Here is a 142,704-nt window from a genome sequence, read left to right as displayed (position 1 = left end):
TTTATAATTAATGGCCAATCAAAATGGAGCTGTCTCGGACAGGGTCTGAGAGAGCTGCCTGTGTTATCATTCTTTTCTATTCTATTCTTAGCAGAGCTAGCTTCTGAGGAAACCTTTTCCTTTCTTTTCTTTTAGTATAGGTTTAATGTAAAATATATATATAAAATAAAATAATAAATCAAGCCTTCTGAACATGAAGTCAATATTCTCGTCTCTCCTTTCACCTGAAAACCCCTGTGACCACAGTCACACACATCCCCAGAAGCAGACAAAGAACTTCATGTTAGAATTTACTTTAAAAGTTTTTGACCAATCACACAAAGCAGAAGCATATTGACAAGAGTTCTATCCAAGCACTGTAAGCACATGTACCTTCAGTCAAACAATGCTCGCTTATTTTGAATATAATACCTGCTTGTAAGCATTAACATACAATCCACAGGGCTCCATTATTAAGCTTAAAACTTCCTAATATCTTGGTAGATAAACTTTTCTGTAGCTTAGGGAGGTATTCTAGCCAAGCATTAATACTCAGACCATTGTCCTATTTGTCCGTAGTTTTCTACTTCTTATAAAAACTTTCTGCTGACAAATCTTATGGCTACTGCCTAACTCTAATCGCACTTCTGCTGTCTCTGAGGCCTGCCTTTTGTAGCATTCCTAAAACGCTCTGATTTTCAGGATTCCCACAGGCCCCAGCCCCGCCTGCTGTCCCCGCAGCGCCAGCCGGGCCCGGCGCCGTGAAGCCCCGCCTGGCCCGGGCATTGCTGCTGCCGCCCTCTGGCAGCCGTGCCCTGGGGCGGCAGCGTGCGGCAAGGGCCGGGCTGAGCCCTGCCGGGCCAGCAGCCCATGTGGCCACAGCGCCGGCTGCGCCGCTGGCAGGGAGCTGTGCCGCTGGGGCCAAGATGAACTCTTTTTTCTCAGAGATGGCCGGGTTTCCCATGATGAATGAGCAGCAGGAAGAGTTCCAGGATCTCAGTCAGGGTGAGTGAGGGCAGCGGCCTGGCCAGGCGAGCTGCAATGCCTGAGCAGGGAGCTTCAATCCTTGTCCCACGTGCAGAGGGCAAAACTCCACTGCAGAGGAGGATGTGTCAGGCCTGATTCCGGGCTGGAGGGATGAAAAGGACAAAATGCCCATCCTTTTAATGCACGGGATGCCCTGAATGTGGGAGGCCTGCCTGCCCTTCCCACTGGAGCACCATGCTGAGATACCCTGAGAGCAGCCCAGTGCTCCTCGCTCCTCTCTGCTGGCACGTGAGCGTTTCTCTGCTTTCAGGATGGCCCTGGCTCTGTCAGGGCTGCTATGTGGACACGAGACAGCCGGTCCTGTCCTGCTGGGCCGCAGCAGTGCCTTGCAGCAGCCCTGCCCCCACGCCAGGATGCTGGCCAAGAGAGGCCCTGGAAGCTGAGGTAGCTGATTTGAAGCTTTTGCAGATCCACACAGGGGATGGCTGCACACAGGGGATGGCCAACAGCTGTCCTGAGGGGTCTCCCTAATTCAAAGAAATCGGCAGACAAATGCATTGTCCGCCAAAAGCCCTTTTATTGAGCTGGCAGGAGGGCAGGGTCTGCACCCCACTAAAATGCTTCTCTGCCACATGTACATTTCAGTGGGATGATGTCAGAAATTGATCTCCAAAATCCCATCCATCTTGACTCTGCTGAGGTGATTCGATAGGCAGGGCGTTAGAAATACATTCTGTCAGGTTCCTGTACTTGAAGCTGATGTCCAGGCGCTGGCCAGGAGCGGCCTCCATGCCCTAAAGCAGCACTTCTTCCTCATGGCTTCCCTGCACAGGGCTCATTTACACTTGCCCTTAGTTCTTCTGGTGGAATGTGTCTAAAGCTTTTTGTCAAGTCCCTCTCCTGTCAAGTTAGGCCAGCCAGGTTTTTCTTATGCTAACTGGTGCTAAGTGCTTGTGTAGGTCTGTGCCAAGTACTTGTTTACTTATGTGAATTGCTTGTGCTTATGTCAAACAAAGGCCTTGTTTCATTCAGCTCTTCTCTTTATCCTGATGCAAATTCTTTTGCAAGATCCTCTGGACAGTTCACAGTACATGTGTACTGTTCTGCTGCTGTTTTAATTTTCTACGAAATCCATAGGTTTATGATGCTTCAGAGGAGGGTTAAATTTTTAAAATTAGAACTGGTTTGCTGAGGAAGCTAAAAATCTGAGGAGCTGTTGGTGGTTCCAGATTTGTCCATATCACAAGAAGATATCTGACTCATGATGTTCTCTTTCTTTCTCTCTTTTGGTGATGATTTCGATAACAACTTTGATACCAGATTTGAGTGTCCATCAGGCTCTGTGAGATGCATATTTGACTTCTGCCACTAGCCATTCTATATTAGGCTGGTAGGGCATTTGCTTTAGAATGTGAGCGTCCCGTGCAGTTTGGAATTTGGGCACTTGGTGATACCCATCGTGTGCATTCTGCAGAATCTCAAGAGAAGTTCTTGTGTGGTGCAGCTGAAGTCGCATCCACTTTTGGTTGTTGTGAAATTACAAATAGAGAAGTTAGTACCATTAGGAGTTTCCTTAAAAGACTCTATTGTAATAGTTGTGCAAGCAGATCTCACACAGGCACAGCCCCTTCCCACATAACACACCTGTGATTGTGCACGGGGAACTGGGCTCATTTCAAAAATACAACTGCTGCCCTCAGCATGCAGACACCGATCCTCTCTTTCAAGCACTGCATTTTTGCACACAAAATTCAGTGCGTCCCTTGGCACACATGCTTTGATACTAAGAGTTTGTCAGCTTCTAGTTTTCTTGTTGAAAATGGCCCAGACATTATGCTGAATGTATCTCACAGTTATGTGAGTTCTTATAACTCCAAGGGCCAAAATTGGAATGACACTGTATTTTGTTGCATTCTCAATGGGTTATACAAAAGACTGCAGGGTTTTGTTCATTCTATGTGAAATGGACCAATTGCAACCAAGTGTGGAAGTCTTTTTCAAATTGCTTTGTGGTTTCATTTTTAGCCATGATTTAGTTAATTCTTGTGGCAATTTCCCCAGCTGTCCTTTTTTGAAGTTTTCCTGAGATTACAGACCATAGCCACACACAGTTGAGCTTGTAAACATTGAAATACTTAAGAAATGTTACTCTGTAGTTTTCCCATAAAGCCAACAACTGCTTGAAAATCCTGCAGTGTATTGTTGGCCGGGGGGGTTAATAAGTTAGCTGCCAGGCTTTGGTTTTTGGGCAAGTGACAGCAGGGTTGATCTGAGAGGAGTTTGTATCTGTCCAATATAAGAACTCACAGAGTTTACTTTCTTGAATAAGACTTCTTAATCAATAGAATTTAATACTCCCAGTTCAGACCCAAACCATCCCCTTAAGTCTTTTTCATACCTATGATTTGGTGTCTGGGAATGTATCCACAGCTCCCATTCTTTTAGGCTTGCTGTATGAGTGGGCAGAATTGCTGTTTAATTATGGAAATATTAGCTTGTACTCTTCACCTCCAGCTTTTTCAGAGAGTATTGTGGATTTAGAGGCTACAATTCTTCATTTGTTTGTCTTACCCCAGAGTGAAAGACTCTATTATTTCACATATGGGTCCCATTCTACGGAGTTGTTTCTGATGTAAAGTTGTTTGTTTTGGTTTTAATTTTAAATGTCTGTGGTGTGACCCATTCCGTTTCGCTCCTTGTTGCGTACCCAAGGCATGGTAAGTGGTTTCTTCAGATACATTGCCTGCCTTTAGGGAGGCATTTCGGAAACCTCCAGAAACCTTACACTGGCCCCTGGTAGTATTACAAAGGATACTTTACCAAGTTCCCAGTGCAAATAGTTGAGTATCCTGAGTACCTCAGCCCATTAGAGGATGCAGTTGAGCTATTGGATTCAATGCATACTTGGGTTGCCATCACATGGTCATGGAATTAGGCATGATATACCCGAACAGGCTGATTGTGCTCCTGGCTACCCCTCCAACTTGACACGGTACTACTTCTGATGGCCTGAAATATCCCAAGAATGAAATTCAATTCTCAAAAGCAGATCCTGTATGAGACCTGTTCCATGTTGTAAGGGTACAAGCAGGACAATTTATAACTCTAGTCCCACAATAGCTGCCGGTTGGAAACAATATTTGTTGGGTCAGATTGCTGGCGGGCTCCATTCCTGTATCTCTGTGTGATGATGGTCCTCCCACCCCACCTGTGCGCCACAGAAGAAGGGAACTATCTTGGCTAGGTTATAGTCTCCCATTTTAATTTGCATAGAGCAAAAATCCTGATAGGATTCACATGAAAATGAATCCACACACTACTTGTTAGAAAGGTCGCAGATGCGCATGATCACTCGGGCAATCTTCTCTGAAAGAGGTTTGTCAGTTTCCAATTTACAAGCCATAGAGATCTTGCTTTCATGTGGGACAAGAAAGGCAAGCATGGAGTCAGGGTTTCCTCAATCTTTAACTGCTCAGTCATTAATCCTTAAAATGGCATAAAGTATTTTTACCTTTTTAATCCCTTTTAGCCAGTTAGGTCCTGAATATTTTTGAGTGTTCCAGCTACCAGGATCTTGCAGGCCAAGGAGATCATTATGGTAGTGACAGTCATCTGCTGTGGCTTGGATTCTGATTAGAAGTATCGGGAAGACAATGATCATGTGAAATGTATCTTGGTTTCTCCTGTTCTTTCTGAGGTCCACTTTTGGACTCCACTTGCCTTTTGCAGAAGTATTTTATTTCTGGAATAATGTATCCAAGAGATTAATGCTTTAAGCTTTAAAGGCTGTGTAAGTGATTAAAAGTACTAAATAGACTCCTTTCCATTTTGGGATAAGAGGCTTTCTACCTGGTCTACCTGGTCCCCAGGCTGGATTGTGGAGAGGAGCATCCTCTTGCTCAAAATGTGTTGGTTTATTTTCTGCAGCTGTAGTGTTAGTTGGACAACATGGTTCTGGAGATACCCCTCTCCACCTTGTACAGTATCCTCCCCTTGCTAGTTTTGCTTCCATGGTCTTCTGTACAGTATTTCAAAGGGATTCAGATTTTCTTTTGCTCTTGGTCTTATCAAATCCATTATAAAGCCAAAGGCTGGGCCTGGGGCCAAGGTATGTTGGCCTCTGGTACAGTTTTGACTATCTGTTGTTTGACTGGATAATTCATCTTTTCCACCTGGCTACTGGCCTGGGGCCAATACAGTGTGTGTAGGTGCCAGTTGATTTGGAGATTATTGCAAAGTTGCTGTGCAATATTTGCTAGGAAACATGGTCCTCAGTCAGAGGAGATGTCTAAAGGCACTCTGAACCAGGGCATGATATTGTTTAACAAAATGTTGAAAACTTTGGCTTTTTTTGTTTGGGTTGGGAATGCCTCAGGTCATGCTGAGAAGGTATCAGTTAAAGGCAGAAGGTATTTATACCCCCCTTTTCTTGGCAATTCAGAAAAGTCAGCTTGCCAGTGCTGTCCAGGATATTGTCCCTTGTCTACTGGGCCAAGCTCAAGTCTAGTCCTGGTTTGTGGATTGGCTCTAAGACGTTATTTCACACCCTTGGGTTACCTGCTTTACACTAAAGTACGGGTTGCATCTTACTGTTGTCCTTATCCAATAATTATGTAAGACATCTCCTTCCTAGTGTATACAATTATGTTCATCTTTAATTAGTTTTCATGATGTTCTTTCTGGCATAACTCTCTCTCCCTGAGGAGTTGAAAAAAACACAGTGTTTTCATTCTGCTTGCAAATTCTTTGTTAATTCTAGATCTTTCTGATTATACAGCATACATCATTGTCATATTGTTCCTTACCTTTGGGAATTAGTGCCTGAATCTCAGCATGGCTTTGTTCTGCTACTCTTTTTGCAACCTGTTCCCTCTTTTGGGGTCGGTTTCTCCTTTCTGTTGTCCCTTTCGGTGCAGAATTGCAACCTCTTGAGGTAGTAGTACTGCCTGCAGCAATTTTAAGATTTCTTCTGAATGCTTCAACTGCTTTCCTTGAGCTGCCAATAGTCCTTTACCTTTCTAAACTGCTTCATGGGCATCTATTACGCTGAAGGTATTCTTGGAATCTGTTCATGTATTAATCCTTTTTCCTCAGGCTGGTCAGAGGGTACGGGTTAAAGTGATTATCTCTGTCTTCTGAGCTGACTTGTGTAGGGCTTCTATCCCCTATTGCTCCGTGCTAATTGTATATCCTGATTTTCACTGATCTGCTCTTACAAAGCCACTCCCATCTGTGTACTGAGATTCTACTCTTGGAATTGGGGTTTCTTTAAGATCTGGGCAGCTGGAATAAAGTGGGCTGAATGGTTTTGATCCAGTCATGCTACAAAGGCTCCTTGTCTGTCTAGTGAGTAGCTGGGAATGGTGCTGGGTTAACTAGAGAAGAGATTTGTTTTGTAACGCTGCATTGTTCCACCAAAATTGCCTGATATTTAAGGAATCTGGAGAGGGAAAGCCAATGCCCATCCTGTTGGTCAAGAATTGCTGCTACTGGATGTGAGATAAACACAATTATTTGTTGACCTAGAGTGAATTTCCAGGCTCCTTGGATGTCTGAAATAAGAGCAGCAACTGCTTACAGTCAGGCTGTCCCCTACTTACTTCATCCAGTTGTTTTGAAAATGATGCTATTGCTCTCTTCTATGGTCCAGCTGTTTGAGCTAGTGCACCTAATGCCATCCCTTGCCTCTCATAAGAGAAAAGCTGAAAGGGTTCCAAGACATCTGGCAAGCCCAGAGCAGGTGCTCTTCTCAAGTCCTCCTTTAGCTTTTGAAGGCTTTCTTACTTTTGGGTGTCCATTTCAGGTCTCTGGGATTGTCTTCTAACAGCTGCTACAGTGGCTTAACCAGCAGCCCAAAGTCACTACCATGGTTAATACAGCATCCAGTCATTCCCAGAAAGGTTCTCAGTTCTTTGGCATTAGTAGGGAGTGGGGTTCGGTTATGGTCCCTTTGCCATCCTGTCTTAGTCCCTGCTGCGCTTGGGATATTTTGTATCCTTGGTAAATGACTTCCTGTTTGATTATTTGAGCTTGATTTCTGGATACCTTGTATCCACTTAATCCCAGGTCATTTCAGAGGCTTACTGTCCATTCCAGTCTTTTTAAGTTTCAGTGGCTAAAAGTAGATCATCTACCTATTATAACACAATTCCATTTGTGGACGGGCTTACCCAACTTTCAAGGTCCTCAGTAAACTGTTTTCCAAATGTGGTTGGACTATTATTGAATCCTTGTGGTCCTCCAGTCCAGGTAATTTGACTTGTCCTTCCAGTCTCTGCGTTTCCCCATTCAAAGGCAAAGTGGTTTTGGCTGCCAGGGTCCAAGGGTATACAGAAGAAAGCATCCTTGAGATCTGAAATGGTAAACCATCCATATTCACCTTTTAGTTTGATTAGCAAAGCATAGGGATTTGCAACCACTGGGTGGAGATCTCCAGCTATTTTGTTAATATAGCCTGTAGGTATTGAACCAGACTGTAGTTCAAACCATCAGGCTTTTGTATGGGTAAAATGGGTGTATTCTATTCAGATTCACATTCCAGTAACAACCCAAATTTTAGAAAATTTTCTATGATAGGCTTAACACTTTTTATTTTTTCCACCTTAAGTGGATATTGTTTAATTCTTATTGGTCATGTTCCAGGTTTAAGTTTAATGATTACAGGTTGTGCTGCTTTGGCCTTACCAGGGGTCCCATCCACCCAGACTTTAAGACAAACCTGACTAAGAACTTCTTCTATGTCTCTTCTGATTCGGAAAGTCTGTAAGGAGAGCTAGACTTAGAACATGATATTTGTTTGTCATTGACTTTGATCTGTACTCCTCCAGGGGTAAACTACATTTCAGCCTGTTGGAACATGTTACAACATTCTCATGTCTCCAACAAATCCTTCCAATGAGGCATTTTGGGAGGCGTAGGCTTATCTAGGATCTGATGTATTCCTACTATGTTTCCCAGTTCATAAGATCGTGGTTTTAAAAAGGATACCTTCTGCTGTTGACTTGTGGTTCCAATAACATTCACAACTTTACCAGGATCAATTTCCTCCAATTTTATATCTAACACAGAATGTGTTGCACCTGCATTAACCAGACATTTCATTTTCCTCATCTTTTCCCCCAGTTCTCTTTGGACCAGAGTGTTTTCTGGGGGGATGCCCTCCAGCCAACCCTTGCATTGATTCAGTTCTTCAACCACCTTGGCTTTGAGTTGCAGGCAGTCTCTCTTCCAATGCCTTTCTTTCTTACAATAGGCACATGGAGTGGTCCAGAGTTTAGGGATAGGTTTCTGCCCACCCCAGCCATTTCTTTGTCCTGAGTGTAAGGAGTAAAAAGTCGTCCATTTTTAAAAGTTAGAGAGTCAACAAGTTAAACCAATTGCTACTAAGTTAGATCTTTAATTACTTATCGTTAATAGTTTCATGTTGTAATTACCTGTTGTTAATAGTTTTATTCTTTAATTACCTGTTGTTAATAGTTTAATTGTTAGAAACCCCTCTCGGGTACCACCCCTGCTGCTTCCTGGAAAATGGCACCCGGGACTGTGAGGAGGGAGTAACGTCAGAGCTTGGATGCGAATGTAGAAACACTTGGCCAAGTCCAGCAAAGAAAACCCCTAAAACAACGAGCCACCACAGAATTAAACAATCTAAGTGACGTCTAAGGGTAAGCAACTGAATCCAGGGTCTGCTAAGACCTTTGAACCTCTCACCCTAACCCGGAGATGTCAGCTAGAAAGTAGACCTTAAATGTTAAATCTAAAATGGGAATCTCCTGGTGCTCTGGCGAGGACGGAAGCTCCGGCTCTGCCTGCGCACCAGCGGACAGAGCTGCACACCTCCTCCTCCCTGCCACTCCTGGCAGCAGTGGCGGTGGCGTGCGCACGACCCGTCGAGCCCCCACCCAAGCTGACCTTCATAAAGGCATTAAAAGGAGAGAAATCTCCTGCCCTTTTCATTTATTTCAGCAAGACCTCCCAGCTGATTCCAATGTCTCCTACTTGCTTCTGGCTTGGATGGCCCTGTTCAGAAGGTCTTGTAGGATTCCCACAGATCTGGGCTGTTGCCATGGCTCGGTTCTTCTCTCTTTCAGTCCTTCAAGCCCGGAGGCAATGTGCCAGCCCATCCTGCTCTGACCTGGAAAATTAAGCCGAGTTTCCCCAAAGAGCTCAAGAATTAGGGACATCTTCTGGATCCAGTGAACCAGTATCCCAAGAACAGCACATGGAGACACTAAAGATGACATCACTGCTCAGCGCTGCTGGAAGTCCTGGCACAGCTGATGCTGGGCACAGTTCTTGTGGCTTCAGCCCTCTCCCTGCCTGTCCTGTAGACAACTCCCTCCCTCCAGCCGTCATACACTGCCCATCACCTTTATTTCTCTCCACTCTCCCTCCCTTTTGATAGCTCTGCCCTCAGCCTGTCCATCACCATTTTCTCCCTCCACTCTCCCTCCCTGTTGACAGCTCCCTCCCTCCAGCCCTCAGACACTGCCCATCCCCTTTTTTCCCTTCCAGCTCATCCCTTTGCTTTGCCTTTCATTAATAAACAGTTTGGCTTCTTCACTTTGCCTGCATCCCTGTGGAGCTGAAGCAAACCCGGGGCCCTGGGACACATAGACCCCTGCTGCCGTTCTCTTCCAGGCCCTGTTTTGTGCCCAAACCCCAAGGAACAAGGGCAGGTCAGGCTGGAAAGGTGCCTGTGCTGAAGGTGCAGTTCCACAGCACCGTGCAGTTCCAGATCTTGCTGAGCACCTCAGAGTTCCTGGATTTTGGAAGAGACAACCTGAATATGCTGTGAACCCAGCTGTGAGGGATTCCATGGCAAGCATCTATGGAGGGTCACTGAGCTTGGAATGCTGGAAGTTTTCAAGAATATCTTCCTGAAAGCACAGCAGTGCTCCTTCCCTGCACAGGATGAGGAAGGGGGCAGAACCAGAGACCATCCAGGCTTAGCAGGGAGCTCTGGGTGTGCCTAGGGGCAAATGAAGCAGCAGCACAGTGCCCGAGACTCGGATGTGTGACCGTGCCGGTGCCCGGAGTGCTGTCAGGCAGTGCCGGGATCCTGGCTGTGCTTCTGGTCCCCACAAGTGAGGAATGGCAGCCCTAGGCTCAGACCCAGTCAGAAAGGCAAGCAAGGGAGACCAGAGGGAGGGCACCCTTCCAGTTTCTCTTGGGCATGGCCGCAAAACAACCCCTGCTGCTTCTTCCTCTGCCTGTGTTTGGGCTGTGCTGGTGGCAGAGCCAGCCAGGTTGGGCTCTGCATTCCAAAGCCTGTTGGGAGCGGGCATGAAAAGCGCTGTGTGCACAGCAGAGAGTCCTGGAAGGTGCTGGCAAGAGTGTCCTGCAGGAACAGGGCTCTGGTCCCTGGCTGGGAACAGCCTGGTTTTGGTGCTGTGAGCACAGACAGGAGTTAAGGCAGGTGAAGAGGCAGTGGGCAGCTTGTGTTTGTGGAGGGCCTGGGGCTGCACATCTGAACCTGCACCTGGAAACTCACTTGGGGGAATAGGAGCTAGAGCTGGAGTGCCTGTCCTGAAAGGACCTGAAGTCATTCAGCCTTAACACCAAAGGCCAAGGGCTGTTTGGCCACTTTCCCTTCCACACCGCACGCTTGAGCAACTGGCTCAGAGCAAGCAGCCTTTTTCCCCTCTTCCCCATTGGCCTGAAGACATTCTGCACCAAGAGAAAGCTCCTGGACACCCGACTATGCAACAACAGCAATTTAATGTTCCTCTAGTGGGTGAAGGGAAAGGAAGTGCTGGCAGAGGAGAGCTGTTCCCCGCAGGCTCAGGTGGCCCCAGCAGACGCAGCCTCCCGGATCCGTTCTCCACAGCGCCGCGGCAGGACACTCAGCCACGGCCACACAGGAAAGGCCGTGACTTCCAGAGGCGGCGCAGTTGGTCTCGCATCCTCTGCACTCAGGAGGAGGGAACGCTCCGTACAGCTAAAAGGATGTACAGAGCTTGAAGCACCAGGCATGAGATGGCAGGGCTGCTGTCATCCGTCATGACCTGAAGGGCTGCAGAGAGAGAAACAGAGGCACAGTCAAAGGCTGGATCTGCGGGGAGCTGGGCAGAGCCTCCAGCCTCGTCCATGGCACGCAGCTCCTGGCACAGCCTGGAGGAGGCAGGAGCCAAGAAGGATGAGCTGGCAGCTGCTGGCCAGGAATGTGCCGCAGGCCCCTGCAAAGTGTCTGTGCTGTGGCCACGCTGCCCTTGGGGCACGCAGGGAGCGGAGCCATCGGCAGGCATGCCAGGGAGGGCAGCTGTGAGCGGCAGACCCCGCCGAGAGCCCGCGGGCCTCACTCACCGCTGCAGATGATGCGGAACTCCGGCTGCTGCCCTGTCAGGTAGCGCCCGGCCATCCCTGGAGAACACAGAGCGTGTCCTGCCTTCAGAGCCACAGCTGCCGCACACGGCCGCTGCCAGCCCTGAGGCCACACGCCCTGTTGGCCCGGCAAGGCTCAGCCCAGGCCCCTGGTGCACGCTGGTGCCCCAGGGCATGGCTGCCAGAGGGCGGCAGCAGCAATGCCCAGGCCAGCGGGGGCTGCCCATGCCCACGCCCGGATCCTGCTGCCGGCACAGCAGGTGGGGCTGAGGCCCAGCTGCGGCAATGGGGCGGGGAGGGGAGGGAGCCAGGCTTGGGACTCACCCATGAACCTGACGGCCGCCTCTCGCAGGGGCTCCTGTGCGCTCCGCAGGTACGGAAGGGCCAGGCGCAGGTGCTCGGATGCTCGGCTCTTGTCCTCTGCCAGCTGCAGAGAGTGGCAGGGCACGGAGGGAAAGGGTTGATGGGGGCCCTGCCCCTGGGCCGGGCGCTCTCTAGGGCCAGCGCCACTGGCCCTGCCCAGAGAGCCCTGAGGCGTGACCAGTAGACGAAGGCGCCGGGCTCGGGACGGGGCGGAGGGCCCGCCGAGCCGCGGTGCCACCCCGCAGAAGAGCCCAGCTGGCTCGGGGCTCCGTCGGCACCGCGCTTGGGGCCGGAGGAGCCTGGAGAAGGGCCCGCACGGCCCAGGGAAGGGAGCGGCGTGTGGGGCGCAGGCTGGTGCCCCTGCCTGCGGCACTGGGCAGGAGCCACAGCCGCCAGCCCCACAGACTGGGCGCCGTGGGCAGGCGGCTTCTGCAGCCATCGGGTTGGGGATTACAGCCTGTCCTTACCAAGCGCTCGGCAAATCTCCACATCTGATCGGTCTTCAGCAGCTACTTGAGATCCTTCCTCTTCAGGACCCTTAGTGGAGAAAGCAGCGTTTCCCGAGAGGCCTGCAGAACAGCAGAGAGCCAGAGATGGCAGCGCAGCCCAGGGCACAGGAGCCACATCTCTGTGCCCAGGCCAGGAGGAGGCTGGAGCCCGTCAGGTGCCAGGGCGTGGGGAGACAGCTGAGCCCCGTGCCATGGGGACGCCCAGGAGGCCTCACCTGTGCCACAGGCCGGTCCTCATGGTGGCAGTGGAAGAAGAGTGGGAGCAGGCTCTGGCTCACATGCTTCTTCAGGGCCTTTTCTCCCTTTGCCACGACCCGCGTGATCACCTCTTGGAAGAGGCAAATGGAGAGCAGCTGCACAAGGCTGTTGTCCTGTTGGAAAGGAAGCAAAAGGTCTCCACATCAGCTGCTGCAGGCCCCCCTGTGGCCAGGCCCAAGGCACCACCCAAGTGCCCGTGGCTGGGGGCACAGAGCCTCACATTGTCAAAGTGGTGCCAGAGCGCCTCAGTCAGCTGCAGGGCGATGGGGCTGGCTATTGACAGGTCTTTCTGCAGCAGCAGGAGGCGTAGCACAACGAGGGTCATCTCAACGATGTCTCCATCCCTATCCCACAGTAGCTTCCCAAGGCTTTCAGTCAGGCTGTACATGCTTGGATTCTGTATGCAAAACAAGGCTGGGCAACCCCACACTGCTGCTGCTGCTGCTGCAGGGCTCAGAGGCCAAAGGCCTGTCCCGAAGCACTCAGGCAGCTGAAGAGTGACCCTGGAGAGCTGGGAGCAGCTGCCACAGCTGCCAAAGCCCAGCTAAGCCCAAGGGGCTGCTTGCCCCAGCCCCACGCTGCCAGCACAGCTTCAGCTGCTGCTTCCTTCTCACCATGGAAGTGAGCACCACGAGGCCTCGGAGCGCGACGCAACGCATCTGCCTGGACTGGCTCTGCAGGTGCCTCGTCAAGATCTCCAGGACTTTTTCACCGCATTCGCTCAAGTCCAGGCAATCCAGGACCTGAAAGGCACACAGCAGGCACAGAGGTGCCCAGCTGGCAGGAGCTCAGAAGTGCACAGGGCCGAGCCAAGGCAGCAGCACAGGGCACAGGCAGCGTCCCAGGCAGCTGCGGCTACGAGAGGGCAGAGGGCTGGGAGGCAGCTCAGCCAGGCAGCGCTGGCCATGGGGCTCACCTCCACCAGGAAGGCCAGGGCGGGCAGTTCCCAGTCTGAAATGCCTTGGCTGAGCAGGTCCAAGAGGCAGGATGCCATGTCGCAACACCAGCCGATGGAGACATGGTGCATCTCCCTGGCAGGGAGGAAAAGGCACCATTGCTCCTGGGCTGGGCAGGCAAACCTCTCTCAGGGCTGACTGGCAGAGCTCTGGTCTGCTCCCGAGCAGCCCGGGGGCACTTTGGGAGGTGGCTGTTCCCGGGCACCCTCCTCTGCCGGCCTTTTCCAGTCTGCTCATCCCTCCCTTGGTGACAAGGCCCTGCTGCCCATGACCACAGGAACTGTGTGGGGCATTGCGGGCACGAAGGAGAGGGGCGGTGGGGAGAACGAGGTCTCACCTGGCCAGCAGACCCACGGCGCAGTGGTGGGTGTCGGCACAGAGCAGCGTGTCCCAGGCACGCTTGCGTTCCATGGACAGCACCACGTGCTCATAGCGCATTTGGCAGAGCAGGGCCTTCAGGGTCTGCAGCGCAAAGCTGTGGGCAGAGCAAAGGCCAGGTCAAGCTGGGAGCCCTGGCTCCTGCCCTGGGGGCATGGGAGGGATGGGGAGACTGGGAGGACTGGCATGGAGCACCTGTTGGGGTTGGTGGAGAGGCCGTGTTGCTCCTGGCATCCCTTCCAGAAGGTCTCAACCTCTTCTGGCATCTCCTGCATGCTGATGTAAGTTTGGTAGAGCAGACGCAGAAAGAGATTAGGGAAATACTCCAGGACGACACGTGAGCGCCAGGCCAGATTGAAGACTCTCCACAGCGCCACGATGGCCTGCAAGAAATAAAACAGCCAGAGACAAGGCTCAGTGGCCAAGACATGCACGTGGCAGGGCCCGAGCGTGCGAGAGAGAGGCCGGGGGAGACATGGGTGGAGCAGCTGGCCTTGGTCCCCTGAAACCTGCCCCTAAGGCGGGATTCAGCGCAGTGTCTGAGGCAGAAGGATGCGGCTGGGGGGAGCACAGAGAGCTGGCTGCTGGAGAGGCAGCCTAGGGGCTGGCAAAGGCCAGCTCCAGAAACTCACAGCCAGGGCAAAGACCCCTGCGTCGTCCCCATCGGAGGTGTACACGCTGTGCACTGGCCAGGCGCTCAGCACATCGAGGAGCAGCTGCAGCGCAGGCTCCGCAGTCCTGCTCGAGGACATGATGGATGCCCACATGGTGGCGGCAGCTCTGTGGGGTCAGAGCTCTGTGTCAGGGCTGTCTCGGCCACAGCGCCGTGGCCTGGGCAGCTGCAGGGGCCCGCACTGGCCCTCAGCCCTGCCCCTGCCCACTGCCCCTGGCCGGCAGCAGCCAGCCAGCCCATGTGGGTACAGGGGCCGCGAGGGGCAGGGAGGGAGCATGGCACCAGGCTCAGGAGCTAACATGGCAGCACTGGAAAACAGAGGAGCCAGAGGATCCTGGAACTCCCTGCCTGTCTGGCACTCAGCAGGGACAGGCTCTACAGGGTGCCGGGCCGCTGAACTCCAAGCCCTCCAGGCAGGTGGGGCTGCCCTACCTGTCACACGATGGGGCCCAGCGCAAGAGGGTGATCAGCACGTCACAGGGGTATTCCTGGGTCAGCTCCAGAAGGGCCTTGTCCAGCCTGTGCCCAGCAGACTCATTGGCCGTGAGCCGCTGGTGGATGTACATCACCATGGCGGGCACCTGCAGAAGGCACGGGCAGACTCACAGAGCTGCCAGAGCAGCACCTTCCCCTGAGAAGTGCTTCCCTTCCAAGCGCAGCATTGGGTCGGGCCTCAAAGGCCGAGGGAGCCCGGCAGAGCCGGCTCGAGTTGCCACACCACTGCTGGGGCCATCGAGCCCTTGCCCCAGGCTGCTTACTTGCGTTGCATTGGAGACACCCTTCTCCACAAGCAAATCCAGCATGGCAGCACCGGTCTCGGCATCGAGGAACGGAAGGTTCTCCAAGATGCCCGTGCCGGCACCGGCGGTCACTTCCTGCAAAAGACACATGATGAATTCACAGAGGGTGTTCCGGAGAAGGGCAGCAAGGGAGGGAGAATCCATGGGGCGCTCCAAGCCTGGTGCTTGGCTGAGCAGTGCCCGCAGGCCCAGCCCAGGTGGGGATGGCTGCAGGTACCTGCGCCGTTCTGCCAAAGCGGCCATGGGCGGCCTCTTCTTCCTCTGTCCGGTCCTTGGCTGCATCTGGCAAAGAGCGAGCGCAGCCAGAGCTGAGGGGCTGCAGGTGAGGCCGGAGAACACAGCCCAGCCCTGCGCTGCCCAGGCAGGGAGAGCCTCAGGATGCCCCAGGGGATGGAGTGCAGCTGCCAGGTGCTCCAGCCCAGCTTCTGTCCTATCCATGGATGTCCACAGGGATGGAATGGGATGGGATGGGATGGGATGGGGCCAAACTGGCTACAGGCACCAGCCCTGCAGCCCATCTCAGACACTCACGCTCCTGCAGCAGCTGGAACTGCTCCAGTTCTTCCGGCTGCTGTGCTGAGGTAGCTCCAGCCTCTTCCTCCTCCAGCCAGGCCAACTTGGGCACGCTGGGGGCTCTCTGCTCCATGTCACTCCTTGCAGTTAGGAGCGCTTGCTGAAGCAGAGAGGCCTCGGAAGGGCTGAAGATGAGCAAATGCTGCAGTTGTGCCTTGAAGGCACCTGCAACAGAGGAGCCTCGGGAAGGCTACAGGATAGGAAGTCCTGCAGTACGTCCTCAAAGGCACCAGCAACAGAGAAGTTTCAAGAAGGAAAAAGGACTGCAAGTCCCGCAGTCTGTCCTCAAGGGCACCGGCTGCAGGGATGGCAGACGCTTAGGAAATGCTCCACGTCACCGAGTCCTGCAGCCTGGCCTCGAGGTCACCTGCACAGGGAACGCCTGGGAAAAGCTCCGGGTCAGCAAGGAACAAGCTGGCTGTGGGGGGGCTCCTCACAGCACTGCTCTGTCCCGTCCTGTCCCGTCGCGTGCCCCGAGCACTGTGGCGTGGCCGTGGCGCCGCCAGCACCTATGTCACGGCGTGTCACAAAGGTTCACCCTTGCACACTCTGTCCCTTTCCATCCCACAGTGACCACGGTGCACTGTGTCACAGAGAGCCCCAGGACACATCTCCACGTGCCCTGGGGACACCCCCACCCCACCCAAACTGCACCAGCTTGCAGGCAAGACCTTGCCCCAAGTGTTGAAGCCCAGCATGAACTTTAGCAAGGGCCCAAACAAGAAGCAGCTGCTCCTCTGCTCTGCCTGCTCAAGGCAGCAGAATGAGCCCCCACGGCTGCACACACAGCAGAGCAGGAAGGGCACCGGGGCCTTCCACAGGCCCTGCCACGGCCTCTTTGGGACCAGTCCCGGTGCTGGGTGGCCGGCACACTCGCAGGGGCGTGTCACAGGCACCGGACCTGTGGCCCAGAGCACCAATGCTGCTCTGTCCTCTGGGCAGCGCTTACAGCAGCAGCTGTGGAAGAGTCCCTGCCAAAGGAGATTTGCCATCCCCAAGGCCTGCCAATGCTGGTGCCTGTCTCCTGCCACAGAGGCCTGTGGCCCCGGGGGACATCTCTGCCAGAGGACAGCCAAAGCCAACGTGCCTTGGTGTCTGTGCAATCTTTCCTGCCAACAGGTGGCTGTTGGCAGGAGCACCTGGAGCAATTGGTGGCCACACTGGGTATCCGTCAGAAGGCAGAAGCTGTCCCTTCTTGGAATGATGTTTGCTCGGAAGTCATTATCTGCAGCACAAAACCACCATCCACTATTGAGTTTCACAGGACAATGACATTCTTACAGAGATACTGTCAAGGTGCCTTCTGGCTATTTTTTTTTGCTCTCTGGATAAAATCATCAGCCTAGCCTCTGATGGCCAATGCTGCGGGCGCTGCCTTTCTGGCTGTGGCCAGCAGGTGGTGTCCAAACACAAGTGGGTGCCTTCTGGGCAAGGGAATGGACTGGCACGAGCAGCCATTTTCCCTGGTGAAGCTGGCAGGAACCTGGGCAAGGGCAGAAGGTTTTCCTGCTTGTGCGCTTAGTACATGGAACGGGTCTCATACAGTATCTGCTTTTGAGAATTGAGTTTCATTCTTGGGATATTCCAGGCCATCATAAATAGTAAGCAATCAAGCTGGAGGGGTAGGCAGGAGCACAATCAGCCTATTAGGGTATATCATGTCCGATTTCATGGCCACATGATTGCAACCCAGATATGCATGGAATCCAATAGCACAACTTCATCCTCTAATGGGCTGAGGTACTCAGGATACTCAACTATTTGCACTGGGAACTTGGTAAAGTATCCTTTGTAATACTACCAGGGGCCAGTGTAAGGTTTCTGGAGGTTTCCGAAATGCCTCCCTAAAGGCAGGCAATGTATCTGAAGAAACCACTTACCATGCCTTGGGTACGCAACAAGGAGCGAAACGGAATGGGTCACACCACAGACATTTAAAATTAAAACCAAAACAAACAACTTTACATCAGAAACAACTCCGTAGAATGGGACCCATATGTGAAATAATAGAGTCTTTCACTCTGGGGTAAGACAAACAAATGAAGAATTGTTGCCTCTAAATCCACAGTACTCTCTGAAAAAGCTGGAGGTGAAGAGTACAAGCTAATATTTCCATAATTAAACAGCAATTCTGCCCACTCATACAGCAAAGCCTAAAAGAATGGGAGCTGTGGATACATTCCCAGACACCAAATCATAGGTATAAGAAATACTTAAGGGGATGGTTTGGGTCTGAACTGGGAGTATTAAATTCTATTGATCAGGAAGTCTTACTCAAGAAAGTAAACTCTGTGAGTTCTTATATTGGGCAGATACAAACTCCTCTCAGATCAACCCTGCTGTCACTTGCCCATACCCAAAGCCTGGCAGCTAACCTATTAACCACCCCGGCCAACAATACACTGCAGGATTTTCAAGCAGTTGTTGGCTTTATGGGAAAACTACAGAGTAACATTTCTTAAGCATTTCAATGTTTACAAGCTCAACTGTGTGTGGCTATGGTCTGCAATCTCAGGAAAACTTCAAAAAAGGACAGCTGGGGAAATTGCCACAAGAATTAACTAAATCATGGCTAAAAATGAAACCACAAAGCAATTTGAAAAAGACTTCCACACTTGGTTGCAATTGGTCCATTTCACATAGAATGAACAAAACCCTGCAGTCTTTTGTATTAACCATTAAGAATGCAAAAAAATACCGTGTCATTCCAATTTTGGCCCTTGGAGTTATAAGAACTCACATAACTGTCAGACCCATTCAGCATAATGTCTGGGCCATTTTCAACAAGAAAACTAGAAGCTGACAAACTCTTAGTATCAAAGCATGTGTGCCAAGGGACGCACTGAATTTTGTGTGCAAAAATGCGGTGCTCGAAAGAGAGGATCGGTGTCTGCATGCTGAGGGCAGCAGTTGTATTTTTGAAATGAGCCCAGTTCCCCGTGCACAATCACAGGTGTGTTATGTGGGAAGGGGCTGTGCCTGTGTGAGATCTGCTTGCACAACTATTACAATAGAGTCTTTTAAGGAAACTCCTAATGGTACTAACTTCTCTATTTGTAATTTCACAACAACCAAAAGTGGATGCGACTTCAGCTGCACCACACAAGAACTTCTCTTGAGATTCTGCAGAATGCACACGATGGGTATCACCAAGTGCCCAAATTCCAAACTGCACGGGACGCTCACATTCTAAAGCAAATGCCCTACCAGCCTAATATAGAATGGCTAGTGGCAGAAGTCAAAAATGCTTCTCACAGAGCCTGATGGACACTCAAATCTGGTATCAAAGTTGTTATCGAAATCATCACCAAAAGAGAGAAAGAAAGAGAACATCATGAGTCAGATGTTGTCTTGTGATGGACAAATCTGGAACCACCAACAGCTCCTCAGATTTTTAGCTTCCTCAGCAAACCAGGTCTAATTTTAAAAAAATTAACCCTCCTCTGAAGCATCATAAATCTATGAATTTGGTAGAAAAGTAAAACAGCAGCAGAACAGTGCATATGTACTGTGAACTGTCCAGAGGATCTTGCAAAAGAATTTGCATCAGGATAAAGAGAAGAGCTGAATGAAACAAGGCCTTTGTTTGACATAAGCACAAGCAATTCACATAAGTAAACAAGTACTTGGCACAGACCTACACAAGCACTTAGCACCAGTTAGCATAAGAAAAACCTGGCTGGCCTAACTTGACAGGAGAGGGACTTGACAAAAAGCTTTAGACACATTCCACCAGAAGAACTAAGGGCAAGTGTAAAATGAGCCCTGTGCAGGGAAGCCATGAGGAAGAAGTGCTGCTTTAGGGCATGGAGGCCGCTCCTGGCCAGCGCCTGGACATCAGCTGCAAGTACAGGAACCTGACAGAATGTATTTCTAACGCCCTGCCTATCGAATCACCTCAGCAGAGTCAAGATGGGTGGTAATTTTGAGATCAATTTCTGACATCATCCCACTGAAATGTACATGTGGCAGAGAAGCATTTTAGTGGGGTGCAGACCCTGCCCTCCTGCCAGCTCAATAAAAGGGCTTTTGGCGGACAATGCATTTGTCTGCCGATTTCTTTGAATTAGGGAGACCCCTCAGGACAGCTGTTGGCCATCCCCTGTGTGCGGCCATCCCCTGTGTGGATCTGCAAAAGCTTCAAATCAGCTACCTCAGCTTCCAGGGCCTCTCTTGGCCAGCATCCTGGCGTGGGTGCAGGGCCGCTGCAAGGAACTGCTGGGACCCAGCGGGACAGGACCGGCTGTCTCATGTCCACATAGCAGCCCTGACAGAGCCAGGGCCATCCTGAAAACAGAGAAACACTCGCAGGCCAGCAGAGAGGAGCGAGGAGCACTGGGCTGCTCTCAGGGTATCTCAGCATGGTGCTCCAGTGGGAAGGGCAGGCAGGCCTCCCACATTCAGGGCATCCCGTGCATTAAAAGGATGGGCATTTTGTCCTTTTCATCCCTCCAGCCCGGAATCAGGCCTGACACATCCTCCTCTGCAGTGGAGTTTTTCCCACTGCACGTGGGACAGGGATTGAAGCTCCCTGCTCAGGCTTTGCAGCTCGCCTGGCCAGGCCGCTGCCCTCACTCACCCTGACTGAGATCCTGGAACTCTTCCTGCTGCTCACTCATCATGGGTAACCCGGCCATCTCTGAGAACAAAGAGTTCATCTTGGCCCCAGCGGCACAGCTCCCTGCCAGCGGCGCTGCCGGCGCTGTGGCCACACGGGCTGCTGGCCCGGCAGGGCTCAGCCCGGCCCTTGCCGTACGCTGCCGCCCCAGGGCACGGCTGCCAGAGGGCGGCAGCAGCAATGCCCGGGCCAGGCGGGGCTCAACGGCGCCGGGCCCGGCTGGCGCTGCGGGGACAGCAGGCAGGGCTGGGGCCTGTGGGAATCCTGAAAATCAGAGCGTTTTAGGAATGCTACAAAAGGCAGGCCTCAGAGACAGCAGAAGTGCGATTAGAGTTAGGCAGTAGCCATAAGATTTGTCAGCAGAAAGTTTTTATAAGAAGTAGAAAACTACGGACAAATAGGACAATGGTCTGAGTATTAATGCTTGGCTAGAATACCTCCCTAAGCTACAGAAAAGTTTATCTACCAAGATATTAGGAAGTTTTAAGCTTAATAATGGAGCCTTGTGGATTGTATGTTAATGCTTACAAGCAGGTATTATATTCAAAATAAGCGAGCATTGTTTGACTGAAGGTACATGTGCTTACAGTGCTTGGATAGAACTCTTGTCAATATGCTTCTGCTTTGTGTGATTAGTCAAAAACTTTTAAAGTAAATTCTAACATGAAGTTCTTTTCTTCTGGGGATGTGTGTGACTGTGGTCACAGGGGTTTTCAGGTGAAAGGAGAGACGAGAATATTGACTTCATGTTCAGAAGGCTTGATTTATTATTTTATTTTATATATATATTTTACATTAAACCTATACTAAAAGAAAAGAAAGGAAAAGGTTTCCTCAGAAGCTAGCTCTGCTAAGAATAGAACAGAAAAGAATGATAACACAAGCAGCTCTCTCAGACCCTGTCCGAGACAGCTCCATTTTGATTGGCCATTAATTATAAACATCTAAGAGGGGCTAATCACAGGTGGACCTGTTGCATTCTACATCAGCAGATAATCATTGTTTACATCTTGTTGCTGAAACTGCAGCTTCTCAGAAAGGAGAAAAATCCTAAGAAAGGATTTTTCACAAAAGATGTCTGCAACAGATGTGAGCTGCTGGCATTTTCCCATTGTCATAACCATGTAATGAGACTGATGCTGGAAAATGAACAGCTCAAGACGCGTTCCCCAGCAGTCCCATCCCGTTGGTGATTTGTGCAAAGACCCCCAGGCAATGATAGGGCCGAGCTGTGGCAGGGTGGGGCAGGGTGGGGCAGGGCAGGGCCGGGTTGGATGGCGCAGTATAGGGTGGAGCATGGTGAGGTACGGCCGGGCTGCAGCAGGGTGGGGAGGGGAGGGGCACGGTGTGGCAGGCTGGTGCAAGGTGTGGTAGGGTGGGGCAGAGTAGGGTGGGGCAGGATGGCGCAGGGGTGAGCAGGGTGGGGTAGGGAGGGGCTGGATTGTGTGGAGCAGTGCGGGGCAGAGCACTGTGGGGTTGGGCAGGGCTGGGCAGACCGAGGTTGGGCAAGGTGGGGAAGGGTGGGGCTGGGTGGTGCTAAGGAGGGTGGGGCAGGCAGAGAGCCCGGGCTCCTGGCGCACCCATGAACCTGATGGCCGCCTCTTGCAGGGCCTCCTGTGGGCTGTCCTGGCACTGAAGGGCCCGGCGCAGGTGCTCGACTGCTTTGCTCCTGTCCTCTGCCAGCTGGAGAGTGCCAGGAGGGTGCAGCTGGTGCAGACTCAGCCCCTTGACCGGGCTGTCCCTGTGGCCAGCACTGGCCTCCCCTGCCCACAGAGCCCTGTGAGGCAGCCAGCAGCCACTGGGGCCGGGGCTGGAGGGGGCAGAGGGGTGGGTGCTGCCCAAGAAAAATAAAGGAAAAATTCTGACCTCCAACACTAAAACAAATGGCCGTATTGGAGATAACGTTTTGCAGGGAATGGACAACACATTGAGCCTGACAAGGTCAGGTGCACAGTGCAAATGTGGTGGAGCCGTTCACAACAGGGGCCATCTGAATACTCCAGCTTCATGGGAACAAAGCATTTCGTGGATGACCAAGAGACAGTGAGTTCTGTAGCAAGCAAACTCAGGAATGATGAGACCATCGTCCATGGCCTGATGCACACTCATGTCTCTGCTGTGGTTGTCTCAAGGATGAACAGGAAAAATTCTGAGAAAAGATGAGGAAGGAGATGAGCAAGGACAGTTCCCATGTGGCACCAGTGCAAACCAGAGGCCCCAGTGTCAGAGCTCAACACCCCCCAGCTAGGGAGAGGGAGTACACCCCACGAGTGGACCTGTGGTTCTTCCTGTATGAACATGGGCAAGACATGAGAGGGTGGAATGGAAAACTCATCTCTGTCCTAGCAGCATGGGTATGAGAGCTAAAAGAGGAACCTACTAGAAGAGAGATTTCCACCCAAATGAATGAAACCCCAGCTCCCTGTGACCGAGCTGCCAGGTATAGCAGAAGGGAGGATGATATGTCAGATCTCCTTGAAGGAACATCCAGAACATACACCCAGGGAGGGAACGGTAGCCAGGACTAGAGAGGCCCTGCCTCTAGACAGGTGGAGGCCAGGGAAAATTGTGTCTCTTGGGCTGTGTGGATCCCTGACACACCAGAGCCATAGATATACAAGGCTTTTGTCAACACTGGTGCACAGTGTACTCTAATGCCATCAGGACGCTGAGGCAAAGCGAAAATTTTCCAGGACAGAAATCCATTTTAATTTAGGTGAAATGTACATTTTTGAGTTGAGTCTGTGGTTAGAAACCATAGTTATTCAGCCAGATTGCAAGGCCTAAGCTCAGTGAAGTTACTTCAGTGAAGGACAGAGATAAAGGGGGGTGACAGAAGATGATAGAGAGAGACAGGAACTGCTGTAAGGGCAAGTCAACCTGACCTCGGATATTTTTCTGATAAAAAGGAACTAGCAGTAAATGTCACGTGAAACCCATAAAAATGATCATGTATGACCCTATTGTGAAACTGTATGCGTATGTATTTGAGAGAGAGATAAAAAGAGACCTGAAGTTCTCAGAGGTACGCATGCCTTTTCTTAGGAGAACAATCTCCACATGCGTCCAGCGCTGTAATAACAATACCAGCTTTACAACTTCTACAAAAATGTGGGGTTCTCTTCTTTTCTCCGCAAAACAGCCATCAGGCTCATGGGTGAGCCATGAGCCCAGGCTGCCCTTTCCCTTCGCGGTCCGCCGCAGCTGGGCCCCAGCCCCGTCTGCTGCCCCGGCAGCGCCAGCGGGGCCCGGCGCCGTGAAGCCCCGCCTGGCCCAGGCATTGCTGCTGCCGCCCTCTGGCAGCCGTGCCCTGGGGCGGCAGCGTGCGGCAAGGGCCGGGCTGAGCCCTGCCCGGCCAGCAGCCCGTGTGGCCACAGCGCCGGCAGCGCCGCTGGCAGGGAGCTGTGCCGCTGGGGCCGTGACAGGCTCTGTGTTCACAGGCATGGCCGGGCGGCGCCTGAGGGGGCAGCAGCAAGAGCTGCAGCTGATCTGCAGTGGTGAGTGAGTGAGGGCAGCGGGCTGAAAGTGGGGGCTGCCAGGGGGAGAGCTGCAAGCCCTGCCCCGGCTGCGGAGGGCTCTGCTCCCGTGGGGAGAGCACACGGAGCTTTCAGGGCTACTTGGGCCATTGGTGGCCAGCAGCTTCGGGCTGATCCCCTTGCTCCCTGTTCCCTCCCTGCCATGGCAGGAGCCGGCTGCGATGGCCATTGCAGGGGGCTCTCCTCGGCTCCCCGCAGCTCCAGCTTCTGATCGTGACTCTGTTCCTCTCTCTCGCAGCCCCTGAAGACAAAACAGAAGACATCAGCCTCGCCGTCGGAAGCCTAGCAATTCAAACACTGTGCATCTTCAAGTCAGGAGAGCGGGCTGCCATCTCGAGGTTCCAGTGGCTCCGAAATCATCTGCGCAGAGCATGGAAGACAAGGACTCGTCTGTCATGGCTCAGCTGCCTGCCTGCCAGGCCAGAGCTCTGTGGAGAGCTGATCCCAGAAGCTCTATTTGCTGGGGCCTCCTGAGTCAGGCGGAATTTTCTTTTTCTTCAAGATTGCTCTTTTCATTTTTTCTTTTCCTTTACAATGTAAATAGAGATTATGTTATAATACACAGACTGCAAGGATCTTTCTTTTGCTGCCCATGGTCCGCAGGGCATAGGGGAGGAGAGGGAAAAGGATGATTGCGCTCAGCCAGATGCCCAGGCGTGCAGTGTTGTAGGGAAAATGGCCAGAAGCCCCTTGGCCTGTGGTGGTTCTGCTGAAGCCTTTGTGCTGGTGACAGAGCGGGTGGGCAGGGGCCGGGGCTGCGGGGATCCCTGTGAGAGCAGTGCCTGGAGATGGCCTCAAGCCCTGTGCCGGGCAGAAAGCGCATCCGTGTCCTCCTGCCCGTGTGCTGCTGGCTGCCTTGCTGAGGGCTCCCAGGCGCCTCTGGATAGGGCTGCTCTGGAGCTGCTGTGGGGCTGCGGCGCTGCTGCCGGGCAGCTTGGCGGGGCTGGGGCAGCCCCTGAGGGGCTGGGGCGCTGGCAAGCCCTAAGCAATGGGCTGTCAGAGGCCACAAGCAGCCCCCTGCCAGCCGTCTTGTTCCTACCAGAGTTGACTTGCAAGAGGGATCCCGGGCACTCTGGAATTAACAGCATCAGTGTTGTTGGAAATCCAAATGCAGGGAAATCTCAGACCTTTGGTCTTGTCAGCAAAGCTTACAATTAAACACAGGATTTGATCGGAGACCTTGGAAAGGGCTCCCAAACTTAGGTGCTAGAAGCGAGAATGCGGATTTCTTGTTTAGAGCAGAGACATGGGGAGGAAAGTTGAAGTGGAGGAAAGTTTAGAGTTTTAGAGTTCAAGATCTAGAAAAAATTAAATCAGTTATAGTGGTAAACAAGAAGTTTAGGATGCAGTGCTGTAGGTTTGTGTGTCATAGCATGATTGGCTAAGGAGGCTTACACTGTAGCAGGATATGGGAACGCAGGAAATTCCTCTGGCTGCCCTGCAGGACTCGAGACCCTGTCAGAGGGCTCAGAGGCCTTGGCACAGAGCCCAAGACCCGTGTGCCTTTGATTTAGCCCTTGGAAAAAACAATTACCAACCTTGTAGGAAGAATGACAAGCCACAAAGGTTTAAGCAGAATGACAGTGAATTTATCACCGAGTGGAAAAATAGATTTTGGGGCATTTTAGAATGGGGCTTCAGGGGGGAAGATGAGGAATCTGGGCATGTGCAGCCTTTCTCCTTCCTCTTCTTGGCCTCCATCTGCTGCTGTGATGTTGGCACTTTTAGATTGGTTTAGAGTAGAAGCTCACTGTCTAACGTAGATGATATGTATGGGAAAGTAATGGCAAATATTGTACACGTAGTTGTTTTTAGTATAAAAAGATAACACCGCCCCACGGGAGGCAGAGTGCCTTAGACTGTCTGGCTGTGCGGACCTTGAAAGACAGGAGAAAGAATTTTATAGATAAGATACAATAAACAACCTGGAGACCGAGAAATGAAGAGCTCTGACTCCTTCTTCAAACGCCGGACTGGGAAAAGAGACTTTCTAACATATCTCGGGGTCACTCTGACCAGCTAGAGACCCCGAGAGCACGACTCCATAAGACAAGATATTGGAGATTGGGTCCAAAACACAAATATCCTTGTTGGCTGTGTCTTCTTGGCCAAGAAATCCTTCAAAGCTCTTGTAACTACAAGTCTTGCGGGCCTTGTGAGCCATGCAGTGCAGATGTGAGCCAAACTCACCTTTCCTGTCTATGTAGAAGAGAAGAAAAAGCAATGGCATCATCTAAAAAACTCGGAGGTCTGCTCTCTAGCTCGTTCCAAACTCCCTCAAATCCCCCAAAGTGGCATTTAGCTACAAAGAGATGACAAGGACCCTTAGTGCTGGCTCTTTGACTCCACAGCAGCTGCTTTAGAATCTTTCACTTAACCCTGTGTAGTCATGTGCCAGAAATGGATCATTTGAAGAAACTTTCCAAGTGACTTGCATGGAGGTTTGTTTGAAGGGTATTTGAGGAGAAAGGCTCCCAGCAGAGGCCTGGGCTTTGGCCGAGCTGTGTCCCCTGCTGATTGTGAAGTGTGCCATCAGCTGAAGGGCTTTCTGGGCTAAAAATATCATCAAGTCACTTGGACTTGCTCTTTTAGGCCTCTAAGAGCTGGACCCAATTTCGGGCACATTTGGAGACCTCATCTGTGGGTGGATGGACCACCTAGGATTTTCCCAATTGCTGGGAATGGTTCTCCGGGTCCCTGGTGTAAAACGGGGCTCCCCAGCAACTGCGCATCTGCAAGATGATAAACAATTGTCTTGGTTTGAAGAGAGAGGTGCCTGCTAAGGAAGGCAGAAGCCTTCTCTGAAATGGAAAATGTAAATGTCCTCCCTTCAAATGATTCTCATTTAGTAATTCAAATGCTCTCAGGGAAAGATATGGGGATAGGACTGTGCCCGCAGAGCCGGGCAGCGTTTGCTGGTGGTCTGAGCCCTTCCCAAAGATCCTGTGCGGGCTGTCTTAGACACCTGGGGGGGCCAGGCATTCCTTCCAGCCTGGGCCACTTTGGCTGGGCTGGGGGCGGGCCCAGGGCAGAAGGCAGTGTGTGCAAGGGCCCTGGGTGGCACGCTGCAGCACAGTCTCGGTGCCATGGAACGGAACCCGGTGACCAAGGGCCCTTTGTGACACGTGGGAAATAGAAGCTTGCCCAGCTGCTGGGAACGCACAACGGGGCAGAACGGGACAGAGCGGTGCCGTGAGGAGCCCCCGCACAGCACACTCGGTCCTGTCTGACCCGGAGCCTTTCCAAGGCGTTATTCCTGCAGCTGAGCTCGAGGCCAGACCACAGGACTTGGTGACCTGTGGCCTTCCCAAGGCTTCTCTTCTGCAGGTGCCCTCACAAATCCAGTCATTTTCATGGAGCAGAGACCCCTGAAAGCGCCCAAGGTGGCCTGGGGGGAAGAGGAGGAAGAAAGCCCTGGAGCTGCCCGTGCACATGAAACCAAAGCGGTGGTGCCGTCTGAGCTGCCGCAGGAGGGTGAGTGGCAGAGCTGGGCCACAGGGTTGGTGCCTGCAGCCAACTTGGCACCATTCCATCTGATCCCATTTTATCCCATCCCAGTTTCTCCCATCCCATACCCACGGACAGGACGGAAGAGGGGCCGGGCAGACACCCCGCAGGGGCCATGCTCCATCCCCTGGGGCGTCCCAGGGCTGTCCCTGCCTGGGGAGCGCAGGGCTGGGCCGTGTTCTCCGGCCTCTCCCGCAGCCCCTCAGCTCTGGCTGCGCTCGCTCTTTTCCAGGTGCAGCCCTGCAGCGCACACAGGAGCAGGACCCCGCCCGTGGCCTCTTCCGCAGCACAGCCCAGGTACCTGCAGCCATCCCCACCTGGGCTGGGCCTGCTGGCACCGCGCTTGGAGCATTCCCTGCAACATCCCTGGCTTCTTGCCCTTCTCCTACAGCTGGTTTGCAAATTCATCAAGAAAATTCGGGCGGAAGAGACCAGCACCATGGGTACTGGGCTCAGAGCATATTCGCACATCTTCAAAACCAAGACCAGTGCTGCCCTGCTGGATATGCTCGTAGAGGAGGGCTTCTCCAGTCCAAAGCAAGTAAGCAGCCTGTGGCCAGGGTTTCATGCTCCCAGGAAATTGCTTGGTCTCCCAAGCCACGCCTGCTGGTCACTGGAACTCTTTGAGGCCATGGCAGTGTGGTGGGAAGGGAGGCGCTTCTGTGGGGAAGCTGGTGACATTGCTCCCTCTGGCAGCTTTCCAAGTCTCCCCGTGCCTTCTCCAGGTTCCTGCCCTGGTCAGGTACATCCACCAGTGGCTCCTGGCCAATCAGTTTGCTGAGCACAGGCTGAACAGGACCCTGCTGGATCTCACCGAAGCACAGCCTGCTGACGTAGTCATGACGCTCCTGCGTGCGGCCCCGTCCTGTGACAGGTATGGGGCCAAAATGCCCAGAGGGCTCAGGGCTCGCCAGCCCATCAGCCTGTAAAGCCTGGCCCAGGTGTGTGACCAACAGAGAGTTCCAGGGCCTTCTGGCTGCTCCCTTGGCCAGCCCCGGCACGTCAGCCCCCGAGCCTGCTGCCGTGCTCCCTCGCTGCCCCTCAGGGGCCTGTCCCCAGTGGCCTGGGCTGCCTGGGTGCTGCTGGCGAGTGGCAATGGGCACAGGCAGAGCTGGCAGCCAGCTCAGGTCCCCACTGCTGCCCAGGCCACGGTGCTGTGTATGAGACAGAGCTCTAACCCCACAGAGCTGCTTTGACCATGTGGAAGAGCATCATGTGCTCGCCCAGGACTGCAGAGCCAGCGCTGCTGATACTCCTGGATGTGCTGGGCAGCTGGCCAGAGCACAGCATGTGCACCTCGGATGGGGACAAAACGGGTGTCTTTGTCCTGGCTGTGAGTTTCTGTAACTGGCCTTTGCTGGCCCCAAGGCTGCCTCTCCAGCAGCTCTCCGTCCTCCTTCCCCCACTGCATCTCCCTGCCTTAGGCACCGGGTGGAAACCTGGCCCAGGGGCAGCTTCAGGCCCACCAGGCCCCGTGCTCCCCCTGCGTCTGTCTGAGCCTCTCCCTGCCCTGCTCGGGCCCTGCCACACGGACACCTCGGCACTGAGCCCTGTCTCGGGGGGCTTTGTCTTTTGCAGGCAACCGTGGTTATGTGGAAGATCCTCCAGATGCCCTGCGTCCCACATATGGTGACGGTGTATTTGCCCCGCCTCTTTCTACATCTGCTCTCCCAAGTGTTTTCCAGCACTCTGGATACGCCAGAGGAGGTCGATGCATTCTGGAAGGGATGCCAGGAGGAATACGGCCTTGCCACCAGCCCCAACAGGTGCTCCATCCCAATCCTCCTTTCCCTGCTACGTCCCTGGGCAGGAGCCAGTGTTCCCAGCGTGACCTGGGCTTTGCTGTGCACGCAGGTTTGCAGTGCGCACCCTGAAGTCCCTGCTCTGCCGAATGCAGCATGAGGATGTGGTGGTGGCAATGGAACGCAATTGTGGCTGGGACACGCTGCTGTACGCTGACACCCACCACTATGCCGTGGCTCTGCTGGCCAGGTGAGACCCCCTTCTCCCCACTGCTGCCTCTGACATTTGTGCTCTGTGTCCAGGGAGCTCCACACAGTCCCCGAGGTCGTGGCCCAGAAGGCCTTGTCACCGAGGGATGGCCAAGCAGACTGGGAAAGGCTGGGAGAGGAGGAGGGCGCCCACCAGGAGCTGCCTCCCAAATAGCCCAGGGCCCCTTGCAGGATGCTGGGGAAAGACCAGACCTCTGTGTGTCAGTCCTGGCAAAGGTTTGTCCCCCTGGCCCACAGTCTTGGTTCCTTTTCCTCCTGCCAGGGAGATGTGCTGTGTCTCCATCCCCTTGTGTTCCCGGATCGCTCGCTACCTGCTCCGGCTGCTCAGCACACAGGAGCCACGCTGGGAGCTGCCCGCCATGGCGTTCCTTGCAGAGGTGAGCCTGACAGCCAGCGCTGCCTGGCTGAGCTGCCTCCCAGCTCTCTGCCCTCTCGGAGCCGCAGCTGCCTGGCACGGTGCCCGTGCCCTGTGCTGCTGCCTGGGCCCGGCCCCGTGCGTCTCCGGGCTCCTGCCGGCCGGGTCCCTGTCACTGCCCTGTACCTTTCAGGTCCTCGAGTTCCTGGACTTGAGTGAACGTGGTGCTAACAGAGTCCTGCAAATTTTGTCAAGGCAGCTGCAGAGCGAGTGCAGGGAGAGGCGTCGCCTGGCGCTCAGGGCCCTTCTTGAGCTCATTGAGGAGCCCTCAATGGTGAGAAGGGGGCAGTGGCTGAGGCTGAGCTGGGGAATGTGGTCGCTTGGGTTTGGCTGGGCTTTGGGTGCTGGGGCAGCTGCTCCCACCCCTCCTGCCTCCCAGTTCAGCTGCCCCAGTGCTCCAGGACAGGCCTTTGGCCTCTGGGCCCTGCGGCAGCAGGATGGCGTTTCTCAAACTTGTGTTCCGCACAGACCAAAAAAATGTGGCGCCTGACTGAAAGTCTTGTGGACTTCCTGTGGGATGCAGATGGAGAGATAGTTTTCATGACAGTCATGCTACTCAGCTTTATCATCTTGGACAAAGACATGCTGATGCCCGGCCCCATCACACTGCAGCTGCTTGAGGCGCTCCTGCCACTCTTTGACCACGTAAGGCTCACTGCTCCCAGCCACGGCCACTGGGTGCCGCCCGGACACTTTGTGCCCTGTGGATTTGCAGGCCTGCGCCAAGCTGAGCCCCATGCAGCCGCAATGCTGAGGTCTTTTTTTCTTCCTTCCATACAGAACAATTGGCAGGTGCAGCTGCTCTCCATACTGCTCTTCCGAACACTGGTGACTCTTCCAGAAGGGGAAAAGGAAAAAAAGGCCCTGAAGACACCCCTGCACCAGAGCCTGCTGCCCCTCTTCTTTCACTGCCACGATGAGAAGCGGCTTGTGGCACAGGTGAGGGCTCGTGGGCTGCTGCTGTCCCCCTGGCAGGGGGCTCGTCTGCCTCCTGCCCTGGTACCTGCCGGGCTGCAGCCTCCTCCAGGCCTTGGCACAGGGGACGCGGGCCTTGCACCCTGGGCTGTGGGGCCATCTCTCCATCTCTGCGTTTCTGCTCTTCTCCAGGCTTCTCAGGAAACTCTGCTTTGTGTGGCCGAGTTCCTGAAGAGGAGGAATCTTGAGAGACTGGTGAAGAGGCAGAATCTGTGGAAGTTCAGCGAGTGCCTGGTAAGGAGGGCCTGCAAGCTCCAGCCTCAGCCCGGAGAAGCCCCCTGAGCGCGGTGCTCAGTGTGTGGGGCTGGCAGCTGTGCCCCTGCCCGGTGCTGCACCCAGAAGCCGTGAAGGCTCTGCTCCAGGCTCCCTTGGGCCCGAACCGGGGGCCGATGGAGCCCCGGCCCGGCGGGGCTGCGGGGCTGCGGGCCGGCACCGCGGCTCCCCGGCAGCAGCCGGCCCTCTGCCTCTCCCCTCGGGAGCCCGGCGCCAGCGGCTGCTGGCCGCGCCTCAGGGCTGTGCGGGCAGGGGAGGCCAGGGCGGGGCGCAGGCAGCGCCTGGCCCAGGGGCTGAGCCCGCGCCAACCCTTCCCTCCTGCCGCTCTCTGCAGCTGGCAGAGGACAGGAGCCGAGCGGCCGAGCACCTGCGCCGGGTCCTGCCCTACCTGCAGAGCCCACAGGAGCCCCTGCGAGCGGCGGCCGTCAGGTTCGCGGGTGAGTCCCGAGCCCAGGCTCCCTCCCCGGCCCGGCCGGCGCAGCTCGGCCCCGGCCCCGTCTGCTGCCCCGGCAGTGCCAGCGGGGCCTGGCGCCGTGAAGCCCCGCCTGGCCCGGGCATTGCTGCTGCCGCCCTCTGGCAGCCGTGCCCTGGGGCGGCAGCGTGCGGCAAGGGCCCGGGCTGAGCCCTGCCGGGCCAGCAGCCCGTGTGGCCACAGTGCCGGCAGCGCCGCTGGCAGGGAGCTGTGCCGCTGGGGCCGTGACAGGCTCTGTGTTCACAGGCATGGCCGCGCGGCACCTGAGGGGGAAGAAGGAAGAGCTCTGGCTCATCTGCCACGGTGAGGGCAGCGGGCTGGCAGCGGGGGCTGCCGGGGGAGCTGCAAGCCCTGGCCCGGCTGCAGAGGGCTCTGCTCCCTGTGCGGACGAGGGGCGGCGTGGGGAGAGCACACAGAGATTTCAGGGCCACCTGGGCGATTCCTGGCCAGCAGCTTTGGGCTGGTCCCGTTGGTCCCTGCTCCCTCCTGGCCATGGCTAGAGCCGGCTGCGATGGACCTGGCAGGGGGCTCTCCTCGGCTCCCCGCAGATCCGCGATCTGACCATGGCTCTGTTCCCTTCTCTTTCAGCCCTGGAACACCTGACAGAGGACATCAGCAGTGCCGTGTCAGATCTGGCACTTGAAACATTGTATGTCCTCCAGGCACTGCAGAGTGAGCGATATTCCGTCTTCCAGAGGCTGCAAGATCAGCTCCGCAGGGCATGGAGGACACGGCCTCGTCTGTCGGGGCTCGGCTGGCTGCGCTGCTGGAGCTCTGCAGAGAGCTGATCCCAGAGGCTCTGTCTGCTGAGGCCACCTGAGCCAGCGGGAATTTTCCATTTCTGAAAGATTGTTCTGTTTCTTTTCTTCTATTTGTTTTTTCTTTAGTGTATAAATATAGAGTATGTTATAATACACAGACTCCCAGGGGCTTTCTTTTGCTGCCCAGGGTCTGCAGGGCATTGGGGAAGAGGGGGAGAAGGGTGCCATGGCTCAGCAAGCTGCCCAGGCGTGCAGTGTTGCAGGGAAAATGGCCAGAAGCCCCTTGGCCTGTGGTGGTTCTGCTGAAGCCTTTGTGCTGGTGACAGAGCGGGTGGGCAGGGGCCGGGGCTGCGGGGATCCCTGTGAGAGCAGTGCCTGGAGATGGCCACAAGCCCTGTGCCGGGCAGAAAGCGCATCCGTGTCCTCCTGCCCGTGTGCTGCTGGCTGCCTTGCTGAGGGCTCCCAGGCGCCTCTGGATAGGGCTGCTCTGGAGCTGCTGTGGGGCTGCGGCGCTGCTGCCGGGCAGCTTGGCGGGGCTGGGGCAGCCCCTGAGGGGCTGGGGCGCTGGCAAGCCCTAAGCGATGGGCTGTCAGAGGCCACAAGCAGCCCCCTGCCAGCCGTCTTGTTCCTACCAGAGTTGACTTGCAAGAGGGATCCCGGGCACTCTGGAACTAACAGCATCAGTGTTGTTGGAAATCCAAACGCAGGGAAATCTCAGACCTTTGGTCTTGTCAGCAAAGCTTTGAATTAAACACAGGATTTGAAGGGAGACCTTGGAAAGGGCTTCCAAAGCTAGGTGCTAGAAGCGAGAATGTGGATTTCTAGTTTATTATAGCAGAGACACGGGGAGGAACGTTGAAGTGGAGGAAAGTTTAGAGTTTTAGTGCTGAAGATCTAGAAAAAAATCAAAGTAGTTACAATGGTAAACAAGAAGCTTAGGATGCAGTGCTTTGAGTTTGTGTGTCATAATTGGCTAAGGAAGCTTACACTGTAGCATCAGTCCCTAAGACGAAATATTGAAGGATTGGTGGCAAAACATAAAGATTATTGTTGGCAGTGTCTTCTTGGCCAAGAAATCCTTCAAAGCTCTTGTAACTACAAGTCTTGCGGGCCTTGTGAGCCATGCAGTGCAGATGTGAGCCAAACTCACCTTTCCTGTCTATGTAGAAGAGAAGAAAAAGCAATGGCATCATCTAAAAAACTCGGAGGTCTGCTCTCTAGCTCGTTCCAAACTCCCTCAAATCCCCCAAAGTGGCATTTAGCTACAAAGAGATGACAAGGACCCTTAGTGCTGGCTCTTTGACTCCACAGCAGCTGCTTTAGAATCTTTCACTTAACCCTGTGTAGTCATGTGCCAGAAATGGATCATTTGAAGAAACTTTCCAAGTGACTTGCATGGAGGTTTGTTTGAAGGGTATTTGAGGAGAAAGGCTCCCAGCAGAGGCCTGGGCTTTGGCCGAGCTGTGTCCCCTGCTGATTGTGAAGTGTGCCATCAGCTGAAGGGCTTTCTGGGCTAAAAATATCATCAAGTCACTTGGACTTGCTCTTTTAGGCCTCTAAGAGCTGGACCCAATTTCGGGCACATTTGGAGACCTCATCTGTGGGTGGATGGACCACCTAGGATTTTCCCAATTGCTGGGAATGGTTCTCCGGGTCCCTGGTGTAAAACGGGGCTCCCCAGCAACTGCGCATCTGCAAGATGATAAACAATTGTCTTGGTTTGAAGAGAGAGGTGCCTGCTAAGGAAGGCAGAAGCCTTCTCTGAAATGGAAAATGTAAATGTCCTCCCTTCAAATGATTCTCATTTAGTAATTCAAATGCTCTCAGGGAAAGATATGGGGATAGGACTGTGCCCGCAGAGCCGGGCAGCGTTTGCTGGTGGTCTGAGCCCTTCCCAAAGATCCTGTGCGGGCTGTCTTAGACACCTGGGGGGGCCAGGCATTCCTTCCAGCCTGGGCCACTTTGGCTGGGCTGGGGGCGGCCCCAGGGCAGAAGGCAGTGTGTGCAAGGGCCCTGGGTGGCATGCTGCAGCACGGTCAGGCACTGGGACGGGTTCCCCATTGATGTAGCACAGCGGAGCCCGGGCTGGCTCTTGGGAAAACTGCGGCACTGCGCCAGGAGTGGGGAACGGCCAAGGCGTGGGTCCTTGGTGTCACAGGACCCTACAGTGTCACAATGGTCCCTTGGTTCCATGGGCCCTGTGCTGCTGCATTCCCCCCTCCCCTTCTCAGGCCGCCCTGCCAGCTGAGAAATGCTCCTTGGGCCTGGGTCTTGGCCAACAGCCCCTGGGCTCAGCTCCTCTGCAGCTCATCACAAACCTGTCTGGTCCAGGCACTGCTGCTGCCCAGCCAGCTCCTGGCTTCTGTAGGAGCAGCCCTGGGAACTGTTTTTGTTCCCTCAGTGGCACAACATCCCTGTTCTCACACTGCCAAGGAAAGCTGTTGATGCCAAGTGCGGCCAGGATGAACCATTGCTGGGACTGAAGCCCCTCTCTTGGGCCCGGGCCCTGCAAACAGCGCTCCAAAAGGAGCCCTTGGAGCTCTCCTGGGCCAGCGACTCCCTCTGAGTGGGGCCTCTCCCAGCCGGGAACTCTCCCGTTTGCTGCACTCGGGGATCCTGAACAACGATGGAGCCTGGGCTGATCCCCCCACTCCTCCAGGCTCAATCCTTTTCCCTTTGCTGGGGAGATGCCAAAGGATCCAGAGGGAGCATTCCCTGCCCTCAGGGGAATTGCTTATGGGTGCCTTGCACTGAGTCTTTGTGTCTGTGTGCACACAGGAGTGCCTGTGCTGGAGAAATGTTGCAGAAATGCTGCTCTCTGAGGGGCTTGAGTGCCTTGGACAGCTGAGTCAGTCAGGTCTGTAAGTAAGGTTACATCATGACAAATAAGTTAAGTTAAAGGGTATTAAGAATTTCTTTTTTTGCAAAGTTTACTATGTTATAAGCTAAGTTTAATATTGTTTAATGTTATTCCACTATTAAATCCTTAAGTCATTGGTTGTAAGTGAGGTTAAATACTGTTAAGCTCTGTTCTTTTCCTAAATTGTGAAGTTGAAGGTATCAGTTAAGGTTAAGGTATCAGTGAAGTCCTGTTAAGTTTGACCTCTGTCAAGCTTTTATTTCTTTATTCATTTTATCCTTGCCCTCACTGTCCTTGTGTCTCACACACACTGGGACAGTTCTCTGCTCATTTCTGTTTGATTGCCTTGATTCTGTTTGGTTTTGTTGCTGCTTTGTTTCTTTGGTGTGCCTGAAGTGTCCAGTCAGGAGCAGAGTGACTCTTGCCAAGGAACTTTGTGCTGCTGCACCTTAATATTAAATCTGGTTTTTGCTGCTCCCTTGCCAGGGATTTTTCAGCACTCTCAAGCCCTCGTTGGTAACAGGGTGAAGGAGCCCTGGCCCAGGCTCTGGCCCTGGGGGACACGGGAACGCTGCCGGGGGGTCCCTGTCCCCCTGTGCCACCCCCAGGGCCCCGGCCCCCATCCCCGTGTCAGGTTCTGGGGTCGATCTCGTGGAACATCCTCTGGGGGAGGACGCAGGGCCGGGGGCAGGGGGACCCGGGGGGACAGGGGACCCCACTGTGCACGAGCAGGGTTGGACTGCTCTGGGGGGAGCTGTGAGGGGGGCCGGGGTAGAGTGACCTTCCCAGTGACCTCACACAGCCCCTGTGATGTCACACAGCCCCTGTGATGTCACAGCCCCTATGATGCCACACAGCTCTTTTGCAATGTCACACAGCCACCAGTGATGTCACAGGCCACTCTGGGTTGTCACACAGCCCCTGTGATCTCACACAGCTAACTATGAGATGTCACCCTATGATGTGCTACATCTGCTCTGTGATGTCACAAAAGTCTCTGTGATGTCACAACCAGCTCTATGATGTTACACAGTCACCCAGTGATGTCACAACCCACTCTCTGATGTCACAGAGTCACCCTCGATGATGGCAGAGTCTGCTCTATTGCCTCACACTATGATGTCACAGACAGCTTTGTGAAGTCACAAACCCCTCAGTGATGCCACGAGACCTTTTCTGTGATGTCATACTGGCACTCTTTAATGTCACAGCATATACTTTGAACCTCACAGCCAGCTCTATGATGTCATCCAGCCATGCCATGGTGCCACAGCCTGATCTGTGATGTCACAGAATCCCCTCTATGATGCTGTAGCTGCTCAGTGACTTCCACAACAAACTCTCTGATGTCATAGACCAATCTGTTGACCTCAAAATTCCTTCCTAGAGCACTATATTCTAGTAATTGATAAAGCTCCTGAACTGTTGAGTAAATAACTTGAGTTAAAATCTTTCTGTCCGGTCATGATCAGAATCAATCGGAGCTGTATTTATATAAATATATCTGGTATTCCATCATTAATCCTGTGGGACAAATTGGGTTAAAGTTCAATTCCACCTGTCCAATCTTTTACACATAAACCTTTGACAAATTCTTGGGCTGGGATTGGATCCAGCTGTTCCCAGTCTCCTCTCTTAGAAGAAATTTTAGCAGTCTAGGAGCCCTGCAAGGGTTTGAGGATCCATGGTGGCTGTTGGGTGTACTTTCTGCACCACAGGTCTCAGCAGAAGTTTCTCCAATAAAGAAATAAAGCTTTTGCCTGATGCTCCCACTGTGTCCATGACAGGAACCCCTGTGAGTGTCTGGGACATTCCGGCTCTTTGGCAGCCTGGGGACGCCTGGGATGTCACCGTGGAGCCTCCGTGAGTGCCTGTGACAGATCGGTGCCTTTGCAGCCCAAGGTCCCCTGGGATGTCACCATGGAATGGCTGTGACTGCCTCTGACCACACGGCTCTTTACCATCCCAGAAAGCCGTGGGAGGTCTCCATGGAGCCCCTGTCTGTGCCTGTGACATTCCAGCTCTGAAACAGCCTGGAGACTCTTGGAAAGTCCCCATGAAACCCCTCTGAGGGCCTGTGACAAATCTGATTCTAGGCAGGCAACCATCGCCAGGACCCTGTTGCTATGGTCAGTTTCCATAGCAACCACCACAAACCCCCTGTTGCTATGGTCAGTTTCCATGGCAACCATCACCATCCCCCTATTGCTATGGTCAGTTTCTATGGCAGCTCCATAGAGACCCCATGCCAGGGGTGGTTGCCATGGACACCAGCTCAGGCCTGCAGCCAGAGCCTGTTGCCATGGCAACCATTGGAAGCCCCATCCCCAGGCTCATGGGATCCCAGAACCACAGAATTGGCTGAGCTGGGAAGGACCCATCAGGATCCTCCGGTCCAACTGCTGGCCCTGCACAGGACACCCCAACAATGCCAGCCTGGGCCTGGCAGGGCTGTCCAAACGCTGCTGCAGCTCAGAGAGCCCTGGAGCTGGGACCCTTCCCTGGGGAGCCTGGGCAGGGCCCCAGCAGCCTCTGGGCAAAAACCTTTTCCTGACATCCAACCGGAGCCTGCCCCGACTCAGCTGCAGCCGTTCCCTCCACTCCTGTCCCTGGGCACCAGAGGGAAGAGGTTCCCACAGCCCCAGGCAGGGACCCGCTTCCAAGGCTGTTGCCATGGCCACCAGGGCTGGGACCAGCTGGGATGCTCGGTTTCCAGGGGCCGGGGTTCAGGAACGGGATCCCTGAATTTCCTGCTCCCACTAAAACCGCGCTGCCCTCGCTGCCCTCCCGCCTCCCATGGAAAGAACAGAAGGCAAAGATCCTGGGCTGGGATAAGAACAATTTATTGAGAACAGCAACGAGATAAGAAACAACCAAAAACAGAAACAATATTGATAGAAGAAGGGACTGTTTACAGGGAAAACTCAATAAAACTCACTGGGTCTTCCTGGCCACAATTTCCCCTTCCTGGAAATTTTACCCTTCTCCTCAGGGAGAGAGAGAGTCCATTTCCTGCCCCTGACAATGACCTGAGGGGGGAGTGAATGTAATGACAGGGCCATGGCCAGACCTTCATGTTTTTCCATCCCACATCATGTCATTGGCAGGGACAGGAAAAGGTACGAGTGTCTTTCCAGCATGGATCATGGGGAACATGGATCATCAGGGCTCTTCCCAACATGGATACTCCAATGATTGGAGCTGGGGCAGTGCACAAAATCCTCCTGCACTTGGGGCATTGGAGGCCTTCCCTTACCAGTGCCTCCATTGGTGACTGGTCAAGTGAGAGCTCTGGGTGAAGCTCTTCCCACACTGGGGACACCTGTAGGACCTCTCCTCAGTGTGGATGCGCCGGTGCCTGATGAGGGTGGAGTTGTGCTTGAAGCCCTTCCCACAGTCGGGGCAGCAGAAGGGCCTCTGCTCTGTGTGAATCTGCTGGTGCAGGAGGAGACTGGAGCTGGTCCGAAACCTCTTCTGACACTGGGGACGCTCGTAGGGCCTCTCCCCAGTGTGGATGCGTTGGTGCCTGATGAGTTCTGACCTGTAGCTGAAGCCCTTCCCACATTCCCCACACTCATAGGCCCATTCCCTGGTGTGGATCATCTGGTGGCTGATCAGGGTGCTGCTCTGCCTGAAGCTCTTCCCACACTCCAAGTACTTGTAGTGCTTCTCCCCATCATTAAGCTGCTCATGGACCACCAGCTCTGAGCTCTGGCTGAAGCTCTGTCCACCTTCCTGGCTAAGGGAGGATCTTTCCTACTCAGAGCACCCTGGGCTGGGTTTGCGGTCCCTCCTCCTGTGGGATCTCTGAGGATTTTCCTCCCCGTTGAATTCCTGTGCCCTGGAGTCACTCATAACAGCCTCTTCCTCCAGGTTATTCCGCAGGGATTTTTTCTCCCTGGTCTCCATCCTCAGCTTCTTGTCTGGGGGAGGAAGGACAAGGAGAGGATGGGATTTGCCTCTGTGCCAGAGGGAAGGGGAAGGAGATCCCCCCAGTGCATCCCCGGTAGGATGGTGTTGGCAGCAGGTTTGTCCTGCAGCTGGGGGCCATGCTGGGCTGGGAGATGGAGCAGGATAGAGGGGGAAAGGGGCACTGACTTCCTCCTCACTCCTGGGTGTCCTGGGGCATCCTCATCTTCCTCACAGCCTCCTCTTCCATCTGGCAAATGTTTGGGAATGGGAAATCCTGTTTTTGGCAGAAAACAACAGATGAGCACATTGGTTTTTTTACTGGTTTGAAGGGAAACCTGGGAAAGGGTCTAAGCCAGAATCACAATTTAAGAGGAAAATGAAGATCAAGGCAATGATACAGAAAAACTGCCTTAAACTGACAGAGTCAGGATATAACCTGACACCCTGTTGGGCAGGGTGGTGGCTTCAGTCCTATTAAATGGTGGCTGTAGTCCTGTGGGAGTGGTGAACGTGTTTCTGTCAGAGCAGTGATCCTGTAGAAGTGTCTGGCCTTTCTCTGAAGGTCCACTGGTGGTTATGGAGCTCTTGTCCTCTGAGAATCCAGTAGGCAAGGTGCTCCTGGTGTGGAGTCTCAACTTATATCCAGGTAGGAATGATTGGATCCGCCCCCTGGGCGGAGCATCCCACAAAGGGATAATGGAATTTTATCAGTCCTGCAGTGACACTCAATGGCCCATTAGCCCAAGATATCTCCCCTGGAGGGCATTATCAGGGCTGAGTCATGGAAGAGATAAAGAACACTGCCCCAGCTGTTTATAGCAGTTTATGGAGATGGTGATTGAAAACATGCATTTGGTTACATCTTACATTGCAACCTGAAACAGTGGGGTAATCCCTGCTCGAGGGGTGAACACCACCTCCCTTACCCAAACTGTCTCAGGTGTAAAACCCCCACCCCGGGAAGGGCACACACACAGGGGACAATGTCACACTTGGTCCGCTCCAGAGGAGGTGTCTGTCCCTGTCACTCCCTTGCCATGCCCCGCTTTCCTCTTTCTTTTAACTCTCTCTACCTCACATTTACTGTTCAATAAAATCCACCTTGGATTTGGTCTCATTAGCGCCTTAATTGGGGCAGAGGCATCTCTCTAGTAATTTTCTTAACCAGATTGAGACATTATTTTGGCGCAGTGAGTTCAGGGCACTGTTGTCTGACCCCAAGTGCCTTTGACAACAGCATGGTTCCCTCCACTGAGGAGGTTGTGGCTCTTTCTGGCGGAACTCTTGGAAACTTGGATGCAGCCTCCTCTGAGCAACTTATGGGAAAACTGATAAGGAAAATGGCTGTGGCAGGTGGCCAGTGTAAAGAAAATATTCTGTTGCCCTTCCTTGAAAAGTTTGTTAAAATCACTGGAGGAAAGGGAGCAAATGATACCAGGAAGACTGAGAAGGTTCATTCACTCCAAGGTGAGAAACACAAGGCTGCTGAAAGTCCCAGAAGAAGCTCAGCTCAAGTAGCTGAATTCCCAAACAACTCCAGCCAGGGGTCTCCAGGAGGATTTTTTGGAGAGTGTTCGGAGCCGGCAGATCCCAGACTCGAGCCCCGGGTATCTCCGGGCTCCCTAAGAGGAGCTTTTTCGGGGAGAGAGGAGCCGCGATCGCCCCTCGGGAGGGTCCCGGGGGGTCCACGTGGGGATGGCCCGGTACCGACGGGGTGGGACATTGGTTTTGGGGATCCCCGTGAGAGCCGGGGCTGTGGAACGGGGGACCCCTGGGGCGGGGAGAGGGGAAGGGGCGATACCGGAGCTGGGGCACCCCCGGCAGCCCGGAGATGAGGCGGGGACGGGACCCCCTGACCCTGACAGGGGTGTCCTGGGGTGACTTCATGATGCTCGTACCCCATCGGTCTGTTTAGCCCAGAAATGAGTTCTGTGCCTTTAAAGCTGGGTCTGAGAGCGAAGGGGAGGAGGAAGAAGCAGCAGTTTGTTTTCAGAAACTGCACTCACTCCTCCACATTCCGGCTCCTGGACTGTTGTGATGCCTTAAGGAGCTGGAACAGAGACCAGATGGAGTTAAGAGGAATAAAGTGGATTTTTACTGAAATGCCTTTAAAGGTCACACCCTGGCAGTACCGCAGCCAAAGCTGTGACTCTGCCTGGATGAGCAAAAGAGGGCTTGATCACAAGATCTCACATTTTTATAAGTTTTAGTCCATTTGCACATAACTGCCCAATTAATAACTTCAAATTATTAAGTTTCATCCTCCTTGCTTGCCCACCCTCCTCTTTTCACATTGTTTATGCTTTGGGCCTGAAGTTTGAAGAGATTGTTCTTGAGTCTCCAGCTAGAACAGGATTGTTTTGTCTTCACCACCCTGTGAAAAGATCCCAGTAACAGTTAATGTAAAGCTAAAAGCTGCACATCGAAACAGAACAGAAAAACTTAAAACCTAAGGTATCAGTTGTCTCTGGACAGACAGACAGCAGGACAGAGCTCTCCTTTGCTTTTAGTTAGTTTTTAGCTCGCTGAGGCAGAGAAGTTCCCTGGACTGTGGTTTTTCTTTTTCTTTGGAGCTGTTTAAACCTGCTCTGGACTGAACACCCTGACTCGCACCTGTGGCCCATCTGGCCAAGCCTGGGCTGTGGCATTTCCAGTGCTGGAGGGAGGGATAAGAGACTGAGTGAGCTGACCTACAGCCCACAGAGGGACTTTCTGAGTTTGTCATCTCTTTTGGAGCAGCACAAGGTTTTATTTTCTAATATTGTTCATTTTTTTGTGCTGGTGAACACTTTGCCTGGTAAATAAACAGGTTTTTTTCCCCTTTTCTCCATGGAAATCTTTTCTTGATCTGGTTGGAGAGGGGCCACTTGAATCTGCTTTCTAGAGGAAAATCTTTTGGAGATTTTCTCCCAAATTTGTCCTAAACCAGGACGGGGCAGTGGGGAGAGGGGGGAGCCCCAAGTGGCTGGAGTGGGGGGAGGCTGGACAGGGGGACCCCAAATCCCCCTGGAATCCCTAAGCAGGACCCTGGAGAGGGGGGATCCCCAGGACCCATGGGACCCCTACCAGCCCTGAGATGGGGGTCCACCAGAACCCGAGAGGGATGAGACTGGAAATGGGAAACTCCTGGTGGCTTTTTTTATTCACTCTTGATTTTTGAAGGTTTTTATGGACACCAGATGACTTCTAGTGATGGACTTGGGTGGGAGGAATCCCCAACCCAAGGCATTCACACCTTTTTTTTCCCCAAACCGGGATTTCCCATTCCCAAACCTTGGCAAGAGGGAGGAGGAGAAGACTTTGAGGAAGAGGAAGATGTCCCAGGATACCCAGGCAGGTGAGGAGGAAGTCAGTGCCCCTTTCCCCCTCTCTCCTGCTCCATCTCCCAGCCCAGCATGGCCCCCAGTTGCAGGACAACCCCGCTGCCAACCCCGTCCTGCTGGGGATGCACTGGGGGTATCTCCTTCCCCTTCCCTCTGGCAAGGGGGCGAATCCCATCCTCTCCTTGTCCTTCCTCCCCCAGACAAGGAGCTGAGCATGGAGACCAGTGAGGACAAATCCCTGCAGCAGAACCTCGGGGAAGAGGCTGTTTTGAGTGGCTCCATGGTGCAGGAACCCAATAGGGAGGAAAAGCCCCAGCAATCCCACACAAGGATGGGCTGCAAACCCAGCCCAGGGTGCTCTGAGGAGGAAAAAAACATGGGTTTATACCTGTTTGTTCTAAAGAAATGAATTGGTGAATCATCAGTTCCCCTTTGAAAAAAGAACACGAAGAAAAGTGGAAAATAGGCAGCTAATGCCTCTAATGTAGAGCCTTGCAAGTGGCTGCTCTGCAGAAGCTCTGATGGGTCACTGTCCCTTCATGCTGAGACGGAGTGGGGATCCATTCTGAATTAGGTGAAGTGTCTGGAAGAGGTGAGGGGTCTGTGGGGCCAAAGATGAAGGAAAAGCCGCATTCCAGAGACAACAAGGAGACAGAGAAAGAAAAACAGAAATGACCACAAGGTCAATTTGCCCCAGATATAGAAATTCCTTTGATAAAGAAGAACTGGTGCTAAATGTCACGCGGAATGAATATGTATGAACTTATTGTGAAACTGTATACATATGCATTTGGAGGGGGGATAAAAGAAGACCCGAGGTCTTCAGAGGTACGCATGCCTTTTTGGGCGCTTGCGTCCGGCGCGCGTCGTAATAAAAGCATACCGAGCTTTACAACTTTTACAAAGTTGTGAGGTTTCTTCTTTTCTCCGCAAAACATTCTTGGTGAGCCAGCCAGGAGAAAGAGATACTTTCCGTCTCCATCTCTGTCCCCGCAGGGGCAGGGGGGGGACCGAGGGACTCCTAGGCGCGCCCCAGGATTTTCCTGGAGGAGGCTCCGCTCGTCTCGACTTGCCTCCTGCTGGGACAGACAAGGACCTGCTGGCCTGCGGGGGAAGATACGGTATGTACTGAGGGGCCCCCGGGGGGGAGGAAGGAGAGCAAGGGAGTAAACCACCCAGAGACGTCTGGGTTCAGCTGATAGAGCAGCTGTATTAGAGACAGAGTTCATCGTTCTGATAGAGCAGAACTGCCAGCAGCTCTGGGGGTGAGCTGGGTGAATCTGTGTATGTGTGTATTGGGGTTCATTGTTCTGATAGGACAGAGCTGAACCCGCGTATGTTTTCTTTGTTTGTGTGTGTGTGAGTGGTGTCCGGACACTGTTGCTGTATGTTGCATTGAGGGATCAGCGCGCTGTATTTGTAATTGTGCAAGTGTATAAAGTGTATGGTGTATAAAAGAGAGTAGATCCATAGTGCTCTACTGCGCGGGGGGTGGGAGAAGTCCTACCTGCCACTGGGGAGACTGAGTAAACACCGACCGAGGCAGGCTGTGGGGGCGGGGAGCGCCCGACAGAGAAAACAGAGTAAACTGTGAAAAAGCGTGGGTGAGGACGTTTATTGAGTAAAGGTGGTAAATTGTGGTGTAGGTTGTGCATGCTTTCACCGTGGCTAGACGAACCCGAGGGGTTCCTCTGCCTCAGTGGTTTGGACTCGACCCCTGGGAGTTTGTGAATCCGGTGGATTATTGGATAGATAGGGGAGACGAACAAGTTCATTTAGAGGGGCTCTACCGGACTTCAGCTGGCACTATTGTAAGTCTGGACTGGGAACAGCTTGCCGTAGAGGATTAAGAGCTCCCTGTAATAAATGGAATAGCTTGCCTTTGTGGGAAATTTCGAGTAACCTTTGGTGCATCAAAAGGCTGGCACGCTGCGTGGGTATTATTACAGTGCACAGTTTGTGGGAAACGCTGGTATTGCTGTTCTAACAAGCGACGGGGCACGTGCCCCAAGTGTAGATTAGAAGTTTCTGATCAAGCTGATTCAGAGTCTAAGATCTTAAAACTTGTGTGTGGGAAATCGCATCTGATACCTGCCACTTGGAGTGTGTGGGAGGAGGACTGGGAAGCTACTGTGAAGTCCTGTGAAAAGAGGTTTGGGTGGAAGCGAGATAGGGCAAGAAGGAAATAATGGGAACTAACCAGAGCAAGGAAGTTCCACGGGCCAGCCCCTTAGGGTGCATCTTGGCCCACTGGAAGGAAGTCACTAGCCGGGGGGGCTCTGAGAATAAAAAGGATCTAATCCAGTATTGCACACGCTGGTGGCCCTTATACAGGTTAGAGGATGGAGCAAGGTGGCCACCCACTGGAACCCTAGACTATAATACTTTACTGCAGTTAATGTTGTTTTGAAGATGGGAAGGTAAATGGGATGAGGTCTCGTATGCTGATATGTTTTTTGTTTTAAGAAATCACCAAGAGTGGCAAAAGGACTGTGGGATAAAATCACCCTCAGACCCACTGGTCTTGGCCCTTGAAAAAGGTAACAAGGCAAAGAGAGGGCAAATCAAACGCTGTTGTTCAGCATGCAGTATAGGACAACGGTGTATGAGATCAGATAAGGTCTATCGTTCTGAGGAGCAAGAACGGGACACATTTGAGTGGGTGAAAGCTCCTCCAGCTCCTCCCCAAGGGGGGAGGGTTAGGGAGGTTGAGGCTGAAACTGAGGATGAGGAGGAAGGGAACTTCCCCAAAAAGGAGGAGGACTCAGGTGGGGAAGGCACATCTACTAGAACCCACCCTACCCGTGGGAGTCCAGTTGCATCTAGAACCAGGAGGCAAGTAGTGCTACAGGCCCCTCTGCGACAGGCAGTGGGACCAGAAGGGGCCAAATTAATGATTAAAGTGCCATTTACCACACTTGATTTAGAAGCATGGAAAAGGATTGCAAGGAATTATCGTGTTGACCCGATACTCACTGCCAAACGCCTACGATATGTTATCAAAAAAGACAATCCAGACTGGGCTGACATCCAGCTACTACTAGATGCTTTCACTGAAACAGAGAAACAGCTGATCTTAAAGACAGCAGGGAATTTGGCAGAGGATTATTGTAAGGCCACACAGCTGGATATAAAAGAACATTTCCCCCTCCAAGACCCAGAATGGGATCCTAATGTGTCAGCAGAGGTAAAGAAATTAGCAGAGTATCAAGAGTGGATAGCAACAGGGGTAGAAAGAGCTATTCCAAAAACCATAAACTGGTCTGCCTTATATACCCTTAAGCAGGGGCCTTCTGAGACTCCATCTGAATTTCTAGAGCGTTTAAGGGATACTATGCGTCATCATACATCATTAGATCCGGAGTCTGAGATAGGGACAAATCAACTAGTTAATTCATTTTTGGGGCAGTCTGCTGGAGATATCAGGCGTAAACTTCAGAAAATTCGGGGACCAGATGGGAGGAATCTTGAAGCCTTGTTAGAGGAAGCCTGGAGAGTATTTAGTAACCGGGAGGAAGGATATAAACAAGGAATGAAAAGGTTGGTGGCAGTGGTACAGGAGGAAAGGCAGAGGAAATACAACCAGGGACCGCCGAGACAAGGACCACCTCGGCTGGGCAGGAACCAGTGTGCAATCTGCAAAAGAATTGGTCACTGGAAAGGCCAATGCCCAGAACGAAGAAGGAGTGACCAACAGATGGCTGCACATGTACAAAACAACTGAGGAGGACCGGGGGATTCTGCCCCAGCGGATCCACGGGTTATAACAATGAGGCTGGGGGAAGAAGGGAAAAGGGTGGAATTTTTGGTTGACACAGGAGCTACATATTCAGTCTTAAATAAAGCTTTAGTACCTGTGGAAAATGATTATGTTGTAGTGCAGGGGGCAACTGGCCAGTCTGAAAGGGCATATTTTTGTAAACCTTTGAGGTATAAATTGGGAAAACAATGGGGTATTCATAAATTCTTGTACATGCCTAATTCACCAAGGGCACTTTTAGGGAGAGATTTATTGGAACAATTACAAGCAACCATTACATTCAAAAATGGGGAAATTACTCTGGAGGTGAATGATCAAAAGTACATAGAGGTATTAAGTTTAACTCTGACAGCTATTGGCATTAAGGAAGAAATTGATGAAGAAATACTAGGTCAGGTATTTCCTGGGGTGTGGGCCTCTGATGTGCCAGGGAGAGCGAAAAATGCCTCCCCCATAGTAATCAAACTCAAGGAGGGAGCGCAACCAGTGAGAATCAAGCAGTACCCCCTAAAAAAAGAGGATAGGGAAGGAATCAGCCCAATAATCGAAAATTTTCTGCGATTAGGATTACTGAAAGAATGCCAATCTGATTTCAATACTCCCATTTTACCTGTTCGGAAATCTGATGGGTCATACTGGATAGTACAGGATTTGAGGGCTGTCAATAAAATAACAGAAGATCTGTATCCGGTGGTAGCCAATCCATACACTTTATTAACTTGCCTAACACCTGAGCTAACCTGGTTTACTGTTTTAGATTTAAAGGATGCCTTCTTTTGCCTCCCCATCCATGAAGCCAGCCAAAAAATTTTTGCATTCAAATGGGAAATCCCTAAAAGTGGGCGCAAAACCCAGCTCACATGGATCAGACTACCCCAAGGCTGGAAAAATTCCCCTACGTTGTTCAGGGAGCAACTTGCAAAGGATCTGGAGTCCTGGGAAGCTCCACAGGAAGGAGGGAGGCTTTTGCAGTATGTGGATGACCTTCTAGTGGCCACTCGGACGAGGGAAGCATGTGTGGCCTGGACGGTAAGCCTTTTGAATTTCCTAGGACTCCAAGGATACAAAGTATCAAAGAAAAAGGCACAGGTAGTGAAACAGAAAGTTATCTACCTGGGGTACGAGGTGAGTGCTGGGCAACGGATGTTAGGGCAGGCTCGCAAGGAAACCATATGCCAAACCCCAAAACCCCAGACAATAAAAGAGCTCCGAACCTTCTTAGGCATGGCAGGATGGTGCCGGCTGTGGGTTTATAATTATGGACTGCTCGTCAGACCCCTCTATGCTCTGATTGCCGATGGAAGCAGAGATCTCCAGTGGACAAAAGAAGCAACACAGGCCTTTCACCAGCTAAAGGATGCTCTCATGTCAGCTCCAGCTTTGGGACTTCCAGATGTGAGAAAACCATTATTCCTATTTTCCCATGAGAAACAGGGAATTGCCCTGGGAATACTGGCTCAGGACTTGGGTCCATATCGGAGGGCAGTTGCTTACCTCTCTAAGCAGCTAGATGCAACAGCCAAAGGATGGCCAGGTTGCCTCAGAGCTGTAGCAGCAGTTGTGCTGAATATTCAAGAGGCACGCAAGTTTACCCTGGGACAAAAATTGACTGTGCTAGTGTCCCACACAGTATCTGCAGTACTGGAAGTACAGGGTGGCCACTGGCTTTCACCACAGAGGTTTCTGAAATACCAGGCCATCATGGTAGAGCAAGATGATGTAGAGATCGTGGTGACTAATATTGTCAACCCAGCTTCCTTTCTCAGTGGAAATCAAGGAGAAGCAGTACACCATGATTGCCTGGAGACCATTGAAGCTACCTACTCCAGCCGCCCAGACTTATAGGATACCCCTCTGGATGATGCAGAGACCTGGTTCACTGACGGGAGCAGCTACGTTGCCAATGGGAAGTGACATGCTGGGTATGCAGTGACCACCTACAGAGAGGTAATCGAGTCTGGACCCTTACCAACAGGTACCTCTGCGCAGAAGGCTGAGATAATTGCCCTGACCCGTGCCTTGGAAAGGGCAAAAGGGAGGAGAATAACCATCTACACAGACTCAAGGTATGCATTTGGAGTCATACATGCACATGGAGCCATCTGGAAGGAGAGGGAACTGCTGACCTCACAGGGAAAGAACATCAAACATGCACAAGAGATAATCCAGCTGCTGGAAGCAGTTCAGCTGCCTGAAAAGGTAGCAATTATGCACATTAAGGCACACCAAAAAGTGAGCTCAGAACTGGAAGAAGGAAATGAGCTGGCAGATAGAGAGGCAAAAGAAGCAGCAAAAGGTGAGGTAGCCACTGAAGGAGTCCTTATTCCAGATGGAAAAATCTCCCTTGAAGGTAAGCCAGAATACAACAAGCGAGATAAGAAATTAATTGAAGATCAAAAAGGGACGTATAACCAAGAAGGGTGGGCTACCATTGAAAAGAAACTGGTAATCCCTTCCCATCTATTGTGGTCACTAGTAAGGGAAGAACACCAGAAAGCGCACTGGGGAATAAATGCCCTATACACATACCTGATTGAAAGAATTGTTGCTAGGAATTTATATGCCACTATTACTCAGGTGACCCAACAGTGTGATCTTTGCCTCCAGACTAACCCCAAAAATACCCCCAGACTGAAACTCGGTCAGACTGGGAGAGGCCATGGGCCTGGACAACAGTGGCAAATTGACTTTTCAGAACTCCCAAGGAAAGGGGGGTATCGATATTTGCTGGTATTGACAGATGCATTTTCAGGGTGGCCAGAAGCGTTCCCCACCAGAACTGTCAAAGCTAGAGAAGTGACCAGAGTATTATTACAAGAAATAATACCACGCTTTGGAGTTCCAGCCACAATATCCTCAGATAGAGGATCACATTTCATTTCCAAAATAGTGCAACAGATTAGTAGCCACCTGGGCATAGACTGGGAACTTCACACCCCATACTGCCCCCAATCAAGCGGCCAAGTGGAGAAAATGAATCATTTGATTAAACAGCAAATCATAAGACTGGGGCAGGAAGCTAATCTACCCTGGCCCCAAGCTCTTCCACTAGCTATTGCGAATTCGAACGAAACCTCGAGCTAAAGAAAAGTTGAGCCCTTTTGAAATACTCTATGGAAGACCATATGGAATACAAAAGGGAGTGTCCACCCATATTGGAGAGGTAACACTAGCCACCTACATGGTGGCCTTAAACAAACAGCTCAAGGAAATTGAGAAACATGTGGTTGGAACTCGGAGCTGGGAGTTAGATGGGCCAGTACATAACATACAACCTGGAGATTATGTATATGTTAAGTCTCTTACAGAAAAGACCTTGGAACCACAGTGGGAGGGACCATTCCAAGTGCTTCTCACCACCTTCACTGCAATTAGAATCAAGGAGCAGAATGCCTGGATTCATCACTCTCGGGTGAAGAAGGCCCAGAAACCCCTTGAGGAGTGACGCCAGGAGACAATGAACTGAGACTAAAACTTACTCGGGCAAAATGAGTATATTGCGGTCGGGAGTAGCTGATATTTTAGTTTGTAGAATTGTTTTGTGTGTAATCATAACTGAAGTTTTAGAACTTGAGAGTACCTTTATTCAGAGCAATGCTGAATGGCCTTGGTCCCAGGCGTTTAATCAGTATACTGGATCCATGGGAAAACCTTCTGAGATAAAGCATTTAAACCTATCCACTGTGGTAATTCATGGAGATCAGGTATATGAGGAGCAGGAATGGCAGGAACAGAAACTGTGGACGCTTCAAGGGATTAGAGGAGAAGAAATCAAGGTAGGGTGCCGGATGATAAATGGGACGGCTAATGAGAGACCAAATGAAATTAGTGTCTCAACCTCTCCTGGTGTATATGAACACCAGGAAATCTGTGATAGCCTAAATGAATCAGACTGCTGGTGTAATTTCACCTTAATACAGCCTGTAGAAATAACTTGCCTTTGGGCACAGGAAGATATCGGGCTTTCATTTAAATTCAAAATAGACACTACACCTTTTACCACAGCAGGACCCTATACAGCCCACACCAAGACTCAAATAGTTCAGACTCAACCCAGACTTGAACCTGAGGTGTATGGAATAGGCCCCTATGTAGTAAGAAATGTGGGTGAGCAACAACTATTACTCAATCCAGAATGGTCTCTCAAATGTGTGGAGTTGATAATGCAAATTAACATCTCAAAAATCCAACCAGCCTGCTCCTCCTTCCTAAAAACTTCCTTTGAGGGCTGGACAACATGGTTACAAAAACAGGCATACCTCAGGAGCAGAACAAGAAAGGATCAAACTGGCATATTAGGGACAGGATTAGGAGTTTTAAATGGAATTGATTCAGAAATACTGATGAATAAACTGGCCACTGCAGCATGTAGCCTAACAAAATTGAAGCAACCCTTACAGTCATCTCTATTGGCATTAGGAACTAGCCAGTGGCAGATTTCAAAAGTACTGTCAAAGTGGGAAATGGCCGGGGACCAAGACCACAAGTTAATAGTAGAAGCACTTAGTACAGTTGAAGATAATGTGTCTTTAGCTTTCAGTTGTATACAAGCACAGTTATGGGTGCAGGCAACAGCAGCTCTGATCATACGGGAAGGGAGTGAAGGTAATTTTCCAGCTGAAATTCGGAAGATTGTGTGGGATAATGCAATTGATTTTGAAAGGAAGTTTCAATCTTGGTGGACTATGGTGAATTTCACCTATGATCCTGTTTCTAATGTAGCAACTGCCTTTGTGCTTACCATACCTTATGCCACTGTTTATGTTATCCATCCCATCATTGCCCTAGGATTAAACCATGAAAAAACAATATCCTTCAGAACATAGACTGTGGGCGCGAAAGATGAATGGAAAGTGGCAGACAGTAAACTTAGAATCCTGCATTACTAGAGAACAGATGGGATTCATTTGTGAAAGCAATACTATTAATGCTCAGGATGTGTGTTTGGACACTGAACAGAGTATTTGTCACTTTGAAATTCATCCAGTCACTGACCAGAAAACTGTGCTCGTATATACTGGAAAGGGGTGTGTGTGTCTGAGGACTGCCTGTGCTGCAGTAAAAATTGATAGCAATGATGTTATTCTGTCTAGTAAAAATCATTCTAACTTCTGTATTTGTAATTTTGTTAAGATTATCGGGTGTGATTTTTCGTACTTGGCCCCAGTGACATCCCACCAGCTGATTAAAGCTAATTACACAATGTGTCACAGACTACCACCTACCCCTATTGGGATGAACATTACATTAGTGAAACAATTAATTAAGCACCAAGACTTATTGGAAATCCTGAAGGAAATCCAAGAAAGTGGAAAGAAAAACCTTAATTACTGTCCAACATGATACAAAGGAGATAACCAGGGTTCTACAAAGAAAAAAACAAAATATGGATCATCACTGGTGGGATGTGATCTTTGGGTGGTCACCAAGTGCGAATGGAATTTTTAATAAGTTGTGCCACCCCATTGTAGTTTTACCAATATTAGTTGGGATAAGTTTAGGATTATCTATTACATTGTTAATTTGGAACTGTAGAATGCTACAACGAATAGCTGTACTGACTTCTTTGTCAAACGTACATGGTGAAGCGTTAAAAGACACTTATTGTCGTGGAGGTTTTCCTTAAGTAAAAGAATTTACTTATTTCCTAGGAAAGGGGGGAATGAGACGGAGTGGGGATCCATTCTGAATTAGGTGAAGTGTCTGGAAGAGGTGAGGGGTCTGTGGGGCCAAAGATGAAGGAAAAGCCGCATTCCAGAGACAACAAGGAGACAGAGAAAGAAAAACAGAAATGACCACAAGGTCAATTTGCCCCAGACATAGAAATTCCTTTGATAAAGAAGAACTGGTGCTAAATGTCATGCGGAATGAATATGTATGAACTTATTGTGAAACTGTATGCATATGCATTTGGAGGGGGGATAAAAGAAGACCCGAGGTCTTAAGAGGTACGCTTGCCTTTTTGGGGAGGCTTGCGTCCGGCGCGCGTCGTAATAAAAGCATACCGAGCTTTACAACTTTTACAAAGTTGTGAGGTTTCTTCTTTTCTCTGCAAAACAATGCCAATAGCAAAGCTGTTCATTTGGGAAGTCAGATGGGGCCCAAGCAAACTCCAAACCCCCTTTGCCTGTGAACTGTAGCAGAGCTGCAGTCCATGACTTGCCCTTCAGACAAGCAGCACAGAGCCAAGGGCTCCTGGGACTGTTGGGAAATGCTGATCCCATTCCAGCCTGTTGGGGATGGTGCATAAGGACTGCACCTGCACAGCCTCTGGTGGGTGTCAGCTGCAGTGTTCCACAGACAAGAGCAGCTGTCAAGGCACTCAGCGCTCTCTTGTGCAGGAGAGACAGAGACGAAGCTGAGGAGAGTCCCTGCCAGGGCTCAGCCTTACCCAAATGAGCAATGGATTCTTCCAGTGCTTTCACAGCTGCCCCATGAACCCTGGGATCCTTTGAGTTCAGGTTCTTTGTTATTCCTTCCACCAAACCAACGATCACCGGGTTCAGGGCATCTTTCAGGGCTCCTGTGATTTCAGCCAGCACGTCCAGCGCCCTCTGCTTCACTTTCCGGTGGCTGTCAGATATTCTCAGGACAAAATAATCAAAAATCTGTGAAGAGAACAAGCAACGTGAAAGCTGCATTCAAATGTCCTTGTTTGAAGAGTGGCTGTAGCAGTCAGCAACGTCAAAGATACAAGTGATTCTTTCTATCAGGTCAGCACTCGCTTGCACAATTTCACTGTTTTCATGTGGGCCACTCACTGGAGTGGTGGTGCAACCTCATGCTGGTCTGCAGACTGCTGTCTGCTCTTCCCAAAAATCTCTCATGGAGAACAAGGTCAAGCTTCTGTCACAAGATTTGCCACCAGGAAATTATGCTACTGGTGAAGTTTTCATGATGACTGTTAGTGCTGGCTTAGGGCAAATTTGGGGAGGAAACCTCCAAAATTGGTCCATCTACAAAGCAAGTTCAAGCAGCCCCTACCCCTACTAGTTCAGGAAAAGACTTCCCTGGAGAAAAGTGAAAAAACCCCAGTTTATTTAACAAGTAAAGTATTCACAAGCATGAAAAATGAATAATATTAAATAAAACCTTGGACAGTGCTGAAGAGATGGCAAATTCAGAAAGTCCTTTTTGTGGGTTGTAGTTGGCTCACTCGGTCTCTCCTGAGTCCCTCTGGTGCTGGAATGCAGCGTCCCAGAGCTCGGTGGGCCACAGGTGTGAGCTGCAGGTGTTTTCCTGGGTTTTCAGTCCAGAGCAGGTTTAAACAGTTCCAAGAAAAAGGAAAGTCACAGTCCAAGGAACTTCTCTGCCCCAGCTAGCTAAAAATAATTGTTAGACCTGGGCTGTGAAGGCACTGGGAAATTTCCAAATCTGGGCACTGGCATTGCCAGCAAACACCAGATCTGGATAATGCTGGAGCCAGAACCTGGAAATTTCCAAATTTTGGGTTTCTGTGCCAGGAAATCATTGGACTTGGGCTGTGCCAGCACCAGGAATTTTCAGATTTCGGCGCTGGCGCTGCCAGCAAACATCAGATCTGGGTGGTGTCATTGCCAGTGACAGAAATCTGCCAGATTTGGGCTCTGCTGGCACTGAGAAATTTCCAAATCTGGGTTCTGGTTACATGAAACGCAAGATGTGGGGGCGGTGCCAGACCCAGTAGCAGGAAGCTGCCACGGGTTTTGGATTTCTGTGCCAGCAAATTGCTGCCCTTGGGCTGTGCCAGAAAAGGGAAATGTCCAGATCTGGGCACTGGCAGTGCCAGCAAACAGCCCATTTCAGGCTCCAGGCTCCAGGAAGGATTGGATCTGGATGCCTTCCTCTTTTCTTTCCTTCTATCCTTCCTTCTTTCCTGGGATCCTGCTGTCAGCAAACTCCAGATTGGGCGGTGCTGGCAAGGGGAAATTGCCAGGTTTTAGCTTTCTTTGCCAGCAAATTGCTGGACATGGGTGGTGCCGAAAGAGGGAAATTGCCAGATGTGGGCATCGGCAGTGCCAGCGCACACCAGATCTGGGTGGGGGATGTGCCAGCACCAGGAAATTGCCAGATGTTAACTTTCAGTGCCAGCATATTGCTGGAATTATGCTGTGCAGGAACCTGAAAAATTCTGGATCTGGGCACTTGTGGTGTCAGCAAACACAAGATTGGGTTGCTGTAAGTACCAGGTATTTGCAAGATTTTGGCTTTCCTTGCCAGAAAATTACTAGACTTGGGCTGTGCTGGCACTGGGAAATTCCCGCATCTGGGCACTGGTGGTGCCAGCAAACACCGGATCTTGGCATTGCCAATGACAGTAGCAGGGAATTGCCAGATTGTGGCTTTCTTTACCAGAAAATTGCTGGACTTGGCTCTGCCAGAATAGGGAAATATCCAGATCTGAGCACTGGCAGTGGCAGCAAACATCAGGTCTGGGCACCTGTACTGGCATCAGGAAATTGCCGGATTTTGGCTTTCTGTGCCAGCAAATTGCTGGACTTGGGCTGTGCCAGCACTGGGAAATTTCCGGATCTGGGCACTTGCGCAGCAAACACCAGATCTGGGTGGTGCTGGTGGCAGCACTGGGAAGCTGCTGGGTTCTGGCTTTCTTTGCCAGAAAATTGCTGCATTTAGGTTTTGCTGGCAGTGAGAAATTTCCAGATGCTAATTTTGCAGTGCCAGCAAACTGCAGGAATTAGGCTGTGCAGGCATTTGAAACATTCCCAATCTGGGTACTGGCGGTGTCAGCAAACCCGAGATCGGGTTGCTCTAGGTACCAGGTCTTTGCTTGGTTTTGGCTTTCTTTGCCAGCAAATTGCTGCACTTGGGCTGTGCCAGAATAGGGAAATATCAAGATCTGGGAACTGGCAGTGCCAGCAAACACCACATTTCAGGAAGGACTGGATCTGGACCCGTTCCCTCCCTGCCTCCCTCCCTCAGCAAGGTGCCAGAGGGGCTGGACAGCAGCCAGGCACAAAGGGACCTGCAGGGACTGATGGACAGCAGGTTGGACATGAGGCAGCAGTGTGCCCAGCTGGCCAAGAAGGCCAATGGCTCCTGGCCTGGATCAGGAATGGTGTGGCCAGCAGGAGCAGGGCAGGGATTCTTCCCCTGTGCTCAGCACTGCTTGGGCAGCACCTTGAGTGCTGTGTTCAGTTCTGGAGCCCCCAATTTAGGAAGGACATGGAGGGGCTGGAGCGTTTCCAGAGAAGGACAAGGCTGGTGATGGATCTAGAACACAAGTGCTGTGATAAGTTCCTGAGGAAGCTGAGGTTGTGTATCCTGGAGAAGAGGAGGCTCAGGGGAGAAAAGGCAGTGTAAGGGCACAGGTTGGACTTGATGATCTCCATGGCCTGTTCCACCCTTGCTGATTCTGGGATTCTCTGAAAGCACCCTTGGAGCAGTTGCAGGAGGAGCCCTGGGCCTCCTCTTCAGCAGCTCCAGCAGCCCAGGTCCCTCAGCTTCTCCTGCCAGCCCCAAAGCCCATCCTGTCAGTCCTGCAGAGCCTCTGCAGCTCCTCCTCGCTGCCCAGAACAGGGAGCCCCAGAGGCAGACACAGCAGCCCAGATGTGCCCCCCTGGCCTGGGGTGCCTCTGGCAAGGGAGCAGCACCAGGCACTGCAGGAGCCTGCAGACAATTGATCTGAAGGCCAAAGCTCCTTAGCTCCTTCTGGAAGAGCAGGAACAGTTCCTCATTCCAATGTGGTGGAATGCTGGGCACCACAGCTCCAGGTGAGGACTGGACACAAGTTTGCTCCCACTGAGTGCTGTGATGGGTTCTGCAGGAGCTCTGGCCTCCTGTGCTTGCCAGGCACAATGAGGAGAGAAGGAGTCAAGTGCAATGATGTGGGAAATGGATTTGTAGAAAGCTTTTAGGGCCTAATAGAAGGCCCACAAAGTAGGAATCTGTATATAAATCTTGAGACAAGAAATGCTAACTTAAAAATGCCATGGAATAGGACAGATATTGTTGAGAGAAAAATGGAGCTGGAAAAAAGTTTCAAAAGATGGCCTTGCAAATAAGATTTTGGAAAAGCAGAGCTATGAAAGATGCATTGTAGTGGGACCCATGAGGGGCAGTTTTAAATAAATGGCTTTAAGGCATCTACGACGTGGCATGGCAAAAGGCTGATAGACCAAGAAACGCTTATAATGTGTTATAATTAGGAAATAGTTGGCTTCTTAATTGTGATGGCGTGAATTATAACTTCTGTATTGTCTCACCCTTCTCATGAGACTGAAAATGGAATAAAAGTTTTTAAAACACCTCTCAGTGTCCCCGTCTCTAGGTCAAGAAAAGAGTATTATCCAACACACTGACACACCTTTGGCCTGAGCATAACCCAGCCTGGACCAAACACACTGAAAGGTTTCCCCTGTGGCCCATGTCTCAAAACATCAGGTCTGCTGTTTGACAACTCAGGTTGGGTTGGTGTCAAGGAGTTCCCTCAGAAATACTGGGTTTGTCTTCCTCTGTGCCTTCCCCTCAGCAGCCTTGGGGATGCTCCTGTGTGAAGCCATCTGTCTCTCACAGTTTGAGACAACTTCAAACAGGATATTGTGCAATAAATTGTTTCCTCTAAAGTGTTCCAACAATCCCTTTCCAGCAATAGGAAATTATTACTAATAGATGAAAGTGGAAAACCCCCAACAGTTTATTAACAAACAGAATCCCCCCATGACACGCGTTCCAAGAAGGCGCCGGGGTCTCTCTCGGAAGAACAGGAGCCGTCACGGAGCAGCTCCAGCAGCTGATGGAAGCTCGGGGGCTCGTCCGGCGTTGGCTTTCTCCCATGGCAGAGCTCCATGGAGCGGGCAGGGCAGTGAAGCAGCTGGGCTGGAGCCCCTCGCTGCCTTTTCTCCCCGGCGTGGCTCAGCTCACAGACTCTCGGGCTGGGAGCGGGGCCGCTCCGCTCCTGCCGGCACCGTGTCCCTGGGCTTGGACAAACAGTTTCCTGCCTGGAGAGCCCTGCACACTGCTCCACAGATCTTTCATAGAGGCCCAAACCAACTCCAAACACTCTGTCTGCAGCAGCTTTTCACAAAGGGCTGCAGAAATCCAGGACAGCTGCACGTGAGTGTCGGAAGGCTCATGTCTTGTTCCTGACAGCAAAATTCTTGATGATTTGATGCAGTTTTATTCAGGTGTAACATGAGAGCTGAGGTTTTTTGTTAAAATATTTCATGATGAATAACAAGCCTTGGGAGCATGAGGTACAGGACTGACATGCAAAAGCATGAGCATATCCTCCAATATGGCCAGTTTAATTGTCCATTTTATTACTCTTGTATTTACTCCACACCTATAAGGAAAACTCAGCTTTGCTTGGAGGCAAAACAGGCATGGGATACACTACAGTCCCTCACAGGCTCAGCAGGGCTGGCAGTGACACAGCAGGCAGTCTGCTTCATTGTGAACCACTACAGAGATACATCCCAATCTGGTTTAAGTAGCATGGGATTATTAAGAGCTCCTTTTCTGCATGAGACACAAAAAGGAGATCCCAAATGATCTTCATGCAAGCATGCAGTAAAGAACTGGTCCTGCTGTCCTAACGAAGCGTTTGTTTTGGCAATTACACTCTTCCCATTCATCTCTTGATGCAGACACCTCAGGTTTTCCCCCATACCCCTGCAAGGTTGGCAGTCGCTTTTTCCCATTTCCTGTTCTTCCCTAGAGATGGTGCAGTGGCTGCTTTGAAACAAAAAGCCCTGGGATCTGGACAGCTTGAAGGAGCATGAAATGCTAATTAAGTGCTCATATTGGTAACACCCAGGTCTGCACTGCCCAGTGCTCTGCAGCAGCAGCAGCAGCAGCAGGACCATGCATCATTCCTGTTGGTGGATGTTCATGCTTCTGGTGTGCAAGAGCAATGACTTTGAGGAGGGACAAAAATGCCCCTCTTCAAACAGTGGCTGTGCAAGGAGATGTGATGTTTCACAGCCTTTTCTAGAATATTGCAGAAAGATCTAAGGTAATATTGTGGCATGCAGTAGGTCACTAAATTTGTCTCCAGAGGAATCCCCAAAGAACACATTCACTCTGCTGCTGATGGCAACCCCATAAGCTCACGGACCAGTTTTCCCTGCAACGTGCCACCCTGCCTGGGCTTTACTAGGCTGGGACTAGACCCAGAGCTAAGCAAGCACATGCAGCCAGGTGACATTGTGTAACATCAGAAGCTGGCAACTATGAGGACTTTGTGTCAAAAGGTTACAGTTGCACTAGGCCCAGAAGTGTTTTTCCCTAAGGCAAAGCAAATTGAAATGTGAAGTTTAAAAGCTTCAAATGACTATGAAAGGAAACTGCAGAATAATTTCTGGAAGTGCATCATTGTCAATGATCATGCGGCCCACCAAGAGCTGGAGCTGAATCCAGAATTGCTTCTTCCAGCTGTGCAGGAATTCATTCCACTGGCAAGCACTGGTCCATGGGAACAAATGATCCCCTAGCTCTGGGCTGAATGGCAGCCAGGTTGCAGTGCAGATTGGAGGAACCCTTGTCACTTGTTATTGGCCTCCCAGTGCACTCATCCTTCTGCAAACAAGGGGCAAACAACACAGCTGGAGTGCTGTCCCTGGTAAATATATACACAGGTGACTTTGCCAAAGCAGTGCATCATTTCCCAGTGAAATACATGACCTCTTCTTACCTGTGGAATTGTGATTGAAGACACCTGTGAGCCAGATCTGTGGGAGATTGCAAAGGAGCAAAGCTTTGGGGTTTGGGCACACTTCTCTTGGTTTCTTTGCTCAGGCCTTTGGTGAGCACAGAACACACCTAGGTAGAAAACCTTTGACTAGACAGGATCTTTTGGATCCATTGTCCCCCAAACCTGTCAATGTGTGGCCCTGTTACAATGACAAGTTGAAAACAGCAGCACAAATGACACAAAGAAAACATGGCTAAAGAGGAAGAGGAGAGGTCAATGAGGAAAGGATGTGATGAGACACTGGCACATTGACTGAGCTGCGTCCCATAATCTCTAGGCTAGCAGGTCCTGGTCTCACATTCTCCTCTTGGTTTATTTATTTATTTATTGACCATTTTTTTTTTCATCATCAAAATAAAATATATACAATTGAAAATATGTCATAAAATTTTAAAGACAGAATCAAAACACATTAATTCAAAACTACATCTAAAGATCAGAACATATGTACAGCTGTAACTATGAAGCCTAACACATCAATCCTATTCTTCAAGCACTCTCCATACTGGTGGCAGCTTCTTCCTGAGCTTGGAGGACAGAGAGCTCTTCTGGATGGGAGGTGAGGACTTTGTGGGTGAGGCAACATTGGAAGTGTCCCGAGAAAACTTCTCAGTAAGACTGTAACCACTCAGATCTGCAAAATGGAGACACAAAGTTTAACAGAGGCCACCATGCAAACCTAAAGCAGCTGAAGCTCCATATTTCCTGGGACACATTTCCTGGAAATGTCTATACAGCTGCACAGGGAAACATGCTCCTGCTGGCAGACACTGATGCAGGCCAGGGCAAACTCTGAACCACTTGCCCAGAGCTGGCACAGGCACAGCCTGGCCTCTGGGCTGCCCTGGGACAGCAGGGAGCCCAGAGCCCTGTGCTCCCCAGGAATGGCTCAGCTGCACATGCACCCTCCTGCTCCTCTGCCTGCCCCACAGCTCAGCAGCCCTACAGCTCCACGGGCACTGGCAGCAGCACAGCTCATTGCAGGGGCACGTGCAGGCACAGCTGTTCCCTGGCAATGTGCACAGCCTCTCTGGGCTGCCACAAGACCCTTCCTGCCAGCAGAGATTGGCCCAGCTCCCCCCTCACCTCTGTGTGAGGCTGAGCCATGATTGCCTTCACCTTGTCCTCCATCTGGAGCTGCTTCAGGCCCCCCATGCCATGACTAGGAAGGGCAATGGAGAGAGCAGGGGCAGATGCACACCCTTCCTTAGGATTTCATCATTTTTGGCACAGCTAAAAAGGCAAATCCAGAGGTGTCCAACTCAGCGCTTCCTCAGCTCTCTGGAGAACATCTTGCCTTCACCAGCCCAGCATTCTGGAGAGGTTTTCCCGCACATGTGGAGGCTTGCTGGCAACACATTTCTTCAGCTGGGTGCCCATCACCTTGCAGAGGGCAGAGGCGAGCTTGGTGGCCACGGTGCGGACATTGGCGCTCTGCACAGGCAGCGCCTTGTTCCCCAGGCAGGACCAGAGCACGGGCAGGGCGTCGCGCTGGGCGACTTCAGGGCTCCTGGCATGAACCCCCTGCACAAGCACTGCCGGGACAGAGACACAGCTCCTTACCCACCAGCCTCACTGCAAACAAGGATCTGCCTCTGCTTCTGCTTCTTGCCAGCCTCTCTGGCCAAGAGCAGCAAAATAGCACCCAGAGCCCCTTGATCCAGAAACGGGCAAAGCAGCTGAGCATCCTGGAAAGAGAACCACCAACCCCTCAGCACTAATTGCTCCAACCAGAGCCTTGGCCCTGTGGAAGACTTCCTACCTTTACTAAATTATTTCACAATCTCTGCATGAACAATGCATGAAATGTCCAATTGCCTTTGATTTCCATTAAGAAATTGTCTAAACCCACACTGAAGATATGGAAATGTACCATAGAGAGGAAATGGAGAGATTTCTAATAAAAGGATGATTCCATTTTTGTAACTGATGTCAAGTGCCAAATGTCTAATCTGGCTCTGCCCTTTGCTCAGTGGCACACAGCAAAGGGCAGGATTAGAACACACCTCAAAACTCCAGCCCACCAGAGATGGCTGCTGCCTGACAGCTGGATGAGAAACATCAGTGACCAGCTGGTGTCTTTGGCAGAATGCTTTTGGGGCTTCCAACAAAGAGCTGTTTCAAACCTCAGGGCGTCTTAGAGAATTACCCAGACCCCACTGCCCTGGCATTTGAGCAGCTCCACGTTTTAATGCCATTTCCCCTCCCAATCCTAATGGCATTTTTTCTTATAATGTCCACTCAAATAGGGGCATAGAGAAAGAAAAATGCTACACAGGGGACTGAAATGTAATCAAAACACGAGTGTTTTCTCATATTGTCTCTGAAATCTCTCTGCCCATTTTCTGAACTGAACTATATCAAACACAGACAAATATTTACTACCAACAGGCTCCTTGCACAGCAGATTTGGCTGAGAGATCAAAACCTGAAATGCTCTGGAGACCATTCTTATTTTCTGATCAGACAAAATGTTATCTAGCAGCCATTTAATATTCTGTGGTGGAAGAGACTTCATTTTCTCTATTCTGTTAATCCATCAGCAGTCATCAACATTGAAAGAGCTCCTGCAAGTACCCAAAACCAATTCTGCTAAGCAGGAAAGGGTTATGGTACCCATTTTAAAATGGGAATTCATTAGAGTTTATATGAGCCAGCTCGCTCTCAGACCAAGGCCGCGGGACAGCCCTAGCAAGCAGGGAATATTCAGCTCTTAGTGATTAGGCAGCTCTTATGGTTTCAAGCTCTTTGCTTGCTAGGTGGCTTTTCCCTTGGCCTAAGACTCCAGCAGACGGTAGAGAGAGGAGAAGCAGAAGACGCTGGCTGTTCCACGAGTATGGCTTTATTGGAGGGTCCATGAAGGGTCTCAGCTCTTCTTCTTCTGAGTTAGGAGGGGTACAGTATGCTACTTTTATACCCTTGGCCCGAATCCAATCCTGACCAATGGCAAAGGTGTTAGAGTGACCATAAGTGACCAATAGTAGGGTTAACAACATATTGCCTTACATGGCTATAGGCATAAGGTACAAGGCGGATGTCCCTGGAGACAGGAAACTTCTTTGCCGCTGTGTCAGCATTCTATTCTCCAAGGGGCCCTGGCTAAACCTGAGGAGTTTACTACAACCATCATAGAGGGGATTCTCTGACATGTCAGTGCAGGCTGTGACATCATGGCATGGCTGTGTGACATCATAGAGCTGGCTGTGAGGTCAAAGTGTGTGCTGTGGCATTACAGAGTGGCAGTATGACATCACAGAGAGGATTTGGTGACATCACTGAGGGCATTGTGACATCACAGAGCTGGCTGTGCGTAGTGGTTTGAGAGGAAGAAGGCTTTCAGGGATATGCTGTGGTCACCAATAGGTGTTCAGATTTTAATACTGGCACCTGGTGTGGCCACTGGGGACAATGCATACACCTCTGCGAACACAGGGGTTAAAAAACAGAGCACTCCCATGGGAAGTTCTCTTGGTTTTCATCGGGGAAAGAGTTCGGATTTCTCCTCTGTCCAGCGGCTGCTGCTGGGCGGGAGAGGGGCAGCCATATGGCCGGGTGAGGTAGGCTGGGCTTTGGACAGAGATGGGAGGTGAAGAGGCCCCGGCATGGAAGGATGGGAGAAGCACCAGGAAGCATCGGGCAGGCCGCCCCCCCCAACAGAAAGAGAGAGTGCGAGCTTGTGCCACCTTGAAATTTGATATCATGTGCTGGCAGCATAGCCCGGCCCGCAGAGAAGAAGGCGTGCAGCAAGAAGGTGTCCGGCCGTGTTGTGAGAATCTCCGGGTGGTGGGAGCCCGAGTTTTTAACCCTTTTTTGGACAATGAAAACGTTGCAGAACATTAACTTTTCCTAAAAGAGAGATAGAGATGAAATGGAAGAAGGAAATGTGCAAGTGTGAAGGTCTGGGCAAGTGAAAGATGCAGAAGAGAGAGAGAAAAATCTTAAGTGGGAAGAGATGATGGAGTGGCTTAGCTGAACTCTTCTTGTTATAGTCATAGACAGAACCAAGTTGCTTGTGACACAGAGACTGCATCCAGGGGGAGGCAATGGCTCAGAGCCAAGAGGGTTCAGTTTGGTACCCCTCGGCCCCAGGGGGTGAAATCTGGGGAGGACAGGTGTCCCAAAGGTGAGACTGTGCTCTTTTTGGAGCGAGACAAAGCATCCTTGAAAAGACAACCCTAGATGCAGTTCTAGTCCATGTGCAGTGGTGGGAGCGCTAAGCATAGAAAGAGGAGGTCACGACAGCAGATGTACTCCAAGCGGTGCCACGAGTGACATGGGAACACACGAAGTTTCAACAGTGTTTCCAAAAGAAACCTATAGCACAAGAAAGACTCCTCTCCTCTTGATGAATTGAGAATTCATTATCTAAAAAGTGGTGATAGACTAAGAGTTGCTGATCTGGGGGATAGATGTATTGGAATTTAGCGGGGGGAGGAGGAAATGTTTTTAGAAAGTTTTCATTTTTCCTGTGTGTTTCTTGGTTTTTAGAGTTGTAGTTTAGTTAATAAAATTTTCTTTATTTCTAAGTGAGAGCCTGCTTTGCTTATTCCTAGTCACATCTCACAGCAGAAAGGTATTTTCATGACGGCACTGGCATTGCGCCAGTGTCAAACCATGACACTGTGGCATTGATAAGTGCTCTACAAACATCTACAAAACTTCAGCCAAGCCAGCATTCATCCTGGCACCACTCATCAGCTCAGTGAAGAAGAACCCTAACCCTAAACCCTAACCTTAAATACTAACCCAAACCCAAAGCCTAACCCTAACCCTAGGAGACGAGAACATAACAATCATGTCAAGATGTTATCTCTGTTACCAATTTAGAGTAGGATTGTAGAGTAGGGTTGCTGGAAGAGTTTTGTACCATAAGATTATAGATTAGGGTTGTAATTAAATGAAGTTTCTGAAACATCAACTCATTTGGAAGAGTTCTCCTCCTTCTGACCCCTTCAGAAAATTCAACATTTCCTTCTGAATTACCAGTTGTTTTTTATTGATGCTAAGTCCCACCTATGGCTTCTTTTGTATGGTTTCACAAGTGAGGAAGGCTCTTTTTCATTCATCCTTTCCAGACCACACTGCCTTTGGAATACCACCCACTGGCTGGTTTTGGCACAGCTGTGGTATTTCTAGTTGAGGCAGAAAGGACAATGGCATTGCGGGAAAAACCAAAGGAGGAGTGGGGCAGCCAAGACATCCTGTGCAGGTTCAGGCCTTCAGCTGTGACTGGAGAGCATTGGGGTTCCTGCCACTTGGATTTGGATCCCTAAATGCAATAATCTCTTTGGCTGGAGGAGAGCCTTGCTCAAGTGAGAAAGCAGAAAGAGCAGAGAGGGTGCTCGGGAAGGTCTCCTGTGGTGCAGAGCTGTCAGCGCCTGTGAGGTGAGAGCGGGCCCGGCCTTGCCCGGGCTGGAGCCCCAGCAGAGCCCTGGCAGAGGCCGGAGCAGCCTGAGCTGCTGGGAGAGAGGGAGTCGGGGATATGTCTGAGGGTTTTGCTTGAGGAGTGAGCTGATTTGGAAGAGAGCAGCATAATCTCAGTAGGCAATCTGTGTTTTCTTCATTAATTTCTGAAAGAAAATCACAATGTGTTGCACACAGGTAGGGAGACTAGGAAAGAAAGGTCTTTTAAAATCAGGCCTTGCTCTGCGCTAAATTCCCAGCTGGCATGTTACGTCTTCTACGTGCAGCCAGCTAACTTCCTATGGGAAAAGTCATAAGAATAAGTGCAGTTAGCACAACAAGCTATTGTGCTAAGAAAACTGTTTGCATCTGTAATAAACAAGAAATCTCTCCCATGAGTGTCCATAAAGGAAAAATGTAATCACCTGAGTAAGAGTGAGTCTTAGCATGTACACACCAAAACACCTTCTAAGCAATGAATTGTTTGGAAAGAAAACTACCAGCCAGTTGAACAGGAGGTCTGTGAAAACAGTATAAAAATGAGTTATGTGAATAAAGAATTGGCTTTCCCTGCATGAAGAAACTGAGTCCCGGCTGCTTTATTGACACAGCAATGTGGCTTCACTCAGCAAGAGCACTTGCAGGGTGTATTGATCAAACGCTTGTGTTTGATTCCCAGAATAGGAAGGAGAGGCGTGTAACAAATAGGGCTTAGTCTTGTGAATTCCTTTAGCTTTAACAGGAGTGCTGAACCATGTATTCCCCCTCTGCAGTGCTTACTGTGTGCAAGTGGCTATCTTAGCCTTGAGAATAAGGAGAGTGCTCCTGCTAAGAAAGTAGCTGGAATGCATTCAAAGGGAAGAAAGTGTTTTTAGGAGGCTCTTGACCGCCAAAGGAGAATTTGATCATTGGGAATATTTCCCAAACAACTGTGTCAGGAACCAGAGTCGCGTCCCAGGCCCAGCTGTATTTGATCCATGTTTGAGCAGGTTGACAAGACAGTGAAGGAAAGTGTCTTGTTTAACAAGTGGGACCTTGACCTTTCAAAGAGAAACAATGTATAGGTCAATCGGTGGGCAGTCAAGCTTTGAAAAGGGAGCTGTGCATAATGGAGCCCTTGGTGGCAGGGAGTCATGGAGTCATCCTGAGCCATCATCTCACATGCCAGCCATGTGTGAGCTGGTGCTGTAACTGGGAAAATTCCACATGCTTAGCAGGAGATACAAGGCCTGGTTCTGAGCTGGAAGGGTGAGAAGGATATGATGCACAGCGTTTTGATCCAGGGGATGTCCTGAAAGTGCACTACCTACCTGCCCCAGCTGCCGAGCACCACGCTCCACCTCCTTCTCCTGCTCAGCACATTTTTAGGAATCCAGGGCTTGGTATGTATGATTTGCTACTGCAACAAATAGAATGAATTTGCTTTGCAATCCCAGTTTTGTCCTGGGTTATTTTTTGCATGGGTCTCCTCCCGAACCTGTGTCAAAGACTGGCAGGGACTAAAGGACACTACTATTCTCATGTCAGTAAATTCGGAGAAGTGATTTAAGTATCAATAAGTCAATAAGTATCAATCAGTAAATCAAATAATTTGGGGGAATATTTAGCCTGTGAGTTTCAGCTAAGTATTGAATATGTCTTAGATCCATGGATACAAACTAGTAACTGAGATTCCTGGGTGTGCACATGTTGGGGAAGTGACTCCCCACACACCCAGTGCTGAGATCAAGGATTGCCTCTTTTCTAACCCTGACCTGGCAGCAGGGATTGGGCCCTGCTTGGTAACATTCATTTTGAAGACTTCTGTTGAGCAGGTTAGAATGGTTGAAAGGAAATCTTTTCCAGCTGTTTCCCTTTGGTTTACCTGTTTGAGGGTTAAAATTCTGTGCTGCAGGTGTGCTGGGTGTGTGCAGAGCAGTGCAGCCCCAGAAACCCCTTGGCTTGCCCACAAGTTGTCATGCCTTGTTGCCAGGTGTGCCCAGCTGTGGCAGGAGAAGGAGCCCGCAGCGCAGTGGGCACCGTGCCCTGCCCAGCCGGGGCTTTCTGGCACAGAGCAGCAGCAGCGCCAGCGCCGTTCAACCCGCTCCTGCCTTGGCTTCCCCTGGCACACAGAACCCTCTGGAAATCAGCACCCCCAGTGGCGTTCCCAGCTTGGAGCAGCTGCTGCTGGCGGGCAGATGCTGCCAGTTAGACTGCTGCCAAAGGGGAAGAAAGGCAGAACAGAGGAAGAGATGTACATACACAGCAGCCCTGGGAACATCCTATAAACATGCAGATATATGGGGTGATTTGTTAGGAATTACTTCAACTTCTATGCCAATAGTGCTTTCTCTCCTGGTTCTGTACAATGATTTGGGCTATTTTCTTGGTCTGGTTTCCTTTGCTTGGGTCCCACCTGAGGGCTCAGCTGGGGTACAGGCTGTAGGTGCTTGGGGCACTCTTGGAGTTCCTCTTGGATCCCTTGAACAACAAGGTTTGGCCCGTGGGGGTAGTTTGTTCTGCTTTGTGTCAGAGGAGAACTTCCGAGGCCATTTTGTGTTTGCTGTAGGAAAGGCTGGTTATTGCTGTGCAAAAATTCACAGACTAACATGCTTTGTCATGTTTGCTTTGTCATACTTTGCTTTGTGATATCAGGGCATGGTTGCCACATCGTCGTGGTGACATCAGAAGGTTGCCTTGGTGCACGGAAGGCTTCAATGCCAGAGCAGTCCTAGGGGTTGCTCAGATCAGGAGCGTCCTACTGATTGTGGCCTTTGTCAGCGTGTAGCTGCACACTGACAGGAGTCTTGGTTGGAGTAAACTTCAACAACAGTGCTACAATGATTGAGCAACTCGCTGCTGCAGTTTGCACCGTGTATGGCACTGTTTATTCCGCCTATTTCATTACCAGCCTGGCAAGTAAGTAGAGGTTTCAACTCTATTTAGGTTAGGGTGTAACCTAACTTGGCTTTTCCATGTCTTCTTGCTCTTTCTTAGTGACTGAGTTGATTTTGAAAGAGCATTAGGATGCCTCTGGTTTGGTAAAGCTCCTGTCAAGAGGTTCAGCTAAAAAGAGGGTGTCTGTAGCCACAGGGGCAGCATTTGCAGGGGAACCTGCAGGGGTTCCGTTCCCTCCACAGGAGAGTCTGTGGCAGCAGAGTCTGTCATTTCCTCAGTTTGCTGGGACAGGCAGGACAACTTCCAAAATGCAGCCTGGGACGCCTTCTCAGAAGGCCTTCTAAGGACTTTGTAGTTCTCCCCAGAACTCAGGGAAAGCTTCTTTTATTCTAAATTTTGTAATGAAAGGATTTGACTGTCTGTTTTGACCCTTGACTGAGTGCTAAAAGAGTGATTCCCTTTGCAGTGAAGTGCAACCGCCAAAGCAGTGAGTGTCTGCTCCTGAGCCTGGAGCTGTTGCTGTGCTGTCTCACAATAGAACTGCCACAGCTCAGGGGGATTTGGGGCAAGCTTTTCTGGGTGACTGTTTTCAGCAACTTAATGGGAATTAGTGCATGCAACTTCTTTTTTGAAAAAAATACCTGAAAGACAAGAGAACAAAAGCTGCTTTATCTGTTGGACAGAACAGAAGCATTGAGTGTTGAAGAACAATTTGCATTCCCTTGATCATGTTTGTATTCATTTACTGACTAGACAGGCCAAAGTGTAGGCACAACCAAGATTATTGTCCTGATCTCTTGCTGGCTGTGTGAAAGAACTATGTCATGTGGAGGGATGTTGATAAAGAAAAATACTCTCTGTTTGAGTTGACTTCTACTTTTCTGTGGGATTCAGCAGCCCAGGCAGTTTTCTCACAGCACTTGTTAATTTTCCCTTGCCCACTCCAGATCACATGATCCGTGTATTCAGAGGTGCTGATCCTGAGGTGAGTGAGAAAGGAACATTTCATGTTCCTGGTGTTTAAGAATTGTAGAGGAAGATGTGAGCTTGGCCAGTTGCAATAGACTGTACAGGGCCAGCTAGGAAGGCTGAAAGAAAATCCATATTCCTGCCTGTAACAAAAAAAATAATGGCAGAGATAGATATTTTTAAATTTCCTTCTCAGAGTTTAAAGAATTAAAAACCTAGTTTTGAAAAGAGAACGATGCTTGCAGACAGCAGATAGGGAAAATTTAATTAGGAGCCATTTCCTGTACAGTTGAATTAGATCATTTCAATTTAAACAGAGTGACTTAGAATCCTATTCCTATCAAATTTTATGATATCTACTTGGAACATGAGGTGGTAGAACAGGAAGGCCATCTTGCAATGGTGCCTGCAGTATCTGAAGTGCAATGGGCACCTTTGTGGCTGGGGAGCTGCGTGGGCCCAAAGGACGCAGGGCTGGCGGCCGTGAGCAGCTGAAGATGAGGCAGCGTGGGGCCAGGGGGCCAAGAAGGCCAAGGGCACGGTGGCTGTGCCAGCAGCAGTGGGGCAGCAGGAGCAGGGCAGTGAGCGTGGCCTGTGCTGGGCAGCGCTGCGGCCACAGCTGGAGTGCTGTGTGCAGCTGTGGGCCCTGGGAAGCAGAAAGTCATGGAGGGACTGCAGCGAGTGCACAGAAGGACAGGGGAGCTGGGCAAGGGGGGGCAGCACAAGGCCAGGGAGGAGATGCTGAGGGAGCTTTAGCCTGGACATTGGGGGCTCCTGAGGGACCTTCAGGCAGACTTCCATAGATCCCTGCCTTAGATCCAATGCTCAGCACAAGGGCTGCTTCCCTGCCAAACATCCCTTCACTGCATCCAAGTGCTTTAGACACTGGAATAGGTAACACTTTCACATTTTGTTTATTTGTTTGTTTGATAGGAGAACCCTTGTTCAATTTCTCCTTCTCCAGGGAGCAAGGGAGCTTTTTCTCAATCTTTCCTGCCCTTTTACAGCACCGGCAGAAATTCTGCCAGAATTTTAGTTTTCAAGGAGGCAGTTCTGGATAATGCAGTATTTTTGCACAAGAACACATAGTTTGGGGCAGGGATGTTGGTGCAGAACGAGCTGTTCTGGTGCCAGACCAGCCAGTAGGGCTTGCCCATCATTTTCAAGTTAACGGCTCCTGTGTCTTTTGGCAGCCCAGGGAATCAGTGTGTGTTGTGTTTGGGAATTGAGCAGGAAATCAATGCCCTTGCATTCCAGATGGCCCTCGGAGTTTAGAGGAGCTGGGAGGGGCTGAGCTGCATTTCTGATTCCAGCCACTTCAGCACTATCAGTGTGGTCGAGTCCAAGAGAAGAACTTGCCCGAGCACAGATGCACAAAGAGTGCAGTTCCCAGTGCAATGCTCTGGGTCTGGTTGCATTCCATAAGGACCCACACACTCCAGATTACCCAGGAGTGTGGGTTACTGAAGCAACAGGAGAGCAAGTTCAGGATGGCTGCTGATCAGGGCACTGCTACCGAGTGTTGATGTGTGTAGCGACAGAATGGACAGTATTGATTCAGGGTGTCCCCCACGTGGCGAAAAATGTGCTTTCACTCTATGATTTAGAAGGTTAAACAAATGCTTTCTTAAGCTATGTTATATTACACTAGCACTATATTAAAACTATACTAAAGAGATACTTTACTAAAAAGCTGCTAAAGAAACACTCGTGACTGTCTCCAGACAGTCACGACACAGTTTTTATCTAATTAGCTAATCAAGCTAAACAACTATCACTAAAATCCAATTAACAAATCACTTTCAGTAAACAATCACTATAACACATTCTTCATGTACTAAAAGACAAGAACAGCAAGTAGAGATAATAATTGTTTTCTCTCCTTCTATGATTTTCTCACTACCTTCCCTTAAAAAAAACCTAGGAGAGAGAACTATATCTCTCTCCATTCAAAGAATATAAATACCACAGTACAGTAAAGAGAGATTATAAAAGTGAGATCTGTCTATCTGTCTATTTGAATCTTCCTGGCTCTGCTCCAAAGCAGTGGAAGATGGAAAACTCACCTAAAGGCATCCCTTCAGGAGAGGCGTAGAGACAAGTTCCATTGACTGATCCTGAGCAGGCAGAGATGTTTCCCCCTCCAGAGATGGTTGTTTTTTCCCCTCAGTGCTGTTTTCCTCCTCCAGCTTCTTGTGCCCTGAAGCCTTCTTTTTATCCTTTAAATTTTTGCATGTCCTAAGGGAGTGGAACTATCCCATGCTGTAGCTGGGGTCTGGTGACTTTGCTCATACATGCCATACATGACACATGGTTTCCTTCACTGGCATCCCCAGGGCTGTGTAAGTGCATTCGTTAATGGGGCCTTATGAGAAACTCTGTTACTGCTGGTCAGAATTCTCAGTTGACAAAAAAGGGAGAAGAAACACCTTGGTCCTCCTCCATATACTGAGGTGGCCATAGAGGTTCTCTGACTTCCATCAGAGATCTTTGCACGCATCCTCATCTCCTGAATGACCCAGTTTTCTAACAAGAATGTGGATGTCAGGCAGTCACAAAGCTGGTGCAGGCCTGAAGAGAAGGTGAACTCCAGAAGTGTCTCTCACAAGGAGTGAGCTCACCCAGGAAGCCCCTGCAGAGCCAGGATGGAGCTGTGGGACAGGGCGGGGTGTCAGTCACTACTGAAAGACAAACAGGACATGGCAGAAGCAGAGGGAGGCTCTCACCAGACCCTTGAGAAATGCCACCCCTTCCCTGTCAGCTGCCTGAGAGGCTGTTGGAGCTTCAGTCCCAGATGGCCCCTGACTGTAGGGCCAGGGTCACTTTGGAATCTGTGCCTCCCCACCCAGCAGAGCAGCAGCACAGTGCTTTGGGAAGGTGTGAGCCCAGCAGCCTTTGAGTCTTGGCCCACAAAGGGCGTATGGGAAGTTGAAACCCATCTTGTCTTGCTTTCTGTGCAGGTGCTTCTAGAGAAAGAGCAGGAGCACACTGCCTTATCTGAGATGCCATGCCAGACTCAGGGAGAGCTGTTCCCTGCCCGAGAGCAGGAAGAGCAGCTCAGGCAGCAGGTGGAAGAGCCACAGGAGAATGGCCAGGTGAGCCTGACTGGCCAGGGCACAGAGGGAAGGGCAGGAAGAGGGGCATAAACCAGAGCTCCTGGGACTGAGGAGGCCAGGAGTCCCACAGGCACTGGAAGCACAGAGCCTTGCAATCTGCAGAGATCAGCACCAGGACAGGATGGTTACAGTGGAAGCAGTGCTGGGTAGGGAAGCAGAAAGAAGGGGCTGAATAAATGTGATTTTGAGGCTAAAAGAGGGAAAAGCTGAGCTTGATGGCAGCTCTCAGTCACTTGCTCTGCTTTTGTGTGTACAGAACAAGGCAGAGCCACAAGCAGAGCTGCCTGAAGCTCAGAGTGCCATCATGGCAGCGAAGAGGAGGAATGAAGACATCCAAGAGGAGAAGAATCTCCCTATGCAGAGGGGCAATCAACAAAAACAGGTGAATGAAGGAATGGCAGCCACTCTACAAATGAGAGTGAGTCCTTTCCATTGTCCTTTACAGAAAATTGATGAACAGATGCAGACAGAGCTGCAGGAAATTGAGGCTAGGATCAAGGCAAGGAAGAAGAGGCTAGACGAAAAAATTAAAATTATCAAAGAGAAAATTAATCGCCTCCTTCAGGAGCAAAAGGATCTAGAAAAGCAAGTGAGTGAAATAGCAATAGGCAGTGCAGTCACCCAAGGGGTGGTTTCTGCCCTCTTTGCCTTTCCAGTGCAGAGCAGCAGGGGGTGGGTGATGCCTCTGAGTGCCATCCTGATGAGGCCTCTGTCAGAGCTGCTCTCAAGGACATTTCCTGCTCTGCTGGATCTCAGCTGATGCTCTAGACAGTGGCATTACTCCTCTGGCCATTTAGCCAGCAGTCATCCGAATGAACTCCTGCTGGCTTCTTCCAGGTGACCTTGTTTCTTGAGGTGTTTTTGCCGGTGAACATGGTCACTCACATAGATTTGGAATATGAGCTACAAGCTGTCTGTATCCCTTGTGAATGCTCCTGTCCTTTTCTTTACTTTCTTCCCAGTCGATGACTCCTGGCTGACGGGGACAAGCTGTAGTCTCTGACTGCTTTGTTCTGTTTGACTTGAGGTGGAAGTGTCGCCATCCTACCTGGCAGCCTGCAGCGAGTTCCAGCAAATGACAGGCAACCAAGAGCCCCGAGGCTGGCATGAGGCCCAGGCACTGAGCCATCCAGAGATGCTGCAGGATAAGCACGTCCCAAGGAAGGTGCAGAAAAAGAGAATTTCATGGCAGGAGGTAGAACATTAGATTGAGGAGCTGCAAATGTATCTGCAGACCTAGAAGGGGGAAAGGAGTCTTTGAGAGAAGTGGAGCGGTCGTTGCTGCAGTCGTCCTTTAGAACAAGAAACTGGCTATGAACTAATGTAAAACCAGCCTTTGCTTTTGACCATTTGGTTTCACAAATGGACATCCAAAGCAATCCAGTTGAAGAGCTCTGCATGTGGCTGACAGCAGCTTCATGAGGGCTTGCATTTCAAATGGCAATCTCTCTTGCATTTCAGGGCAATCTCTGCCACACCTTCCTGACATCAACTCATTTCTTGTCTCAGATCTACACTGACTCTGACACTGAAGCTGTTGCAGAAGCAGCAGCGCCGTCCCAAGGAGCCTTTGCTCCCCAGCTGAAGAAGTGGAGCCTGAGCCCTTGGTTCACCTCCCGTGCTGACCCAGCTGCTGCTCAGCAACAGGAGATGGCGGGTGACTCCCTGGAGCAGCAGAGTGCATCTGGTATCTTTCTTATCTGAGGGACAGTGTGTTGTGTGCACATGTCAGCATAGCTGTACCAAAGGATTCTGATCAGTTTAGTGTCACAGAAGTGCTGGCATTGCTCCGAGACAGCAAGAGAGAGCTCTGGGTGTTCCTGCTGCCTCTGAGGGCAGCTTAGACTGGCTGGAGTTTGCCTGGGCTTCCCTCTCTGCCAAAGGCAGAAGCAGGGATTGTTCCTGGATCAGCAGAAGGCTGTGACTGCTTGAGTCCTAGCCACTGGCAGAAACCCTGCTGAGATCAGTCTCTAGGAGAACACATCAAGCCCTTTGTGATTCTGCAGCACAACCCAATGAATCTGCTTCTTGCCCTTAACAGCTGCCAGTGCTGTGCTCTCAGATAAGACCTGGTGGGGCTGAGACCAGAGCCCAGTGGATTCGGTGTCTACCATCACCGGTTGGGACAAAAAGGGCACTGATCTGTGCCTCGGTGTGGCTGATCTCAAAGCCCATCCTGGTGTGTCCTGAATGGGGGCAACAGCTTGGCCGGGGCTCAGGCTCACTCTGGCTTCTTCCCATCAGTGCCTGTCAGTGCTCATGCTGGGGCTTTGCCAGCCTTGTTGTGGTCACTGCCCTGCCCCTGAGGGCTGGTGGGAATGCAGAGGCTGGAGCCTTCCTTAGCTGGGAGGGTCCCGCTGCTGCCCGGCTGCTGCAGCGCGGAGCTGCCTGAGGCAGCAGCCCCTTCTCTGGGCCGGCTTCTGCCTCGCACGGCCTGGACTCACAGGAGGGTCAGCATCTGCTCTGGGCAGCTCTCTGTGTCACAGGGGCGCCTGAGGAGAACTGCTGTCCTCTGTGCCCATGCCTGCCATGCCGAGTTGGGAAGATGGGGACGTGTGTGGTGCCAAGAGGGCGAGTGCAATGGGAGCGACTGATCCGCACGGTCAGGGTGAAGAGAAGCGGCGCGGTTCTTCACGCGGGGCACGGGCAAGGCCGTCTTTGGGCTCAGCCTGCTCATAAAGGGTGAGGGTCCTGATGCTGAAAGCCCCGTGGGGATTGGTTCTAGCATGAGCTGCTCTGGTTTACAAACACAGAGGCATTCTTCTGGCAAACTGCTGCAAGGTGGAAAAGATGGGAACACTTGGCAATATTCCTCCTGTTCTGAACTTCACATCTGTTCAGAGGAATTGATTCTAGATGTCCAGGTGCATTTAATCTTAGCAAGTAGGAAACCTTTTATAAATCGCACAGTGTTTATTCCCAAGAAAACAAAGGCACTGTTAGTTCCAGCTCTCCTTAATGTTTCTAGATGACAAACTTACTTGCCTAGGTAGGTATTCTCTTCTGATCTCAGTCTCCTCTGAATGTATCTCCCTGTGCTTCCCTGTGTGCCTGCTGTCTAGAGGTCTCTCAATTCAAAGGATGCTGGAAATCAGTCTCTGTGCCAGCCACTTGTGCTGTGGGCCTGCTGTTCTTTTCTTGTTGTTCCAGTTGCTGTTCCTGTTGTTGTTAGCCAGCTGTCCACAAAGGGAGGGCTCAGAGCTCCAGACAGTGGGGCTGCCTTTTGTATCTCCTAGAAGGTGGGATCTCTGCTTTAAAGTGAACATCTTGCATTTTGTTTCCCTCAGGGACAATGGTGAAGATGGAAAATCCTAGTGTAAAATACATTGAACTGGAAAATATTGGCAGTGGGTGAGTCCAAGCAATGTTAATTGTACAAAACTATGCATCAGGTGTTTTGCTGGCGGAATAGGTATCAAATGTAAAGTCAGACAAGCTGCAAATGTGTTCAGGCACTGGGCTTAGATTGTCAGTGCGGATCAGAATTTCTAAGTGTGCTCAGAAGGCATTGTCAAAGACATCTCCATGCTTCCAGTGTCCTGCAGGTCTGCAGCATTTACAGCATAGATCTCCTGTGTGGGCTGACTTTCACTGCAAGATCTAAATGGCTTCTCCTTTCTCTGCTTCTGTTTTGTTTCTAGGACTTTTGGAGATGTTTGTAAAGCACTCGACACTGCCACAGGAGGAGAGGTAAATGTCAACAGCCTCTGCAGACTCTGCTGCACTCGAGGGCTTTCCCCTCTGGTGTGAGCTGTGGCTGGAGCTTTGGGCAGAGCTGTGCTGAAAAGGCACAAGAAGCACAGACTGGTGCCAGCCCACAGAACACATCTGGGACTTTGTCCCCCTCAGCTGCCAGAAGGAAGGCACGGAGGGCAGCGGTTCCTTTCAGAGAAGGACGCGCTCACTCGCTCTCCATTGCTAAAACAAAGGTGGTGCCTTTGAGCACCTCACTGCTCTTTGAGGCTACAGCTTCAGAGTCCTGAGTTCTCATTTCTGGCTGCCAGCAAATCCATCTGAAAGTTACTGGTAGTTCCTTGGCCACCTGCAGTGCTGCACTTGGAAACTGCACGTAGGGAGAGATCTGCAAGGCGTCCCTGAAAGCCCTAAGCCCTGCCCATATCCCAAGATGTATCCACAGAGCATTAAGGCATGGATTACTTCTTGTGAGTCCCAAACAAAGCAGCAGAGAGTGTGGTCAGAGGTTTGTGGGTGATAATTGAGACACTGCTGTTACCAAGTGGTCAAGGCAAAATGTCAGTGGCCCCACGTGTCCTGTAACTGGCTCCCAAGGGAGCAGAGAAATGGGCTGTTGGAATGTCAGTTCCTAATTACTGCAGTGCCTAATCACAAGGCAGTTTGGCACAGCTCAGCTGTGTCATTGCAAAATCACTCACTCCATGTGCCTTGTGGTCTCGTGCCACCAACCTCTCAAGTTACTGATTTTCAATGTCGTTTTAGGTGGCCATCAAGAAAATACAGCTTCAAAGACTGAGGAAGAATGAACTAAAAGTCAGTGAACTCATGGTCATGAAGGTGAACAGGAATGCCAGCCTGGTCAACTGTTTAGAGAGGTGAGTTGTGCTTTTGTCCCATGAATGTTTGTTCACATATTGCAAACATGCAAGGTAAAATCCCACTTTGGTCACTGGCAGAAAATAGAGCTCAAATTATTGTCTAATTATTATTGCTCTTTTCATCTCAGTGGATGGGAAGAGATTGCATTTTGTCTGCGTGAGTCTTCGCTGGCACATGGTATTTGAAAATTGTTCAAAAACCCGGATGAGCCTCGTGTCTTACAAAATCAATGATCTCTATATTCACAGCCACCACTTTGTTTTGGAGCTTGATTTTTTTCTAGTGTCTTCCTACATCCAGGTAAACTAACAAGGATTTCCCTTGGATTGTTGCCACTGTTTTCCCTTGCTATGCATGCCAGGAAGACTAGGTGCTTTTTTCCAGAAACGCCATGCGTGACAGGTTTTTTATCTGGGCTGTTACTAAACTGCACATTTTGCTTGCTGCCCATCTAAGACATCTCCTTTTTTGCAGCTGTGCCTTTCTTTCTCCTTGAGACTGCACAGATGGCAAACAATGCACAGCCAAGAGGGAATGTATATTCCTTTATTTTGTCTTTGTCTCAAAGGGACCTGAAAAGAAGAACCAACCTGTCTTTTCCAAACAGCAACCTAGCCATGTAGATTCATCTCCATACCCTTGTTTCCTCCTTTCAGCTACCTTGTGGGTGAGGAACTGTCCCTGGTTATGGAGTACATGGATGGAGGCACTCTGAGCAATGTCATCAGCCAGACCTACTTGTCAGAAGATGAGATGGCAGCCATCAGTCGGGAGGTCAGCAATCCCAGCTGTGTTTCCAAGGGCTTGGGCAGCATTGTCTGGGAAACAGGGGCTCAGAACAGGAGAGGTTTCCTGTGCCAAGCTTTGTTTCTGTGTTGCTGGTATGCTATGGGCAAGTAAAAGCATCTCAAGTGAAAGGCCTGCCAGTGCCCCTGCACTCCCTGTACTCAGTGCCAGTACTCTTATCTCCTGCTGTTGCATTCTCGCTCTGTCTCTTGTATTTGTATTTCTATTTGCTGTTCTCCACCTTGCCTCTCTAAATGTTTGCCTGGAGTCTGTCTTCACTGCATTCCTTGCCTGTAAAAGCAAAGGTGCTGGTGGCAGGATTTGAAATGATCAGCAAAGAAAAAAGACTCATTTCTCACAGTCCTCAGCTGAAAAGGATAGTAGTGCAGCCAAAATGCTCTTTGCTTCTGGAAAGTGACTGGTGTGATACTTCCAAGCCTGTGCTGAGGCCAGCAAGAAAATCTTTGTCATGCAGCCTCCCACCCAAAAGTGATCCACTTCACAATAAAGGGAGGGATTTCTCCTTTCCAAACCCCTCCTTTGTCCTCTGAATGGCAAAAGCATGTCCACTGCAGCAGGAGTCATCCTGGCTGGATGGCAGGGGACAGCCTACAACAGCAGGTGCTGTTGCTCTTTCAAAAGCTGATGCGCCTTTCCTAGGAAGGTCCTGCTCTGCAGGTGTTGGAGCAGCAAGCTCTTCCTCTCAGTGGCCATTACTGTTCTGTCATTACTCCCCATTCCCCTGGAGAGGGAATCTTTCAGATTCTTTGCTTCCTTTCTTGTGTGATGAAATCACATCACTCATTTTTGCCCTTCTGTTTCTGTTTTCTCACTCAGTGCCTGCAAGGACTGGATTTTCTTCATTCAAACCATGTTATCCACCAAGATGTGAAGAGCAGAAACATCCTTCTCAGAACCGACAGTTCTGTCAAACTGGGTCAGTATATTCTTGGTCAGGTGCAGCATTCCAGGGATGTGGGTGTGGGGCTGCTTGGAGTGACTGCCAGTTCCCCAAAAATGGTGCTGGTGGCAGTGCAGGGACCCCTGCTGCGAGCTGAGGGCACAGTTGGAATGTGCACAGAGGTATAAGGAACCACAAGCAGTCAAGAGTGGTCTTGCTCTGTGTGTGTCCCTTCCAGACAGAGGGAGCTACAATCTAAAGCTTCAGGGGAATAAAGTCCACTGCTGTGAGCAGCGTTAAGAAACCTGGGATTTTTTGGAAGTGGCCAATTCCATACTCCCTTGGCTAAAGCCCCAAGGAAATCGAGCGTGGACAGTTCTCCAGGAGATTCAACAGCACATTCTGAGCCTGAGAGTGGGGAATTCTTTTGCTTGGTTTCCTAATTGGAGCTGACTTTCATGGTTTGTTGTTTTCTCCACAGCTGACTTTGGCCTCTTTGCTCAGCTCAGCCCTGAGCAGGGCAGACGGAGCTCCGTGGCCGGCGCTGCTGGGTGGCTGGCGCCTGAAGTGGTGATAGGTCAACCATGTGGCCCCAAAGTGGACATATGGTCTTTGGGAATCGTGGGCATCGAAATGGTGGAACGAGAAGTTCCTTCCTGGAATGCAACTCCTGTCTTGGTAAGGTGCAAATACTCACTGATCCCATTGTCTTTCTCACCTGTCCCATGTTCTGTGTGCCATTGGACGAAATCCCATTGCCATCTGCTGGCACCACTTCCACCAAGGTCTCCTTCTAAAAATGCCCCTGCAACACATCAGCATCTGCTGTAGCTTTGGTTGTATCAGAAAGGGAAGTGGCAGTTCAGAAACCTAACCAGTTCAGAAACCTACCATTTTGGCCTCCAGCCGTGCCTGACAATTCTCACTTGTTTTTTGTACAATGTTGGAATTCTGTTTCTGAAGGACAATAATTTTTCAGTGGAGAGGGCAGACATGTGATAAACATCCTGAAAAATAGAGGTTAGACCTTCCCAGTTTCAATTTTATAGAAAACGTAAGCAAAAAAGGAAAAAGAAAAGTAAACAAAAAAGAAAAAGAGAAAAAACCCTACTATCAAAGCAATGCGCAAGCAGTTCTGCTTGCTTTTTCATATTTTAAACACAGCTCTTGTCTTCCATTCTGTAGCATCTTTTCCAAATCCTGTGGGTCTTCAAAACTTTCAGGCTTTCAAGTCATCTGTACATTGTTCAGTCACCTGGGTGGGTGGCCTGGATAAGTTGAGGATGTATTTTTCTCTGACTGCAGTTAAAATTGTTTGCCAAACCCTTGGCTGTTTCTGGGTACTTTAACAAGTTGATGAGCTTGCAGGCAGGTGCCCGGGCTGGGATCCAGCGTGGGCAGTTGACACCGGTGCTGTGTTTCTTTACCACAGGAGCAGGGCCATCCCTGACCTGCACAGTTCTAATGACAGGGAGGGCTCCAGCTCCCCACCATGGCCAGTGGCTGAGCTCAGCTGAGACTCAGGATAAAACCCTCTTTGTCACCTCTGGTGATGTGGGGAAAGGACAGAAAGCCGCATAAATTATTTGTACACAAGGGGAGTGCATTGCCATTTCTGGCTTTGAAATTCTCCTTTGGGTTAAAGAGGCTAATAACAAAGTCTCTTTGGTCACCATCTATTTCAATGCCATGAGTACAGAGTAATCATGACAGTGGTGGGCATTTTTATGGAGACTCCAAGGCCTCTTGCCATTGTTCTTTTTGTCTATTTGAGATGGATTCTGCAAGTTGAGGTTTGAATAGTTCCAAGTCAGTGTCTTATGTTTCTAAATACCATCTTGCAAAAACAGAATGAGCTCTCTCCCTCTGACTTGTCAGCGTGTTAGAGCTTGGTTCCACATGAACCACACTGGATAAGGATCAGCCGATCCTTATCTTGCCAATCTACACTGTAATTCCTTGGCCTGAGGAGTATCAGAAAGACCTGCTGAGCTCCGTGGACACTGTCAGCTGCATGGAAGTGAGCATCCTTGGCCTTGCTGAAGAAACTGGAGCTCAGCTTAGGTTAGATGTTCTGGAGCAGGAGAAAGGCTGGAATCATCAGGTGTTTCCAGAGGCCTGCATGCCCAGAGGGACTGAGTTTTGGGGAGCACCTGGATGTTTCTGCACATCATGGAAAGGGATTGCCAGACAGCTCAAGCCTCACCACAGGCAAACACTCCCCAGCTCTTCCCAGGCAACATTTGCTTCGGGTTTCAAATTGTTCCCACTTGTCTGTCTGTGAAGATGCCCCTCAAACCACAAGGCAAGCCTCTCAGAACTGGTGTTGCATTTGCAGAGATGAAGAAAAGAAGGCCAAACACAAGGAAGTTGCTAAGGCACTGGTTTTTAGAGAGGAACTTAACCCCTGTGCAGTTTCTTCTCACTGGGAAACATGCCTGAAACCTGGGCATGAGGGTGTAAAGGCCACAGAGTCTCTTCTGCATCTTGTGCAGTGCTGCTGGAACACTCAGTGACTGTGATTCTCTCCTGGCCCAAGCCACATTCTGCACATCACCAAGCCAGAGCCTGGTGATGTGGAGAGCCTGCCAAAACCTCCCATTTGTTTCCTGGCACTTTCTGGGATGGGCCTACCATTCATGCATTGACTTGAGTAGCCAAACGAGTAGAGGGTGACTGTAGGGATGGAACCTCTCCTTCTGATTTGACCATGAAAATTTTTCTTTTCCATGTAAGGAAAGTTGCAATTTTCAGACTGCTGAGAGACAGAGCTGCAGGTGGCTCCTGTGTGTCCAAGCAGGCAGTTTCATCCCAGTACATTTGTGCAGGCATCTTAATGTGTCTGTGTTGAAGATGAGATTCCAAATATTCGTTTCCTTACCTGAAGAATACCTGGTGGATTTCCTTTCTTTCCCTCCAATTCCCATTGTTTTCAAGAACAAAGCAAAAAGCTGATTAGTTTTGTTTTATGGCAGCAGTGCTTAAGGGACAAGAACCACTGCAGAAATACTTTCCATGTACTAACCCTTGGATACAGCAGAGTTAGTATAGCAAAGTCCTTCTTCCAAAAAGCCTCTCAAGCTGATATGAATTGTCAGGGAAGGAAATGTGCTTGTGCTCATGTAGTTCCCACTAACTAGGTCAGTCAGTGAAATCAGCTGCCAAGGCAAGATCTGTGGGATGTTGGAGAGGCTGTGGCTGCATCGGGGTTTGGGTTTTTGGTTGATAAAGGAAAGTCATCTCTGGGTCTCTGCCAGGGCAGAAACTGCCACTGCAGAGTGGAGCTTAATCAATGGGATCTGGGAGAGCAGTGACAGATGGGAAAGAAGCAGGTGGAGCCTGGTGTCTCCTTTTTCCCCAGCCTCAACTCCTGATAGCCACAGGAGGAAGACAAAAGCTGCAGCAGCCCAACCTATTTTCATCTTGCCTGCGTGACTTCCTGAGCTGCTGCCTGCAGAGAGACGAGGCGCGGCGCTGGTCTGCCAAGGAGCTCCTGCAGGTAAAATGTGAAGGGGCTGCAGGTGAAACAGGCTCTGAGGGATGGGCTCCTCCTCCACTCAAGTCCAAGGCAGCAGATGAGCCCCCTTCCTCCTCACCTCCACTCTTGGTGCTCTTCAAATGAAAAGACTGAGGAATGCTAGAATGGGCTGGGCTGGCCGGGCCCTGTAAAGGTCCTCTGGTGCAAGTGTCCTGCAATGAGAAGGGACATCTTTAAAGAGATCCGGTTGCTCAGAGCCCTTTCCCACTGGAGCCGGAATGGTTGCAGGGATGGGGCACCTACAAGCTCTTGGGGCAAGCTGTGCCAGGGTCACACCATGCTCCGAGTAAACAAGTTCTGATTAGATCCTATTTGTGTTAAAAAATATTCACCCACATCCTATTGTAACTGGCCCTGTTAAAAAAGATGTTCCCCACTTTCTTCAGAGCCACTCTGAAGTCTTGGAAAGTGGCAATAAAGTCTCCCTGGGGCCTGTCCTTCACAAAACTGAATAACTCCAGCTCCCTCTGCATTTCCTGAGAGGAGAGGTGCTCTGTCCTCTGACTGTTTCTGTTGCCCTCTTTTGTGATTTGGTGGAGTGTTCAGTTTTATCTAATGGCAAAAGAATTGAAGTAGAGCAATGCAGGGTACAGAGACATGAAATGGTGGTGGAGGAGCCCAAAGAAGCCAGTCCCAGCCTAGGGGTCAGAGATTTGGCTGTGGGCAGGAGGGGCTGTGGGGAGCTCACTGTGAGCCTCTGAGGGGCCCTGGTTTGTGCCCCCCAGCCCACCCTTAGAAGTTTCTGCCATGCAAACAGGGACAGCTGGGAGGGACTTGTCCCAGCCCCATCTGCTGCCTGGCACCCTCAAGCAGATGGGAACTGCGCCAGGGTTACTGCCAGGTTGTGTGGCAGAGAGGGAACTGCAGGGCCCAGTACCACTGGGCTGGCCCTGCTGGGAAGGAAGGTGCCATCCAGCACACGAGGGGCAGGGCATGGAACGGTAGACACTGCTTTCTGTCCCTGTGGGAATCAGCACAGTGCCTGTCTTTCAAAGAGAGGGACCAATGAGAGGCTTTGGAGTTTCCTGAAAGGAAGAAAACCCAGGGACAGAAAGCACCATTTCTAGAGCACTGGCAGGGCAAAAATCCCAACAAGATAAAGAAACCTGTATAAATGGATGAGTGGGATTGTGGGCCAGGTTTGCCTCTGATGGCCGGGTCCTGCACATGACTGCTGGGTAGCAGATGGTCCCATTGCTTCTCTTTCTGGGTCTTTTTAGGACCCAGAGCAATCCCAATTGAGCCTGTGAAGCACTGAGTTTGGAAAGTAATGGTTCACTGTTCTTTGTCTTTTTGTTGGTTTTTTGGTTTTTTTTGTTTATTTGTTTTGTTTGCTTTTGTACTGTTTTTGGTTTTTTGGGTTTTGTTTGTTTTCTTTTTTTTTTGTTTTTTGGGTTTTTTGTGAACAGCATCCATTTGTAACATCAGCCAAGGCTGCATCCACCCTGGCACCTCTCATCATCTCAGTGAAGAGGAAGATGGAGAAGCAAACAGTGATATAATCATATCAGGACCATTTTCTCCATAGCCATCTTAGAGTAGGATTGTAGAGTAGGATTGTAGAGTGGGATTTAGAGTAGGATTATGTGGAGAAAAGACAAAAGACTCTGCACAATCCCATGTGAATCAAGGAGAAGCCATTTATTGTGCTTCTAAACACAGTTTATAATTACTTCCTATCCTACAGGTTTCTATAGTCATGCATTGTTTGTTTGGTTGCTGCACTTTGTCCACACATCTCTTGACTGGTAGCTCTATTTTGTCCTGAGGCAAGCATGCATCTTTTTCTTAATCTAATTGGTAGATGCTGTAAGGGTCATTTTATTTGGGTTGCTACCCCTTTGTCTGTCAGCAACTCTTCTGCTTCTTCTTTCTGCTCGCAACATCACCTTTTTATCCACAAAATTGAATGCAGCTTTATTAAAAACCTGACCTAGTCCTAGAAGTTTAATTAGTTTAGTTAGCTCCAGAAGGTTAGGCTGGTTGATTTAGTACCTGTCCATTTTTCTGTAAATACCCCCTACAGGATTATAGAGTAGGATTGTAAATAAATAAAGTTTCTGAAACTAACTCATCTGTAAGAATCCTTTCTTTCTCACCCTGTGAAGAAGCTGAGCATTTCCTTCTGCCTTGTCAGCTGTCTCTGAAAGGTGCAAATGGCTTCTTTGGTGTTGTGAAAAGTACATATTACAGGATAGGCACTTCACAGGTATTAAAATGAATATATATATATATATAAATTAATATACTATATGTGTTATGTTGTCTTAGTTAGTAGTACTGTATTGTTTTAAGTAGTGTGGTATGTTGCGGTGTGATGTCATGGTTTGCCTCAGATACCCCAGGTTCCTCCCTGATAATTCCCTGCCAGGTGTGTCAATCATCCCTCCTTTCCACACCCTGAGCCCTGCTGAGCGCTGTCTGTCAATCCTGGCATTCCAGAAGGGCGTCAAGTGATTGGCAGAATTCAAAAGATGCCCTCCCCTCCTGGAAGGACATTGGGCCATCCAGGTGTCCTCGGTCCCTTGACACTTCCCCGCCCTGTACCTGGTTGGTGGTCCCCCGTGTTCCTTCCCTGCCCCTCTGCCCCGGGTAAAAGGGTGAGCAAACCATGTGGTTGGGAGTTCTCCTGGAGCCGTTGCTGGATCCAGAGGCCTGTGGGCCAGGAATAAAGCTCTGGATCGAAACCCTCCATCAGAACCGACTCCATTCCTTCACCTCACCTAAAGCTTCTCCACCAAAGGTAAACCTGAGCTCCTGCATGCCTGGACTTGCCTACAAGCGCCCAACTGCAGCATCCAGCTAGCCAAAAGTGTCTCTGGGGTAAAATTCCACAGTTGCCACTATTTGGTCAAGCAGCAAAGGCCAGACAAGCTCACGTACGTCCCGTCCGGCTATATTGGTAATTATTTCAGTGGTAAATGTAGTTTTAGGTTATTACGTTATGTAAAATAGAAACTATGCCATGTAGGATGCTTTTTTAACTAGCTCAAGAAAGGGATGGGATAATCAAGAAATTCTTTGCCCAGAGATAACAGCAACAGGACATCTAAAGCCACAAGAGAAGAATTCTTTTGTCTTTATTGGAAAAGACCAACTTTCTTCCACCTCCTTCCCGACTCTGAGGAGCCAACAGGATTAACAAGTAGAACTTGACAATAACCCGAGAACACCCTTTGTTTGAAAAGAGTTTATGCATCATGTATGAGATATATGAATATGCAAAAGACTATTGCCTTTAAGGGCTAATCCTTTGTTAGCCTGTGTGCTTTTGGGGCATAATTGCCCAGGAAGCACCAGGACTGTCTGTATGTCTTTGTTTATATTGTCCTTTACTGTTCTAACTCTGATTGTCCAAATTCTTATTTCTCTAACTTTTATTACTGTCTTAATAACAATTTTTTTGCTATTAAACTGTTAAAATTTAAAAAGAAGGGATTATTGTTTTTCGCAGTGTGCTTTGAAAGTCGGGAAGACCCTTCGTTCATCATCTCCAGAGCACACTGTCTTTGGCCAGCACATTGGCCCATTTTGGTACATCTGTGACACTTCTAGTTGAGGCAGAAAGGGCAATGGCATTTGAAGGCAAAAACAAAGGAAGAATGAGGCAGCCCAAACATCTTGTGCAGATGCAGGCCTTCAGCTGTGACTGGAGAGGATTTGGGTTCCTGCCGCTTGGATTTGTATCCCTAAATGCAATAATCTCTTTGGCTGGAGGAAAGCCTTGCTCAAGTGAGAAAGCAGAAAGATCAGAGAGGGTGCTGGGGAAGGTCTCCTGTTGTGCAGAGCTGTCAGCGCCTGTGAGGTGAGAGCGGGCCCGGCCTTGCCCGGGCTGGAGCCCCAGCAGAGCCCCGGCAGAGGCCGGAGCAGCCTGAGCCCCGGCAGAGGCAGGCTGGAAGGAGGCCCTTGGAGCTGCAAGAGGCAGCAGCCGGGCCCTGGGTGCCTCTTGCTGGGAGCGGGCGAATCCTCCGCTCTCAGAGCCCAGGTGGCAGCTGGCTGCTGCTGAGGGGAAGCGCATCCGTGCTGGGCACAGCCTGGCCTGGAGACATTGGCCGTCTGGAGTGTGCCCAGGAGCAGATAAAAGGCCAAGGGCAGCCGCGGGCTGCTGGGCTGGCTGAGGATTCCTCCTCTTCTGCCGGCTGCCCTGCAACTCCTGGCAAAGGCCAGCAGTGTGTGCAGCACTCTGGGCACCGTGGGAGGGAGCCGGGCTGCTCGGCAGGCTGGAGCACAGGGCAGCCTCCTTCAGGCCCGGCACTTGTGCCAGGGGAAGCGAGGCCAGCGTGAGGCAGGGACAGCTTGGCAGGGCCCATCTGCAGGAGCCAGCACCTCACACAGCTCTGAGAGGAAGCACCTGCAATCCTGCAGTTCTGCACTGAGCCAGAGCAACGGTGTGAGATGCAGAGTGTTTGGCAGAAATATTCAGGCCCACCAGGCCAGCCTGCTTTGTCCTCTCTGGTGCACAGCAAACGCTGTGCAATGCAGCTCTGAGCTGCTGGGAGAGAGGCAATCGGGGATGTGCCTGAGGTGAGTCAAGGGGTTAGCTGAAAATGTAATTAGGATAATTGAAAAGTGCAGATGAGTGGAGGGGCCAGCTGGGAATAGAATTGGGATAGTAGAAGATTGCATGTTTTAGTTAAGATCTTCAAATGAGGTAAGAAGCTAAGTTAGTAATACAGAAATCATGTACCTTAGTTAAAGAGTACCAAATATATTAGGAACGTAAAGCTAGGAGTGACAGGGATAGAGGAAGCAATTGTGAAGAAGCAGAAACCATAGAAATACCTTGCCTTAAGAATAATTGAACAGTTAGGAGACGCTTGGACCATGAGCAGCAGGTCAAAAGGTCTTGCCAACAGGCCATAGGAGAAGAGCTCACCATGAGGAAGACGGCTTTCTTCCTCCCATACAACCACTCCCTCATTTCAAAATCCCACCGAACCAGTTAAGGGAGTACAATTGCACAGCTGTAATAGATATTCAGCTGATAAAAATGAGAAGCAGGCAGGTAATAATTATGTATTATGGGTCCTTAGAAACCTAATGTAAAACCTTTTCTGTAGAAATAGAGAGCAGGAGTCTGCAACTCCTTGCACACATCTTTGGAAACTAGTTCACATGTGACCAGGGGTGCAATAAATACCCTTCTTTTCTACTGCAATTAGTTGAAAAGCCATCTGTCCGTGCTTCAAGTGTTATGTTGGAGTAGTGAACTGATTTGCAAGGGAGCAGAAGAGTTTCAGCAGGCAATTTTTGGAAGAGATGGAAGCCTCTTGTGACTGAAGGGAAAGCCATTTGGAATGGAGAAATGATTCCAAAGTCCATACAATTGTATCTTTGTGTCTGAATTTAAATCAGAATTATTATAGATAGCTTCATGCAATTTGTCTACAAATTTATCAGTCTCCATTCTTTCTTTGACGAATTTCTGTAAAAGACTTAGTGTGTAACCCATCTGGAAGTGCAAGAAGAGCATTATATGCTAGTTGTTGGCTCATCTGTAAGACTTGATCAATGCTCTTAGCCTGGGCAGTGGCAGTAGCCCAGGGCCCCTTGCCAAGTTACTGTTGTGCTGTTAAACCACACAGAGGATCACCCTGCACTCTAGGTCTTGCTGCTTCTTGAGCACACTTTTCCTCCCAGCTTTTATGAAACATCACCTGCTGATGGGGTGGCATTATTCATCTTATTAGGGTATGCACATCAGCTGGAATGAATGTGTTAGATGGAAAAATATACTGCAGAAGTGACTGTGCAAGTTGGGATTTTCAACTAAATTGTGAAATTGCCACTCTCAACTTTTTGAAAATCTTCCAATCGAAAGGTTTTCAAACTCTACTTGCAGCATTAGCTACTACAGGAAAAGCTTCTACATCATTGGAGAGAAAAGTCCCTTCTACAATAACTTCTGCAATAACTTTATTCTACTTTCGTTTCTCTTTTGTGGAGATAAAGCTTGGCCTGCAATTCATCAAAAAGCATTAGGAGGACTGTGCTATTTTGGGAAATTGACACCGTTTGCCCCTGGCATTCAACAGATGCTTGACACCAGGCACAAATTCCAACGTCCAAAATGTAGGTGCATTTTTAGGCTCAGACTGCAAGGATAATGTAGAATTGTGGAATTGGCCTTCGGTTAAATTGGCATCACTTTTTACACCAGTTTTAGCTTCATCAAAGGCCCTTACATAATTCAAACGATTGGCTTGTTGGACAGGAAAACAAATTAACATTACATCTGCAATACTGAATGAGCTCACCACTGATGTAGGCAGCATACGCCACGCTGTGTTACAGGATAGGGCTGCCATAGATTTATTGTTGCTAGCACAAGGAGATGGGTGTGAAGATTTTGAAGGGATGTGTTGCTTGAATCTCTCTGACCGCTCTGAATCTATTCACAAGAAACTGTCATTCCTTAAGGAAAATATGAAAAAGCTGACAGTTGTTTAGAATTCTTTTGATGAGTGGCTAAAATCCTGGTGAATAACAGACTGGCTCAAGGACTTAGTACGGTTTGGTATTAGGAATTCTTGGCCATGTAATTAAAAAATAATTCTACGTATTATTGGCTTTGTATTCTTTTTTCAATTCTGCTTATTGTGCCTTGCTTGCTATGCTGTGTGCAGAAAGTAATTGACCATGCTTTTAAAACAGTCTGGCTTGTGCAAAAACAAAACCAGGGACTGTTGAGAGATTTTTGCAGATTGAGGAGGTTTTGTTAGACAATAGACATATTCATCCGATGTCCAATCCAGCCTGCTTGTACTAATGGACAACGGTCACGTACACAAGGAATGAATTATGGACATATTCAGAAATGGGGTCGGTATATCCTTGAAAGAGATACAAGAAGAAGAATCATCAGGACTCAGCAAGTTTGTCAGCAAGCTTGGGAAAGTCATGGGTGGGCCAGACAACCCCAGCAAAATGCATGAAAAATCAGGTGATCCAATCAGCATTCTGATATAAGACGTGTGAAGAGCCAGGATTAAGCAACCATGTCTTAGCTAGAGGCACGTAGACAGTAAAGATTTATTATAAACAGAATCTTTTTAGGGACAATAGATTTGGCTTCACTGGATCATGTTGGTCATGGTGTGTTGTCCCTGAACCTCCGTGCCCTGCAAAAGCTTTGCTCTTCAGAGCCAGTTTTGAATGAACAGAACATAATATCCAGCATAAACCAAACAACGACTGAGGATACAAGCATCATAATGTCACCCTAGGACACACATAAACTCCTGGGTCTCGTGGCACTTTTCCTGAGCAGAACAGGCCAGGGCTTGGCTGGAGCCCAATCCTCAGCTTGGAGGGTTTCCCCTAAAACATCCTACAAGCCTCTATTCATGTCAGTTGGGAAAATTTATTTAAATGATACCTTTCTTGCAGGTAACTACACAAGATTATGTGAAAGTCTCCAAAGCAGCTGGTTTGGTGTTAAACTGCTGGCAGAAGCATCTGGGTCATCTATTTTTAGCCAACGAAAACTGATGGTGTCAGTCACATAATGCCCAGGGTTTGTCCTGTAAGCCAGCTCTGGCTGAGGGCTGCTACTCAGGCCTGAGCACATCAGCAGCTGAAGTGACCACGACTGGGAATGGCAAAAACACCCACTGGGACTGGCCCAGAGGCCCTGGGACTCCCTGGCATGGATCACCTCAGGAGACAGGATTTCAGGGAGCCCAAAGGACTTTTGGGAGAGCTGCTGTGGAGACAGAGGGAATGGCACAGCTGAATCCCTTGCCTGGGCACCCTTCTGCTGTGGGGCTGCTGAGGGAGGAGGAACAGCAGGTACCCATGGCCACCCCAAACCAGGGCCCCGTGGGCAACACAGCCCCGACCGGGGCTGTGGGACCCCATCCCTGGGATGAGTCAGGAGCTGCAGAGCTGGGAGTGCTCAGCTAGAGCCGCTGAGCCTTCAGCAGCCCCACACGGCCAGAGCGTGAGCCCAGTGGGGAGTGGGCACTGACAGGGACTGTGGGGCCTGAACCAAGGCCCAGCCCCACTGAGAGCAGCTGTGCTGGACATGCTGCAGCTCCAAGAACAGCTGGAGTCCCAGGCAGCCAATGGGTGCCACCACGGACGTTCCTTTCTTTATCCTCAGAAAGGCCACTGGGAAGCTGGGGAAGTGTCAATGAAAGGAGTAGGGATGGTGGGAGCTGTGGAACAGCACTGACAGGAGAAACCCAAACTCTCCTGAGAAGGGAGGGCAGAAATCCCTGGTATCCAGCATCCTGCTAGAGAAACCCATTCCCAGAATTACCAACACAAAACCATCCTCCAATTCTCTGGATTGTGCTGCTCCTCACCCACTGACACCTCCCCACCAGAGTGAAGCTCTGAAGTGGGATTGATGGAGGAAAGCTGAGCCCTGAGCCGTGCCAGGGTCAGTGCCAAGAGCATCCCCTGGTGCTGTTTGACAGCACCTCTGCAAGAACCGGGGATGCAAACAGGACAAACCTGAGCCTCTCCCACCATCAGATACCTCAGAGCTTACACAGCAACACGGCCGTGGCTCTCCCGAACTGGATTTAGGAATAGCACACCTACTGCAGCCATTGGATCCAGATGTGCCCAGATTCATTTGGGACTCCTGCTTGTGGTGTCTCTGCCTCCTCTCCCTGCCCCAAGGAGGCTCCTCTCTCCCCTCTCTCTGCCCTGACAAGACAGTCACACAAATAAAGACGTGGGATTGCCGGGTGCTGAGGGCTTGTAGAAGGAGCCTTCTCCAGGTCTGGCCTGTTTCCAAAACCCACACAGTGTTCTGCAGCAAGGAAACTCCTTGTTCACCCTCTCCAAGGGTGTCAAACTCAGCAAGAGATTCCTGACACCCTGTCCAGCTGGGAGAGCTCCTGTGTCTCCATATCAGGAGGCAAAATCGAACACAGGAACCATGGGGGGACTGAGTTTGTGGCATGGGGACATCTGCATTTGTCGGAGGAAGGAGACCCAGACACCAATTGGTTCATCCAAGTCCGATTTATTGATCACACACGGCGGGTTAAATACAGTTCTTAATAAGCTTCATACATATTGCAAAAGTTGAGCTCAGGATTGGTTAGTTACATATCAGCAACTACACCTACTTCTACATCCTTGTGCTTATTCTTTTGATACATTCTGCAGATATTCAGGACTAATCTCAACTCCCTCTCTTCATGTTGCAGCAAGGCCATCCGGCATTCTTGCTTGTCAGCAGTCACTGAATCAGAGACTGCTGACCTCCCTATCAAGCTTAACCAGCGGCATAATGTCAGGATGATTTTTCTCACTTAACCATTTATTAACAATATTCTCCACATGCATTTATTTCCCAGTGACAAACAAAAATGTGGAATGGTGCCAGAGCTTGTTCTGATCTACATCAACCTTTGATAAACATCCCTCGTCCTGACAGCGACTCCTCTGCAGCTGCTCTGGGAGACCTGGGTTGAGTGCAAAAAGAGGAGATTGCAGTGGTGCTGAGGTGCTTGAGGGGGCCCATTTCAATGCTCTGCTGAAGTCCAAGGACATTGTATTTCCCCAGGGAGCAATGTCCCTTTCTGGCACTCACTGCCCATGAGGGACATTGTTCAGTTGCTGCCCTTGGGTGGGTTCCAGCCACAGGGAGAGGAAGGAGGAGATGATCCCACCCATGGCTGCTGCTGGGTCCAGACAATTGGTGAGATAAAGCTGAGCCAGAACCTCAGCATCTCTCCCAATATCACAGAATCACAGAATGGCTTGGCTTGAAAGAGACCTTAAAGTTCATCTCATTCCACCCCCTTCCATGGGCAGGGACACCTTCCATTATCCCAAGCTGCTCCAAGCTCTGTCCAGCCTGGCCTTGGACACTGTCAGGGATCCAGGGGCAGCCACAGCTTCTCTGGGCAGCTTCTCTGATCTCTGCCCAGGTGAGCAAGGACAGGACCCAAGGGAACGGCTGGAGCTGGGCCAGGGCAGGGCTTGGCTGGGGATCAGCAAAAGCTTCTTCCCCCAGAGGGGGCTCGGGAACTGTCCAGGTTCCCCAGGGAATGGGCACAGCCCCGAGGCTGCCGGAGCTCCAGAGGCCTTTGGACACCGCTCCCAGGGTGCTCAGGCTGCAATTGTTGGGGGGTCTGTGCAGGGCCAGGGGCTGGACTGGCTGATCCCAATGGGCCCCTGCCTGCCCAGCCCCTTGTGCAATTCTCACCCTTTGGCTCAGCCTTTGTGCCTCCTCGAGGCGCTGGCAGAGCTGTTGGGGACAGGGCAGGAGCGGGGCAGCCCCAGCGTTGCCCTGTGTGTGACACCCCAGCAGTGACAGCCCCAGCATTGCCCTGTGTGTGACACCCCAGTGGTGACAGCCCCAGTGTTGCCCTGTGTGTAACACCCCAGCGGTGACAGCCCCAGCATTGCCCTGTGTGTGACACCCCAGCAGTGACAGCCCCAGTGTTGCCCTGTGTGTAACACCCCAGTGGTGACAGCCCCAGCGTTCCTGTGTGTGACACCCCAGCGGTGACAGCCCCACCTGCAGTCGCTCCAAGGGAAGCATCCAGAGCCGCGTCCAGTCCATGGAACTGAGCAGCCACTGCCCACCCCGGCCTGGGCTGATGTGGATTCCTCTGCACACACCTCGGGGAAGGTCCCCATGGCCACTGCACAGTGCCACAGGCAAGTGTCAGACACAGTCACAGAACTCTGCTCAAAGCTGACAGGGGGAGTTCATTAAAAAAGAAACCAAAAAAACAAAGAAAACTAATAAAAAACCAAACTAAACTATACCAAAAAAAAACCCCAAAACCATCACCTAAAAAAGAAAAAAATACCAAGAACAAAAAAGCAACCGAGAAAAAACCCCAAAATCCAAAAAGCAAACAAACAAATCAAAGCAAAGAACAAAAAACCAATCCAAACAAACAAAAAAAAACCAAAAAAAACAAGAACAAGAGAACTCCCCCCAGCAGAGCTGTTCCATCCTTCACTTGTCACACCTGTACCCACACAAGACCACAGGCTGCAAAAAATGGGGGTTCATTGGGCACATTTGCAGGAGAAGCAGGTTTAGGACAGGCTCTGAGCAGAACTGTTCTCAGCTGAGCCAAAAAGGCCCCTTAGGCATCTGCAGGGCCGTTGGAAATGCAGAGCCCCAGCCCACAGGGCAGAAAAGGGCTCTGAGTTCCCCTCCCCTGACACTAAACCCTGTTCCCAGGCTGCTTCAAACTCAGGATTCTGCTGGAGGGCTGCGCAGAGCTTAGAGTGGGCTCTGGCTTCTCCGTGTTGTGTGTCCTAAAGCTGTCTGGGAGAAGGAATGTTGGGTCAGCTCCGCTGGCGCAATCCCTCCTGGCGCAGGGCACAACCCCAGGAAGGGCTTTGCGTGCCAAGGCTTTGCTGCAGGCAAGGAAAGGTCCTGGCTCAGGGTGACCTTTGCTGCTCAGCCAGAGCCCCGAGGGCCCCAGCAGAGAATGGCAGCACTGCCACGGGCAACCATCACCACTGCATGGACACCATCACCAGGGCCCTGTTGCTATGGTCAGTTTCCAGGGCAACCATCCCCACCTCCCTGTTGCTATGGTCAGCTTCAATGGTAACAATCCCCAGCCCCCTGTTGCTATGGTCAGCTTCTATGGCAGCTCCATGGAGACCTCATGCCAGGGGTGGTTGCCATGGACACCAGCTCAGGCCTGCAGCCAGAGCCGTTGCCATGGCAACCATCGGCAGCCCCATCCCCAGGCTCATGGGATCCCAGAACCACAGAATTGGCTGAGCTGGGAGGGACCCATCAGGATCCTCCAGTCCAACTGATGGCCCTGCACAGGACACCCCAACAATGCCAGCCTGGGCCTGGCAGCGCTGTCCAAACGCTGCTGCAGCTCAGAGAGCCCTGGAGCTGGGACCCTTCCCTGGGGAGCCTGGGCAGGGCCCCAGCAGCCTCTGGGCAAAAACCTTTTCCTGACATCCAACCTGAGCCTGCCCCGACTCAGCTGCAGCCGTTCCCTCCACTCCTGTCCCTGGGCACCAGAGGGAAGAGGTTCCCACAGCCCCAGGCAGGGACCCGCTCCCAAGGCTGTTGCCATGGCCACCAGGACTGGGACCAGCTGGGATGCTCGGTTTCCACGGGCTGGGGTTCAGGAATGGGATTCCTCAATTTCCTGCTCCTGCTAAAACCGCGCTGCCCTCGCTGCCCTCCCGCCTCCCCTGGAAAGCACAAAAGGCAAAGATCCCAGGCTGGGATAAGAACAATTTATTGGGAACAGAAATGAGGTAAGGAACAAAGAGAACAGAAGCAATATTGATAACAGAAGGGATAAATGAAACTGTTTACAGGGAAAACTAAAACACAACTCGCTGGGTCTGCCTGGCCACAATTTCCCCTGTCTGGAAAGGACACCCTTCTTCTCAGGGAGAGAGAGAGTCCCTTTTTCCCACCTGGAAATGTTCTGAGGTGGGAGTGAATGTAATGACACAGCCATGGCCAGACCCTCATGTTTTTCAATGCCACATCATGTCACTGGCAGGGGCAGGAAAAGGGACAGGTGTCTTCCCAGCATGGATCATGGGGAACATGGATCACCAGGGTTTCTCCCAGTGTGGGTTCTCCCATGGGGGATGAAGCTGGAGTGGTGCATGAAGCTCTTCCTGCACTTGGGGCATTGGCTGGCCGTCCTTTACTGGTGGGTCCGTTGGTGTCTTGTCAAGTGAGAGCTGCTGGTGAAGCTCTTCCCACACTGGGAACACTCGTAGGGCCTCTCCCCAGTGTGGATGCGCAGGTGGATGATGAGGGTGGAGTTGTGCTTGAAGCCCTTCCCGCAGTCGGGGCAGGGGAAGGGCCTCTCATCCGTGTGAATCCGCTCGTGCAGGAAGAGATTGGAGCTGCTCTGAAAACTCTTCCCACAGGTTGGGCACTCATAGGGCCTCTCCCCAGTGTGAATGCGCCGGTGGGTGACGAGGTGGGACTTTTGCTTGAAGCCCTTCCCACACTCAGGGCAGAGGAAAGGCCTCTCCTCGGTGTGAATCTGCTGGTGCTGGAGGAGATGTGAGCTGGTCCAAAACCTCTTCCCACACTCAGGACACTCGTAGGGCCTCTCCCCAGTGTGGATGCGCAAGTGGATGATGAGGGCAGAGCTGCAGCTGAACCCTGTCCCACATTCTCCACACTCGTAGGGCCATTCCCCACTGTGGATCATCTGGTGGCAGATCAGGGTGCTGCTCTGCCTGAAGCTCTTCCCACACTCCAAGCACTTGTGGGGCTTCTCCCCATCATGAAGCTGCCCATGGATCACCCGTTCTGAGCTCTGGCTGAAGCTCTGTCCACCTTCCTGGCACAGGGTGGGTCTTTCCTCCTCAGAGCACCCTGGGCTGGGTTTGGAGCCCGTCCTCCTGTGGAATCTCCGTGGATTTTCCTCCCCACTGTAATTCTGCACTGTGGAGTCACTCAAAACTGCCTGTTCCACAAGGTTCTTCCAAGGAGATTTTTCCTCTGTGGTCTCCATCCTCAGCTTCTTGTCTGGGGGAGGGAGGACAAGGAGAGGATGGGATTTGCCTACGTGCAGAGGGAAGGGGAAGGAGATCCCCCCAGTGCATCACTATCAAGACGGCATTGGCACCAAGGTTGTCCTGCAGCCGGGGGCTGTGCTGGGCTGGGAGATGGATCAGGAGAGAGGGGGAAAGGGGCACTGACTTTCTCCTCACCTGCCTGGGTATCCCAGGGCTCCTTCCTCTTCCTCGCAGCCTCCTCCTCCATCCAATCAAGATTTGGGAATGGGAAATCCTGTTCTGGGAAGAAAACAAAGGGTGCGCACATTGTCTTTGGTTGTGGTTTGAAGGCAAACCTGGGGGAGAGTCTAAGTCAGAATTACAATTTAATAAGAAAGTGAAGACCAAGGCAATGATACAGAAACCCTGCCTTAAACTGACAGAGTCAGGATATAACCTGTTGCCATGCTAGATGTAACAAAATGCATGTTTTCAATCCCCACCTTCATCAACTGCTATAAACAGATGGGGCAGTGTTCTTCATCTCTTCCATGACTCAGCCCTGATAACGCCCTCCAGGGGAGATATCTTCTGCTAATGGGCCATTGAGTGTCACTGCAGGGCTGATAAAATTCCATCATCCCATTGTGAGATGCTCCGCCCAGGGGGAGGATCCAAGCATTCCTACCTGGATATAAGCTGAGCCTTGCAACACCAGGAGCACCTTGGCTACTGGATTGCCAGAGGACAAGAGCTCCATAACCACCACTGGACCTTCAGAGGAAGACCAGACCCTTCTGCAGGATCACTGCTCTGACAGAATCACGTTCATCACTCCAACAGGACTGCAGCCACCATTTAATGGCACTGCTGCCACCACCCTCACCACCAGGGTGTCAGGTTATATCCTGACTCTGTCAGTTTAAGGCAGGGTTTCTGTATCATTGCCTTGGTCTTCACTTTCTTATTAAATTGTAATTCTGACTTAGACTCTCCCCCAGGTTTGCCTTCAAACCACAACCAAAGACAATGTGCGCACCCTTTGTTTTCTTCCCAGAACAGGATTTCCCATTCCCAAATCTTGATTGGATGGAGGAGGAGGCTGCGAGGAAGAGGAAGGAGCCCTGGGATACCCAGGCAGGTGAGGAGAAAGTCAGTGCCCCTTTCCCCCTCTCTCCTGCTCCATCTCCCAGCCCAGCACAGATCCCGGAACAAAAGACAATGTGTGCACCCTTTGTTTTCTTCCCAGAACAGGATTTCCCATTCCCAAACCTTGATTGGATGGAGGAGGAGGCTGAGAGGAAAAGGAAGGAGCCTTGGGACACCCAGGCAGGTGAGGAGGAAATCAGTGCCCCTTTCCCCCTCTCTCCTGCTCCATCTCCCAGCCCAGCGCAGCCCCCGGCTGCAGGACAACCTTGGTGCCAAGACCGTCCTGCCGGGGATGCACTGGGGGAATCTCCTTCCCATTCCTTCTGGAATGGAGGCAAATCCCATCTTTTCCTTGCCCTTCATGCCCCAAACAAAAAGCTGATGATGGAGACCAGGGAGGAAAAATCTCCTTGGCAGAACCTCATGGAAGAGGTTGTTTTGATTGACTCCACAGTGCAGAATTCTAAGGGGAGGAAAATCCCCAGAGATTCTGCAGGAAGAGGGGCTCCAAACCCAGACCAGGGTGCTCTGAGGAGGAAAGACTTATCCAGAGCCAGGAAGGTGGACAAAGCTTCAGCCAGTTCTTGGAGCTGATGGCCCAGGAGCAGCTTCATGATGGGGAGATGCCCCACAAGTGCTTGGAGTGTGGGAAGAGCTTCAGGCAGAGCAGCACCCTGATCTGCCACCAGATGATCCACAGTGGGGAATGGCCCTACGAGTGTGGAGAATGTGGGACAGGGTTCAGCTGCAGCTCTGCCCTCATCATCCACTTGCGCATCCACACTGGGGAGAGGCCCTACGAGTGTCCTGAGTGTGGGAAGAGGTTTCAGACCAGCTCCAATCTCCTCCTGCACCAGCAGATTCACACGGATGAGAGGCCCTTCTGCTGCCCTGACTGTGGGAAGGGCTTCAAGCGCAGCTCCCACCTCATCAGACACCGGCGCATCCACACTGGGGAGAGGCCCTACGAGTGTCCCCAGTGTGGGAAGAGCTTCGCCCGGAGCTCTCACTTGACCAGTCACCAAAGGAGGCACCGGTAAAGTAAGCCCTGCCAATGCCCCAAGTGCAGGAGGAACTTCGTGCACTGCTCCAACTTCAACCCCCATGGAGGACCCATGTTAAGCAGAGCCCTGGTGATCCATGTTCCCCATGATCCAGGCTGGGAAAACACCTGTACCTTTTCCTGCCCTTGCCAATGGACATGATGTGGCTCTGAAAAAACACATGAGGTTCTGGGCATGACCATGTCATTACATTCTCTCCCACCTCAGGACATTGCCAGGGGCAGGAAAGGGACTCTCTCTCTCTCTCTCTCTATCTCTCTCTCCTGAGAAGGGTGTCCTTTCCAGGCAGTGGGAAATTGTGGCCGGGAAGAGACAGTCAGTTGTGTTGTCGTTTTCCCTTTAATTTATCCCTTCTGTTACCAGTATTATTTCTGTTCTTGTTTCTTCCTTATCTCGTTTCTGTTCCCAATAAATTGTTCTTATCCCAGCCTGGGATCTTTTCCTTTTTTTCTTTCTACAAGAGGTGGGAGGGCAGCAAGGGCAGCGTGGTTTTAGCAAGAGCAGGAAGTTCAGGAATCCCATCCCTGAACCCCGGCCTGGTGAAACCGAGCATCCCAGCTGGTCCCAGCCCTGGTGGCCATGGCAACAGCCTTGGGAGCGGGTCCCTGCCTGGGGCTGTGGGAACCTCTTCCCTCTGGTGCCCAGGGACAGGAGTGGAGGGAACGGCTGCAGCTGAGTCGGGGCAGGCTCAGGTTGGATGTCAGGAAAAGGTTTTTGCCCAGAGGCTGCTGGGGCCCTGCCCAGGCTCCCCAGGGAAGGGTCCCAGCTCCAGGGCTCTCTGAGCTGCAGCAGCGTTTGGACAGCGCTGCCAGGCCCAGGCTGGCATTGTTGGGGTGTCCTGTGCAGGGCCAGCAGTTGGACTGGAGGATCCTGATGGGTCCCTCCCAGCTCAGCCAATTCTGTGGTTCTGGGATCCCATGAGCCTGGGGATGGGGCTTCCAATGGTTGCCATGGCAACAGGCTCTGGCTGCAGGCCTGAGCTGGTGTCCATGGCAACCACCCCTGGCATGGAGTCTCTATGGAGCTGCCAAGGGACTGACCATAGCAACAGGGGGCTGGGGATGGTTGCCATGGAAACTGACCATAGTAACAGGGGGCTGGTGATGGTTGCCTGCTAAGGATCAGATTTGTCACAGGCCCTCAGAGGGGTTCCATGGGGACTTTCCAGGAGTCTCTAGGCTGTTTCAGAGCTGGAATGTCACAGGCAGAGACAGGGGCTCCATGGAGACGTTCCAGGGCTTTCTGGGGATGGTAAAGAGCCCTGTGGTCAGAAGCAGTCACAGCCATGGTGACATCCCAGGGTACCTTGTGCTGCAAAGGCACCGATCTCAAAGTCACAGGCACTCACAGCAGCTCCACGGTGACATCCCAGGAGTCCCCAGGCTGCCAAAGAGCCGGGATGTCCCAGACACTCACAGGGGTTCCTGTCATGGGCACAGTGAGAGCTTCAGGCAAAAGCTTTATTTCTTTATTGGAGAAACTCCTCCTGATACATGAGGTGCAGATATTACACAAAACAGCCACCATGGATCCTCAAACTCGTGCAGGGCCCCTAGACTTTTAAAATTCCTTCTAAGAGAGGAGACTGGGAACGGCTGTATCCAATCCAAGCCCCCATCTTTGTCAAAGGTGTAAAAGATTGGACATTGGAATTGAACTTAAACGCTATTTCTCCCACAGGATTAATCATAGAATGCCCGATAAATTTCTATAAATACAGCTCTGATTTTTTCTGATCATGATTAGACAGAATGGTTCATTTACACTGGAGAGTAAATGAAAAAAAATGACTTATTGCTGCAGTCTTAGGTGGTCTGGATACAATCTTCCCCGAGAGTGTCTTGTGCTAATGGGTAGGAACCATGAGAGCACCAGCACACAGACACAAACACAGACACACACACAGACATACAAACACACAGATACATACACACACACACACACACACACACACACACAGAAACACTGAAAGTGTCCAGAGGCCAAAGAGAAAGGATTGTCCAGGGTATAAATGGAGGGAAAGAGGGTGCAATGGAGAGCACCAGGGATCCAGTGGTCTGAGGGCTCAGAGGTGGTACACAGGGAAGGGACCAGTAGGGAATGCCAGGGTAGATGGACAGGGTTACACACCAATGGGAAGGGAGAACTCACCAGAACATGAACATAGAAGTGTAAAAGGGGTAGAGAAGGCCAATAGAGAGGACAGAACTGGGACAAATTAACATAGTGCCGCAGAGCACCATGGGGAAGCCTTTTTTCTCATCCTGAGCTGTGAGGAGTGCCCAGAGCCTGTTGTGTGTCTTTCCAGGGCATTGCTACTGCCTTTTCCCCGGTAGGCTCACAGGTTTCCACAGTTGTGCAGTGTCGCAATGATCTCCTTCGTTCTGCAGCCCTGCTGTGGCTGCTGCGTAACAATGGACCTGTGGTACCATGAGGCTCCATAGTGTCACCATGGTCCCTTTGGTTCCACAAGGCCCTGCTGGGACATGATGGACCCTTGGTTCCATGAGGTGCCTGGCTTCCCACAGCCCCTCACAGGGCCTTAAGGCCTCTCCGAGTTCCCCATGGCCCATCATGGCCTCTCAAGGCCCTTCATGGTGCCTCATGACTGATGGCCCCTCACATCACCTCATGGCCCCTCACAGCCCCTCTCAGCCTCAGGCCCGGGGCTCCACCCAAGGCAGGAGAACAGTTTGGGCCCTACTTGTTCTCCTTTCATTTCAGTCCCTTCATTACAGCGACAAGTAAAGAAAGGCTGAAATGAAGCCTTTCCCCAGCGTTTCCCTCGGGGTTAACTGCGGGCTGAAGCTCTGTGCTGGTGCTGGCCCGAGCGCCACCATCCCTGCAGCCACCAGGCCTTTGCTGTCCTCCCGTGTCCGTTCCCTGTCCCCGAGTCCCGCCCGGCTCTGGCAGCAGCAGCAGCCGCAGCGCAGAGGGCGCCAGCCCGGCCCAGCCGGGGCTCCTGGCCAGGAGCAGCAGCAGCGCCGCCCTCTTCCCGCCTGCTCCTGCCTCGGCTCCCAAGGGCTTTTTCCAGCTCAATTCTGGAGCAGAGCAGCCAGCACCCACACACAGCCCTGACTGCTCAGGGCCCGCCTGTGCTGCCCCGAACCAGCCCACAGAGGAAGAAAGGATCGGATTCCAGAGCTGTTTTCAGCGCTCTTTTACTCACCCTGAGGTGACAGGAGGAGGCTGCTGGTGACTTTGCCTTGGGAATTGCAGATCATGGCTGCTCTTGGCCCTCTTCTGCTTGCCACCTGAATTTTATCCATAAAAATGCAAGTGCCTCTTTCAGTTGGTGCTACCCACAGTGCTTTCATGAGAGTGAAGTCAGTATTTTTGTCACAGGCATAAAGATCAGCAGATAGTGGAATGCTCACCAGCCCCTGAATACTAAGATGAGGGGAATTAAAGCCACACAGGCCACATTTGTAGCGCTCAAACAGAGCCCTGTTGCTGGCGTTGTTGAAATAGAATAAGCTGACAGAGGCTGTAACAGAATTTGCCAAACCTCCTGCTCCTGCCACCCAGTGCCAGCCTTCTCCCCCTCCTCCTCCTCTCCCAGCATGGCACAAATTCCAGCTTGGAGGAGGCTGCCCCAGAGAGGGCTTCAGCTCCTGTGCCAGCCTGTGTCCCTGCAGAGGAACAGGGCATCTTTCAGCCACTTCCACAAGCTCACACTTCTCACTTCATAGGGAATCTGGGATGCAAATGGCCTTGCTAAGAAAGCCAAAAGATGAGGGAATGGATTAGTAATTATTAGAAAAATTTACCCTTCTTCCAGGCAAGGTTCACCCGGTCATTCCCTGGATTTCTCCTTTTCAGATTGTTTCAGTCAGCTACTCTGAAAGGTCCATCTTGTTCTGGTGCTTACCATGAATTGATTGTGCTCTTGATTTATGCACCAAGGCACCAGATGTGGAATCATCCACACTGAATTCAGAAACAAACTCCCTCTGTCAGAGCATTTTCACATTCCAGATAATTTTCAACATGTCCAGTGACAGGTTGGAATGATCATCACACAACTCTCCACTTGTGGCTGCAGGCTCTGGAGATTCTTTCTCTGCATTCAGCCAGGCTTGTATTCCCTAACAATTCTTTGTACCACCTCCTGTTTTCTTAGCCTGGAACAGTAACAATGAAAATCTTACCCATAGCACAACTCCCCAGTCCACCAGGAAAAGAAAGGACAAGTTGTCAAGTCCTACAAACTTTTGTCCTGCTTTGCTCCAAGAGTCCTGCTGCACGCAGTGTGGAAAGCCAAGAGAAGCTGCAGTTGGTGGCACATCTTGTGACAGGAGCTCGACCTCATTCTCCAGAAAAGGTTTTTGAAAAGAGCAGACAGGATCACAGAGAAGATTCCTGGAAAACTGAACCAGCATTCCAGAAGTGAAATGAAAATGGAAAGAAATCATCTGAAATGTTTTCCTCAGTTTATTTCTGTGATCCCCTTTTCCATCCTGCACTACTTCTCCATGCCATGAATTCCAAATGCATCTCACCTCTAAGATCAATGACTTAGCGAGTTTTAGACACTCTAAAAGACCATGAGCTGCACAGTTTCCATTCCCGTTTTTGTTGGAAAGCAACGCTGGAGACACAAGTGCAGCGCTTGGAATCCTGCAGGCAGGGAATGTGCCCCGGCAGTGTGTGACCCTCAGCAGGGACAATGCTCAGCAATCCTGCAGGCAGGGAATGTGCCCTGGCAGTGTGTGACCCTCAGCAGGGACAATGCTCACCAATCCTGCAGGCAGGGAATGTGCCCCGGCAGTGTGTGACCCTCAGCAGGGACAATGCTCAGCAATGCTGCAGGCAGGGAATGTGCCCCGGCAGTGTGTGACCCTCAGCAGGGACAATGCTCAGCAGCGTTGCTGTGCTCGGTCTCCATGGAACCATGCCAGGAGCAGCTGCTGAGCTCAGAAGCCATCGCAGCCCCTGCCCTGCACCAGAGCCCCTTGGCAGGGTGGGCTCCTGCCCTGGCTCTGTGTGCCAGGAGCCGGCAGCTCTGGGTGCAGGGAGCCCAGGGAGGGCACAGAAACGCTGGGTGAGAAATGCTGGGGCACAGCGAGATGGGCGAGTGCAGCCGGCCAGGGCAGAGGAGCAGCACGCACAGGGGGCACAGCCTGCAGGACAGATGGCCAGGGGGAGAAAACAACAAACTGCTCAGGAGGGTGGAGAACAAACTTTTAGTTGCACACTTCAGAGAATGAGGTACTTGGGAAATCTGAAGCAACATGGAATTACAGTAAATCACTTCATAAAGCACTGACTTAGCAAACTCTAACCTGTCCAATTGCAAGTTAACCAGATTTTGAGAAGAGTAAGTCAGGAGAAGAGAGAGAGGGAGAGAGAGATCCACAGTCAGTCTTGGATCTCAGCTGCTGTGAGCTCCAGGGCCGTGGGACGTGTCAGTGTCACACCTGTGTCACAGCCAGACCTGCTCTGGTCCCTCTCTCAGGTGGGGTTTTTGGTGTGCCAAGGGCTTGGCAGCCACTTTGGGGCTGCACCAGAGGCTTCAGTGGCTGGGGTGTGGCAGTGACCACCCCACCTATGCAGAACTCTCCCTGCCCCAAACACACACTGGAGATGTCTGGGGCCGTTCATTATTTCTCTGCTCTCCAGCACCGAGGCAACGGACTCTGGATACAGCTCTGAGCTCGTGCCCAAGGCAACCACCTCTGGCAATGGGGCTCCATGGAGCTGCTCTCAGGAAACCCCCAGGAGCTGGGGAGTGCCCAAAAAACACCTCAGAAATGTGAGATCCCTCAAAATCTCTTCAGGAATGTGGATTATTCAAGAACTCATTCAGTAATGGGCTCCCCTTCCCTTCATCATCCCCAAACTTTGGCGGTCTCATTCCAGACCCCAGCCCACCTCCCCAATCCCAACCTCAACACATCCCACCACTCCTGGACATCAACGCCCCCTTCCCAAGCCATATTTCCCCCATTTCCCACCTCCCAAACCCCATCCCACCCATCCTGCCCCACCTAATGCCCATGTCAAGCCTCCTGATTTGAAGCCCACTTTGCTCAATCCCCTTCCAACCCCATTCCACACCAAAGAGCTGTGGAATCCAGGAATTTTGGAGTGGGATTGAGTAGTTTTCAGTGGCATTGAGGTGACAGATTGAACCCTCTGGTCTCTTTCAGTGCCAAGAAAGGGAAACAAGTACACCAAATACCCCCAAAACCCCCAAATTCTCCCAGTTATCTCCCTGAATCCCAGATTCCCCTGGAACACAAGTAAAAAATGAAGCTTTAGATGTCTTTGATTAATTTATTGATTTTTACCCCAATTTTCTCTGTTTTAAAGGGATGAAGATGAATAAAAAAAAAAATTAGGTCCAAAATAAAAGAATAACCAGCCCAGTGTCTTCCCAACATGGATCACAGGGAAAGTGGATGGCCAGGGCTCTGACCAACATGGGTCCTCCCATGGGGGATGAAGCTGGAGCAGTGCATGAAGCTTCTTCTGCAGTTGGGGCACTCACAGCACTGCCCTTACCGGTGACTCTTTTGGTATCAGGTAAAGAACGAGCGCTGTGAGAAGCTCTTCCCACACTGGGGACACTCGCAGGACCTCTCCCCAGTGTGGATGCGCCGGTGCCTGATGAGGGTAAAGTTGTTCTTGAAGTCCTTCCCGCAGTCAGGACAGCAGAAGGGCCTCTCCTCTGTGTGAATGCGCTGGTGCAGGAGGAGATCGGAGCTGGTGTGAAACCTCTTCTGACACTGTGGACACTCGTAGGGCCTCTCCCCAGTGTGGATGCGTTGGTGGGTGACGAGGGCGGAGCTGCAGCTGAAGCCCTTCCCACATTCCCCACACTTGTAGGGCCATTCCCCGGCGTGGATCATCTGGTGGCTGATCAGGTCGGAGCTCCGTCTGAAGCTCTTCCCACGCTCCAAGCTGTTGCAGAATGGCTCTCAAGTTCAAACTTCCTTTAGGTCCCTGTTCGGGCAGCCATTTGTTGCAGAATGAAGCCTTTGTCGGGGATGAGCCTTTTGTCGGTGAGGGGAGACTCGGGCACTCAATATGAGTGATAAGCAAGTTCCGTTTATTGAAGAGAGCATTAGACACTTATACAGCAAGTAATAAGCTTATGAATATTCTGTAAGCCAAGCGATCTATTGGTTAAACTATACCATCAACTCTTCCTCATACCTTTGGGCTTACATTCCCTATTTCCCACTTCTCTCTGTCCACTTGTTATCATACCCAGCTAGGCCCAAGGACACGCTATCTTGCAGTGGCAAAACTCAAACTAGCTGTGTTCGGTACTTTCCCAGCTCCTGGTCGGCTAACAAGCGAATGTCTGCGTGACCTCTGTCATGTAGCCATTTCTCCACACTTACCAGTGAGCATTTTCAGTTCTGCCACCCATGTTTAGAGCAAGTTTTCTGGGACTCACTGCACCAGGTCAGTCCAAAGAAGAGCATTAGGAAGTATCCAGCTGTATTTTCTCTTCTTCCTTCTGTGTACATGCTGCTTTTTTGAGCACTCTGGCTTTCTGAGCTCCCTCACATGTCTTGATCCTTTTCTGGATAACCAGAGGGATATCAGGATTAAATCCTGTCTCAGCTCTGAGGTCTGGCTTTTGAAGAGCCCCAGTCATCCTCTCCTACTCATCTCATCCTGGTCTTGGTGGAAATATTATGCCTTCATGGGATTGTTATTCAGCTTTGGGGCATTCTGGCACTGCTGTTCAGTGGAAGATTTTGAGACTTTGAAAGGTTTCCTGATGTGGCAATGACAATCCTCAATCCTAATGCTTGATGGGGGTTGCAGTTGCCTCAGCTGTGAAACCTCCTGAAAAACATTGTTTGCTCTTTTCTCCTTGACTTTTCCTTGACTGTTTTCATCAACAGATTAGGAGGTTTGGGGATATCTTTTCAAAGGGAACTTCAATTAATCTCCTGTCTGGCATTTCAAAGGGGAACAGTGGTTTGGTTTTTTTTAACCAGCATCTGCTTACCATCCAATTAGCTAACTGCCTTTAATTAACCATAATACATTCCAGGAGAGCAAAATAACAAGGGAACAAAATCAAGTGGTGACAACTCTGTGACTGAACCTGGACTTCCCCTTTCCCAGGTGCAGGATTCTGGGTAACCCTTTGCTGGCCACTTTGAGCTCTGCCATGCAGTGCCTTGGGTTTCTGGGGAGGGAAAAGCATCCAGTCCCTCACCTCCAGGTTCACATCTGCAAATCCAGAGGCCAGTGGATATTTCTGTCCATGGGATTTGCACACTGGATGCTCCATAGGATTCTGGTTGTAAGCTTTCCTCAAAAACATGGTGAGATGAGGTGTGCAGGACTCATTTTCTCAGAAGGGCAGGAGAAACCTCTGAAGGCCTCCCCTAAAGGGCCTCCTTACCCAGCAGTCTGACACAGATTTGCTTCTGAAGAGCTTTGTAATTTGTCCTTATTATGTTCTATGTGTGATTTAATGAAAGCCTTTTTCTCTACTGTAATTGAGCTCTTAATCTCATCTGAAAAGCAGAGCACAACCTCTTCAGAGATGGTGTTTGAGTAACAGCCTGTTTGTGTTTCCTCTGCTGTGGTGCTGCTCATGGAGCTGCTCACTCCTGATTTAAGAACAGAAAATAAACAGATTTCTCTGAGTCAAAAATACATCAGTGATGGCACATAGAGTAGGTTTGAATAAAAACCTCTTTTTTCTATTGGGCAAGAGATCTTCCAAGCAAGATCTTTCCTGGTTCTGCAAAGAATATGAAGGAGTGAGTTTTCCTTAGTGAGCCCCTGAGGCTTCATGTAGGTGATGCTCAGAAAATGGCACATGGGCATGGCAGCTGTCAGCAAAACAATTGGCTCTGGGCAGGTAAAAGTTGGCAGGAGGTAAGAGTGGAAAGTCAAAACAACAGGATGCTGAAAAACTTGTAAGAGGAATAACGACTTCAGTGAAAATCCCTCATCTTAAAGTTTCAAAACACATTTTTACAAAAATCCACAAAGGTGTTCTGATTTTGATCAGTCTGATCTTCCTAAATAGCATTTTACAATCAGAATTAGGAGTTGAGAGACACTAAAGGAGGCTCAGCAGAGGATTTTTCATTGTGACCTTCGTATATCTTTTTTACTGTGCTGTAGTTTGGAAGGAGGCCCCAAGCTCCAGCTGCAGCCTGGGGAGATCCTGTTGACCTAAACACTCCCTAAAGCTGCTGTGGGACTGACCCAGAACCAGAATCTGTATGGAACTGGGTATAATACTTCCCACCAGAAAACACTTGCAGCTTGATGGTGATCCACCATTCCCAGTTCAGACCACAGGCAGTGCCAGTAGTCACCAGTTTGCTGCCTGCTCTGTGCAGAGCTGGTGGCTGTGAGTGGCAGAGCTGTGGGGTGAACAGGCTGGTGGCTTTTTGGGGCACTCAGAACCTTCCATATCTACTGCTTTGTCCCCATTAGAGAGTGGATTTTCCTAGAGAAATACCTGGAAAGTGGGAAGGATGAAGAGCAAATCATTCCCTGCCAGTGGATGCTGTGCTTGTTGCAAACACGAGTTACATCTGGTAGGAGTCCTTGCTGTCAACCCTCAGGGATTCCAGGCTGAGATCAGCTCAGCTCTGTCATTTGCCAGGGGAGTGAGGATCAGACTCCACCACACCTCCAGAGCTGGGGACGAGTGGGTTGAATCACATCCAGAGCCAGGATGAGGAATGGGCTGTGTTTTGTCTTGCCATGCACAGCAGATATCCGAATTTAAAGCTGTGCTGTCTTCCCAGATTCTGCTTCTTCCTCTGAGAAGACCCATCCATTTTGATCCTGTTCCTTTCCACCCGTCCCTCTAAAGATCTCCATTACTGGAGTAATTGGCACTATTGGATCAACCTTTGATGTGATGAGCAGTGGATTTATGTAGTCAACATGCCAATTTAAAGTGCCACCAATAAAAGATCGATTACTTCTTTCCTGGAGAAGAAATTAAGGTAAAATCTTTCAATGTAATGGGCTGAGTGTACAAAGCTAAAGAGGTAGAAGATTTAAATGAGACTGTCTCCTGAGAGGATGTGTTTTTAATGTAAAATAACAAAACCAACCCAAAGAGTGAGAGAGCATCACTTGAGCTGCACCTCTGTCAGTAAGGGATAGATCCCTCCTGCTCTTTCTCCTGCCTGGGGCACCTGTGTGGGGCTGGTTGTCCCTGTCATTTACCTTTTGATTGCACAACCATTTCTTAGAAAACAGTTGGCTCTTCAGACTCTCCTGGGCATTCAAGTGAGTCCAGGAGATGTGGGGGTGAGCTGATAAGTGGGTTTGGATGGTCCTGGCTGTTAGGTGTTGCTATGTTTCCTGATGCTGGTCTCCAAAGCAATCACTGGCACGCTGCTTTTGTGGAAGGCAGAACAGCTCTGTGATTGAAATTACCTGTTCTGGGGAAATGCAATGAATTTTCTGCTAGGAACTGCATGTAAGCAGAGATGGAGCCTGAATTAGGGATCTGCCCTTGTGGGGATCCCTTACACTGGCACAAAGCTCTCTGTGCCTCTCCAGAGGGCTGTCACCCTACAGAAACATGTCACTTCAGGGCAGGGAGGGGGATTTGACATCACAAAACATTGAGGGAAAAACATCGAGGCAAATTCTACTTTTCTGGTCAGGAAAACCAGGGTGTGTGCCTGCTGTGTTCCACGAGCAGCAAATCAATTGCTGAGGGATTTCTGCTGAGAGATTTGTGCTTTATGAAATTCCTGCCAGTGGCAGAGGGCTGGGGAGCTGGAAACGATAGCACTGTCTTCCTCCCCTCTGCTGCTTTAATTGTCTGTAATGATTTAATAAGCAGCACTATTCTTCCCTGCAGCAAACACAGGTGGCATTTTATTACCTTTATTAGGGCCCCTGTTTGGAATATCTTTGCTGTATTTCCTTCTTTGCAGGCTTGGTCCAAAACTTGGAGAGGTCAGTGTAAGAACTGGACTTTGTGCTGTCAATATTCTGAGTGTTGAGCCAGCACCAAATCCATGCAATTTTATGGGAAAGAAATAATAAGGATAAATGACATGATTTAAACAAGGAAATGCTCTTGGCTTTGGCTTTTTATGTGCACACCAGGAGAGAAAGAGCAAAGCAGGTACAAGCTCCCAGTACTTGCAGAAGAATAAATGGAAACAACTTCCCGTTTAGGCTGAGAATCAGGAGAAAATTTATACTCATCAGAAGGGTGTTGAAGTGGAGCAGCTGCCTAGTGACAGCAGACAGGTGGAGAAGGGAAACCCCAAATTAAAGGCTTTTAATGTGGAGTTTTTTTGATGTTGGGGTCTTTAGAAGCAGATTTTGTGAGTCCCATGGGCAATGGAGGTGACTTCCCAGGGGAGCATCCCTGTCCCATGCCTGGGATCTGCTGCCCTGGTCCCACAGAGTGATTTGGGTTGTACCTGATGGCTCAGCAGAGCTTGGGGAAATGCCTCAATGTTGGTTGGATTTGAATGGCATTTGGGTCAAATCGAGTTTGTCCTCTGAGGGATGGAGTCTTGACCTCTCACAGGTTTCGCTTGAGTATTTCTTTAATCTGTCCCCCAAAACCCCCCAGCAGATCCCCTTCTCCTGCCACTCTGTGTCTCCCACAGCTGTGATCCTTGCATTGAACCACTCAAAGCAGTAATTTCTTCGCAAAGAGTAAATGTAATTCCATTTTTTGGGTGAAAAAAAATAAGTAGTAGTGGACCAAAGGAGCTTCAAGCTGATCTTTATTTGCTGCCAATGACTGAATTAAATGCACAGGGTTCCTATCAGCTCTGCCAGACAAAACATTGTATTTGGGTTATTGGGGGTTTTTTCAGAAATCTCTGTAGCATGAATAGTTCATGGACTTATCTCTGCTGGCTTCAGCCATTCCTGCTGTCCATCATATCTTGCTATTATAAGGCAGCTCTTTTCATTATGTTGTCTTTTAATTCAGATATCTGAGCCTTTTTCTACTTCTAGTCCCACTTTTCAGTAGGACAAACATTTTCACATTATCGGTGAGTGTATTCAGTGGTGGCCACACAAGTGAAGGCAAGGAGCTGGCAGGTGATAATTTATGAAACTTTCTATAATGGGAAAAAACTCAGCATTCAATTTCCATCTCCTTAGAAATCTCTATTTCTTTTCTTATCTCTTGTGCTCTTTGTGGCTGGTCTGAGTTTAGTGCTTGGAAATGCAATTATATGGATTCCAATTCTTTTGAGAGAGAATAATCTTGTACACAAAGCCAAATAAATTTAACTTTTCAATATTAGAGCAGTTTGACATCCAGGTTGGGGACCTGGCAGCGGTTAGTCTCAGAACACAGAGTTTGTCTGATTTAGGTGAAATTTCATTCATTGGAGACAAAGTAAAATTGCCTCTTATTTGCTCAGCACTAAAAATCCATCTGAAGCTGATTGCCAAGTGATGGGAATAACTCCTGCAATGGCACCATGAAATGAGAGACGGAAAGAGGAATATTAAAAAATGGCATTTCCAACCATGTGCAGGCCCTGATGTCCTGCTGTTGGCTTGGTGCTGTCAAAGGGGCTGATTTTGATGGTTTTAGAGGCACTAACCTGGGCAGTGAAATGCACCTCAGGCAGCAATTGCTTCTCTGGTGTCCGCAAGTGCCTTTATCTTCCTTCATGCTCCTCAGAACGGAAATCCTGCACAGACCGAGTGAATCTGAGGCTTTGGGAAGGCCCAGTGGTGACAGATTTTGGTGAGATTTGAGTCAGGAGATGGAAGCAGCAGCTGAAGATGCTGTAATCTTCATCCTTGGGCTCTCCTGCAGGCTGATGCGGTGTGAAGGAGGCAGGGATTCCATAAAGCAGCTTCTGTAGCTCCTGGGGGAAAAAAACCCAAGTGGTAAGTTCTTTAATTTGTTAGAGTTTCAGGCTGTGCTGCACCTCAGGGCCAGACTCTACCCCTCTCTGCTCCAGCTGGTTCTTCCCAGCTGTCCTCTGTGGTTTTTATTTGCAAACCACCTCCCTGCTTTCACTTTGCTTTAAAAAATTCAGCACCACGTTTGTGGCTGAACAGGTCCCAGAGCCGGGGAGAATGGTTTGAGATGCAATTTGCATCACAGAGTTGTTACAGCAGGGAAATTGTCCCATCCCTCCTGTGCCTGGAGCTGCTAATCTTGTTCTGAACATTGAAAACCTCTTCAGCTTCTCTCATTATACCTAAATTTGATTACTGCTTTGATTTCACACCTCTTTCATGCAGGCTTTTCCTCTCTCCTTGGCTGGAATTCTCTGAAAAGATAAATTTTATCAAGCCTTGGGACAGTTCCCGTCATCTATCTCTGCTCCTAATGCTGCTTTTAATTATCTTGGGAACCTGAGCATGAGGGAAACTGGGAGGAGTTTAGTGAGAAGAAAAGGAAGGCACAGAGGCCAAAGTGTAAATGCAGAGTCTGGGTCACCAGAGTCTGCAGTGTCGTGGGGATCTGGGCTGTGCAAAGTGATGTTTTTCTCTGTGAATGGCTGATTCCTTCTGTATCTCCTCCTGAAATTCCTGTGCACCAGGGCTGGTGCTGGAACTGCAGCCACACAAACTCCCCATGGAGCTGTGTGGGACACAGTGGGAATCATTTATTTGCTGTTTTTGGTGAAAAGTTGTGACATGAACCTCAGTGTCAGGGAGGTGACATGTTAATGCTGCTGCTGTCAGACAGTGCCCACACACTGTGTCTGGAGACAGCTCAGGAGAAGATGAAGAAAAACCAGGATTAAATCCCATGTGCCACTGAACTCTATCAGAGATAAACTGCTTGGAGTGAAGTCTGTGAAGTGACTGGGGAGAGCTGGATGAAAGGGACAGCTCTGAGAAGTGTGTGGTACTTCAGTGATGTCCTAACACTCATCTTTGCACAGAGATGAAAAAGTATCAGTTTGCATGGCCTGAGTGTCTGGGTGTGGAAACTGTGTGTTGCACAAGCTGTGCTGAGCTCATCTGGCTCTGAAATATCATCTCTGCACCTTAGCCAGGAACAGCAGCAGAGTTCTGAACAGATTTATAAAAATCAGTCATAACCCAGAAGCAAACCTTGGCAATACACATCTGTGGCAGGTGAGGAGACCAAAAGCTTTCATTATTGTTCAATAAAAAAAATCCTCTCTCTTGGCATTAAAATGCTTTAGTTTCAGCTCTGCCCCAGACTATCAATGTCAAGTGTTTCTCTGGCTGTTGGGGGTAGGTTCTCCCCCATAGCTCTCTGCAGGTTGGTGCTAATTAAAGATGTTCTGTCAGGTTCAGATGTTTTGGTGCCTGACCAGGGAGTGCAGAACAGGGATTACAAGTGCTGACATTTACTGTACTAGAAAGTCCAAGGGATAAATTTGTGCCAATTAACACCTTTAACTAGGAAGATCAATTCCTGTTGTGCTTGTACCAGAGTCTGGGCACAGACAGGGTTTCCAAGGGAAATCTTGGTCCATGTAGGGCTGGGGCTCCCTCCAGGCTGGTCCAGCCCCTCAGGGTGTTCAGGAACAGGGGTTCCCCACAGCCCAGTGCACCCTCCTTAGCCCTGGGGCTCCCAAGGACAGAGTCATGGCTGAGGCTCTGCAGGAGCAGGCAGGCTCAGCCCTGCTCCAACATGGGATCCCATGGGACAGGGCACGCTGGGATTTGCCCCTGCAGCTACCAGGTGTGTCCAGAGAAACTGCAGGGAGGGGGTGACCTCTGTCAGTGGGACCCCTCTGTGCACAGGTGCCCCCACTCCTGGGGTGGCTGTGCCAGCTCCCCCAGGGACCTCCAGCCCTGAGAACCTGGAGCAAGTGGAAACCACAACTTTGCAAATGCTGCCTGGGCCCAATGCAAATGGTAAGAGTACGGGGGTGTGAAAAAAAAAAATTGTTTATTACAGAAGAGCATCAACAGCAATACAGAACACTTTAACAATGTAAGAACACTTGTAACAACAACAATCCGTAGAACGTATATACGTAAGAACCTATCTAGCTAAAATATATGAAATTCATTTGTAGAAGATAAAAAAATTCTAAAAGTCTTAAGTCCTAAATCCTATTCCTAAAGACAAAAAACTGTAGAACATATGTACAAAAGGGTGGCATCTCTGTCCGGAAGGTTCATCAGTGCTGGAAGAAAAGCAGGTGCCATGGTCACTGCAGTCAGGCACAGAGGGCTCTTCCATGTGTCCCCAGGTAGGCACATGTGGGCAAAGCAGGACTCTGCTACCAGAGCTGAGCCTGGCTGGCTGTGGGATGGAGCTTGAGTGGCCCAAAGTGAGCACAGGACAGGCAGTGTGTGGCCACCAGACTCCAGTTCGCCAGGTGCCATGTCTCTGCACAGGGACCAGCCTAGCTCCAGTCTGGCAGCAGGGGACCCACTCTGCCTGTGGGGATCACGTGCCTGTCCTGCTGCTGGCATTGGTCGTCATCCCAAAATCATATCCTCTTCCTCATCTTTTATATCAATGTCCATGTCCTCAATGTATTCTTCCATTTCCACTTCCATCTCCTCCTCTTCCTCATAAACATCCACTTCCATTTCCTCTTCCACATCCACCTCCATCTCTTCTTCCATATCCATATCCACCTCCATCTCTTCCTCTTCAGTCTCTTCTTCCTCCATTTCCACGTCCTCCACTGTAGGAGTCTGGACATCCACGTCCATCTCTTCCTCTCTGTCCATGACAGCCTGCAGAGGTGGCAAAACCTCAGAGTGGGGTCCCTGTCCCACACCATCCCCACAGAGCTGCAGCCCACTCGGGCAGCTGGAGGTGTCCACCTCCATGGAATGGCACCATACCTCCCTCAGCTGACAAATGAGACAAAGGATAAACGTGAGCATCCTGAAGTGATGGATGACAAAATCCAGGCACTAGGGAGCTCTCAGCACTGATAGGAGTAGCAGCGGGCAGGTGGCAAGAAGGGCGGCAAGAACGGTGACGAGGGTGAGCAGGCGCAGACTGAACGGTGGGCTGACACAAGGGCCAGTGGTTGAGTTGTTCTCTGTGCTGGGTGGTGGCAGTTCCAGTTGGAACGTGGGAAGTGACATCACACAGATCCCAAGATTCCAGGGTCAACAGAAGTGGTCACTGGGGATCCCTGAATGGTTGGGCTTGAAACGGACCCTGAAGATCATCTTGTTCCAAGCTGAGCAATCTCCTCCCAGACCTTGGGGGAGCCCTGTTCCCAAGGATGGGGCATGCACAGCCTCTGTGCCCAGCCTGGGCCAGTGCCTCACTGTCCTCAGTGTAAAACAGCAGCTTCCTTAGATCCAGCTTCAATCAATCGGCAGTTGAAAGCCATCCCCCTTGCCCTGTCACCACAGGCCCTGTTGAACTCTCTGTCCCCTTCTTTCCTGTGGGACCCTCCCAGTCCTGCACAGCCACAGTGGAGCCTCCCAGTGTCTCCTCTTTTCAGGCTGAGCATCCCCAGTCCCACTTGGATAGCAGTCAGTCAGATCAGGGGATGTCAAAGCTGAAGGGTAGCAAATAGCATCAGGAACTGAGAGATGGAAGTTTTAGACCCAGATTTGCCTCTAAATGTACAAAATTAATAACAGTGGAGGGAAAGATGGTGGGACACTTGGTCTAACTGGTGAATTTTATTTTTTTCTTCTTTTCTGTCATGCTGATGGTTTTTCTGTTTGAAAGGAAGCTTGGCATAATGTCCACTGTCTTCTCCATTTGTGAAACACCAAGCAGAGTCTGGGCAGGCTGATGATGCAGAGCAAAACCTGCAAATATATTGGTGATCCTGAGTCTAGGGATGCAGCTAAACCCAGCCAAAAGTAATTTCTGGAAAGTCAAGCCTGGTTTACATTTTCTTGAGTTTGGCTATGCCAACTTAACCAGTCATTTATAAAAAAGCAAATAAAAAGCTCAAACCAAAACAGACAAAAACCCAAATAAACAAACCCATGCAAACCAATCAAACAAATAAAAAACCCCAAATAAAACCAAAGGGAATGAGGAGTTAGTGTTAGTTTTGAGGATATCACAGCAGGCAAATGGCTGCTTCCCACAGGATCACCATAAAAAGCCACATAAAACAGCTGCTCCAAAATATACCCAACAGGAGAAAAATAAAAAGAGATACATGGCAACTTTGGGGGCAGCTCCACATTAAGGTGAAGGATGAGCAGTGGTTCAGACCCAGCATTCCCCACCCTCCAGGCTGCTGTTTGCTCCTGATAAAAGACCCTTGCAGGACTGTGGCTCCTCTCAGTGCAGTGTAAATCATCCCCACAGCTCTCAGCTGAGCCACTGGCATTTCCAGAGCAAGATCCAGGCACAATCCTGAGCATCTGTGGAAGATCCTGAGCATCTTCATGCCTAGAACCACAAAACAGCTCAGGCTCTCCCTGGACTGGGTTTTCAGGGGAGGTTTCCATATCCCTGTGAGATCTGTTCATCCCTCAACACATCTGACTTTATGTACAATGATGCATTTTTGTTCCTTCCTTGTTCCTGTGTGCCAGTGAGGAAGCATCCATGTGAATGGAGGATGTTGTGCACAGGAACATTTATTCCTGGATTGCCATTCTGCTTCACTGTCACTCAGCTGAACATGGTCCTTTTCTAAGAGGGACTTAGAAGAAATGTGTAGGAATTTTGGCTCTGAGAGGAGCAGAAAGCACATTTTCTACACCCCATTCCCAGCAGATGCAGTTTCCCTGGCAGAACAGTGATTGCCATTCATCTTCCTGGGAAGATTGTGAAGACATTCAGAGATCACAGGTTCAGCTGGCCTTAGGCTTTGTGTCCCTCATTTCACATAGCCAGTTTCAAGGGCCATTGAAAGAGGCTCATGTTTGCCTTGCTACCCAGAAGTGCTGCAGTTATTTTCAGGAGAAAACAAAAAATTGATTGTCCTCTGGTGTGGTAGAAATCCCACCACAATTGTGACTCTGTGAGCAAAGACAGCCTGTGCTTTTTGGGGCTGTAACAGCTGAGAGTGTGGCACAGCAGTTTTTATATTATTTTTAGAGTGCTGAAAACATTGTTCCCAAAACAATCTTTCTCTCCTGTCTTCTGTCATAAACTGTGGAACAGAGAAAATGGAAAGGAGCAGAGGTTTGTTTAAATTGACTGGGGTTTTTAAAGTCTTAAAACAGTGTCAGCTTGATGCATGATACTTTAGAAATTGGATTAGTAGCACCTATTTCATCCCACCAGAGAAGTGGGATTGAAGACTTCCAACAACAGAGACACTAGATGTGCAAGAGCTCAGTTTTCCACCCCTCACACAAGTGTCTTGCTGTACTATTTTAAGCAGCTCAGCCAGATATATTAAAATATTGCTCCAAACAACAGCAGAATGAAAATGTTCCACCAAATGGGGAAAAATAAGAAAAGTGGATGGCAGCCCTTTCTGAAGAGCTTGTGTTGATTTTGCAAAGTTGGATGCAAACAAGGTTTGCCATATTTCTTTCCTAGAAAAATGTAGATATTTAATAGAAATCTGTATCTGAGGCTGCTAAATTTGGTATGATTTTAGATCTGGGAGGAGCAGAACAGGTTCCAGAGAAGCTGTGGTTGTGTCACCCTTGGAAGTGTTCAAGGCCATGTTGGATGGGGCTTGCAGCAACCTGGTCTAGGGGAAGTGTCCTGAGTATGGTGAGTCCATGGAAAGAAACTTTTGGTTTTCCCGAGATGCTGCCCTTGCAAGGGGAGCTCACAAATACCCCACATAGTTTGAAATGCCCTGAGCAGAACCCAGCTGTGCTTTCTCACAGGTGATGAGGGATTTTCACTTGTATTTTATGGGGGATTTTCAGAGGGCAGTGCAAGAGTATCTGAGTGTATTTGACAGGCAGAGAGGGCCAGTGTGGCAGCAGCTTAATGCAATGGAGCTTTTCCTTCTGTGACCCTGTATAACCTGAGGCACTCTGGGGCTCTTGGACCCGGCAGCTGGACAAGTTAATCATTGGAACAAGTGATAAATTAACCTGCTCCACTCTCCTTAGCATGGCTGTGATGAGCATTAAGTAAACCAGTGAGCCCTTGCCAAGGTGGGAGCTTGTTCTTAGCCAGGGAGGAGGGAGAAAATATTGCTTGGAGTCAATAAAGCAACTCTGCTTCCCCAGGAAGAGGAAAAGAAGTAATTAAATATGTGAGTGCTGCATGGAATAATTTGTACAAGGATATATCTTGTCTGCTATGCAGGAATGTTCCCAATCAACTATGCTTCTCCTGACCTTTATTTTTCTGTATTTCTACAAAATCATATAAGACACTCTTGATTTAAAAAAAACCAAAGCACCTTGTATTTTTTCCTTTCTTCAGAGTGCCTCTTTCTTTTGGTCCCTCCAGAGCTCTCACTTCATTTCTGCTGTTCCTCGGAGCACAGGCTTACCTCTTTCCTGATCCCCTGGGCTTGTTTTGCCTCTGGGTGTCATGAACACTATTAATTGTGGGTTTTTTCTCTCCATCTTAAATCTGTCTCTTCAAGTGGTTTACCTTCATTTACCTGTTCGAGTGATGGATTTTTCTCACCTTTTATTACTTAGTGCTTTTTCTTCATTCTCTAAACCCAACTTCTCCCTTGCCCTGTGGCTGTTAGATGCCATTACAGGAGCATTCATTCTTTCTCTGCTGCTTGTCTGAGCTTTCACAGGGAGCTGAGAGCTCTTTGGGGTTAAACTTGACTCACTTCAGTGCCTTCCTTGATGCTGCCTGTGTACTTGGACACTTTAAGGGAATAAAGTCTCAGTGTGGAGACTACAGCTGTGAAATAATGGCTCTTTTGAAGAAGACAAGAATGCTGTTGTCAATCTTTTCAAGGATAAACTGAGCACCTTCTTTTTGGGGAGAACCAGGCTCAGCTCAGCACAGAGGTGGCTGATGCAGGTACCCAGGTTTGGAGGGAAGGGTGCAGCTCCTGGGGGTGTGTTTGTGGGAGGTTGTAAGGTTTGTGTGGGGTCCTTGGAGCAGTGGGAACACCCCACTGGGAGATGCACATGAGGAAATGGGTGCACAAAGGGCCTGAAGTGTGACCAGCTTTGGTGAAGCTTTCCATAGGAAAAAATATTTTTACTGGGATTTTGGACAATTTGAGGCTCCTTCTCATATCCTTTGCCTGATGAACATTCCCCCTTTGCAAGAGTGTGGGAAATCCTGAGTTCACACTATGAAAAGCCCTGATAATTATATTTTTTTTTTTATTTTTCAATGTTGTCATCCCAGCAGGAGTCAGAGAAAGAGAATATGTGTGACCTGCCTGTCTTTGACTTCATGACAGGAACAATGCCATGGGGAAGCTGGTCAGAGGAGCATCACTGCTCTGTCCTTAATTTTCCTGCACAACTGAGGATGATTTAAGAACTAAGGCACAGCCAAGACCTTTCCTCCTCCTGTGCTCATCAAGCAATCAGGGCCTCATCACACCTCAGCTTCAAACACCTCATTTGCATCTGGCTGACCTTGACTGCCCTCCCTGGATGGGAAGATGAAGAGGTGGAAGTGTGAAAGATTGGGATTTTATGGGTGAGTTGTGAAATAGTGTCTGGTGCAGGCTGGTTCTGTGGAAACATTGTGTGCTGTGCAATGGAGGATGAGAGTAAATGGATTAAACAGGAGACAAAAAGGGCAAGGTACCTGGTTAGCTGCTGTTGAAGAAAATGTTGGGAAAAAAAAATACATGTAAGAAATATGTCAGAGATGGTCATTAACTGCACTGCAGGGTCAGAGCTCCTTTAGTAACTGGCCATGTAGTGAATACTAGAAATTATTTAAAAAGTTCCTAAGTGACTGAGGGCTTTTAGTGAATGGTTGGGGGAAACAAAGGAATATTGTTTCTGGCAGAACTTTTATTATAATTTAAGCATCATCCTCTTTCTGAGATAACAGCTGATTTGAATAAACTGAAATATCTTCTCCATTAGCTCTGGCAGGAACTGGATAAAGCTATCATTCGGGTAAACTTTAACATATGTCTGTAGAATAATAAATTTAATGAGAGTCATAAAACGTATTGTATGAGTAAGGATTGTGCTTAGGGCAAGAAGAAAGAGTAATTAGGAGTGGACAAAACATGTATTATAGTGGGGAAATTATAATTTATGGTGGTTTAGGGGGAATATTTAACTAAGCTGAGATAAAAGTCTACCTTTGTTGCAGGCTACGCTTTATAACAGAATTCTACTAGAGCAAATTTGGGCTCCAGACCTTTGGATACAAGTTTACCTCTGGTTCGAGAAAGCTCAGGGCTTGAGCAGCATTTTATGGCTTTGCTCTTGACCCTTGGGCTATAAATGCTCCTGTAAAATTAATGCCTAAGTTATAGCTTCTACAAATTTCTAAGAGTTCCAATGGAGAAAGGTCCACCTGGACTTTGGGGACAGTTTCTCAGAGCAGAACATTTCAGGTGCCATTAAACTGCATTCAAACGCCCTTTTATTGGGGCATAAATTTCACAGCCTGGTCTATCAGCCTGACACGTTCTTTGAGAAGAGACAAACTTTACAAGCCACTTTAAAAATAATTTCACTGCCAGGTTTGCAGCTCTGAGAACCTTAATAAACTGCAATGGCTTTTCACCTTGCAGTAGCCACTAAGTAATTATGATTGTCTGTAGGCAGACTAATGAAACCAGCTGTTTACAACCTAATGAGAATTTTTACCAGCCCTCTGCTCCACAGGCACATCCCTTTTCTGTCCCTGATTGTCCTGCACCCAGTGCTTCCCAGAGAAGTTTGATGTTGCTTGATAGTCAGGTAAAAACTGCTTTATTTTGTAGGAGTGGTGATGCTTCAACTGGGCTGCTGCCATGCTGGGGTCACATCACAAAGTCCAGTTTCTGCAGGAGCTGGGGAGCATGGAGAGCTCTGATAGCACAGCATGGCAAAGCTGGAGTGGAGGATTCTGGTTAAGTGTGCCCCTGGTTTAGTGGCAGACAGCATTAGTGATTGATAAATCTTTAGTTCAAAGATAAGGTGTTGCTGTTTTGGCACTAATCTTAGGTTGCTTTCAACACAGTTTTCCCTGGCACTTAAGATACTTTTCTCTTGCTGTCAGTACTCTGTCATTCCAGATGACCTTTAAAGGTCCCTTCCAACCCAAACCATTCCATAATTCTTTGGATACATGATGAATAGCAACATATATTTTACCCTTATTATGGGTGATATTACATCATGTCTGGCCTTTTGGGGCTCTTTCTTCTCCAGGTCCTTGTGACTACACTCACTCCTATATGCTCTTAACTTTTTCTGTTGCTTACCTATTGCAGAATGAGGCCTTTGTCGGGGATGAGCCATTTGTCGGTGAGGGGAGACTCGGGCACTCAATGTGAGTGATAAGCAAGTTCCGTTTATTGAAGAGAGCATCAGACACTTATACAGCAAGTAATAAGCTTATGAATATTCTGTAAGCCAAGCAAACTATTGGTTAAACTATACCATCAACTCTTCCTCATTCGTTTGGGCCTACATTCCCTATTTCCCATGTCTCTCTGTCTACTTGTTATCATACCCAGCTAGGCCCAAGAACACACTATCTTGCAGGTGCAAAAACTCAAACTAGCTGTGTTCGGTACTTTCCCAGCTCCTGATCGGCTAACATGCGAATGTCTACGTGACCTCTGTCATGTAGCCATTTCTCCACAGAAGCCTGCCTTTATGCAGGCACAGGGAGAGTGAGTGTTGAACCAAATCAACTTCCAACACACTGGGCCAACCTCCAAAGAGTCCAGTTTGTTCTGCTGCTTCCTTCATGAACACTCGTTGCCTGCCAGTTTGTATTTTTCCCATTTCTGCTCAAGACTAAGGAATTTGGGATTTTAGACTGCTGTCAGTCTTGTAGCACCCATAACCTGTATTGGGCTATTGAAAACAAAGAGTTGGCATCACTGAATCTCTGGTCTGTTTCCATCTGTAAGTTAGGAAATGTTTTCCTAAGCCTCGGTATCAGTGATCTTGGTTCTAACTTGTGTTTTCAACAGGGAATTTCCTGGTTTATACTCTAAAGATTGACGGGGTTTCTCTGTGTCTTTGTAGGGGATGGAAAACCAGAAGGCTGAAGGCCCATCTGTCAAGGAGCCGGTGAAGGAGAGGAACGATGGCTTAAAGGAGCCCCAGGCCACATTCTCTGCTAGCAAACGGTACTGAGCACTTTTGTCAGATGTGACAAAGCACATGGCAAGCTTTACATGCCTCTTCCTCAGGAAAAATTGTCTGGCAGAGATGACCAATGCCACAGATTATTTCCTTTCCCTACAAATGCTCTAGGATAAAAAATGTCTACTTGTGCATTGTGCTGAACACAACTTCTCTGGAGGGATTTCCACAAAAATGGAGAGACAAACAGACACCCATTGGCTGCAGCTCAGACAATCCAGTGCAGTGGCAAGGGCAGTGTTGTGGAGGCTGGGAGAGGGCCAAGTTTCTGCTGCCTGACTTGGGACAAGTAAATTCAACCAGGATTTTTTTTCATCTGAGTGGAGTCTTTTTCAGATGGGTGTTTTCATGAGAAATCTCAGTCTGGAAGTAAGATGCCATTCCACAAAGATGCAGTTCTCATCCATGTGGTTTGGCCTGGCTGAATCATGGTTTTCTTACCTTCAAACAGCACCAAGTTTGAGTAGTAAGGAGCAAGGCAATTCCTGAACAACTTCAGTCAACAGGTGTCTGAATGTGGACTTTTTGTCTTGATATTCCTGTCCTTCATGTAATTTGCTTGATGGACAGCATGTTTGGTTTATTTCCCCCTGTGCTGCAATCAGCATTTAGGACAGGAATTGCTCCTTGCTGTCTCTTCATGGCAGCTGCAGAGCTACTTGTACCTGTTCCCCTCTGATAGCAGAGGGGATTTATTTAGCTCTGTCCTGCTCAGCAGTGACAGGAAAGTGACCACATGCCTCAGTAGCACAGCTGGCATCTTCCTGTGCTCGTGGAAGAGACAGGTTGATCCAGGAGAATTGTTCCCAGTGGGGTTGTTAAGCTGTGCATCTGGTCTCTAGGGAAGCAAATGAAAGGTGAGTGTAGTTCTGGGATGTCTGGCTTCTGTTTTTATCTCCCTTACTGATTTTCTGAATCCTTCAAATATGGCCCTGTTCATCTCTTCAGATGCATCTGAGCTGCTTTTCCAGATTGTCATGCCTGGTTGTAGAGACACTTCTCCAGAGTGATGAGTTTCCTTATTCTAAGACACACACGTCCCTTATGAGGAGGCATTTAAACTTGGCAGTAGTGTCTCTCTTTCTGCACAAAGCAATGTGACCTGTGTGCCCTGGCAGCCATCTGAAGATAGATCAGATGCACCTCATCCTTGGTTTTCCTGAGTGAGCAGTGGTGAGAATGTCACTGGCAGATTGTCTCCCATAATGATTGTCATGAGGTCCACATTGTTCTTCAGAGCCTCATGATTTTCCAGCTTGAAATCACAAAATTGGGAAAGCTGCTCAAGATGTTTTGCTCACAATTAACTGCAGGTATTGTCTGTGGCTGCAGCTCTCTCCACAGAGAAAAGCAGGCACAACTTTGCCAGGCATTGTCCTGGGGAAGGCTGTGAGAAGATCAGAGAAAAGAATGAGAAACAATTCTTATCTTCACTTGCTGCACCTGTTGCTGTGAACACGTGGAATGTGTTCTGGAGATTTGTTTACCAAAGGGTGATTTCCTAATTGGCCACTGGTGATGGTGTTTTGGATTCAATTGGCCAATCTGGTCTGTCTGTATCAGAGTGTCTGTAAGGGCGATGAGTTTCTGTATAGTACAGTTAAGTATAGCATAGCATAGCATAGCATAGTATAGTATAGTATATTATAGTAAAGTGATTGATCAGCCTTCTGGAATCATGGAGTCAATGCTAATTATTTCCACTATGGGGATGCCATGCTACGATAATTATCACCACCAGGTCCTCATTTGGTTTTATTTTCCAGGGTGAAATCTCCCTCTGATGGACACCTCCTACACTGTGCAAAAGCCCAGGTCACGTCACCTCCAGCTGTGGAAGAAACGGAGCTGCTCCAGAAGCTTTACCATCTCCTGGAAGCCAAGGGGTTTCAGACAAGGATGGAAGGAGTGGAACTCCTCCGAGACCTGTGCAAAACCAGCCCCCAGCTGATCGCCACTAATATTGCCCAAGTATGTAGGGTATCTCCACTGCTCCTTTCCTTTAGCTCCTTTCCTGAGCCTGTAGCAGCAAAGTTAATTCAGTGTGTCTTGGCACTCCATCCTGGCTGTTTGGGACACGCTGGTCCCTCTTACCCAGACAAATGTAATTCAGGCCCAGGCTTCAGGACAAGTTATTTCAGTCCAGCTGTATTTGTCTGGCGGGTGCCTATTGATGCTGTTCATCAGATGATGGCAGAATTTTCTGCTGGTGTAACTGCTGCTCTCTCCTACTCCCAGTTGGGTGAAGTGAAGGGAATCCAGCCCCTGAAAGCATGGCAATTGTTCTCTAGCCCAAAAATGGGTTTGCATAGGGAAGAGAAGTATCAGGCTGGGTTGGTTAAAATCCAGTTGTTTTTTTAAAGAATACTTCTATATACTCCATTTTGCCTTACACAGGCACAGCTCTGGCTACTCATTCCCATCCTTGTTCCTATTCCTCTTGGTAAAGACAGTGCTCACCCTTCTTGGAGGTCTTTTTTTCTCTTTGGAAAAGGAGGAAAACAGCTAAGGACTCATCTCTGCCTTCCCCTCCCAGTAGCTGCTTTTTCCCTTTTTCCAGGAAAAGGTGCCTGATAATGAGGCGTTCAAGGGACTGAACCTGCTCTAATGAGAGCTGTACAGCACATTACATTTCAGAAGTCCACCTGTTACTTACAGAAATAGTCTGGATCCTGGAAGAGTTGATCAGAGCCCTGCAATTCTCCAGACATTGCCTCTGAGACAAACAAAAGAAAACTTAGATCTCCTCCAGCCATAGTTTTGGCAAAATCATAATTGCCCTCAGTACTTGAGGCAACTGTATAGAAAACTGGGCATTGTAAACATCTGCTTGCATTAAAAGCAAAGGTAGTCTTTAGCATTAATAAATGGAATTGATTTAATGATTTATAGATGGAGAGAAATACCATAGGAACTATTCTGTCCCCAGCCAAACCTCTTAAAAACAGAAGAAAAGCTTTCAACCAGCATGAGGTTGTGCTACCATTCCAGTGAGTGGCCCACAGGAAAACAGTGAAATTGTGCAAGCAAGTGCTGACCTGACAGAAAGCATCACTTTCATCTTTGACATTGCTCACTGCTCCATCCACTCTTCAAACAAGGACATTTGAATCCAGCTTTCATGTGGCTTGTTCTCTTCACAGATTTTTGATTATTTTGTCCTGAGAATATCTGACAGCCACAAGAAAGTGAAGCAGAGGGCGCTGGACGTGCTGGCTGAAATCACAGGAGCCTTGAAAGATGCCCTGAACCCGGTGATCGTTGGTTTGGTGGAAGGAATAACAAAGAACCTGAACTCAAAGGATCCCAGGGTTCGTGGGGCAGCTGTGAAAGCACTGGAAGAATCCATTGCTCATTTGGGTAAGGCTGAGCCCTGGCAGGGACTCTCCTCAGCTTCGTCTCTGTCTCTCCTGCACAAGAGAGCGCTGAGTGCCTTGACAGCTGCTCTTGTCTGTGGAACACTGCAGCTGACACCCACCAGAGGCTGTGCAGGTGCAGTCCTTATGCACCATCCCCAACAGGCTGGAATGGGATCAGCATTTCCCAACAGTCCCAGGAGCCCTTGGCTCTGTGCTGCTTGTCTGAAGGGCAAGTCCTGGGCTACAGCTCTGCTACAGTTCAGAGGCAAAGGGGGTTTGGAGTTTGCTTGGGCCCCGTCTGACTCCCAAATGAGCAGCTTTGCTGTTGGCATGAAGGGACACTGACCCATCAGAGCTTCTGCAGAGCAGCCACCTGGGAGGCTCTACATTAGAGGCATTAGCTGCCTATTTTCCACTTTTCTTCTTTTCTTCTATTTTCAAAGGGGAACTTGTGATTCACCAAGTTCATTTCTTTAGAACAAAGAGGTATAAACCCAGCTGTCAATGATGCCTTGTTCCACATGTTGTTTTGCATGGGGCAAGGTGGCCACAGCAATTACCTACATAGGCAAGGGCTGCTGTAAATTCCTTTGCCACACACATTTATGTCAGCTCTGAAAATTCCGTACTGGTGGAATATGCCTGAACAAAGGAGTGTTGAAGAGGCAGGTCTTCAAGAAGAGTTTCCACTTTCTCCTCCCCAGCTGCTTTGTGATCTCAGGAACTGCCTGACTCAGTGCCTTTCTGTGACCCAAGTATGGGGCTCTTCCTTTTTGCTCTGGGATGCAAAACCTTTCCACTGCTTCCATGTGACTGAACTCTTGAGGTCCCTGATGTGAAATGTTTTAACACAGCTCCTGCTACAGCAGACAAGTTTGGATTTACAAATGTGAAAGGAGAGCTTTTCTTTTGGAATTTAAAACCCTGCCAAGTATGCTGGAAGGAAAGAAGAATAGGATTCAAACATCTGCAGAAATGTGCTTGATTTTATAAAATGGGGTTGGCCCTGCCCTTTCTCCTATGACCTGAGAAAAGTGAGCAGAAATGTGTGTTTCCCTTGTAGATAAAAGTGTCACTGCTGAAAGAGCTCAGCTACCAATGGAATCACTGAGTGGCCAAGCCCTGCTGGATGTCACCGAGCGTATCACAGGTATGGCCTCCCCTTCTGAGCCAAGAGCTCTTCCCAGGGAGCATTTACAGGGAATGCCTGTGAGCAGACAGCAGAGCAGCTCCTCCAAACCAGGAGGTGCTGAGCGTGTCCCTGCTGCCCCAGAGCCAAGGCAGGTGGGTTTGGCAGGTTTTCCCTGGCTGCTGCAGATCTGGGCAGCACCTGAGATGGGGGCAGCGCTCGGCCTGGGGCTGAGCTCTCACTGGGGCATCTCAGAACCACCTCCAGCAAAGGGAGGGCTAAAAATGCCCCAGCTGGCTCCTCTCTGAGGAGCTCAGGGACATCTGTGATCTTTGAGGGGAAATGGTGGCAAATGCTGTCTCAGGGCATCAGTTTGTTTTGTCCTCACAGATTTCTTGTTTTTCTCTTGGAAAGTTTTGAGGCTGAACCGTGCAGAGCCTGGGGGTCACAGCTTAGGCCAGAACTCAACAGAGGTATCAAAGGCACGGGTTTAGTGCAAGGCACCTCTGGGGCACAGGGACAGAAGCAGAGTGCTGAGGCTCCCTGCCTGTGCTGTCAGAGTGGCCTTGGACTGAGCCTTTCAGGGTGTGCAAACAGTGTCTGCCTGTGTCAGCGCTGTCCAAAATGCTACAAATGCAGCTGATAATTGATTCCTTAGAGGAGCTTGCTATGTCAGCAAGAGCCAAGGAATGGAAAAAGGATAATCTCAATATATAGCAGAGAAGATGATTGATAGCCTTGTTTTAACTGGGGCTAAATCCACTGCTAATTATGCCAACATCTTTAAATGCAAGGTTTAATACACTTTGTGTCTTCATTAGGAATCTGAAAAGGGCATGTTCAGCGATTGGGAATGTCAAAGGCCCTTTAAAGAGCATTTGAAAAATATAGATCTCCAGCAATAGGGCATTTAGTTTAGCACTTCTTTTGATCTCTTTTTCAAATAAAGGAATTAACCATAAATTAGGACTACTTTAGAAAAAGCAGATGTTCTCTCTGAGATTTAGCAGGACCAGACAGCTGTTCCTCACATTCAGTAGTCACTGATGTCTTTAATTGCATTTAAATTCAAATGAATTCCCATTTTAAAATGGGTACCATAACCCTTTCCTGCTTAGCAGAATTGGTTTTGGGTACTTGCAGGAGCTCTTTCAATGTTGATGACTGCTGGTGGATTAACAGCATAGAGAAAATGAAGTCTCTTCCGCCACAGAATATTAAATTGCTACTAAATAACATTTTGTCTGATCAGAAAATAAGAATGGTCTCCAGAGCATTTCAGGTTTTGATCTCTTAGCCAAATGTGCCTGTTGCAAGGAGCCTGTTGCTACTAAACCTTTGTCCGTGTTTGATACAGTTCAGTTCAGAAAATGGGCAGAGAGATTTCAGAGACAATATGAGAAAACACTCGTGTTTTGGTTACATTTCAGTCCCCTGTGTAGCATTTTTCTTTCTCTATGCCCCTATTTCAGTGGACATATAAGAAAAAATGCCATTAACATTGGGAGGGGAAATGGCAATAAAATGTAGAGATGCCCAAATGCCAAGGCAATGAGGTATGGGTAATTCTCTAGAGATGCCCTGAGGTTTGAAACAGCTCTTTGTTGGAAGCCCCAAAAGCATTCTGCCAAAGACACCAGCTGGTCACTGATGTTTCTCATCCAGCTGTCAGGCAGCAGCCATCTCTGGTGGGCTGGAATTTTGAGGTGAGTTCTAATCCTGCCCTTTGCTGTGTGCCACTGAGCACAGGGAAGAGCCAGATTAGGCATCTGGCACTTGACATCAAAGTTACAAAAATGGAATCATCTCTTTTATTAGAAATCTCTCCATTTCCTCTCTATGGTACATTTCCAAATCTTCAGAGTGGGTTTAGACAACTTCTTAATGGAAATCAAAGGCAATTGGACATTTCATTCATTGTTCATGCAGAGATTGTGAAATAATTTAGTAAAGGTAGGAAGTCTGCCACAGGGACAAGGCTCTGGTTGGAGCAATTAGTGCTGAGGGGTTGGTGGTTCTGTTTCCAGGATGCTCAGCTGCTTTGCCCCTTTCTGGATCAAGGGGTTCTGGTGCTATTTTGCTGCCCTTGGCCAGAGAGGCTGGCAAGAAGCAGAAGCAGCAGAGGCAGGTCCTTGTTTGCAGTGAGGCTGGTGGGTAAGGAGCTGTGTCTCTGTCCCGGCAGTGCTTGTGCAGGGGGTTCATGCCAGGAGCCCTGAAGTCGTCCAGCGCGACGCCCTGCCCGTGCTCTGGTCCTGCCTGGAGAACAAGGCGCTGCCTGTGCAGAGCGCCAATGTCCGCACCGTGGCCACCAAGCTCGCCTCTGCCCTCTGCAAGGTGATGGGCACCCAGCTGAAGAAATGTGTTGCCAGCAAGCCTCCACATGTGCGGGAAAACCTCTCCAAAATGTTGGGCTGGTGAAGGCAAGATGTTCTCCAGAAGGCTGAGGAAGCGCTGAGTTGGACACCTCTGGATTTGCCTTTTGTGCTGTGCCAAAAATGATGAAATCCTAAGGAAGGGTGTGCATCTGCCCCTGCTCTCTCCATTGCCCTTCCTAGTCATGGCATGGGGGGCCTGAAGCAGCTCCAGATGGAGGACAAGGTGAAGGCAATCATGGCTCAGCCTCACACAGAGGTGAGGGGGGAGCTGGGCCAATCCCTGCTGGGAGGAAGGGTCTTGTGGCAGCCCAGAGAGGCTGTGCACATTGCCAGGGAACAGCTGTGCCCTGCATGTGCCCCTGCAATGAGCTGTGCTGCTGCCAGTGCCCGTGGAGCTGTAGGGCTGCTGAGCTGTGGGGCAGGCAGAGGAGCAGGAGGGTGCATGTGCAGCTGAGCCATTCCTGGGGAGCACAGGGCTCTGGGCTCCCTGCTGTCCCAGGGCAGCCCAGAGGCCAGGCTGTGCCTGTGCCAGCTCTGGGCAAGTGGCTCAGGGTTGTGCCCCGGCCTGCATCAGTGTCTGCCAGCAGGAGCATGTTTCCCTGTGCAGCTGTTTAGACATTTCCAGGAAATGTGTCCCAGGAATTATGGAGCTTCAGATTGCTTTAGGTTTACATGGTGGCCTCTGTTAAACTTTGCCTCTCTGTTAAACTTTGTGTCTCAGTTTTGCAGATCTGGCTGGTTACAGTCCTACCGAGAAGTTTTCTCGGGACACTTCCGATGTTCCCTCACCCACAAAGTCCTCGCCTCCCGTCCAGAAGAGCTCTCTTTCCTCCAAGCTCAGGAAGAAGCTGCCGCCTGTGTGAAGAGTGTTTGAAGAATAGGACTGATGCGTTAGGCTTGATAGTTACAGCTGTACATATGTTCTGATCTTTAGATGTAGTTTTGAATTATTGTGTTTTGATTGTATCTTTAAAATTTGGTGACATATTTTTAATTGGATATATTTTATTTTGATGATGAAAAAAATAAATTTAAAAAATAAAATTTAAATAAACCAAGAGGAGAATGTGAGACCAGGACCTGCTAGCCTAGAGATTATGGGAGTGCAGCTCATTCAGTGTGCCACACCACATCCTTTCTTCATTGGGCCTCTCCTCCTCCTCTTTGGCCATGGTTTCTTTGTGTCATTTGTGCTGCTCTTTGTTACTTGGCATTACAACAGAGTCACCTGTTGACCTGTTTGGGGGACAATGGATCCAAAAGATCCTATCTAGTCAAAGGTTTTCTACCTAGGTGTGTTCTGTGCTCACCAAAGGCCTGAGCAAAGAAACCAAGAGAAGTGTGCCCAAATCCCAAAGCTTTGCTCCTTTGCAATCTCCCACGGCTCTGGCTCACAGGTGTCTTCAGTCACAATTCCATACGTAAGAAGAGGTATGTATTTCACTGGGAAATGATGCACTGCTTTGGCAACATCACCTGGATGTATATTTGCCCGGGACAGCAGTGCAGCTGTGTTGTTTGCACCTTGTTTGCAGAAGGATGAGTCCACTGGGAGGCCAATAACAAGTGACAAGGTCTCCTCAAATCTGCACTGCAGCCTGGGTGCCATTCAGCCCCGAGCTAGGGGATCATTTGTTCCCATGGACCAGTGCTTGCCAGTGGAATGAATTCCTGCACAGTTGGAAGAAGCAATTCTGGATTCAGCTCCAGCTCTTGGTGGGCTGCATGATCATTGACAGTGCTGCCCTTCCAGAAATTATTCTGCAGTTTCCTTTCATAGTCATTTGAAGCTTTGAAACTTCACATTTCAATTTGCTTTGCCTTAGGGAAAAACACTTCTGGGCCCAGTGCAAACTGTAACCTTCTGACAGCAAAGTGCTCATGATTGCCAGCTTCTGATGTTACAGAATGTCACCTGGCTGCATGAGTTTGCTTAGCTCTGAGTCTAGTCCCGGCCTAGTAAAACAGTTGGTAGCTCTATACCTTCCTTTCTCTTCCTCCCTCTTTTTCCTTATTTTTCCCTTTTCCCCCAGTTCCTCCTCAATGCATTTTGCTGTGGTTATTCAATAAAGGTACATTTGTTTTGGTTATAGCAGCAACTCTCTGTACCGTGTCGGTTTTTTTTGCACTCTGAGATCAACCCACAAACTACCACAAAATCCGTTTGTAAGGATGGATCGTGACACTTGTATACATACTATAGAAACCTTCTATCAAACCTTAAAAATTCTTTACAAATTCATTTCCAACTTTGCTGGGTCTGGCACCGCCCAGTCTGGTGTTTGCTGCCACCACCAGTGCCCAGATCTGGAAATTCCCTTGTTCTGGCAGAGCCAAATCCAGCAATTTTCTGGTAAAGAAAGCCAAAATCTGGCAATTTCTGCTGCCGGCACCGGCAATGCCAAGATCTGGTGTTTGCTGCCACTGCCCGTACCCCAGTCTGGACATTTCTTATTCCAACACAGCCCAAGTGCAGCAATTCTTTGGAAAAAGAAGACAAAAGGCAGCAATTTCCTGGTGCCAAGACTGTCACCACCCAGACCTGGTGTTTGATGGCACCGCCCATGCCCAGATCTGGACATTTCCCTGTGCCGCCACAGCCCAAGTGCAGCAATTTGCTGGCAAAGAAAGCAAAACCAAGCAAAGACCTGGTGCCCACACTACTCTGATCTCGTGTTTGCTGACACCGTCAGTGCCCAGATCCGGAAATTTTCAGATGCCTGTACAGCATAATTCTAGCAATTTCCGGGCACAGAAAGTTAATATTTGGCAATTTCTCAGTGCCAGCACAACCCAAATGCAGCAATTTTCTGGCAAAGAAAGCCAGAACCCAGCAGCTTCCCAGTGCTGCCACCAGCACCACCCAGGTCTGGTGTTTGCTGCGCAAGTGCCCAGATCTGGAAATTTCCCAGTGCTGGGAAATTGCCCAAGTGCAGCAATTTGCTGGCACAGAAAGCCAAAACCCGGCAACTTTCTGCTACTGGGTCTGGCACCGACCACATCTTGTGTTTGCTGCCCCAGTACCCAAATTTGGAAAATACCTGGTGCCAGCACAGCCCAAGTCCAGTAATTTGCTGGCACAGAAAGCCATAATTTTGAACTTTGCAGGTTCTGGCTCCAGCATCATCCAGCTCTGGTGTTTGCTGGGACCGCCAGTGCCCAGATTTGGAAATTTCCCGATGCCTTCACAGCCCAGGTCTAGCAATTTGGTTTTAGCTAGCTTAGGAAGAGAAGTTTCTTTGGACTGTGACTTTCCTTTTTCTTGGAATTGTTTAAACCTGCTCTGGACTGAAAACCCAGAAAAACACCGGCAGCAGCTCACACCTGTGGCCCCCTGAGCTCTGGGACGCTGCATTCCAGCACCAGAAGGACTCAGGAGAGACCGAGTGAGCCAACTACAACCCACAAAAAGGACTTTCTGAATTTGCCATCTCTTCAGCACTGTCAGAGGTTTGAGTTAATATTGTTCATTTTTCATGCTTGTGAATACTTTACTTGTGAAATAAACTGGGGTTTTTTCACTTTTCTCAAGGCAAATCTTTTCCTGAACTAGTAGGGGGAGAGGCTGCTTGAACTTGCTTTCTAGACGGACCCCTTTTGGAGGTTTCCTCCAAATTTGCCCTAAACCAGCACAAACAGTCACAATGAAAATTTCAGCAGTGGTGTAATTTCCTGGTGGAAAGTCTTGTGACCGAAGCTCGACCTTGCTCTCCATGAGAGATTCTTGGGAAGAGCAGACAGGAGAAGATTCCTGGAAAACTGAAACAGCTTTCCAGAAGGGAAATGAAAATGAAGGAAACAATCCAAGATGTTTTCCTCTGTTAATTTCTATGCTCTCCTTTTCCATGTTGCACTACTTCTCCATCCCAGTAATTCCAGCTGCACCTCACCTCTCAGATCAGTGACTTATTGATTTTTAGGTGGTCTAAAATCCCATGAGCCACACACAGTTTTCCTTCCCCTGTTTTTACTGGAAAGCAACACTGGAGGTGTAAGTGCAGTGCTTGGGTCAGGTAGGAATCCTACCCCAAGGGAAGGTGGCCCGACAGTGTTTGACCCTCAGCAAGGACAATGCACAGCAGCAGGCGAGGGGATCGCTGTGCCAGTGCGCAGGAGTCAGGGCTCTGCATCCGGGCTCAAGGCTGCAAAGTTCCCGTGTTTGGGCAGACGGAGGGGCTGTCCCCGGGGCGCGCGGGGCTCGAACGTGGGGCTCGTGGGGCGAGCGGGGAACGGACACGGGGACGAACGGCCCCGGTGCCTCAGTTGCAGCAGCGGCAGCGGCGGCAGCGGCAGCAGCGGCGGCAGCGGCGGCAGCAGCAGCGGAAGAAGCAGCAAAAAACAGATTCGTTTTCTCTCTTTCTTTCTCTTATTCTCTTTCTTTCTCTCTCTTTCCCTTTCCCGCTGTCGGGCACCCTTCTCTCGGGGTCCCTTGCCCGGCGTCCCTCTCCCCTCCCCGCCTCCCCCCTCCCCGTGATGGGCCGGGCCATGGCCCCAGCCCGCCCCCGGCCCCGGGCGGGGCTGCCCCGTGCCCGGCCCCGGCCGTCCCGCCGCGGTCTCGCCTCCCCCCGGCTCTGGCCGTGGTGGCGGTTGCGCTGCCGGGCGGGCATCAGTGCCTGGGGCGGGGGCGGCATCGCCGCCCTTCGGCTCCGCCTGGTCCGAGCCCGGCCCCGGCCCCGAGGAAGGCTCCAGTCCCGGCCCCGGCCCCGGCCCCGGCTCCTCCCGGGGCCCGCGGAGGACACACCCGGCGCAGCCGCTCCCGCCGCCTCCGCTGCGGCTTCCCCGGCCCGAGCTCCGCCTCTCGGCAGCGCGGCCGCCGGCCCCGAGCCTCCCGTGCCGCGTTCCGAAGATGGAACGCCTGGGCATGGCCGGCCCGGGGCGGGTGAGGGGCGCTCGGGGGCCGTTGCTGGCCCCGGGCCGAGCGCTGACCGCCGCGTCCCGCCCGCAGGTGACGCGCAGGAGGCCCTGCAGGAGCGGCACCGGCTGGGCTCGCTGCTGGGGCGTGCTCCAAGAACAGCCATGGAGCAGAGAGCCCCGAGAGTGCCCAAGCTGGTCGGCGTGGAGGACGAGGAAGAAGGCCCTGGTGCTGCCCCAGTACAGGAGACCAAAGAGGTGGTGCCGTTCCAACCACCGCAGGAGGGTGAGTAGCAGAGCTGGGCTGCAGGGCTGGAGCCTGCAGCTAACTTGGCCCTATGCCATGCCATGCCATGCCATCCCATCCCATCCCCTGGGGAAATGCCCATGGACAGGACGGAAGAGGGGCCGGGCAGACACCCCGTAGGAGCCGTGCTCCATCCCCCTGGAGCATCCTGGGGCTCTCCCTGCCTGGGGAGCGCAGGGCTGGGCTGTGTTCTCCGGCCTCTCCCGCAGCCCCTCAGCTCTGGCTGCGCTCACTCTTTGCCAGATGCAGCCCTGGAGCACACACAGCAGCAGGAGCGCAGACGTGGCCGCTTCCGAAGAACAGCGCAGGTACCTGCAGCCACCCCCACCTGGGCTGGGCCTGCTGTCCCTGCTCAGCCCAGCACCGTGTGTGGAGCACTCCATGCAACATCCCCGGCTTCTTGCCCATCTGCTACAGATGGTGTGCAAATTCATGAAGAGGATTCGGGAGGAAGAGACCAGCGTCATGGGCACTGTGGTCAGAGTGTACCCTCCCATCTTCAAAACCAACACCAGTGCTGCCCTGCTGGATATGCTTGTGGAGGAGGGTCCTTCCAGTCCAAAGCAAGTAAGCAGCCTGTGGCCTGGCATCCATCCTCACAGCAATTGCTTGGCCTCCCAAGCCACGCCTGCTGCTCACTGTAAGCCTTGAGGCCATGGCGGTGTGCTGGCAAGGGAAGCACTTCTCTGGGGCAGCTGGGCACATGACTCCCTCTGGCAGCTTTCCAAGTCTCCCCTGCCTCTCCAGGTGCCCGCCATGATCAGGTACATCCACCAGTGGTTCGTGGCAAATGAGTTTCCTGAGTACAACCTGTACAGGCCCCTTCTGGATCTGACAGAGGCACAGCCCGCTGATGTGGTGATGGCTCTCCTGCGTTTGGCCCCATCATGTGACAGGTACAGGGCCCACGGGCCCACAAGGCTCAGGGCTCAGCAGCTCATCACCCTGTAGAGCCTGTCCCAGTGGTCTGACACACAGAGAATTCCAGGGCCCTCTGGCTCCTCCCTTTGCCAGTCCCCAGTGTTCTGCCATGCTTCTTCCCTGCTCCTCAGGGGCCAGTCCCCATGGGGCTGGGCTGCCTGCGTGCTGAGGGCCAGTGGGCAGAGGCAGAGCTGGCAGCCAGCTCAGCTCCCCACTGCGGCCCAGGCCACAGTGCTGTGTCCCAAACCCCCTGAGACAGAGCTCTAACCCCACAGAGCTGCTTTGACCATGTGGAAGACCATCATGTGCTCGTGCAGGACTGCAGAGACGGCCATGCTCGTACTCCTTGACGTTCTGGCCTACTGGCCAGAGCACAGCACGTGCACCTCCGATGGGGACCACACGGCTGTCCTTGCCCTGGCTGTGAGTTTCTGCAACTGGCCTTTGCTCAGCCCAAGCTCACCTCTCCATCAGGTCTCCATCCTCCCTCCACCATGGTGTCTTGCTGCCTCTCCCTGCTGGGCTGAAACCTGGCCCAGGGGCAGCTTCAGAGCCACCAGGCCCCGTGCTTCCCCTGTGTCTCCACTGGCCTCTCCCTGCCACACGGACACCTCGGCACTGAGCTCGGGCTGCTCTGTCCTTTGCAGGCAACTGTGGTGATGTGGAAGATCCTCCAGATGCCCTGTGTCCCACATGTGGTGATCATTCATTTCCCTCGCCTCTTTGTGTATCTGCTCTTCCAAGTGCTCTTCAGCACCTTGGATATGCCAGAGGCAGCCGATACCTTCTGGAAGGGATGCCAGCAGCAACACGGCCTTCCCACCAGCCCCAACAGGTGCTCCATCCCAGTCCTCCTGTCCCTGTCACGTGCCCAGGGCAGGAGCCAGTGCTCCCAGCGTGACCTGGGCTTTTCTCTGCACACAGCTTTGCAGAGCAGACCCTGAAGGCCCTGCTCTGCCGACTGCACTATGAGGATGTGGTGGTGGCAATGGAAGACAAGCATGGCTGGGACACACTGCTCTGTGCTGACACCCACCACTGTGCTGTGGGCATGCTGGCCAGGTGAGACGCCCTGCTCCCCAACTGCCCCTGGCATTTGTGCCCTGTTCCCGGGGTGCCCCACACAGTGGGGCCCCTTGGTCGTGGGCCACAAGGCCTTGTCACCAAGGGACAGCCAAGGAGACTGCAGAAGGCCGGGAGAGGGGCTCGGCTCCCCCTTGCTGGGTGCTGGAGAAAGGCCAGACCTCTGTGAGTCAGTCCTGGGAGAGCTTTAGCCCTGCTACCTCAGGGTTTTGCTTCCTGTTTCCTCCTACCAGAGAAATGCACCATGCATCTGAAGCCTTGTGTTCCACAATTGCATTCCACCTGCTTGGGCTGCTCTGCAAAGACACGTCATGCCGGGATTTGGCCGCCATGGCGTTCCTTGTGGAGGTGAGGCTGAAGGCCAGCACTGCCTGGCTGAGCTGCCTCCCAGCTCTGTGCCCTCTCGTGGCCGCAGCTGCCCGGGACGGTGCCCGCGCCCTGTGCTGCTGCCTGGGCCTGGCCCTGTGCGGCTCCCCCATCACCAGCCTTGTGCCTTTCAGACCCTGGACTGCCTGGACTTGAGTGAATGCCGTGACAGCATCCTGGAGGTCATGTCCAAGAAGCTGCAGAGCGAGTGCAGGGAGATGCGTCGCTTGGCACTCAGAGGCCTCCTGGTGCTCGGCACCAGTGTCTCGGTGAGAAGAGGGCAGCGGCTGAAGCCATGCTGCCAGCGTGGGGCTGAGCAAGGCAGTCGCTTGGCCTTGCCTGGCCTTGGGGTGCTGAGGCAACTGCTCCCAGCTCTCCTGCCTCCCGCTTCAGCTGCTCCAGTGCTTTGGCACAGGCCTTTGGCCTCTGGGCCCTGTGGCAGCAGGATGGCCTTTCACACACTCATGTTCCACGCAGGCCGCAATAAGAATGTGGAGTTTGCGTGAAAGGCTCGTGGAGCTGCTGCAGGAAAATGACAGCAACATGCTTAGGATGACCGTGGTTCTCCTCAGCCGTTTGTTCCTGTGCAATGGTGCCCCGCTAGCCAGCCCCCTCGCCCTGCAGCTGGCTGGGGCGCTCCTGCCGCTCTTTGACAACGTAAGGCTCTGCGCCTCCAGCCATGGCCACTGGCTGCTGCCTGCAAACTTTGTGCCCTGTGCATTTTCAGGCCTGTGCCCAGATGGGTGTGAAGCAGCCGATGCTGAGGTCTCTTCTTTCTTTCATACAGGATGATAGCCAGGTGCAGGTGTGCTCCATGTTCATTTTCAGAGAGATGCTGTATTTTTGGCCAGAAGAGGAAAAAAAGGCCCTGAAGTCACATGTGCGCCAGAGCCTGCTCCCACTGTTCTTCCACTGCCATGACAAGAACCAGCTTGTGGCAGAGGTGAGGACTCAGCGGCTGCTGCCGGCCCCCTGGCAGGGGGGCTTGGCTGCCTCCTGCTCTGTGGCCTCGTGGGCTGCAGCCTCCTCCTGGCATTGGTACAGGGACCTGTGCGGGTCCTGGGCCCTGGGCTCTGGTGCCATCTCCAGGTCTCTGCTGCTCTCCAGGACTCCCGGGAAACGCTGCATTGTTCAGCCACATTCCTGCACAGAAAGGATCTCCAACACATGCTGCAGCTGGGTCAGACCTGGAGGTTCGGCGAGGCCCTGGTAAGGACGGCCTGCAAGCCCCAGCCTCAGGCTGGAGAAGCCCCCTGACCGCACTGCTCAGTGAGTGCGGCCGGCAGCTGAGCCCCTGCCCAGTGCTGCAGCCAGGGCCGCCAGCCTGCGCCCCACACGCCGCTGCCTTCCCTGAGCCGCGCGGGCTCTGCTCCCGGCTCCCGTGGGCCAGAGCCAGGTGCCCATGGAGCCCCGGCCCGGGGGGGCTGCGGGCCGGCACTGCGGCTCCCCGGGCAGCAGCCGGCCCGCTGCCCCCTCCCCTCGGGAGCCCTTGGCCAGCGGCTGCTGGCCGCGCCTCAGGGCTCTGCGGCCAGGGGAGGCCGGGGCTGGGCACAGGCAGCGCCCGGCCCAGGGGCTGAGCCCGCACCAACCCTTCCCTCCTGCCGCTCTCTGCAGCTGGCAGAGGACAGGAGCCGAGTGGCCGAGCACCTGCGCCGGGCCCTGTGCTACGTGGAGAGCCCACAGGAGCCCCTGCGAGAGGCGGCCGTCAGGTTCATGGGTGAGTCCCGAGCCCGGGCTGCCCTTCCCCTCCCCGGCCCGCCGCAGCTCGGCCCCGGCCCCGCCTGCTGCCCCGGCAGTGCCAGCCGGGCCCGGCGCCGTGGAGCCCCGCCTGGCCCGGGCATTGCTGCTGCCGCCCTCTGGCAGCCGTGCCCTGGGGCGGCAGCGTGCGGCAAGGGCCGGGCTGAGCCCTGCCGGGCCAGCAGCCCGTGTGGCCACAGCGCCGGCAGCGCCGCTGGCAGGGAGCTGTGCCGCTGGGGCTGTGACAGGCTCTGTGTTCACAGGCATGGCCGGGCGGCACCTGAGGGGGCAGCAGCAAGAGCTGCAGCTGATCTGCAGTGGTGAGTGAGTGAGGGCAGCGGGCTGAAAGTGGGGGCTGCTGGGGGGAGCTGCAAGCCCTGCTCCAGCTGCGGAGGGCTCAGCTCCCGTGGGCAGAGCACACGGAGCTTTCAGGGCAACGTGGGCCATTCGTGGCCAGCAGCTTCGGGCTGATTCCCTTGCTCCCTGCTCCCTCCTGGCCATGGCAAGAGCCGGCTGGGATGGCCCTTGCAGGGGCTCTTCTTGGCTCCCCGCAGATCCAGCTCTGACCTTGCCTCTGTTCCTCTCTCTTGCAGCCCTGGAATGCCTGATGGAGGACAGGAGCAGTGCCGTGTCACAGCTGGCACTTGAAACACTGCATGTCCTCCTGGCAATACAGCATGGGCGATATTCCACCATCCAGAGGCTGCAAGATCAGCTGCGCAGGGCATGGAGGGCTCGGCCTCGCCTGTCGGGGCTCGACTGCCTGCTCTGCCGCATGACTTAGGAAGAGAGCTGATCCCGGAGGCTGTCTTTGCTGGGGCAACCTGTGCGAGGGGTAATTTTCCTTTTCTTTAAGATTTTTCTTTTCTTCATTTCCCAGCTAGGGTCTGGCCTTTGGCCTAGCTGTGTCCCCTGCTGATTGTGAAGTGTGCCATCAGCTGCAGGGCTTTCTGGGCTAAAAATATCATCAAGTCACTTGGACTTGCTCTTTTTGGCCTCTAAAATCTGGATCCAATTTCGGGGCAAATTTGGAGACCTCATCTATGGGTGGATGGAGCACCTAGGATTTTCCCAGTTGCTGGGAATGGTTCTCCAGGTCCCTGGAATATCCATGGCCCTGGTAAGTTCCAGCTGCACACATGCCTTGGCAATCAGAAGCAACGGAACCCAGCCCTTTTTGTGTTGCCTATGTCACTGCACCGGGCTCATGGGATGGGAACATGCAGCCCTTGGGCTGGAGCTGAGCTGCTCTGCCCAGCACTGGTGGCCGCCATCCCAGCTGGTTTTGCTTGTCCTGGTTCCCTGACAGCTGGGGCCCTGGGCAGAGCCCTGAGAGCCTGGTCTGCCCCCAGGGAAGGAGAAGGAGCCCCTGGAGAAGCTGTACCAGGTGGGGATGCTGCTGCTGCTGCTGCTGCTGCTGCTGCTGGAGACAGCGAGGATGACATCAAGGATGACAAGCTCTTCCTCAGCCTGGCCACGGGAGGCTGAAGGTGATGGACTTTGATTCTGGCACCTTCTTCAAAGCCAAACTCCACAGGGAATTTGCGGGTGAGTCCCACCCAGGCAAATTCTGCCAGATTTGGGCATGGCCCAGCCTGGTGGGGAACCAAAGGCTCCCCCCCTTGCTGGGGGGAGATGCAACTCATTCTTCAGTCACTGCCCAGCTGCTTTTGGCAGGGCTGGGGCATGGGCTGGGGTGGGTACGAAATGGGAGCGGGCTCCTGGCCCTGCCAACAGCCCCAAGCACCCACTGTGGCCCGAGCTGGGGCTGGGGCTGGGGCAGCCAGGCCGACACAAACAAAGCCCCATGGTGGGAGCAGAGGTGGGACTCCAGAACCTGTGCACAGCTGCTTTGCTGTGCAGGCAAGGAAAGGCTTGGGCTGCTCCACTGCCCTTGTTTGCTTTGGGGTCACTGTGATTTTGGGGGGCAGTGCAGAGGGGAAGAGAGAAAGTGTGGGCTTCCCTCACCCATGGCTGGGTTTTTCCCTGGCATGTGGGGGTTGGGCCTTCCTCAAGGCCCTGACACAGATAAGAGTTTTTACCGTTTTTCTTGTTTTCCCTTTTTGCATCTAATCTCTTTTCAATAATGTGTTGTTTATTTTTCCAGAGGAAGCATTCAAGGTGGTCCAGTGTGGATGGGGAAGTGCTGGGGAGCAGCTGCGGCATGGATGGGCCATGCCCTTGGAGAAGGCTGAGGCCATGGTTTGGGAGCAGCTTTTCTTGCAGCTGTGGCTGGTGTGAGGTGGGTCCCTGTGTGCTTGGCAGGGTGGGATCAGAGCTTTTGGGAGATGGCAGCAAGCACAGGAGCATCCTGCTCTGGGCAGCTGCTGAGGGCTGGATGTGCCATGGCTGGCTGCAGGCTGGGCACATGTGCTGCCCTCCTGCTCTGCTGCCAAAGGCAGCAGGGATGGGCAGCTCTGGGCACAGCTCTGGGCACAGCCAGCATGGCCTGGGCACCGCAGGCCTTGGCACAAGGGCACAGGAGCCCTCAGCTGACGGGCGGTTTCTGCTTTCTCTCCTTGCAGCCGGGCTCTGCGGGTGCTGAGGCTGCTCTGGGCTCTGCCAGGGCTCTGCTGGGCTCAGCCCTGGGCCCAGCTGGGCTGGCTCTGCCCTCACATTGCTGTCACAGCTCTGCATCAGACGAGCCCGTTGCGAGCACAGCGCCTGAGCTTTCTGCTTTGGCAGGTGAGTGAGACTCTGCTGCAGGCCCAGAGATTGCAGCTGGGGACACACATCCAACTGGCAAGGACCCAAACTCTCCACAGTCCCAGCTGAATGCCTGGATCTGTACAGGGTGTTTTGTCTGTCCCATTCTTCCTTCTTGATTGGCTGGAATTGTGCAATTGCACTTTCTTCCTCCTCTAGAAGTGCCACGAGTGGGCCAAAGCTGGCGAGTGGGCCGTGCTCCTGAGGCAGTGCAGTCTGGAGCTGGTGGATGGAGAATTGCCCTTCTGCACTTCCAAACCTGAGCAAAAAGCCGTAAGTGAGACTTTATGTCTCTAAGAAATCCCTGACAGTTTCAAAAGGAATGTGCAGCTCATTCCCAGGCTGAGAAGGAAGGTGATCTTCTAAAGGATTTGGGCTTTGACAGAGTTTCCATTCCCAGTCCTGCTTGGAGCTGGAAGGGCACAAAGCAATTTCCTCTTGCTTCGACCACAATTTCAAATACCAATATTGGAAACAAAGCCCAAAATCTTTTAAGAGGCTTTTGAGGTCACAAAGATGGATCCCCACCATCAGCACATTTACAATGTAAATAACTGAGTTGTCTTTTTAAAAAGATCATTTACCTCTTAATGCAAAGAATGTAATTTGGCATTTATGTTTTGTTTTTTTCATTAACTGTATGGTTTTTTTTTCACTAACACTTGGATTTTATTCTTATCTTTTAAAATTTTTTTTTCTTTTTTCCTTTTTTTTCCTTTAAATAGAAAACATGTCCTATCAAAGGAATGTCCTTTGCTCCTGATTCCCGTGTGGAGCAGCTCCCTTCCTGCTGGCTGAGCTGCTCAGGCAGAGCCCGGCAGCTCCTGACTCTGCAGGGCTGAGGCTTTTCCCCGTTGCTGGGCACAGACTGATGGAGCAGCACTGCTGAACACGGGCACACAGAGGGACCAGCAGCAGCTGCCTTTGGCCACCTGAGGCTCCAAGGCCCAAACTCTGAGCAGCCAGGGCTGGAAGAGACTGGCAGGATCTGATCCCTGACTCTGGGCTGGGGCTGCACAAATGACCCCACAGCAGCAGCAGCAACAGCAGCAGCAGCAGCAGCAGCAGCAGCAGATGGAGCTGACTTTGAGCACAGCCCCTGCCCCTCTTCCCTCCCGTGTGCAGCGGTGTCACAGCAGCCTGAGGCACCTGGCAGCCCCCAGTGCCAGCAGGGACTGGAGATGGCAGCCCTGGGCTCCTGGAGGCTGTGCAGGGAACGGAGCTGGGCACTCCCTGTCCATGGGGAGCTTCCAGATGGAAAAGGCGGCTGTGCCCAGGCAGCTGCAAGGGCACAGAAAGGAGGCTCTGGAGCACTGGATCTGTGCCAGTGCCACAGTCCTGGGCAGCAGCCAGCGAGCCCTGGGGAAACAGAGGGCACAGCACGAGGGACAGAACCAGGCAAGGGCAGAGACTGGAGAGAGCCCGGCCCGGGAGCAGGAACAGCTGCTCCATTGCACTCTTGGAGAAAGCTCTTGGCTGGTTCAAAGCGCTGTAAGGCGTGAAGGGCAGAGGAGGAGGGCACAGCAAACAATGCTCCTGTTTGCACAGCCTCCCCTCTCCGTGTCCCAGAAGGAATTGCATGGACTGTGTTCTTCTCTCTGATTCGTCTCGTTCAGCAGGAGCAGCTCAGCACCAGGAGCTGAAGGAGCTGAAGCCTCAGGCCACAGGAGCTGGGCAAGAGGGAACTTTTGGAGCAAAGTAATGCTGCTAAAATAGACCCAGCTGAATGCAGTGGATAGAATCATGGAATCACAGAATCCTTTCTGTTGGAAAAGCCCTCTGAGCTCACCCAGTGCAGCCGCTCACCCAGCAGTGCCAAGCCCAGCACTAAACCACGTCCCTGAAGTGCCAAGGCCTGGACACCAGCCCTGAGTGAGGCCTGGACAGCAGGCCCTGAGCCAAAGGTGGCCTCTGGATGAACCTTCCAAGCAAAGGTTGTCTTTGTATCTGCTCCCTGATGAAATGTGCATGGTCATTAGCACTGAGATAGATGTAGCCACTCATTAGTGAGACATGGATTGACCTTTGTGTATTTAGAAGCCAGACAAGGCCATGAAATCTGACATCTATCCTTGTTTGGGGCTGTATGGTCAAAGTCACCTCCCTTGGTTCCTCCTTGATCCCTGGCCAGGCTTTGGGAGGGACCCAAGAGGAGCATGAAAGCAGATGTTGCCACACTAGCAGTGCTGTCAGTTTGTTCATTCAGCACTGTCAGAGCTGGGCCCTCTCCCAGCGGGGTTGGAGCCTCACCTGGGGCTGGAGGCACCTGCAGGAATTCCCAGTGCCCAGGAGTGGCTCTGCAGCCCTTGCCTGTGACAGCTTCCCCAGCTGCTGTGTGGGTCTGGGGGATGGTAAAGGCTGAGGGTAAATGTTGCTGGATCTTTGTTAATCACTGCAGGCAATCTTTGGTGGGGATGGTTGGGTGCATTGCTGAGCTGCTCCTGTTGTGATTCTTTGCTGCTCTGAACTGCAGTGAATGATACTGATTCCTTCAGTTGGAATCTGTGTCTCTGGTGCTGACTTTGGCCACTGGTAAAACAAAACTGGCACAGTCTGCTCAGATCCCAACAAAATGTCACTTGTTCAGTGTCAGTGTGAGGAATCAGTCCCATCAGAAATTCCCAGCTGGGAAGCCCTTCCCTGGAGTTCCCTTGCTCTGGAGTGGGCTGAGGTTGGAGCCCCGTGTGAGCAGTGAGACTGTTGGGTAAAAGAAGCTGCACCCCTGGATGGCTTCAAATGCATCCAGAAATTGCATATGGAAAATGGATTTGGGCAGACAAAGATGAATTTGTTGAGAGTACATAGGAAACAGCACCTTCAGAAGGAACAATCATTGTTGGAATGCTCCCACATGGAGCAACAAAAGAAGGTTTTCATCTTGAGCTCAGATGCCCTTGTGCAAGTGAAATATCAATATAACAAATAACTATATACATATTTATAGTATAATAAGACCTTCCTGTTTATATTTATAGATTTTTATGTATATATGTCTATATCTACATGTCTATATCTGTATTTATATATAAATATGTACATATAATAATAATGTGAAATAGTGCTGACAATACTAATTTGGTATCTTTGGCTGCTCAGGGATGTAACACTAAATACCCTACAGAACAGGATTGGCCAGGACCCTAATGTCAGTGGTCAACTTTGTGAGATTGTATACAATGGAAAAAGGAGGAAGGGAGGAAACTGGTGATTTTTACAGGGTGTGCTGATACTGTGATGCAGAGTGCTTTGCCTGTTCCTGTGAAAAATACAGTGATTTTTCCTGCAGGGTTTTTCATGTACCAGACTATGCACAAGCTGCAGGATTGGTTGAACAGGTGAAGGGGTTGTTAAAAGAGCAGTTGGAAAGATGAGGAGATGGGAACCGTTGCCCATGGAGAACCCATCTCCCAGATGTGCTCCATGCCCTTCACAATGGCCCATGGGGGAAATGAAACCCCCTGGCTGTGCACGGCTGCCCCCAATTTGCAAATCCAGCCATGGGCAGTGAGACTTGGGCTGCCTGGGAAATTGTTCTGGCTGTGATGGCCCCTGGCAGGGCCAGCCCAGAGGCTGCAGGGCTGGGCCTTCATGCATTGGAATTAATGAGGATAAATTCAAAGCAAATGAGAGCTATCAATACTGAAACAGGAATTCAGATTCCTTCAGGACACTTTGCTTTGGTAACTGCTCCCTTGGAGCTTGGCCTTGCAAAGTGGTCATGTCATGGCAGGAGGAATTGATGCAGAATATCCAGGAGAAATTACAGTAATTCTGTTAAACAATAATGAACAAGATTGGATTATTCAACCCCATGACAGGGTAGCACAATTATTGATCTTGCAATTTTAAGAATGATTTTGAAAAAAAGAGATCCAGCTCCAATCACCACCGTTTGTGGAGATAAAGGGTTTGGATCCAGCAGCCCTAATAATGGAGCCAGTGTTGGTCCAGAGGCCAAATGGCCCTCCTAAGGCAACTGAAGGAGCAGCTCCTGGGAAAGACAACTCTGAGTCCTGAAACCTGGGCAGGAACAATGGGAATGTGTCCCTGCAGCCAAGGATTCTGTGTGAGAACAAGGAGATCTAAAAG

Source organism: Melozone crissalis, unplaced genomic scaffold (assembly GCF_028551555.1).
Source record: "Melozone crissalis strain CALT ecotype California unplaced genomic scaffold, PUWL_Pcris_2 ptg000032l_1, whole genome shotgun sequence".
Taxonomy (NCBI): Eukaryota; Metazoa; Chordata; class Aves; order Passeriformes; family Passerellidae; genus Melozone; species Melozone crissalis.
Note: the sequence above shows the minus strand (reverse complement) of the source record.